The following is a 144,179-nucleotide window of genomic DNA, read 5'->3' as shown; positions in this document are numbered from 1 at the left end:
AGATGGCGTGGAGGAGTGATCCTTCTGACAGATTCTCTTTAACCCCTTCACGACATGTGCCGTACTATTACTGCGCATGTCGTGTCTCCCCCTTTGATGTGGGCTCCGGCGCTGAGCCCACATCAAAGTCGCGACATGTCAGCTGTTTTGTGCAGCTGACATGTGCGCGCAATAGCGGCGGGTGAAATCGCTATTCACCCGCCGCTATTAACCTGTTAAATGCCGCTGTCAAACGCTGACAGCGGCATTTAACTACCGCTTCCGGCCGTGCGTCCGGAAATGGCCTCATCGCCGACCCCTGTCACATGATCAGGGGTCGGCGATGTGTCAGGACAGTAACCATAGAGGTCCTTGAGACCTCTATGATTACTGATGCCGACCTGCTGTGAGCGACCCCTGTGGTCGGCGCTCACAGCACACCTGCAATTCAGCTACATAGCAGCAATCTGATGATCGCTGCTATGTAGCTGAGCCAATCGAGTTGTGCCAGCTTCTAGCCTTCCATGGAGGCTATTGAAGCATGGCACAAGTAAAAAAAAATGTTTTTAAAAATATGAAAAAAATTAAAAAAATATAAAAGTTTAAAACACCCCCCTTTCGCCCCATCCTAAATAAAACAATAAAAAAATCAAACCTACACGTATTTGGTATCGCCGCGTTCAGAATCGCCCGATCTATCAATAAAAAAAAAGCATTAACCTGATCGCTAAACAGCGTAGCGAAAAAAAAAATTTAAACACCAGAATTACGTTTTTTTCGTCGCCACGACATTGCATTAAAATGCAATAACGGGCGATCAAAAGAACATATCTGTACAAAAGTGATATTATTAAAAACGTCAGCTCGGTATGCAAAAAATAAGCCCTCACCCGACCCCAGATCATGAAAAATGGAGACGCTTCGGGTATCGTAAAATTGCACTTTTTTTTTTTTAAAGCAAAGTTTTGAATTTCTCTTCATCACTTGGATAAAAAATAACCTAGTCATGTTAGGTGTCTATGAACTCGTAATGACCTAGAGAATCATAATGGCAGGTCAGTTTTAGCATTTAGTGAACTTAGCAAAAAAGCCAAACAAAAAACAAGTGTGTGATTGCACTTTTTTTGCAATTTCACGGCACTTGGAATTTTTTTCCCGTTTTCTAGTAAAAGACAAGGTAAAACCAATTGCTACTTTGTAAAAGTTGCTAACTTTGTCACAAATTGTACTCCAAGTCCCCCCAGACTGATTTTTTTTTTGGAAACCAGAGACTTTTTGTACAATTTTTTTTTGCAGTACATGCAACTTCATGTACTAAAGAGTCGGCAAAAAGAATTAAAGACCGTTATTAGCTTTGTTCAAAATTCATGAGCTTCTTGCATATGTTAAAGAGTTTGGGAAAAAAAGGCAACAAATACCGCAATATAAAAAAGTGTCCCCACAAATGATGAGTCAGAGATCATAGGGTTTATTTCTAGGCAATAACCATTATGCAGACGTTGCATCAATCTGGAACACATAGGTCTAGATTAAAAGTGAATACACAAAATGGTTAATTTCATTCAAAACTATTTTCAAATTTGCTTAAATTTTTAGTTACAATGGGCCAAAATTGGTAGCCAATACGTACAGTAAATAGCCACACATGTCTTAGTCTCTGTTTTCATCAGAGATTCCAGAAACGAAGAAGTTAATTATTGCACATAATTTCCATCTCCTGATAAAAAAATATTTAGAATTGAGAGTCCTCAGTAGTTAGCCATTAAAAGGTATCACTATCAACTACTGAGGACTCTCAATTCTAAATATTTTTCTATCCACTGGCTAACACCATACCAAGATACATATCTTTCCTGCATCTCCTGATAAACAGCTGTCTCTGGCTCCCTCTAGTGATAAATTGGAGCCTAACAGAAGTCCTAATTTCACAGTTTCAATACACTATGGTCCGATTTATCAAGATTGATGTTGTTAACATCAGTCTTCATAAGGGGATGTGCTGATTTCAGAGGTGCCTGATTTATTGTGAGCTGCATGTCTCTTAATAAATTAGGCAAACCTCAAATGTCAAACTGAAGAAAGACTTGTACTGTAAGGGTATGTGCACACGTTGCGGATTTTGCTGCGGATCCGCAGCGTTTCTGCAGCTGCGGGTCCGCAGCAGTTTCCCATGAGTTTACAGTTCAATGTAAACCTATGGGAAACCGAAAACGCTGTGCACATGCTGCGGAAAAAAACCCGCGGGAACGCAGCGGTTTACAATCCGCAGCATGTCACTTCATTGTGCGGAATCGCGGCGATTCTGCACACATAGGAATGCATTGATCCGCTTACTTCCCGCATGGGGCTATGCCCACCATGCAGGAAGTAAGCAGATCATGTATGGATGTTACCCGATGTGGAGGAGAGGAGACTCTCCTCACCTACTGTATTCTCACCCATCCCTTGTAGATTATGAGCCTTTGCGGGCAGGGTCCTCACTCCTCCTGTACCAGTTATGACTTGTATTGTTTAAGATTATTGTACTTGTTTTTATTATGTATACCACTCCTCACATGTAAAGCGCCATGGAATAAATGGCGCTATAACAATAAATAATAATAATAATAATAATAATAATAATAATAACCATATTTGTGTAAAAAAAAGAATTAAAATAAAAAATAATGATATACTCACCTCTCAGAGCTGCACGCGGTCGTCCGGTCACAGGGTTGCTATGCGAGCAGGACCTGTGATGACGTCGCGGTCACATGACCGTGACGTCACGAAGGTCCTTCTCGCATAGCATCTTTGGAACCGGACTGCCGCGTGCAGCGCCGAGGAGATCGGGACGTCGGAGGGTGAGTATAACCATTTTTTTAATTACTTTTTAACATTACTATTGATGCTGCATATGCAGCATCAATAGTAAAACAAGTGCAGGAGTAAAGCCGCAGCGGAAACCGCAAGACAAACAGCGATAAATCTGCAGGGATAACCGCAGCGGTTTTGCCCTGCAGATTTATCAAATCCGCTGTGGGAGAACCCGCAGAGGACCCTTCCTACGTGTGCACATAGCCTAAGGCTATGTTCACATGTAGCATTTTTGAGCTTTCTATCAGTGACTGTTATTGATGTCTTTTCCGGGATCCAGCGCCGCTTCACTCTTCTTCATGTGACATCAATTTATACTGAGCTCTGTGTAACCCAGAAGTCACTTTTAGGGTATGTGCACACGTTCAGGATTTTTCGCATTTTTTTTTGCATTTTTTCGCTATAAAAACGCATACATATGCAGCCTATCATTTAGAATGCATTCCGCAATTTTTGTGCACATGGTGTGTTTTTTTCCGCAAAAAAAATGCATCGTGGTAAAAAAAGCAGCAAGTTCATTAATTTTGCGGATTTTTCACATTTACCCCGCTATTTAATGCATTGGGAAAAAACGCGAAAAAAATGCGTAAAAAAAGCGCAAAAAACGCATCAAAAACGTGAAAAAAATGCATGCGGATTTCTGGCAGAAATGTCCGGTTTTTGTCAGGAAATTTCTGCAAGAAATTCTGAACATGTGCACATAGCCTTAAGCTAACGTTCACATGAGCGTATTTTCGACCCAAGTGCTGTTTGTTAAAAAAAAACAGTGCAAGGACCAATGTTATTCCATGGTAACACGCAGTGACAGTTCAGTGCTGACAAGAGGCACAGGAAGAGATGCAGTAACCAATGCCGTCGGTCCCTGCACCCAGATCGCTGTGATCAGGCAGTCAATGTGACTGACCGATCACAGCATGATCGTGCAAAAGATGCTGAAATATCAACCCCCTAAATGCTGCGATCGAGCACGATTGCAACATTCAGGAGGCAGGCGCGCTTTTCCGAGTGCTTACATCGGGATTTCCGTGTAAATCTCTGAAATGCGTGATTCGAAACCCCTATTGGAAGATTCCCTATAATGAGACAGATGGAGGCACTGTGGATGCCATTTGACTCGTGATGTGTAACATGACTGTTGTGTATCCGCTTTTTGGGCTCCCCTGGTGGTTGCTGGTGGTACTGGTGACTTGTTTGCACTTTGCTGCTTCTGTTCACCTGCTTCCATCAGCGTTTGGGAGTTTCCTATTTAGCCTTGCTCTCCAGTCATTTCCTTGCCGGTCATCATTGTAACCAGAGCCTTCGGTTGCATGTTCCTGCTACTAGTCTGCTGATCAGCTAAGTGGACTTTGTCCTTTTGTTTTGTATCTTTAGTCCAGTTTGCAGTTTTTGTAATTCTCTGTAGCTGGAAGCTCTTGCGGGCTGAAATTGCCACTCCTGTGTCATGAGTTGACACAGGAGTCTTAAAGTAATTTCAGGATGGTTTTTTGAAAGGGTTTTCAGTTGACCGTGAAGTCCTCTTTTGTATCCTTCTGCTATCTAGTAAGTGGACCTCTCTTTGCTAAATCTACTTTCATACTGTGTATGTCTTTTCCTCTTATTTCACCGTTATTACATGTGGGGGGCTGCTATCATCTTTTGGGGTATTTCCCTAGAGGTAAGCCAGGTCTGTTTCTTCCTCTACCAGGCTTAGTTAGTCCTCCGGCTGGCGCGTGGCATTTAGGAAGCCGTAGGTATGCTCCCTGGCTACTATTAGTTGTGTGGTAGATTTAGCTCACGGTCAACTCGAGTTTCCATCACCCGAGAGCTCGTTCGTTATTTATATGTTTCTTACGTTCCCTTGCCATTGGGAACCATGACAGTATGACCGGCCATGTGTTAAACTTATTGGCAGAAGAAAGGAGAGAAAAAGGAAGTCTGTAAATTTTTTTTTTTTCTTTTTCCCTATGCTTGCTCCATAGTTGGATCAGTTGTATTTCAGCTCTAATTACGGCCTTTGCCTTTCTCTCCTTATAATCCTTGAATGGCTCTGAGCTCACCTGTTTAAAGATGGATCCTCAGAGTTTGGCTGCAGGTTTAAATAATCTTGCTACGAAGGTTCAAAATTTACAAGATTTTGTTATGCATACTCCTATTTCTGAACCTAAAATCCCTACACCAGAGGTGTTTTCCGGAGATAGATCTCGGTTTCTGAATTTCAAATATAATTGTAAATTATTCCTTTCTCTCAGACCTCACTCCTCAGGAGATCCTGTCCAGCAGGTTAAGATTGTAATTTCTTTGCTGCGAGGTGACCCTCAAAATTGGGCATTTTCATTGGCACCAGGGGATCCTGCGTTGCTCAATGTGGATGTGTTTTTCCTGGCTTTAGGGTTGCTTTATGAGGAACCTAATTTGGAGATTCAAGCTGAAAAAGCTTTGATAGCCCTATCTCAAGGGCAAGATGAAGCTGAGATATACTGCCAAAAATTTCGTAAATGGTCTGTGCTTACTCAGTGGAATGAGTGCGCCTTAGCGGCAAATTTCAGAGAGGGCCTTTCTGATGCCGTTAAAGATGTTATGGTCGGGTTCCCTGCGCCTACAGGTCTGAATGAGTCCATGACAATGGCAATTCAGATTGATCGGCGTTTGCGGGAGCGCAAACCCGTGCACCATTTGGCGGTATCTTCTGAAGAGACGCCAGAGAAAATGCAATGTGACAGAATTATGTCCAGAAGCGAGCGGCAGAATTATAGGCATAAAAATGGGTTATGCTTCTATTGTGGTGATTCTGCTCATGTTATATCGGCATGCTCTAAACGTACTAGGAAGGTTGACAAGTCTATTTCAATTGGCACTTTACAGTCCAAATTTATTTTGTCTGTAACCTTGATTTGTTCATTATCAGTTATTACCGTGGATGCCTATGTGGACTCTGGCGCCGCTCTGAGTCTTATGGACTGCTCCTTTGCCAGGCGCTGTGGGTTTGATTTAGAGCCTCTGGAAGTCCCTATACCTCTGAAGGGTATTGATTCTACACCTTTGGCTTGTAATAAACCACAGTTCTGGACGCAAGTGACTATGCGTATGACTCCAGACCATCAGGAGGTGATTCGCTTCCTTGTGTTGTACAATTTACATGATGTTTTGGTGCTTGGATTACCATGGTTACAGTCTCATAACCCAGTCCTTGACTGGAAAGCTATGTCTGTGTTAAGCTGGGGATGTCGGGGGGCTCATGGGGACACTCCTATGGTGCCCATTTCGTCATCTATTCCATCTGAGATTCCGGCATTTTTGTCTGATTATCGTGATATTTTTGAAGAGCCTAAGATTGGTTCACTCCCTCCTCACAGGGATTGTGATTGCGCCATAGATCTGATTCCTGGCAGTAAATTTCCAAAGGGTCGTTTGTTTAACCTATCTGTACCTGAACATGCTGCTATGCGCGAGTATATTAAGGAGTCCCTGGAAAAGGGACATATTCGTCCTTCTTCATCACCTTTAGGAGCGGGTTTTTTCTTTGTCTCTAAAAAGGATGGCTCTCTGAGGCCTTGTATTGATTATCGACTCCTGAATAAAATTACAGTCAAATATCAGTATCCGTTGCCTTTGCTGACTGATTTGTTTGCTCGCATAAGGGGGGCTAAGTGGTTCTCTAAGATTGATCTTCGTGGGGCGTATAATTTGGTGCGAATTAAGCAGGGGGATGAGTGGAAAACCGCATTTAATACGCCTGAGGGCCATTTTGAGTATTTGGTAATGCCTTTCGGCCTTTCTAATGCACCTTCTGTCTTTCAGTCCTTAATGCATGATATTTTCCGTGAATATTTGGATAAATTTATGATAGTGTACTTGGATGATATTTTGATTTTTTCTGATGACTGGGAGTCTCATGTTCAGCAGGTCAGGAGGGTTTTTCAGGTTTTGCGGGAGAATTCTTTGTGTGTAAAGGGTTCAAAGTGTGTTTTTGGGGTTCAAAAAATTTCCTTTTTGGGGTACATTTTTTCCCCTTCTTCTATTGAGATGGACCCTGTCAAGGTTCGGGCTATTTACGACTGGACGCAGCCTACTTCTCTGAAGAGTCTCCAGAAATTCTTGGGCTTTGCTAATTTTTATCGTCGATTTATAGCTGGTTTTTCTGGCGTTGCTAAACCTCTGACGGATTTGACTAAAAAGGGTGCTGATGTTGCCAATTGGTCCCCTGCTGCCGTGGAGGCCTTTCGGGAGCTTAAGCACCGCTTTTTGTCTGCCCCTGTGTTGCGCCAGCCTGATGTTTCCCTTCCCTTTCAGGTTGAGGTCGATGCTTCCGAGATTGGAGCGGGGGCGGTTTTGTCGCAGAAAAGACCCGACTGCTCAGTGATGAGACCTTGTGCGTTCTTTTCGTGAAAATTTTCGGCCGCCGAGCGAAACTATGATGTTGGTAATCGGGAGCTTTTGGCCATGAAGTGGGCATTTGAGGAGTGGCGTCATTGGCTTGAGGGTGCCAAACATCAGGTGGTAGTTTTGACTGATCACAAGAATTTAATTTATTTGGAGTCTGCCAGGCGCCTGAATCCTAGACAGGCACGTTGGTCGTTGTTCTTTTCCCGGTTTAATTTTCTGGTCTCGTACTTACCGGGTTCTAGGAATGTGAAGGCAGATGCTCTTTCTAGGAGTTTTGAGCCTGACTCTCCTGGGAATTCTGAACCTGCTGGTGTCCTTAAGGATGGAGTGGTTTTGTCTGCTGTCTCTCCTGATTTGCGACGTGCTTTGCAAGAATTTCAGGCGGATAGACCTGATCGTTGTCCGTCTGGTAGACTGTTTGTTCCTGACGAGTGGACCACTAGAGTCATCTCGGAGGTTCATTCTTCTACTCTGGCAGGTCATCCGGGAATTTTTGGCACCAGAGATTTGGTGGCTAGATCCTTCTGGTGGCCTTCCCTGTCTCGAGATGTGCGTGTTTTTGTGCAGTCTTGCGATGTGTGTGCTCGGGCCAAGCCTTGTTGTTCTAGGGCTAGTGGGTTGTTGTTGCCCTTGCCTATTCCAAAGAGGCCTTGGACGCACATCTCTATGGACTTTATCTCGGACCTCCCTGTTTCTCAGAAGATGTCTGTCATCTGGGTGGTGTGTGACTGTTTTTCTAAAATGGTTCATTTGGTGCCATTGCCTAAGTTGCCTTCCTCATCTGAGTTGGTCCCTCTGTTTTTTCAAAATGTGGTTCGCCTGCATGGTATTCCGGAAAACATCGTTTCTGACAGGGGTACCCAGTTCGTGTCTAGATTTTGGCGGGCAGTCTGTGCCAGGTTGGGCATTGATTTGTCTTTTTCGTCTGCATTCCATCCTCAGACCAATGGCCAGACGGAACGAACTAATCAAACTTTGGAGACTTATTTGAGGTGTTTTGTGTCTGCGGATCAGGATGATTGGGTTGCCTTTCTGCCGTTGGCGGAGTTTGCTCTTAATAATCGGGCTAGTTCTGCCACTTTGGTTTCTCCTTTCTTTTGCAATTCAGGGTTTCATCCGCGTTTTTCATCTGGTCAGGTTGAATCTTCGGATTGTCCTGGAGTGGATGCGGTAGTGGATCGGTTGCATCAGATTTGGGGACAAGTGGTGGATAATTTGGAATTGTCCCAGGAGAGGACTCAGCAGTTTGCTAACCGCCGTCGTCGTGTTGGCCCCCACCTTCGTGTTGGGGACTTGGTGTGGTTGTCTTCCCGTTTTGTCCCTATGAGGGTTTCTTCTCCTAAATTTAAGCCTCGGTTCATCGGTCCTTATAGGATTTTGGAGATTCTTAACCCTGTCTCCTTTCGTTTGGACCTCCCGGCATCTTTCGCTATCCATAATGTGTTCCATCGGTCGCTGTTGCGGAGATATGAGGTACCGGTGGTTTCTTCTACTGAACCTCCTGCTCCTGTGCTGGTGGAGGGTGAATTGGAGTACGTGGTAGAAAAGATCTTGGACTCCCGTATTTCCAGACGGAGACTTCAATATCTGGTTAAATGGAAGGGCTATGGTCAGGAAGATAATTCTTGGGTAACTGCCTCTGATGTTCATGCCTCGGATTTGGTTCGTGCCTTTCATAGGGCTCATCCAGATCGCCCTGGCGGTTCTTGTGAGGGTTCGGTGCCCCCTCCTTAAGGGGAGGGTACTGTTGTGTATCCGCTTTTTGGGCTCCCCTGGTGGTTGCTGGTGGTACTGGTGACTTGTTTGCACTTTGCTGCTTCTGTTCACCTGCTTCCATCAGCGTTTGGGAGTTTCCTATTTAGCCTTGCTCTCCAGTCATTTCCTTGCCGGTCATCATTGTAACCAGAGCCTTCGGTTGCATGTTCCTGCTACTAGTCTGCTGATCAGCTAAGTGGACTTTGTCCTTTTGTTTTGTATCTTTAGTCCAGTTTGCAGTTTTTGTAATTCTCTGTAGCTGGAAGCTCTTGCGGGCTGAAATTGCCACTCCTGTGTCATGAGTTGACACAGGAGTCTTAAAGTAATTTCAGGATGGTTTTTTGAAAGGGTTTTCAGTTGACCGTGAAGTCCTCTTTTGTATCCTTCTGCTATCTAGTAAGTGGACCTCTCTTTGCTAAATCTACTTTCATACTGTGTATGTCTTTTCCTCTTATTTCACCGTTATTACATGTGGGGGGCTGCTATCATCTTTTGGGGTATTTCCCTAGAGGTAAGCCAGGTCTGTTTCTTCCTCTACCAGGCTTAGTTAGTCCTCCGGCTGGCGCGTGGCATTTAGGAAGCCGTAGGTATGCTCCCTGGCTACTATTAGTTGTGTGGTAGATTTAGCTCACGGTCAACTCGAGTTTCCATCACCCGAGAGCTCGTTCGTTATTTATATGTTTCTTACGTTCCCTTGCCATTGGGAACCATGACACATGACCATTTTTTTAGGTGTCCATAAAAACGCAGTCTGACACAGTGTTGTGCACTTTTGAAAAGAAGGACTCCACTGAATAAAGGTCAGATGGAGTCCAGAGTAACTCTGCTGCCTCATTATAGTGATTGGATCCTTTGGGGGTTTCATTTGAATCACATCACTCAGAAATATAGATGGAAACCCCAAAGTAAGTGCTCAGCATAGAGCACAGGATAAATGTGATACCATACATTATGTAAAATGTTCTCAATAAAAGCTTCAACTCAATTCACAAAAAAAGCAAGTCCCCACTCAGGTCCATCATGTGTTGACGGACATATAGGGGGCTTCCATGTTATTGGTAGTACAAAGGCTCTGAAAAAAGTGAAATGGCTCCTCGACACAGGGCCGTAATCAGGGTATTACTGCCCTTACTGCTATATGGAGCCCGGTGAGCAGCAGTACAGATGGGGGCCCGCAGGTCCAGGGCCCCGCTCTTGTGCTTCTGCTCATTGGGCCCCATCATGCAATAAAATGCTGTGCACTGTGTTGCACACATTGGTGCTGGGCCTGGGAGCTTTCTCAGAGCTATGCACGGCCGTCTAACCTTGACTAGAGATGGGCGAACCCAAACAGTAAATTTCGGCGTCTGTGCCAAACACCTACTGTTTGGGCATGGACACCGAACATGGATTTCACCAGGAAGTCCGTGTTACTGTTTGGGTTTGGCTGCCCGAACACCAGATGTTTGTCAAACACTGCTTCTGTTCAGCGGTGAAATCATCCCCGCCGGTCAGAGAGCTGCGGTTCCCACGCTGTCAAAAGACAGCAGAAGCGCTCAGCTGTCAACGGAGGTATAAAGTTTACGTCTGGTCACTGGTGTCAGCTGATGTGACAACTGCTCCCATCATCCGACACTTGCTGCCGCTAATAACAGCGAGAGCAATAAACCAAAAGTAATAAAACAACAATATACCATATCTGTCCGTCTTTCTGCTATTTTTAGGCTGGGGTCAATATCCATGGCCCCTTACCAGCTTGAGAATTGCAGCCCCCAGCTGTCTGCTTTAGCAAGGTTGGTTGTCAAAAATGGGGGGACCACAAGCCGTTTTTTAAAATTATTTAATTAAAAAATATTGTGCGAGGACCCCTCTATTCTTGATAACTAGCCTTGATGAAGCTGACAACTGAGGGTTGCAGCTCCTAGCTGTGAGTTTTGCCTGGCTGGTTAACAAAAATTCAGGGGAACCCACACCGTTTTTTTATTTTCATTTACAGCGCGGGAGCGGCTGATGAATATTCCCATCCGCTGCTCCTGCTCTCGCTGTTATTAGGGGCAGCAAGTGACGGATGATGGGACCAGTTGTCCCATCAGCTGACACCAGTGACCAGAGGTAAAATTTACACCTCTGATCACAGCTGAACGCTCCCGCTGTCTTTTGACAGCTTGGGAACCGCAGCTCTCTGACCGGCGGGGATGATTTAATCGCTGATCAGAAGCTGTGTTTGCCACGCTGTCTTGCACATTACAGGGCAGCAAACAATGGATGTTCGGGCCACCCATTCAAGTGAATAGGGTGCAGGTTCGGATTCGGGTCCGGGTACTGTTCTGGTACCTGAACCCAAACTTTTTGTAACTGTTCGGCCGAACCCGCCAGAACCGAACATCTAGGTGTCCGCCCATCTCTAACCTTGACGGCTGTGCAGCTCCTGCTCCCTCCATCTTCTTTGTTCTTCTGGTCAGGTTACGGCGCGTACACGATGACATCATCTCGTTCAACGCCGACATGTACCGGATGCTGGAAGTAGAGCTGCACCAGCTGGGGAACGACTGTGAAGTAAGTATAAAAAACGTTTTTGTTTTCTTAAATGGGTGAGGTGGGGGGAGTGAGACTGCACATGATGAAGTGGGGTGGTAAGGGGGACTGCACATGATGAAGTGGGGGTAAGGGGGTCTGCACATGATGAAATGGGGATAAGGGGGACTGCACATGATGAAGGGGGTAAAGGAGGCTGCACATGATGAAGTGGGGGTATGGAGAACTTCACATTAAGTGGGGGGTAAGGGGGATTGCACATGATGAAGAGGGGGTAAAGGAGGCTGCACATGATGAAGTGGGGGGGTCAGGGGGACTGCATATGAATGGGGGGTAAGGAAGACTGCACATGATGAAGAGGGGTAAAGGAGGCTGCACATGATGAAGTGGAGGGTAAGGGGAACTGCACACTGCACATGAAGTGAGAGGTAAAGGGAACTGCACATGATGAAGTGGGGGAGTGAGACTGCACATGATGAAGTGAGGGAAGTGAGACTGCACATGATGAAGTGGGGGTAAAGGGCACTGCACATGATGAAGTGGGGGTAAAGGGGACTGTACATGATGAAGTGGGGGTAAGGGGGACTACACATGATGAAGTGGGGGAAGTGAGACTGCACATGATGAAGTGGGGGTAAAGGGCACTGCACATGATGAAGTGGGGGGAGGTGGCTGCACATGATGAAGTAGGGGGTGGGGACTGCACATGATGAAGTGTGTTTGAGGGGGGACTGCACATGAAATGATAGGTGGATAGGGGGCTGCATATTATGAAGTAAGGAGGACTGCAGATGAAATGAGGGGAATAGGGGACTGCAAATGATGAAGAAAGGTGGACTGCAAATGAAGAAGTGGGGAAAGGGACGGGGGACTGCAAATGATGAAGTGGGGGTGATGGGGACTGCAAATTATGAATTGAGTGTGAGGGACAGGGACAGCAAATGAATTGAAGGTGGGGTGGGGAGAGCAAATGATGATCTAGGGGGAGAGCAAATAATGCTGAATTTTGAAGGTGGGGGAGTAAATGAAGTATTGAATGTGGGGTAGAGTAGTTGATAATGAATAGAGGGTGGGAGAGAAAGACATGACAATGAACTGAAGTGGAAGGGGCATTTAAATATAATGAATCAGGGTTAGGATTAGAGCAAGAGGTACATAGTGGGGCGCTGAGGATGAAGTGACTGGTAATGTATTTAGGAAAGAGTACAGGTGCTAATTAATTTATATATTAAATGGAGAAAGTGGCTATAATCTGCCACTGTGCCCCCACTATCTGTACATAATGTATATTTGGAATGGTGGGTTGCATAATAACCAATTATATATTGATTGTGGGTGCACATCTGTATTCAGATGTGTAGTGTAGAAGAAAGGGAAAAAGTGGGGAATGTGCTCTGGAAGCAGTGTTCTAGGTAACTGTGTCATTTTATGCAGAGATGAGTCCTGGCTGAAAGAAGTGATGGCGGTCTGCGATGGATTAAAAAGAAAAGCCAAGATGAAGGACTTCAGCTAGAGACATCACTGGTGAGTCAGTGTGTTACCTGTACACTGACATTATATACAGATGTCCTGTGTATAATGTCACCAGTGATGTCATGAATCCCAATGGCTAAGGATAGCAAGGGACAAGCAAAGTAATACAAAATATCGGACGAGCTCTAGGGTGATGGAACCTGGGCTGACCGCTGCCCTACGCCTGACAAACGCAACTAGAGATAGCCAGGGAGCGTGCCTACGTTGGTTCTAGACGCCACGCACCAGCCAGCCTAAGAGCTAACTAGTACTGCAGAGAAAATAAAGACCTCACTTGCCTCCAGAGGAATGAACCCCAAAAGGTATAGTTGCCCCCCACATGTATTGACGGTGAAATGAGAGGAAGGCACACACATAGAGATGATATATATAGGTTCAGCAAATTGAAGCCCGCTGTAAACTAGAAAGCAGAACGATACAAAAGGGGTCTGAGCGGTCAGCAAAAAACCCTAATCAAAAAAACCATCCTGAGATTACAAGAACCCATGTGCCAACTCATGGCACATGGGGAGAACCTCAGTCCACTAGAGCTACCAGCTAGCATAGAGACATAATAAGCAAGCTGGACAAAAAAAACCAAACAACTGAAAATCAGCACTTAGCTTATCCTGAAAGATCTGGGAGCAGGTAGGCAGGAACCAAACAGAGCACATCTGAATACATTGATAGCCGGCAAGGGAATGACAGAAAGGCCAGGTAAAATAGGAACCACCCAGCCTCTGATGGACAGGTGGAAACCAAAGGCCGCAACCCACCAAAGTCACCCAGTACCAGCAGTAACCACCAGAGGGAGCCCACAAACAGAATCCCCAGCTTAACACAGACATTGTTTTCCAGTCCAGGACAGGATTATGAGTTTGTAACCATGGCAGACCAAGCACTAGTACATCATATAAATTATACAGTACAAGGAAGCGAATCACCTCCTGATGAACGGGAGTCATGCGCATGGTCACTTGTGTCCAATACTGCGGCTTATTCATAGCCAATGGTGTAGAGTCAATTCCCTTCAGAGGGATAGGAACTTCCAGAGGCTCCAGACTAAAACCGCAGCGTTTAGCAAATGACCAATCCATAAGACTCAGGGCAGCGCCTGAATCCACATAGGCATCGACGGAAATGGAAGACAGTGAAAAAATCAGAGTCACAGACAAAATGAACTTAGGCTGCAGAGTACCAATGGCAAAAGATTTATCAACCCTTTTTGTGCGTTTAGAGCATGCTGATATAACATGAGCTGAATCACCACAATAAAAACACAATCCATTTTTCCACCTATAATTTTGCCGTTCACTTCTGGACTGAATTCTATCACATTGCATAGTCTCAGGTGCCTGTTCAGAAGACACCGCCAAGTGGTGCACGGGTTTGCGCTCCCGTAAACGCCGATCAATCTGAATGGCCATAGCCATCGACTCATTCAGACCTGTAGGCATAGGGAACCCCACCATAATATCCTTAATGGCCTCGGAAAGACCATTTCTGAAGTTTGCAGCCAGGGCGCACTCATTCCACTGAGTAAGCACCGACCATTTCCGAAATTTTTGACAATATATTTCCGCTTCATCATGCCCCTGAGAGAGGGCTAATAAAGCCTTTTCAGCCTGAATCTCCAGGTTGGGTTCCTCATAGAGCAATCCCAATGCCAGAAAAAACGCATCCACATTGAGCAATGCAGGATCCCCTGGTGCCAATGCAAATGCCCAATTCTGAGGGTCGCCCCGCAGGAAAGATATTAAAATCTTGACCTGTTGAGCAGGGTCTCCAGAGGAGCGAGATTTTAAAGAAAGAAACAATTTACAATTGTTCCTGAAATTCAGGAAGGTAGATCTATCTCCAGAAAAGAACTCTGGAATAGGAATTCTAGGTTCAGACATGGGAGTGTGAACAACAAAATCCTGTATGTTTTGAACTTTTGCCGCGAGATTACTCAGGCTGGAAGCCAAACTCTGGACATCCATGTTAAACAGCTAATATCAGAGCCATTCAAGGGTTAAGAGGAGGTAAGAAGCAGCTAGACAGCAATTAAGGGCTAGGCAGCAAAACTCTGAAGGAAAAAAAAAAAAATTTCCCTTAAACACTTCTTTTTCTCCTGCTTCAGCCCAAACAATTAACACTTTGTGGGCCGGCTATACTGTCATGAATCCCAATGGCTAGGGATAGCAAGGGACAAGCAAAGTAATACAAAATATCGGACGAGCTCTAGGGTGATGGAACCTGGGCTGACCGCTGCCCTACGCCTGACAAACGCAACTAGAGATAGCCAGGGAGCGTGCCTACGTTGGTTCTAGACGCCACGCACCAGCCTAAGAGCTAACTAGTACTGCAGAGAAAATAAAGACCTCACTTGCCTCCAGAGGAATGAACCCCAAAAGGTATAGTTGCCCCCCACATGTATTGACGGTGAAATGAGAGGAAGGCACACACATAGAGATGATATATATAGGTTCAGCAAATTGAGGCCCGCTGTAAACTAGAAAGCAGAACGATACAAAAGGGGTCTGAGCGGTCAGCAAAAAACCCTAATCAAAAAAACCATCCTGAGATTACAAGAACCCATGTGCCAACTCATGGCACATGGGGAGAACCTCAGTCCACTAGAGCTACCAGCTAGCATAGAGACATAATAAGCAAGCTGGACAAAAAAAACCAAACAACTGAAAATCAGCACTTAGCTTATCCTGAAAGATCTGGGAGCAGGTAGGCAGGAACCAAACAGAGCACATCTGAATACATTGATAGCCGGCAAGGGAATGACAGAAAGGCCAGGTAAAATAGGAACCACCCAGCCTCTGATGGACAGGTGGAAACCAAAGGCCGCAACCCACCAAAGTCACCCAGTACCAGCAGTAACCACCAGAGGGAGCCCACAAACAGAATCCACAACACAGTGATCACTGTATTATCTGTACACTGACACTGTATACAGAGCTCCTGTGTATAATTGCCCTTAGTATTGTGCTTTTTTTAATTAATGAACAGTATTGCAGAGTTCAGTCACTATTTGGTGTTAATATGTGGTCTGGTCATGGTGTGGCGGTATTTGTCCCTTGTATGTGGTATTAATGGTCATTTAAAAAAAATGTATGTGACTCATTCCTTCAAATAAAAATACATAAAAATATATTTATATTTAAAAGGTTAGAGTACGGTCCGGCCAAAAGAGTCTACCTTGTCATGGTGGTGGTTTAAAAATTATTTTGGCCAGCACAAAAGCTGATGGTAGTGATGAGCGAGTATACTCGTTGCTCGGGTTTTCCCAAGCATGCTCGGGTGGTCTCCGAGCATTTGTGAGTGCTCGGAGATTTAGTTTTTGTTGACGCAGCTCCATGATTTGCGGATGTTAGACAGCTTGAATATGTATGGAGTTTCCCTAGCAACCAGGCAACCCCCACATGTGCTCAGGCTGGCTATCAGCTGTGTATCATGCAGCTGCATCAACAAAAACTACATCTCCGAGCACTGACAAATACTCGGAGACCACCCGAGCGTGCTCGGGAAAACACGAGCAACGAGTATACTCTCATCACTAGCTGCTGGTTATGAATGTGATCTGGTGTTTGATGGGAACTGTTAGGCTGTGTGCACACGTAGCATATTTTTCGCGTTTTTTTCGCGTTTTTTCGCTATAAAAACGCTATAAAACCGCGAAAAAAACGCTTACATTAAGCATCCTATGTAATGCATTCCGCATTTTTTGTGCACATGCTGCATTTTTTTCCTGAGCAGAATCGCATTCCAGAAAAAAACGCAGCATGTTCATTAAAATTGCGGAATCGCGGCGATTCTGCACCCATAGGAGTGCATTGATCTGCTTACTTCCCGCACGGGGCTGTGCACACCATGCGGGAAGCAAGCAGATCATGTGCGGTTGGTACCCAGGGTGGAGGAGAGGAGACTCTCCTCCACGGACTGGGCACCATATAATTGGTAAAAAATAAAGAATTAAAATAAAAAATAGTCCTATACTCACCGTCTGATGGCCCCCGAAGTGTTCCCGCCTCTCCGGTGCATGATCTTCTCTCTTCCGTTCCTATAGATGATGTGGTTCAGGACCTGTGATGACGTCACTGTCTTGTGATTGGTCGCGTGACTGCTCATGTGACTCACGCGACCAATCACAAGACAGTGACGTCATCGCAGGCCCTTCACTGCACTCCAGCTATAGGAACGGACGCCGCTGAGGTCTGCAGGTGAGTATAACCATGTTTTTTATTTTTTTTTATTATTTTTAAACATTCGATCTTTTACTATAGATGCTGCATAGGCTGCATCTATAGTAAAAAGTTGGTCACACTTGTCAAACACTATGTTTGACAAGTGTGACCAACCTGTCAGTCAGTTTTCCAAGCAATGCTACAGATCGCTTGGAAAACTCTAGCATTCTCCAAGCTAATTATGCTTGCAAAACGCTAGTTTTCTGCGGGTATATGCATGCTAATTCTGCATGCGATATACCCGCGGCAGGAGGCGCAGAATTGCCGCGGAAATTTCCGCGGCAATTCTACAACGTGTGAACTTAGCCTTAATATCTGATTGGTGAGGATGTGGTGAAGTTGAGTTTTTCCAAGAGTGAGCGGTGGGACTGTGGAAGGTACGAAGGGTGGAGGCAGAGCTGGGGTTGAGCCTGGGCGGTGTCTCAAAGTGGCCTGAAAATGTTGCCAGTATGGGGCCCCGATATTCCTAGTGGCAACCCTGCCTCGACATCCAAACGAAATTCAGCGAATTCTGCGCTCCCAAGTCCACATGCCCTCCTCCCTTCTGAGCCCTAGTGTGCATAAATCACCTTTCACATCCACATTTGGCAAGGGTTTAATTTCCAAAATGGGATCACTTGAGGAGGGATTCTGCTCTTTCAGCACCAAGGTGCTCTGTATATGGAGTTTGCAAACTATTCTAGGAAAATCTGTGCTCCAGGAGCCAAATACCACTCCGTCTCTCCGAGTCTTCCCATGTGGCTAATCAGTACTGTTTAGCCACTAATGGGGTATTTCTACATTCAACAGAAATTGTTGGACAAATATTGGTGCTATTTTTACCCATTTTCCCATGTGAAAATGTAAAATCTGGGGCTAAAACAGTTTTTTTATGTGTGATAAAAATGTAATCATTTTTTTCACTGCCTAATGGTATAACATTCTGTGACATACCTGTGGTATCAATATGATCACTGCACCCCTAGATGAATTCATTGAGCGGTGTAGGTTGTAAAATGGGGTCAGTTATGGGGGATTCTGCTGTTCTGGCACCTCAGGGGCTCTCCTAGTGGGTCATGGCAACCTGAAACCATAAACAGTAAAATCTGCACAATAATGTGGTGCTCCTTCGCTTTTGACCTTTGCACTGTACCTCAAAAGTAGTTTCCGATTACATGTAGAGTATTGGTGCACTCAGGTGAAATTACACAACAAGCTGAGAGGTCAATTTTTTTCAATTAGCCCTTATAAAAATAAAAAAATTAGGGCTAAAACATCATTTTAATGGAAGAAATGTTTATTCTTTCTTCACCGTCTAATGGTATAAATTTCCATGAGGCACATATTATTATTATTATTATTATTATTATTTATTTATATAGCACCATTAATTCCATGGTGCTGTACATGAGAAAGGGGTTACATACAGGGTTATAGATATCATTTACAGTAAACACGTTTACAGTGACACACTGGTACAGAGGGGAGAGGACCCTGTCCTTGCGGACATACATTCTATGGGATAGTGGGGAAGAGACAGAAGGTAGGGGTGAGGCGGCGGCGGCTCTGGCGGTGGTGAGGCGGCGGCTCGATTATTGTAGGCTGTAGGCTTTCCTGAAGAGATGGGGTTTCAGGTTCCGTCTGAAGGATCCGAGGTTGGTGGATAATTGGACGTGTTGAGGCATGGAATTCCAGAGGATGGGGGATATTCGGGAGAAATCTTGGAGGCGATTGTGTGAGGAACGAATAAGTGTGGAGGAGAGTAGGAGGTCTTGGGATGAACGAAGATTACGTGAGGGAAGATAGTGGGAGATTAGTTCAGAGATATAGGGAGGGGACAGGTTGTGGATGGCTTTGTAGATCAGTGTTAGTAGTTTGAACTGGATTCGTTGGGGGATTGGGAGCCAGTGGAGGGATTTGCAGAGGGGAGAAGCAGGGGAGTAGTGAGGAGAGAGGTGGATTAGGCGGGCAGCAGAGTTGAGGACAGACTGGAGAGGTGCAAGAGAGTTAGCGGGGAGGCCACAGAGGAGGGTGTTGCAGTAATCGAGGCAGGAGATGATGAGAGCATGCACAAGAGTTTTGGTAGATTGTGGGCTGAGGAAGGAACGGATTCTGGCAATATTTTTGAGTTGGAGGCGACAGGAGGTGGCAAGAGCTTGGACGTGAGGTTTGAAGGACAGGGCAGAGTCAAGAGTTACCCCGAGGCAGCGGATTTCAGGAGCGGGAGAGAGCGTGATGCCGTTTACCATAATATGGTGTCAATATGATCACTGCACCCCTAGATCAATTCATTGGAGATGTTTAGTTTGTAAAATGACATCACTTATGGGGGGGTTTCTGCTGTTCTAGCCTCTCAGGGGCTCTTCTAATGTGACATGTCACTTTCAAACGATTCCAGCTAAATCTGAACTTCAATATGGCGCTTCTTCTCTTCTGAGCTTTGCACTTTGCGTCAAAAGTAGTTTTCCCGCACACATGGGTATTGGCACAATGAGGAGAAATTGCAACATCAATTTTGGAGTCCATTTTATCCTGTTACCCTTGATGAAATGTAAAATTTGGGGATTAAAGAACATTTTTGAGGGAAATGGGAAATTTTTATTTTTTTTCATATTTCTTAACTTTACGTTATATGCTTCTGTGATGTACATGGGTGTCATGATCTCCATGGCTAGAGAACATAGCATAAGCCTATATAGGAACAAGCTCTTGGAAGATGGGAACTGTACTGACCATGAACTAAACCTACCGCACAACTAGAAGTAGCCAGGTAGCATGTCCTACTTTTTATCCCTATATGCCCAGCGCCGGCCGGAGAACTAAATAATGCTAGCAGAGGGAAATATAAGACCTGGCTCACCTCTAGAGAAATGCCCAAAAAGGAGACAGAGGCCCCCCACATATATTGGCGGTGATTTTAGATGAAATAACAAACACAGCAGGAAAATAGTTTTAGCAAATTTGAGGTCCGCTTTCTAGATAGCAGAAGACAGAAAGAACACTTTCATGGTCAGCAGAAAACCCTAACAAAACACCATCCAGAAATTACTTTAGGACTCTGGCATTAACTCATAATACCAGAGTGGCAATTCCTGATCAACAAGAGCTTTCCAGACACAGTAACGAAACTGCAGCTGTGAACTGGAACCAAAAAGCAAAAACAAACATGGACGAAAGTCCAACTTATCTAGTAGATGTCTGGGAGCAGGAACAAGCACAGAGAGGCTTCTGATAACATTGTTGACCGGCAAGCAACTAACAGAGAAGCCAGATTATATAGCGACACCCAGATCTGATGAGAACAGGTGAACAGGAAAGATGATGACACAAGTTCAATTCCACCAGTGGCCACCGGGGGAGCCCAAAATCCAAATTCACAACAGTACCCCCCCCTCAAGGAGGGGGCACCGAACCCTCACCAGAACCACCAGGGCGATCAGGATGGGCCCTATGAAAGGCACGAACCAGATCGGAGGCATGAACATCAGATGCAGTGACCCAAGAATTATCCTCCTGGCCGTATCCCTTCCACTTGACCAGATACTGGAGTCTCCGTCTGGAAACACGGGAGTCTAGGATTTTCTCCACAACGTACTCCAACTCACCCTCAACCAACACCGGAGCAGGAGGCTCAACGGAAGGCACAACAGGCACCTCATACCTGCGCAATAACGACCGATGAAAAACGTTATGAATGGAAAAGGATGCAGGGAGGTCTAAACGGAAGGAAACAGGGTTAAGAATCTCCAATATTTTATACGGACCGATGAACCGAGGCTTAAACTTAGGAGAAGAGACCCTCATAGGGACAAAACGAGAAGACAACCACACCAAATCTCCAACACAAAGCCGAGGACCAACACTACGGTAACGGTTGGCAAAAAGCTGAGTCTTCTCCTGGGACAACTTCAAATTGTCCATCACCTGCCCCCAAATATGATGCAATCTCTCCACCACCGCATCCACTCCAGGACAATCCGAGGACTCCACCTGACCGGAGGAAAATCGAGGATGGAACCCCGAATTACAGAAAAACGGGGACACCAAGGTGGCAGAGCTGGCCCGATTATTGAGGGCGAACTCCGCCAATGGCAAAAAAGCAACCCAATCATCCTGGTCAGCAGACACAAAACACCTCAGATATGTCTCCAGGGTCTGATTAGTCCGCTCGGTCTGGCCATTAGTCTGAGGGTGAAAAGCAGACGAAAAAGACAAATCTATGCCCATCCTAGCACAGAATGCCCGCCAAAATCTAGACACAAATTGGGTTCCTCTGTCAGAAACGATATTCTCAGGAATACCATGCAAACGAACAACATTTTGAAAAAACAGGGGAACCAACTCGGAAGAAGAAGGCAATTTGGGCAGGGGAACCAAATGGACCATCTTAGAAAAACGGTCACACACCACCCAGATGACAGACATTTTCTGGGAAACAGGCAGATCTGAAATAAAATCCATCGAGATGTGCGTCCAAGGCCTCTTAGGAATAGGCAAGGGCAACAATAATCCACTAGCCCGAGAACAACAAGGCTTGGCCCGAGCACAAACGTCACAAGACTGCACAAAGCCTCGCACATCTCGTGACAGGGAAGGCCACCAGAAGGATCTTGCCACCAAATCCCTGGTACCAAAAATTCCAGGATGACCTGCCAATGCAGAAGAATGCACCTCAGAGATGACTCTACTGGTCCAATCATCAGGAACAAACAGCCTATCAGGCGGACAACGATCCGGTCTATCCGCCTGAAACTCCTGCAAGGCCCGCCGCAGGTCTGGAGAAACGGCTGACAAAATAACTCCATCCTTAAGGATACCTGTGGGCTCAGAGTTGCCGGGTGAATCAGGCTCAAAACTCCTAGAAAGGGCATCCGCCTTAACATTCTTAGAACCCGGTAGGTATGACACCACAAAATTAAACCGAGAAAAAAATAATGACCAGCGCGCCTGTCTAGGATTCAGGCGCCTGGCGGTCTCAAGATAAATCAAATTTTTGTGGTCAGTCAATACCACCACCTGATGTCTGGACCCCTCAAGCCAATGGCGCCACTCCTCAAACGCCCACTTCATGGCCAAAAGCTCCCGATTCCCAACATCATAATTCCGCTCAGCGGGCGAAAATTTACGGGAAAAGAAGGCACAAGGCCTCATCACGGAGCAGTCAGAACTTTTCTGCGACAACACTGCCCCAGCTCCGATCTCAGAAGCGTCGACCTCAACCTGAAAAGGAAGAGCCACATCAGGCTGACGCAACACAGGGGCAGAAGAAAAACGGCGCTTAAGCTCCTGAAAAGCCTCCACAGCATCAGGGGACCAATTAGCAACATCAGCACCCTGTCTAGTCAAATCGGTCAATGGCTTAACGACATCCGAAAAACCAGCAATAAATCGACGATAAAAGTTGGCAAAGCCCAAAAATTTCTGAAGACCTCTAAGAGAAGAGGGCTGCGTCCAATCACAAACAGCTTGAACCTTGACAGGATCCATCTCAATGGAAGAGGGAGAAAAAATATATCCCAAAAAGGAAATTCTCTGAACCCCAAAAACGCACTTAGAACCCTTGACACACAGAGAATTAGACCGCAAAACCTGAAAAACCCTCTTAACTTGCTGGACATGAGAGTCCCAGTCATCCGAAAAAATCAGAATATCATCCAGATACACTATCATAAATTTATCCAAAAAATCGCGGAAAATATCATGCATAAAGGACTGGAAGACTGAAGGGGCATTAGAAAGACCAAAAGGCATCACCAAATACTCAAAGTGGCCCTCGGGCGTACTAAATGCGGTTTTCCACTCATCCCCCTGCCTGATCCGCACCAAATTATACGCCCCACGGAGATCAATCTTAGAGAACCACTTGGCCCCCTTTATGCGAGCAAACAAATCAGTCAGCAACGGCAATGGGTATTGATATTTAACCGTGATTTTATTCAAAAGCCGATAATCAATACATGGTCTCAAAGAGCCGTCCTTTTTTGACACAAAGAAAAAGCCGGCTCCTAAGGGAGATGACGATGGACGAATATGTCCCTTTTCCAAGGACTCCTTTATATATTCTCGCATAGCAGCATGTTCAGGCACAGACAGATTAAACAAACGACCCTTTGGGTATTTACTACCCGGAATTAAATCTATAGCACAATCGCACTCACGGTGCGGAGGTAGTGAACCCAGCTTGGGTTCTTCAAAGACGTCACGATAATCAGACAGGAACTCAGGGATTTCAGAGGGGATAGATGATGAAATGGAAACCAAAGGTACGTCCCCATGAGTCCCCTTACATCCCCAGCTCAACACAGACATAGCTCTCCAGTCAAGGACTGGGTTGTGAGACTGCAGCCATGGCAATCCTAGCACCAAATCATCATGTAGATTATACAGCACCAGAAAACGAATAATCTCCTGGTGATCCGGATTAATACGCATAGTTACTTGTGTCCAGTATTGTGGTTTATTATTAGCCAATGGGGTGGAGTCAATCCCCTTCAGAGGAATAGGAGTCTCCAAAGGCTCTAAATCATACCCACAACGATTGGCAAAGGACCAATCCATAAGACTCAAAGCGGCGCCAGAGTCGATATAGGCGTCCGTGGTAATAGATGACAAAGAGCAAATCAGGGTCACAGACAAAATAAACTTAGACTGTAAAGTGCCAATGGAAACAGACTTATCAAGCTTTTTAGTACGCTTAGAGCATGCTGATATAACATGAGTAGAATCCCCACAATAGAAACACAACCCATTTTTCCGTCTAAAATTCTGCCGCTCGCTTCTGGACAGAATTCTATCACACTGCATACTTTCTGGCGTCTTCTCAGTGGACACCGCCAGATGGTGCACTGGTTTGCGCTCCCGCAGACGCCTATCGATCTGAATAGCTATTGTCATGGACTCATTCAGACCCGCAGGCACAGGGAACCCCACCATAACATCCTTAATGGCATCAGAGAGACCCTCTCTGAAAGTAGCCGCCAAGGCACACTCATTCCACTGAGTAAGCACAGACCATTTACGGAATCTCTGGCAGTAAATTTCAGCTTCATCTTGCCCCTGAGATAGGGACATCAAAGTTTTTTCTGCCTGAAGTTCCAAATGAGGTTCGTCATAAAGCAACCCCAAGGCCAGAAAAAACGCATCTACACTGCGCAACGCAGGATCCCCTGGTGCCAATGAAAAAGCCCAGTCTTGAGGGTCGCCACGGAGCAGAGAAATCACAATCCGAACCTGCTGTGCAGGGTCCCCGGCAGAACGAGATTTCAGGGACAAAAATAACTTGCAATTATTTCTAAAATTCTGAAAACCAGATCTATTCCCCGAGAAAAATTCCGGCAAAGGAATTCTCGGTTCAGATACCGGAGCATGAACAACAAAATCTTGCAAATTTTGTACTTTCGTGGTGAGATTATTCAAACCTGCAGTTACACTCTGAAGATCCATAATAAACAGGTGAACACAGAGCCATTCAAAGATTAGAAGGAGAGAGAAAAAAAAAGAAAGACTGCAGCATAGACAGACTGGCAAATGATCCAATTAAGAGCACACAAAAAAAAAAAAAAACTCTCAGCAGACTTCTTATTTCACTCCTTTCTCAGCCAAGGAATTAACCCTTTAGTGGGCCGGTCAAACTGTCATGATCTCCATGGCTAGAGAACATAGCATAAGCCTATATAGGAACAAGCTCTTGGAAGATGGGAACTGTACTGACCATGAACTAAACCTACCGCACAACTAGAAGTAGCCAGGTAGCATGTCCTACTTTTTATCCCTATATGCCCAGCGCCGGCCGGAGAACTAAATAATGCTAGCAGAGGGAAATATAAGACCTGGCTCACCTCTAGAGAAATGCCCAAAAAGGAGACAGAGGCCCCCCACATATATTGGCGGTGATTTTAGATGAAATAACAAACACAGCAGGAAAATAGTTTTAGCAAATTTGAGGTCCGCTTTCTAGATAGCAGAAGACAGAAAGAACACTTTCATGGTCAGCAGAAAACCCTAACAAAACACCATCCAGAAATTACTTTAGGACTCTGGCATTAACTCATAATACCAGAGTGGCAATTCCTGATCAACAAGAGCTTTCCAGACACAGTAACGAAACTGCAGCTGTGAACTGGAACCAAAAAGCAAAAACAAACATGGACGAAAGTCCAACTTATCTAGTAGATGTCTGGGAGCAGGAACAAGCACAGAGAGGCTTCTGATAACATTGTTGACCGGCAAGCAACTAACAGAGAAGCCAGATTATATAGCGACACCCAGATCTGATGAGAACAGGTGAACAGGAAAGATGATGACACAAGTTCAATTCCACCAGTGGCCACCGGGGGAGCCCAAAATCCAAATTCACAACACATGGGGGTTCAAGGTGCTCACCACACATCTAGATAAGTTCCTTGATTGGTCTAGTTTCCAAAATGAGGTCACTTCTGGGGGGTTTCCACTGTTTAGGCACATCAGGGGCTCGCCACACGCAACATGGCATCCGCTCTTGATTCCAGCCAATTTTACGTTCAAAAAGTCAAACAGTGCTCCTTCCCTTCTGAGCCCTGCCGTGCAACCAAACAGAGGTTATGTCCCACATATGGGGCATCGCCGTACTCAGGAGAAATTGCGTAACAATTTTTTGGGTCTCTTTTCTATTGTTCATCTTGTGAAAATAAAAGACTTCAACCCAATTTGCATTCAAAAAGTTAAATTCCTTCCCTTATAAGCCCTGCTGTGCGCCCAAACAGTAGTTTTCCACCATACATGTAACTTGTGGGGGGTTTCCACTGTTTAGACACATCAGAGGCTACCTAAACGTGTCATGCGTCCGCACTCGATTTCAGGCAATTTTGAGTTCAAAAAGTCAAACAGTGGTCCTTGTTTTCCGAGCCTGCCGTGCGCACAAACAGTGGTTCTCCCCCACATATGGGGTATTGTCGTACTCAGGAGAAATTGCACAACAAATATTGAGGTTCATTTTCTCCTGACGCCCTTATGAAAAAAAAATGTGTCACTTTTGGGTATTTTCTCAATTAGGAGCCTCAAAGTCACTTCAAATGTGATGTGGTCCCTAAAAAAATGGTTTTGAAAATTTTGTTGGAAAAAGTGAGAAATCGCTGGTCAATTTTTAACTCTTATAACTTCCTAACAAAAAAATAATGTTTCCAAAATTGTGCTGATGTAAAGAAGACATGTGGGAAATGTTATTTAATAACTATTGACATATCTCACAGATTTAAGGGCATACAAATTAAAAGTTTGAAAATTGTGAAATTTTGTAAATTCTTACCAAATTTCTGTTTTTTTCACAAATAAACGTAAGTCATTTGAAATAAATGTTACCACTATTATGAAGTACAATACATAACGAAAAACTATTCTCAGAATCAGCGGGATCCATTGAAATGTTCCAGAGTTATTACCTCATAAATTGTCACTGGTCAAATTTTAAAAAATGGGGCCCGTTCATTAACCTACAAAGGGGTAGATTTCTTTTATACATCTTTATAGTAATGGGCTTTAGAATAGTTGGTGTTGGTGTATGTACAGTTGTGCTCAAAAGTTTACATACCCCGGCAGAATTTTTGCTTTCTTGGCCTTTTTTCAGAGAATATGAATGACTAGATGGTGGCCCGATTCTAACGCATTGGGTATTCTAGAATATGTATGTATATAGCAGCCACATAGTATATAGCACAGGCCACGTAGTATATAGGAGCCATGTAGTATATAGCAGACAAATACTACGTGGCCTGTGCTATATACATACATACATATTCTAGAATAACCGATGCGTTAATACAGCCCACGTACTATATAACATAGCCCACGCAGTATATAGCAGCCATGCAGTATATAACACAGGGGACGTAGTATATAACACAGGCCACGCAGTATATAACACAGGGCACGTAGTATATAGCACAGCCCATGCAGTATATAACACTGCCCATGTAGTACATAGCACAGCCCCTGCAGTATATCACACAGCCCATGTAGTATATAACACTGCCCATGTAGTATATAGCACAGCCCCCGCAGTATATCACACAGCCCACGTAGTATATAACACTGCCCATGTAGTATATAGCACAGCCCCCACAGTATATCACACAGCCCACGCAGTATATCACACTGCCCATGTAGTATATAGCACAGCCCCTGCAGTATATCACACAGCCCACGTAGTATATAACACTGGCCATGTAGTATATAGCACAGCCCCCGCAGTATATCACACAGCCCACGCAGTATATCACACAGCCCATGTAGTATATAGCACAGCCCCCACAGTATATCACTCAGCCCACGCAGTATATCACACTGCCCATGTAGTATATAGCACAGCCCCCGCAGTATATCACACAGCCCACGTAGTATATCACACTGGCCATGTAGTATATAGCACAGCCCCCGCAGTATATCCCACAGCCCATGCAGTATATCACACAGCCCATGTAGTATATAGCACAGCCCACGCAGTATATCACACAGCCCACGCAGTATATCACACTGCCCATGCAGTATATAGCACAGCCCACGCAGTATATCACACTGCCCATGTAGTATATAGCACAGCCCCCGCAGTATATCACTCAGCCCACGTAGTATATCACACTGGCCATGTAGTATATAGCACAGCCCCTGCAGTATATCCCACAGCCCATGCAGTATATCACACAGCCCATGTAGTATATAGCACAGCCCACGCAGTATATCACACAGCCCACGCAGTATATCACACTGCCCATGCAGTATATAGCACAGCCCACGCAGTATATCACACTGCCCATCTAGTATATAGCACAGCCCCCGCAGTATATCACACAGCCCACGCAGTATATCACACTGTGTTGTGAACTCTGTTTTTGGGCTCCCTCTTGTGGTCACAAGTGGTACTGTGTAGTGCTGTCTTTGGGCTCCCTCTGGTGGCTCTTTGTGTCATTCTGCAGGTCTGAGGCTGGATCAGCTGTCTCGTTATCTGTTAGCTGGTTCCCTATTTAGCTCACCTGGACTATCAGTGGTTGCCTGCTGTTGATGTATTCAGTGCTATTTTGATCGCTTCTGAATTCCTTCGTTATCAGTCTCGCCAAGAGAAGCTAAGTTTCTGTTTGGTTATTTTTTGCTCATCAGTGTTCAATATGTTTCTTGGTTATTTATTTGTCCTTGTCCAGCTTGCTAATATGTGATTTCCTTGCTTGCTGGTAGCTCTAGGGGGCTGAGTTTCTCCCCTCACACCGTTAGTTGGTGTGGGGGTTCTTGAACTCTCAGCGTGGATATTTTGTATAGGGTTTTTTACTGACCGCACAGTTCCCTGCCTGTCTTCTGCTATCTAGTATTAGTGGGCCTCATTTGCTGAATCTGTTTTCATTTCTACGTTTTGTATTTTCCCCTTACCTCACCGTTATTATTTGTTGGGGGCTTCCTATATCTTTGGGGTCATTTCTCTGAGGCAAGTGAGGTCTTACTTTCTCTATAGGGGTAGCAAGTTTCTCAGGCTGCGTCGAGACGTCCAGGAATTTAGGCACGTTCACCGGCTACCTTTAGTGTGTTTGGTTAGGATCAGGTTTTGCGGTCAGTCCAGTTACCACCTCCCTAGAGCTTGTTCTATGTTCAGTAACTTAGCTAGTCCTATCTGTGATCCTCAGTCACTAAGGATCATAACAGTACAGCAGGCCATAAAAGTGTTTAATGCATCGCAGAAGTGGGATAAGAGAAGTCCTGAGTACAATTTTTTTTTTATTTTTTTTTACTCTCCCTTTGCTGCAGTCTGTCCAGCTTCTCTCATCCCCTTAATCTCTGGGTGGCTTTGAGTTCAGCTGCAGACATGGATATTCAGAGTCTGACTTCTAGTGTGGATCATCTTGCTGCAAGGGTGCAAAGCATTCAGGATTTTGTTGTTCGCGTTCCTATGTCTGAGCCAAAAGTACCTATTCCTGAGTTGTTTTCTGGAGATAGATCTAGGTTTCTGAATTTTAAGACTAATTGTAAATTATTTCTTTCTTTGAGACCTCGTTCCTCTGGTGATTCCGCTCAGCAAGTTAGAATTGTTATCTCCCTGTTACGTGGCGACCCTCAAGATTCGGCTTTCTCCCTGGCGCCAGGAGATCCTGCATTGCTGAATGTGGATGCGTTTTTTCTGGCGCTTGGTTTGCTTTGAGGAACCTAATCTTGAGAACCAGGCAGAAAAGGCCTTGCTGGCTCTCTCTCAGGGCCAGGATGAAGCTGAGGTGTATTGTCAAAAATTTCGGAAATGGTCGGTGCTTACTCAATGGAACGAGTGTGCCCTGGCTGCAAATTTCAGAGAAGGTCTTTCTGAAGCCATTAAGAATGTTATGGTGGGGTTCCCCACGCCTGCAAGTCTGAATGACTCAATGGCTTTGGCCATTCAGATTGATCGGCGTTTGCGGGAGCGCAAATTTGCGCACCATCTGGCGGTGTTTTCTGAACAGAGACCTGAGTCTATGCAATGTGACCGAATTCTGACCAAAATTGAGCGGCAAAATCATAGACGTCAAAATGGGTTGTGCTTTTACTGTGGTGATTCAACTCATGCTATCTCAGCATGCTCTAAGCGCTTAAAAAAATCGCTAAAACTGTCACCGTTGGTACTATACAGCCTAAATTAATTTTGTCTGTTACTTTAATTTGTTCTCTGTCATCCTACTCGGTTATGGCTTTTGTGGATTCAGGTGCTGCCCCGAACCTGATGGATTTGTCGTTTGCCAGGCGCTGTGGTTTTGTCCTGGAGCCTTTAGAATTCCCTATTCCACTGAGGGGAATTGATGCTACACCATTGGCTGAGAATAAGCCTCAGTATTGGACTCAAGTGACCATGTGCATGACTCCTGTACATCAGGAGGTGATTCGCTTTCTTGTGCTGCATAATTTGCATGATGTTGTCGTTTTGGGTCTGCCATGGTTGCAGGCCCATAATCCAGTACTGGATTGGAAATCTATGTCTGTTTCAAGTTGGGGTTGCCAGGGGATTCATGGCGATGCTCCTTTGGTGTCAATTGCTTCTTCCACTCCTTCTGAGGTCCCTGAGTTTTTGTCAGACTATCAGGATGTATTTGATGAGCCCAGATCCGGTGCCCTACCTCCTCATAGGGATTGTGATTGTGCTATAAATTTGATTCCTGGTAGTAAGTTCCCTAAGGGGCGACTTTTTAATTTGTCTGTACCAGAACATGCCGCGATGCGGAGCTATATAAAGGAGTCTTTAGAGAAGGGACATATTCGCCCGTCCTCCTCCCCTCTGCGTGCAGGATTCTTTTTTGTGGCCAAGAAGGATGGTTCTCTGAGACCTTGTATTGATTATCGTCTTCTAAATAAAATCACGGTGAAATTTCAGTATCCTTTGCCATTATTATCTGGTCTGTTTGCTCGGATTAAGGGGTCCAGTTGGTTCACCAAGATAGATCTTCGTGGTGCGTATAACCTTGTGCATATTAAGCAGGGGGATGAATGGAAAACAGCATTTAATACGCCCGAAGGCCATTTTGAGTACTTGGTGATGCCTTTTGGACTCTCTAATGCTCCTTCTGTGTTCCAGTCCTTCATGCATGACATCTTCCGAGAATATCTGGATAAATTTATGATTGTGTATCTGGATGACATTTAGGTCTTTTCTGAGGACTGGGAGTCCCATGTGAAGCAGGTCAGGATGGTATTTCAGGTCCTACGTGCTAATGCCTTATTTGTGAAGGGCTCAAAATGTCTCTTCGGAGTACAGAAGGTTTCCTTTTTGGGTTTTATTTTTTCTCCTTCTACTATTGAGATGGACCCAGTCAAGGTCTAGGCTATTCATGACTGGACTCAGCCTACATCTGTTAAGAGTCTTCAGAAGTTCTTGGGTTTTGCTAATTTTTACCGTCGCTTCATTGCTAATTTTTCTGGCGTGGTTAAACCCTTGACGGATTTGACCAAGAAGGGTTCTGATGTGACTAATTGGTCTCCTGCGGCCGTGGAGGCCTTTCGGGAGCTGAAGCGCCGGTTTTCTTCGGCTCCAGTTTTGTGTCAGCCTGATGTCTCTCTTCCTTTTCAGGTCGAGGTTGATGCTTCTGAGATTGGAGCAGGGGCTGTTTTGTCGCAGAGAAGCTCTGATTGCTCTGTGATGAAGCCTTGTGCTTTCTTTTCGAGAAAGTTTTTGCCTGCCGAGCGGAATTATGATGTTGGTAATCGGGAGTTGTTGGCTATGAAGTGGGCATTTGAGGAGTGGCGACATTGGCTCGAGGGAGCTAAGCATCGTGTGGTGGTCTTGACTGATCACAAAAATCTGATTTATCTCGAGTCTGCCAAGCGGCTGAATCCTAGACAGGCTCGTTGGTCGTTGTTTTTCTCCCGTTTCGATTTCGTGGTCTCGTACCTGCCTGGTTCGAAGAACGTGAAGGCTGATGCGCTTTCTAGGAGTTTCGTGCCTGACTCTCCGGGAGTTTCAGAGCCGGCTGGTGTCCTCAGAGAGGGAGTGATTTTGTCTGCCATTTCCCCAGATTTGCGACGAGTGCTGCAGAAATTTCAGGTGGATAGACCTGACCGTTGCCCACCAGAGAGACTGTTTGTCCCAGATAGATGGACCAGCAAAGTTATTTCCGAGGTTCATTCTTCGGTGTTGGCAGGCCATCCTGGGATTTTTGGTACCAGAGATTTGGTGGCTAGGTCCTTCTGGTGGCCTTCCTTGTCGCGGGATGTGCGTTTCTTTGTGCAGTCCTGTGGGATTTGTGCTCGGGCTAAGCCTTGCTGTTCTTGTGCCAGCGGTTTGCTTTTGCCTTTGCCTGTCCCGAAGAGGCCTTGGACGCACATTTCCATGGATTTTATTTCGGATCTTCCAGTCTCTCAGAGAATGTCTGTCATCTGGGTGGTGTGTGATCGTTTTTCCAAAATGGTCCATTTGGTGCCCTTGCCTAAGTTGCCTTCCTCCTCCGATTTGGTTCCTCTATTTTTTCAGAATGTGGTCTGCTTGCACGGCATCCCTGAAAATATTGTGTCTGACAGAGGATCCCAGTTCGTGTCCAGATTTTGGCGGATCTTTTGTGCTAAGATGGGCATTGATTTGTCTTTTCGTCGGCCTTCCATCCTCAGACGAATGGCCAAACCGAGCGAACTAATCAGACCTTGGAAATTTATTTAAGATGTTTTGTTTCTGCTGATCAGGATGATTGGGTGACTTTTTTGCCATTGGCCGAGTTTGCCCTTAATAATCGGGCTAGTTCTGCTACTTTGGTTTCGCCTTTTTTCTGCAATTCTGGTTTTCATCCTCGTTTTTCCTCGGGTCAGGTTGAGCCTTCTGACTGTCCTGGGGTGGATTCTGTGGTGGATAGGTTGCAGCAGATTTGGAACCATGTGGTGGACAATTTGAAGTTGTCACAGGAGAAGGCTCAGCGCTTTGCCAACCGCCGTCGTGGTGTGGGTCCCGGACTTCATGTTGGGGATTTGGTATGGCTGTCTTCTCGGTATGTTCCTATGAAGGTCTCCTCTCCTAAATTCAAGCCTCACTTCATCGGTCCTTATAAGATTTTGGAAATTCTTAACCCGGTGTCATTTCGTCTGGACCTCCCAGCGTCGTTTGCCATTCATAACGTGTTCCATAGGTCTTTGTTGCGGAGGTATGTGGTGCCTGTGGTTCCTTCTGTTGAGCCCCCTGCCCTGGTGCTGGTTGAGGGCGAATTGGAGTACGTGGTGGAGAAGATCTTGGATTCTCGTATTTCTAGACGGAGGCTTCAGTATTTGGTTAAGTGGAAGGGCTATGGTCAGGAGGATAATTCCTGGGTTGTCGCCTCTGGTGTTCATGCGGCTGATTTGGTTCATGCCTTCCATGTGGCTCATCCTGATCGCCCTGGGGGTTCTGATGAGGGTTCGGTGACCCCTCCTCAAGGGGGGGTACTGTTGTGAACTCTGTTTTTGGGCTCCCTCTTGTGGTCACAAGTGGTACTGTGTAGTGCTGTCTTTGGGCTCCCTCTGGTGGCTCTTTGTGTCATTCTGCAGGTCTGAGGCTGGATCAGCTGTCTCGTTATCTGTTAGCTGGTTCCCTATTTAGCTCACCTGGACTATCAGTGGTTGCCTGCTGTCGATGTATTCAGTGCTATTTTGATCGCTTCTGAATTCCTTCGTTATCAGTCTCGCCAAGAGAAGCTAAGTTTCTGTTTGGTTATTTTTTGCTCATCAGTGTTCAATATGTTTCTTGGTTATTTATTTGTCCTTGTCCAGCTTGCTAATATGTGATTTCCTTGCTTGCTGGTAGCTCTAGGGGGCTGAGTTTCTCCCCTCACACCGTTAGTTGGTGTGGGGGTTCTTGAACTCTCAGCGTGGATATTTTGTATAGGGTTTTTTACTGACCATACAGTTCCCTGCCTGTCTTCTGCTATCTAGTATTAGTGGGCCTCATTTGCTGAATCTGTTTTCATTTCTACGTTTTGTATTTTCCCCTTACCTCACCGTTATTATTTGTTGGGGGCTTCCTATATCTTTGGGGTCATTTCTCTGAGGCAAGTGAGGTCTTACTTTCTCTATAGGGGTAGCAAGTTTCTCAGGCTGCGTCGAGACGTCCAGGAATTTAGGCACGTTCACCGGCTACCTTTAGTGTGTTTGGTTAGGATCAGGTTTTGCGGTCAGTCCAGTTACCACCTCCCTAGAGCTTGTTCTATGTTCAGTAACTTAGCTAGTCCTATCTGTGATCCTCAGCCACTAAGGATCATAACAACACTGCCCATGCAGTATATAGCACAGCCCACGCAGTATATCACACTGCCCATGTAGTATATAGCACAGCCCCCGCAGTATATCACACAGCCCACGCAGTATATCACACTGCCCATGTAGTATATAGCATAGCCCCCGCAGTATATCACACAGCCCACGTAGTATATCACACTGGCCATGTAGTATATAGCACAGCCCCCGCAGTATATCACAGCCCACACAGTATATCACACTGCCCATGTAGTATATAGCACAGCCCATGCAGTATATCACACAGCCCACGTAGTATATAACACTGCCCATGTAGTATATAGCACAGCCCCCACAGTATATAAACACAGCCCACGTAGTATTTAGCAGTGTGGGCACCATATCCCTGTTAAAAAAAAATAATTAAAATAAAAAAATAGTGATATACTCACCCACCGGGATCCACCGAAGCTCTGGCGATACGTGCGCGGCAGCCGCCATCTTCCATTCCCAGGATGCATTGCGAAATTACCCAGAAGACTTAGCGGTCTCACGATGGCAGCAGGCGAGAGCACATCGTCGGACGACGGAGGGTGAGAATAGTAGGTTTTTTGTTTTTTATTATTTTTAACATTACATATTTTTACTATTGATGCTGCTTAGGCAGCATCAATAGTAAAAGTTGGGGACACACAGGGTTAGTAGCAGCGGTAACGGAGTGCGTTACCCGAGGCATAATGCGGTCCGTTACCACTGGCATTAATCCTGTGTGAGTCGTGACTGCGGGGAGTATAGAGCGGGCGCCGGGCACTGACTGCAGGGGAGTAGGGAGGGACTAATCGGACTGTGACTGTCGCTGATTGGTCGCGGCAGCCATGACAGGCAGCTGGCGAGACCAATCAGCGACGCGGGATTTCCGTGACGGAAGTTGCAGACAGAAAGACGGAAGTACCCCTTAGGCAATTATATATATAGACTAGATTGTGGCCTGATTCTAACGCATCGGGTATTCTAGAATATGCATGTCCCCGTAGTATATGGACAATGATGATTCCAGAATTCGCAGCAGACTGTGCCCGTCACTGATTGGTCGAGGCAACCTTTATGACATCATCATTGCCATGGCAACCATTATGACATCTACGTCGATACTGTGCCCGTCGCTGATTGGTCGAGGCCTGGCGGCCTCGACCAATCAGAGACGCGGGATTTCTACGTCGATACTGTGCCCGTCGCTGATTGGTTGAGGCCTGGTGGCCTGTCATAATCTCAATGGCAAGAGAACATAGCATAAGCATATATAGGAACTAGCTCTTGGAAGATGGGAACTGAGCTGACCATGAACTAAACCTAACGCACAACTAGCAGTGGCCGGGTAGCATGCCTACGTTGATTCTAGATGCCCAGCCCAGCCGGAGGACTAAATAAAGCTAGCAGAGGAAAATATTAGTCCTAGCTCACCTCTAGAGAAATACCCCGAAAGGAGACAGAGGCCCCCCACATGTATTGGCGGTGAGTTGAGATGAAATAACAAACGTAGTATGAAAATAGGTTTAGCAAATTTGAGGTCCACTTACTACATAGCAGAAGACAGAAAGGACACTTTCATGGTCAGCTGAAAACCCTATCAAAAAACACCATCCAGAAATTACTTTAAAACTCTGGCATTAACTCATAACACCAGAGTGGCAATTCCCGTTCACAAGAGCTTTCCAGACACAGTAACGAAACTACAGCTGTGAACTGGAACAAAATGCAAAAACAAACATGGACAAGAGTCCAACTTATCTAGTAGTTGTCTAGGAGCAGGAACAAGCACAGAGAGGCTTCTGATAACATTGTTGACCGGCAAGCAACTAACAGAGCAGCAAGGTTATATAGCGACTCCCACATCTTGATGGGAACAGGTGAACAGAGAAGATGAAGACACCAGTTCAATTCCACCAGTAGCCACCGGGGGAGTCAAGAATCCAAATTCACAACAGTACCCCCCCCTCAAGGAGGGGGCACCGAACCCTCACCAGAACCACCAGGGCGATCAGGATGGGCCCTATGAAAGGCACGAACCAGATCGGAGGCATGAACATCAGATGCATTCACCCAAGAATTATCCTCCTGGCCGTATCCCTTCCACTTGACCAGATACTGGAGTCTCCGTCTGGAAACACGAGAGTCCAAAATTTTCTCCACAACGTACTCCAACTCACCCTCAACCAACACCGGAGCAGGAGGCTCAACGGAAGGCACAACCGGTACCTCATACCTGCGCAATAATGACCGATGAAAAACGTTATGAATAGAAAAGGATGCAGGGAGGTCCAAACGGAAGGAAACAGGGTTAAGAATCTCCAATATCTTATACGGGCCGATAAACCGAGGCTTAAACTTAGGAGAAGAGACCCTCATAGGGACAAAACGAGAAGACAACCACACCAAATCCCCAACAGAAAGCCGAGGACCAACACGACGGTGGCGGTTGGCAAAAAGCTGAGTCTTCTCCTGGGACAACCTCAAATTGTCCACCACCTGCCCCCAGATCTGATGCAATCTCTCCACCACAGCATCCACTCCAGGACAATCCGAAGATTCCACCTGACCAGAGGAAAATCGAGGATGAAACCCCGAATTACAGAAAAACGGGGACACCAAAGTGGCAGAGCTGGCCCGATTATTGAGAGCGAACTCCGCCAATGGCAAAAAAGCAACCCAATCATCCTGGTCAGCAGACACAAAACACCTCAGATATGTCTCCAGGGTCTGATTAATCCGCTCGGTCTGGCCATTCGTCTGAGGATGGAAAGCGGACGAAAAAGATAAATCTATGCCCATCCTAGCACAGAATGCCCGCCAAAATCTAGACACGAATTGGGTCCCTCTGTCAGAAACGATATTCTCAGGAATACCATGCAAACGAACAACATTTTGAAAAAACAGAGGAACCAACTCGGAAGAAGAAGGTAACTTGGGCAGAGGAACCAAATGGACCATCTTAGAAAAACGGTCACACACCACCCAGATGACAGACATCTTCTGAGAAACAGGCAGATCTGAAATAAAATCCATCGAGATGTGCGTCCAAGGCCTCTTAGGAATAGGCAAGGGCAACAATAATCCACTAGCCCGAGAACAACAAGGCTTGGCCCGAGCACAAACGTCACAAGACTGCACAAAGCCTCGCACATCTCGTGACAGGGAAGGCCACCAGAAGGACCTTGCCACCAAATCTCTGGTACCAAAAATGCCAGGATGACCTGCCAACGCAGAAGAATGAACCTCAGAGATGACTCTACTGGTCCAATCATCAGGAACAAACAGTTTATCAGGTGGGCAACGATCAGGTCTCTCCGCCTGAAACTCCTGCAAGGCCCGCCGCAGGTCTGGAGAAACGGCTGACAATACCACTCCATCCTTAAGGATACCTGTGGGCTCAGAGTTACCAGGCGAGTCAGGCTCAAAACTCCTAGAAAGGGCATCCGCCTTAACATTCTTAGAACCCGGTAGGTATGACACCACAAAATTAAACCGAGAGAAAAATAATGACCAGCGCGCCTGTCTAGGATTCAGGCGCCTGGCGGTCTCAAGATAAATCAAATTTTTGTGGTCAGTCAATACCACCACCTGATGTCTGGCCCCCTCAAGCCAATGGCGCCACTCCTCAAAAGCCCACTTCATGGCCAAAAGCTCCCGATTCCCAACATCATAATTCCGCTCAGCGGGCGAAAATTTACGGGAAAAGAAGGCACAAGGCCTCATCACGGAGCAGTCAGAACTTTTCTGCGACAACACTGCCCCAGCTCCGATCTCAGAAGCGTCGACCTCAACCTGAAAAGGTAGAGCAACATCAGGCTGACGCAACACAGGGGCAGAGGAAAAACGGCGCTTAAGCTCCCGAAAGGCCTCCACAGCATCAGGGGACCAATCAGCAACATCAGCACCCTTCTTAGTCAAATCGGTCAATGGCTTAGCAATATCCGAAAAACCAGCAATAAATCGACGATAAAAGTTAGCAAAGCCCAAAAATTTCTGAAGACTCTTAAGAGAAGAGGGCTGCGTCCAATCACAAATAGCTTGAACCTTGACAGGATCCATTTCAATGGAAGAGGGGGAAAAAATATATCCCAAAAAGGAAATCCTCTGTACCCCAAAAACACACTTAGAACCCTTCACACACAAAGAATTAGACCGCAAAACCTGAAAAACCCTCCTGACTTGCTGGACATGAGAGTCCCAGTCATCCGAAAAAATCAGAATATCATCCAGATACACAATCATAAATTTATCCAAATAATCGCGAAAAATATCATGCATAAAGGACTGGAAAACTGACGGAGCATTAGAAAGACCAAAAGGCATCACTAAATACTCAAAGTGGCCCTCGGGCGTATTAAATGCGGTTTTCCACTCATCCCCCTGCCTGATTCGCACCAAATTATACGCCCCACGAAGGTCAATCTTAGAGAACCACTTGGCCCCCTTTATGCGAGCAAACAAATCAGTCAGCAACGGCAATGGGTATTGATATTTAACAGTGATTTTATTCAAAAGCCGATAATCAATACATGGTCTCAAAGAGCCGTCTTTTTTTGACACAAAGAAAAAACCGGCTCCTAAGGGAGATGACGATGGACGAATATGTCCCTTTTCCAAGGACTCCTTTATATATTCTCGCATAGCAGCATGTTCAGGCACAGACAGATTAAATAAACGACCCTTTGGGTATTTACTACCCGGGATTAAATCTATGGCACAATCGCACTCTCGGTGCGGAGGTAACGAACCAAGCTTGGATTCTTCAAAGACGTCACGATAGTCAGACAGGAACTCAGGAATTTCAGAGGGAATGGATGATGAAATGGAAACCACAGGTACATCCCCATGAGCCCCCTTACATCCCCAGCTCAACACAGACATAGCTCTCCAGTCGAGGACTGGGTTGTGAGATTGCAGCCAAGGCAATCCTAGCACCAAATCATCATGTAGATTATACAGCACCAGAAAGCGAATAATCTCCTGGTGATCCGGATTAATACGCATAGTTACTTGTGTCCAGTATTGTGGTTTATTATTAGCCAATGGGGTGGAGTCAATCCCCTTCAGAGGAATAGGAGTCTCCAAAGGCTCTAAATCATACCCACAGCGTTTGGCAAAGGACCAATCCATAAGACTCAAAGCGGCGCCAGAGTCGACATAGGCGTCCGTGGTAATAGATGACAAAGAGCAAATCAGGGTCACAGATAGAATAAATTTAGACGGTAAGGTGCAAATGGAAACAGATTTACCAAGCTTTTTAGTGCGCTTAGAGCATGCTGATATAACATGAGTAGAATCACCACAATAGAAACACAACCCATTTTTCCGTCTAAAATTCTGCCGCTCGCTTCGGGACAGAATTCTATCACACTGCATACTCTCTGGCGACTTCTCAGTGGACACCGCCAGATGGTGCACTGGTTTGCGCTCCCGCAAACGCCTATCGATCTGAATAGCCATTGTCATGGACTCATTCAGACCCGCAGGCACAGGGAACCCCACCATAACATCCTTAATGGCATCAGAGAGACCCTCTCTGAAAGTCGCCGCCAGGGCGCACTCATTCCACTGAGTAAGCACAGACCATTTACGGAATCTTTGGCAGTAAATTTCCGCTTCATCTTGCCCCTGAGATAGGGACATCAAAGTTTTTTCTGCCTGAAGCTCCAAATGAGGTTCGTCATAAAGCAACCCCAAGGCCAGAAAAAACGCATCCACATTGAGCAACGCAGGATCCCCTGGTGTCAATGAAAAAGCCCAGTCTTGAGGGTCGCCCCGGAGCAAGGAAATCACAATCCTGACCTGCTGTGCAGGGTCTCCGGCAGAGCGAGATTTCAGAGACAAAAATAATTTGCAATTATTTCGAAAATTCTGAAACCCGGATCTATTCCCCGAGAAAAATTCCGGCAAAGGAATTCTCGGCTCAGATACAGGTGCATGACAAACAAAATCTTGCAAATTTTGTACCTTCGTGGCGAGATTATTCAAACCTGCAGTTACACTCTGAAGATCCATTACAAACAGGTGGACACAGAGCCATTCAAGGGTTAAGAGGAGGTAAGAAGCAGCTAGACAGCAATTAAGGGCTAGGCAGCAAAACTCTGAGGGGAAAAAAAAAAAAAAAAAAAAAAATTTCCCTTCAACACTTCTTTTTCTCCTGCTTCAGCCCAAACAATTAACACTTTGCGGGCCGGTCAAACTGTCATAATCTCAATGGCAAGAGAACATAGCATAAGCATATATAGGAACTAGCTCTTGGAAGATGGGAACTGAGCTGACCATGAACTAAACCTAACGCACAACTAGCAGTGGCCGGGTAGCATGCCTACGTTGATTCTAGATGCCCAGCCCAGCCGGAGGACTAAATAAAGCTAGCAGAGGAAAATATTAGTCCTAGCTCACCTCTAGAGAAATACCCCGAAAGGAGACAGAGGCCCCCCACATGTATTGGCGGTGAGTTGAGATGAAATAACAAACGTAGTATGAAAATAGGTTTAGCAAATTTGAGGTCCACTTACTACATAGCAGAAGACAGAAAGGACACTTTCATGGTCAGCTGAAAACCCTATCAAAAAACACCATCCAGAAATTACTTTAAAACTCTGGCATTAACTCATAACACCAGAGTGGCAATTCCCGTTCACAAGAGCTTTCCAGACACAGTAACGAAACTACAGCTGTGAACTGGAACAAAATGCAAAAACAAACATGGACAAGAGTCCAACTTATCTAGTAGTTGTCTAGGAGCAGGAACAAGCACAGAGAGGCTTCTGATAACATTGTTGACCGGCAAGCAACTAACAGAGCAGCAAGGTTATATAGCGACTCCCACATCTTGATGGGAACAGGTGAACAGAGAAGATGAAGACACCAGTTCAATTCCACCAGTAGCCACCGGGGGAGCCCAGAATCCAAATTCACAACAGCGGCCTCGACCAATCAGAGACGCGGGATTTCCAGGACAGACAGAAAAACCCTTAGACTATTATATATATAAGATTATGGCCCGATTCTAACGCATCGGGTATTCTAGAATATGCATGTCCCCGTAGTATATGGACAATGATGATTCCAGAATTCGCAGCAGACTGTGCCCGTCACTGATTGGTCGAGGCAACCTTTATGACATCATCATTGCCATGGCAACCATTATGACATCTACGTCGATACTGTGCCCGTCGCTGATTGGTCGAGGCCTGGCGGCCTCGACCAATCAGAGACGCGGGATTTCTACGTCGATACTGTGCCCGTCGCTGATTGGTTGAGGCCTGGCGGCCTCGACCAATCAGAGACGCGGGATTTCCAGGACAGACAGAAAAACCCTTAGACTATTATATATATAAGATTATGGCCCGATTCTAACGCATCGGGTATTCTAGAATATGCATGTCCCCGTAGTATATGGACAATGATGATTCCAGAATTCGCGGCAGACTGTGCACGTCGCTGATTGGTCGAGGCAACCTTTTTGACATCATCGTCGCCATGGCAACCATTGTGACATCTACGTCGATACTGTGCCCGTCGCTGATTGGTCGAGGCCTGGCGGCCTCGACCAATCAGAGACGCGGGATTTCCATTATGACATCATCGTCGCCATGCTGTGCCCGTCGCTGACTGGTCGAGGCCTGACGGCCTCGACCAATCAGCGAATGAATAAACGGGACAGACAGACAGACAGAAAAACCCTTAGGCCATGTTCACACGCTGCGGTTTTTACCGCGGAACCGCCGCGATTTTGATGCTGCGGGTCCGCAGCAGTTTCCAAAGCGTTTACATTAACATGTAAACCCTATGGAAACCGCAAACCGCAGTGCACATGCTGCGGGAAAAACCGTGCAGAAACGCAGCGGTTTACAACCCGCAGCATGTCACTTCTTTGTGCAGAATCGCTGCGATTCTGCACCCATAGGAATGCATTGAACCGCTTACTTCCCGCATGGGGCTGTGCCCACGTTGCGGGAAGTAAGCGGATAATGTGCGGGTGGTACCCGGGGTGGAGGAGAGGAGACTCTCCTCCAGGCCCTGGGAACCATAAAATAGTGTAAAAAAAAGAATTAAAATAAAAAATGAAGCTATACTCACCTCTCAGCGCTGCCCGCGGCGTCCGGTCTCAGTTGCTGTGCCGAACAGGACCTGTGGTGACGTCGCGGTCACATGACCGTGATGACGCCGCGGTCACATGACCGTGACGTCACGAAGGTCCTTGTCGGCACAGCCGCTTGCAGCGCCGGGGAGATCGCGACGTCAGAGGGTGAGTATAGCCAATTTTTATTATTTTTTACATTACTATTGATGCTGCATATTGCTGCATATGCAGCATCAATAGTACAGCAGTAATCCCGCAGCGGAAACCGCGGAACAAACCGCGATAAATCTGCAGGGATAACCGCAGCGGTTTTGCCCTGCAGATTTTCAATTCCGCTGCGGGATTAACCCGCAGAGGAACCCGCAGCGTGTGAACATGGCCTTAGACAATTATATATATAGATATAGATAACACCAAAACTTTTTCTCCACTCATTATTAGTGGTTGGGTGAAGCCATTTATTGTCAAACTACTGTGTGTTCTCTTTTTAAATCACAATGACAACCCAAAACATCCAAATGACCGTTAACATCTCCAAAATCTATGTGGAGTTAGAAAGAAAACTTTTTATTGGAAAGTTTCTGTTCTTAAAAACACAGGATAAGATCACATGAACACACAACCAAATCGTCAGAGGTTCATCCTGTAAATTTGGAAGATTTGTCTCATCTGTCATTCATATGCAATCGTTTTTTTCTTTTTACAGCAGTATTTAATATAAATTTACAAAACTAAATACAGTTTCCTATGATAAAGAATGTCAGGTGTCTGTAAAAATCAGAAGCTATACAGTGGTCACACATGGAAATCCATTTTAAAATTAATTATTCTTCATGTTGTACAATACGGAAACCGATTCATTTTTATTTTGCCAGTTACCATGTATGACCTCAAGATGGCAGTGTCGGGGCTAATCATTTACAGTATATTCTCCCTAAATGCTCATCCGAAACCCAGAACCTTTTATTCCCATTGGGGTAAAAAATAAAAATACTGAAATCTGAATTTGCTGTATTATTTTTCCTGCTTTAAATAGAATTAATTTTCTTTACTAAGCTACAACCTGAGTAATAAACTGTGCAATTAGGTTACATTTTCTGCATAGTAGTTGCAATAGTCATATTTTATAAAGTGTGTGTGTGTGTGTGTGTGTGTGTGTGTGTGTGTGTGTGTGTGTGTGTGTGTGTGTGTGTGTGTGTGTGTGTGTGTGTGTGTGTGTGTGTGTGTGTGTGTGTGAAACCTCACGAGTTGGTGAATAATTGTCCATCATATGAGCAATTCTGTAAGAACCGCTCCCATCTGCCAGACTCAAGCCATCAATGTATTACATGGACAGCTATTCATCTGAAAAGCAGTCATTATAGGGAACCCCCTCAATGCTTTTAAGTTATTACTATGAGCATACAGGTAATAGAATGGTTAAAATAGTCTTACCTGCATGCCTCATAGCTGCAGTCTAGCTGTTGAGAAAATGAGTTTAATCTTTTATGTTAATGATTTCTTCCAGGCTCCATAGCTTGTGGTGCCGGGAAGAAATCTCTGCCTCCTGTCTAAATTATCATACCACTCCCTTCCCATGCACGTCACACTGTCCTGTGATGTGCAGCTGTAGCGCAGTTATGTGAACCTTATCTGCCCTTCTATGTGCAGAGTCTTCATTCTTCTTCTGCGCAGGCGAATCACTCCCACTGCACAGTGACTCACTGGCGCCTGCGCGGAAGAAGGATGAAGACACTGCCCATAGGAGGGCAGATAAAGTGTGGATAATAGCGTGAGTGCAGGGCGCATTGCATTTTGTAATTTACATGCTGTGACAAGGCGCTACCATGCTCCGAACACCCTCAAGATGCAATCACAGTGAGTTGCATTTTAGTTTATCTTTCAGTAGTAATTAGTGATGATGAGCGAATATACTCGTTACTCGAGATTTCCCGAGCACGCTCGGGGGTCCTCCGAGTATTTTCTAGTGCTCGGAGATTTCGTTTTTATTGCCACAGCTGAATAATTTACATCTAATAGCCAGCATAAGTACATGTGGGGGTTGCCTGGTTGCTAGGGAATCCCCACATGTACTTATGCTGGCTAACAGATGTAAATCATTCAGCTGCGGCAATAAAAAATAAATCTCCGAGCACTAGAAAATACTCGGAGGACCCCCGAGCGTGCTCGGGAAATCTCGAGTAACGAGTATATTCACTCATCACTAGTAGTAATTAGTAGTTGAGGCAATATATACAATAAAAAGCATTATTCAAACACCCCTGGATTGGGCATAGTGGAAGACCTGTTGGTCCCTATTATACTATTTCTACTGTGGTGAAATTGATGCCACTTCTGAGGTGTAAGGCCCTCATTTGTTTAAATGTCAACACTCCTGGTTGGGTGTCCATCTGCTGGATCAGGTGTAGTGGAAGATCTGTCGGTCCCTATTATACTATTTCTACTGTGGTGAAATTGATGCCACTTCCGTGGTGCCTGCCAGTAATATTTGGAAATGTGAACACTCCTGGTTGGGTGACCATCTTCGGATGAGGCAGAGAAATTAATTTCTCCATCTCCTTTGCTGCCTCTGAACAGGTTTACCTGAGGAGTGAGCTGGGTCAGGACCACATGGACTGTCAGAATCGTGGCTAGTTGGCCACTGGGCCATTGTGTTTGTTCACAATAAATAGGAATTTACATAGTAACATAGTTATTACGGTTGAAGGAACACTTTAAGCCCATCTAGTTCAACCCATAGCCTAACCTAACATGCCCTAACATGTTGATCCAGAGGAAGGCAAAAAAAAACCATGTGGCAAAGAGTAAGCTTCACAATGAGGAAAAAAATTCCTTCCCGACTCCACATGCGACAATCAGACTAGTTCCCTGGATGAACGCCCTATCAAGGAATCTAGTGTATATAACCTGTAACATTATACTTTTCAAAAAAGGTATCCAGTCCCCTCTTAAATTTTAGTAATGAATCACTCATTACAACATCATACGGCAAAGAGTTCCATAGTCTCACTGCTCTTACAGAAAAGAATCCGCGTCTGTTATTATGCTTAAACCTTCTTTCCTCCAGACGTAGAGGATGCCCCGTTGTCCCTGTGTGTAGTATGTTATATATTTTTAATATGATTTCAACACTCCAATTAATTAATACGAATGATAGAGATATTGATTGGTTTTGTTATATAATATACAGTATATATGTATTTTCAATGGAGTCCACAGAAAGCTAATTGAAAACTTGTCCAGCCACATGTTAATTGTCCAGATAATTATTACCCAGTAATTTACATTTAAGGTACCGTTACACTAAATGACTTACCAACGATCACGACCAGCGATACGACCTGGCCGTGATCGTTGGTAAGTCGTTGTGTGGTCGCTGGGGAGCTGTCACACAGACCGCTCTCTCCAGCGACCAACGATCAGGGGAACGACTTCGGCATCGTTGAAACTGTCTTCAACGATGCCGAAGTCCCCCTGCAGCACCCGGGTAACAAGGGTAATCATCGGGTTACTAAGTGCAGGGCCGCGCTTAGTAACCCGATATTTACCCTGGTTACCATTGTAAAAGTTAAAAAAAAAACCAGTACATACTCACATTCTGATGTCTGTCACGTCCCCCGGCGTCCACAGGGTTACGCGCTGCTGCTCAGAGCTTCCTGCACTGAATGTGTCAGCGCCGGCAGTAAAGCAGAGCACAGCGGTGACGTCACCGCTGTGCTCTGCTTTACGGCCGGTGCTGACACAGTCAGTGCAGGAAGCTCTCGGCAGCAGCGCATAACCCTGTGGACGCCGGGGGACATGACAGACATCAGAATGTGAGTATGTACTGTTTTTTTTTTTTTACTTTTACAATGGTAACCAGGGTAAATATCGGGTTACTAAGCGCGGCCCTGCGCTTAGTAACCCGATATTTACCCTGGTTACAAGTGAACACATCGCTGGATCGGCGTCACACACGCCGATCCAGCGATGACAGCGGGTGATCAGCGACGAAATAAAGTTCTGGACTTCTAGCTCCGACCAGCGATATCACAGCGGGATCCAGATCGCTGCTGCGTGTCAAACACAACGAGATCGCTATCCAGGACGCTGCAACGTCACGGATCGTCGTCGTTCTCGCTGCAAAGTCGCTTAGTGTGAAGGTACCTTTAGTGTACACTTTACACTTATCTTCAAAGATGAGAACCAAGGGAATATCATGTAAATGCTAATTAGACAGATACTTGTTAAGCCCCCAGGGATGTCAGGTGGTGTTCTTATCTATTTGGCCCATAGGCTTCAGTACACATACCATGATATAGAACAAAGCCTCAGATAACATTGAATGGACAGTTTTTTAACATATAAATGGAAGGTATGCCTGAGACAGGGGACACAGGACAGATGGGATGAGAGAGGACACTTTGTGCTTGGGTCTCTTGCTTCCTGGACATGAGTGATGAACTCCTACCATGCTAATGTAATGTATGACTTATGACTTAATTTGACTTTTTGCTATTTTGAGTGACTGTTTATATTTATTATCTTATATTAAGTAAATTAATTTTAGTTTATTCAATTGTCGTGTGAGCATTTATTTATTCATCACAATTCTTTGAACCTTAACAAAACACCCTGTCTCGGGTCTATGATTAAAAAGAAAGGTCTTTGTATTGTCCCCTCATATATTTATACATTAAAATAAGATCACCCCTTAGCTTTCGTTTTTCAAAACTAAATAGCCCCAAGTGTAATAACCTGTCTTGGTATTGCAGACCCCCCAGCCCTCTAATAACCTTGGTCGCTCTTCTCTGCACCCGCTCTAGTTCAGCTATGTCTTTCTTATACAGCGGAGACCAGAACTGTCCACAGTATTCTAAGTGTGGTCGAACTAGTGACTTGTATAGAGGTAAAACTATGTTCTCCTCATGAGCATCCATGCCTCTTTTAATGCATCCCATTATTTTATTTGCCTTTGTAGCAGCTGCCTGACACTGGCCACTGAATATGAGTTTGTCATCCACCCATACATCCAGGTCTTTTTTATTGATGGTCTTGCCCAGAGTTTTAGAATTAAGCACATAGTTATACATCTTATTACTTCTACCCAAGTGCATGACCTTACATTTATCCCCATTATAGCTCATTTGCCATTTATCAGCCCAAGCTTCTAGTTTACATAAATCATCCTGTAATATAAAATTGTCCTCCTCTGTATTGACTACCCTGCAGAGTTTAGTGTCATCTGCAAATATTGAAATTCTGCTCTGAATGCTCCCTACAAGGTCATTAATAAATATGTTAAAAAGAAGAGGGCCCAATACTGACCCTGTGGTACCCCACCGCTAACCGCGACCCAGTCCGAGTGCGCTCCATTAATAACCACCCTTTGTTTCCTATCCCTGAGCCAGCTCTTAACCCACTTACACATATTTTCCCCTATCCTCATTATTCTCATTTTATGTATCAACCTTTTGTGTGGCAAAAGCTTTTGAAAAGTCCATATACACTACATCCACTGGGCTCCCTTGGTCCAGTCCGGAACTTACCTCATCATAGAAATTGATCAAATTAGTCTGACATGAACGGTCCCTAGTAAACCCGTGCTGATACTGGGTCATGAGGTTATTCCTCTTCAGATACTCCAGTATAGCATCCCTTAGAATGCCCTCCAGGATTTTACCCACAGTAGAGGTTAAACTTACTGGCCTATAATTTCCGAGTTCAGTTTTTGTCCCCTTTTTGAATATTGGCACCACATTTGCTATACGCCAGTCCTGTGGTACAGACCCTGTTGTTATGGACTCTTTAAAGATTAAAAATAATGGTCTATCAATGACTGTACTTAATTCCTGCAGTACTCGGGGGTGTATCCCATCCGGGCCCAGAGATTTGTCAATTTTAGTGATTTTTAGACGCCGCCGTACTTCCTGCTGGGTTAAGCAGGTGACATTTAATGGGGAATTTTTGTTATCACTGATCATATTGTCTGCCATGGGATTTTCTTGTGTAAATACTGATGAAAAAAAGTAATTTAGCATATTGGCTTTTTCTTCATCCTCATCCACCATTTCACCCGGACTATTTTTAACCCCTTCATGACCCAGCCTATTTTGACCTTAATGACCTGGCCGTTTTTTGCAATTTTGACCAGTGTCCCTTTATGAGGTAATAACTCAGGAACGCTTCAACGGATCCTAGCGGTTCTGAGAATGTTTTTTCGTGACATATTGGGCTTCATGTTAGTGGTAAATTTAGGTCGATAATTTCTGAGTTTATTTGTGAAAAAAACGGAAATTTGGCGAAAATTTTGAAACTTTCGCAATTTTCACATTTTGAATTTTTATTCTGTTAAACCAGAGAGTTATGTGACACAAAATAGTTAATAAATAACATTTCCCACATGTCTACTTTACATCAGCACAATTTTGGAAACAAAATTTTTCCTTGCTAGGAAGTTATAAGGGTTAAAATTTGACCAGTGATTTCTCATTTTTACAACAAAATTTACAAAACCATTTTTTTAGGGACCACCTCACATTTGAAGTCAGTTTGAGGGTTCTATATGGCTGAAAATACCCAAAACTGACACCATTCTAAAAACTGCACCCCTCAAGGTGCTCAAAACCACATTCAAGAAGTTTATTAATAAATAATATTAATGGATGGAGATCGCGGCGGCCATTTTCCTGAAGCAGAGATGCGAACTCTGCATCAGGAAAATGGCCGCCGCGATCTCCATCTGCGCACGCGCGGCATCCCGCGGCCATTTTCCTGAAGCCCCGGGCAGCAGAGCGCTCGATCTGCGCACGCGCGGCCACAGGAAGATGGCCGCCCCCACGGATCACCAGGGGAATAGCGCAGATCGCGCTCTTTTCCCTCCCCTGTGCAGTGGATTCTGGACTTGGGCATGCGCACACCACTACGCCACCAACGGAAAACTAAGCAAGATCTGGGGGAAGACACCACACCCATCTGACCAGACCAGCCTGATTGACAGGCGAAAACGACTACTTTGGTAACGTATTTCGGCAGCATAGGTGGGGAATCGGGGTCCACAAAATACACTATTGTAATGCACAGCTCAGGCCCTATTTAACAGTATTTTTATCTCATACGGAAAAAACAGGGTGACAGGTGCCCTTTAACCCTTCAGGTGTTTCACAGCAGCAGAAGCAACATGGAAGGAAAAAATGAACATTTAACTTTTTAGTCACAAAAATGATCTTTTAGCAACAATTTTTTTATTTTCCCAAGGGTAACAGGAGAAACTGGACCACGAACGTTGTTGTCCAATTTGTCCTGAGTACGCTGATACCTCATATGTGGGGGTAAACCACTGTTTGGGCGCACGGCAGGGCTCGGAAGGGAAGGAGCGCCATTTGACTTTTTGAATGAAAAATTGGCTCCAATCTTTAGCGGACACCATGTCGTGTTTGGAGAGCCCCCGTGTGCCTAAACATTGGAGCTCCCTTACAAGTGACCCCATTTTGGAAACTAGACCCCCCAAGGAACTTATCTAGAAGCATAGTGAGCACTTTAAACCCCCAGGTGCTTCACAAATTGATCCGTAAAAATAAAAAAGTACTTTTTTTTCACAAAAAAAATATTTTAGCCTCAATTTTTTAATTTTAACATGGGCAACAGGATAAAATGGATCCTAAAATTTGTTGGGCAATTTCTCCTGAGTACACCGATACCTCACATGTGGGGGTAAACCACTGTTTGGGCACATGGTAAGGCTCGGAAGGGAAGGAGCGCTATTTGACTTTTTGAATGAAAAATTATCTCCATCGATAGCGGACACCATGTCGCGTTTGGAAAGCCCCTGTGTGCCTAAACATTGGAGCTCCCCAACAAGTGACCCCATTTTGGAAACTAGACCCCCCAAGGAACTTATCTAGAAGCATAGTGAGCACTTTAAACCCTCAGGTGCTTCACAAATTGATCTGTAAAAATGAAAAAGCACTTTTTTTTCACACAATTTTTTTAGCCTCAATTTTTTCATTTTCACATGGGCATCAGGATAAAATGGATCCTAAAATATGTTGGGCAATTTCTCCTGAGTACGCCGATACCTCATATGTGAGGGTAAACCACTGTTTGGGTGCACGGCAAGGCTCGGAAGGGAAGGCACGCCATTTGACTTTTTGAATGGAAAATTAGCTCCAATCGTTAGCGGACACCATGTCGCATTTGGAGAGGCCCTGTGTGCCTAAACATTGGAGCTCCCCTACAAGTGATCCCATTTTGGAAACTAGACCCCACAAGGAACTTATCTAGATGCATAGTGAGCACTTTAAACCCCCAGTTGCTTCACAGAAGTTTATAACGCAGAGCCGTGAAAATAAAAAATTATTTTTCTTTCCTCAAAATTGATTTTTAGCCTGGAATTTTTTATTTTCCCAAGGGTAACAGGAGAAATTGGAACTCAAATGTTGTTGTCCAGTTTGTCCTGAGTACCATGATACCCCATATGTGGGGGTAAACCACTGTTTGGGCGCACGGCAGGGCTCGGAAGGGAAGGCACGCCATTTGGCTTTTTGAATGGAAAATTAGCTCCAATCATTAGCGGACACCATGTCGCGTTTGGAGAGCCCCTGTGTGCCTAAACATTGGAGCTCCCCCACAATGACCCCATTTTGGAAACTAGACCTCCCAAGGAACTAATCTAGATGTGTGGTGAGCACTTTGAACCCCCAAGTGCTTCACAGAAGTTTATAACGCAGAGCCATGAAAATAAAAAATAATTTTTCTTTTCTCAAAAATGATTTTTTTAGCCCACAATTTTTTATTTTCCCAAGGGTAACTGGAGAAATTGGACCCCAAAAGTTGTTGTCCAGTTTCTTATGAGTACGCTGATACCCCATATGTGGGGGTAAACCACTGTTTGGGCACACGTCGGGGTTCGGAAGGGAAGTAGTGACGTTTTGAAATGCAGACTTTGATGGAATGCTCTGCGGGCTCACGTTGCGTTTGCAGAGCCCCTGATGTGCCTAAACAGTAGAAACTCCCCACAAGTGACCCCATTTTGGAAACTAGACCCCCCAAGGAACTTATCTAGATATGTGGTGAGCACTTTCAACCCCCAAGTGCTTCACAGAAGTCTACAACGCAGAGCCGTGAAAATAAAAAATCATTTTTCATTCCTCTAAAATTATGTTTCAGCAAGCAATTTTTTATTTTTGCAAGGGTAACAGGAGAAATTGGACCCCAATAATTGTTGCCCAGTTTGTCCTGAGTATGCTGGTACCCCATATGTGGGGGTAAACCACTGTTTGGGCGCACGTCGGGGCTCGGAAGGGAGGGAGCACCATTTGATTTTTTGAATGCAAGATTGGCTGGAATCAATGGTGGGGCCATGTTGCGTTTGGAGACCCCTGATGTGCCTAAACAGTGGAAACCCCTCAATTCTAACTCCAACACTAACCCCAACACACCCCTAACCCTAATCCCAACTCTAGCCATAACCCTAATCACAACCCTAATCCCAACACACCCCTAACCACAACCCTAACCCTAATCCCAACCCTAACCCTAATCCCAACCCTAACCTTAACCCCAACCCTAACCACAACTTTAACCCCAACACACCCCTAACCATAACCCTAACCACAAGCCTACTGTATTCTTAACCCTATTTCCAACCCTAGCCCTAATTCCAACCCTAACTCTAATTCCAACCCTAAGGCTATGTGCCCACGTTGCGGATTCGTGTGAGATTTTTCCGCACCATTTTTGAAAAATCCGCAGGTAAAAGGCACTGCGTTTTACCTGCAGATTTACCGCGGATTTCCAGTGTTTTTTATGCGGATTTCACCTGCGTATTCCTATTGAGGAACAGGTGTAAAACGCTGCGAAATCCGCACAAAGAATTGACATGCTGCAGAAAATACAACGCAGCATTTCCGCGCTGTATTTTCCGCAGCATGGGCACAGAGGATTTGGTTTTCCATAGGTTTACATGGTACTGTAAACCTGATGGAACACTGCTACGAATCCGCAGCGGCTAATCCGCCGCGGATCCGCAGCCAAATCCGCACCGTGTGCACATAGCCTAATTCTAACGCTAACCCTAGTTCTAACCCTACCCCTAACCCTACCCCTAACCCTACCCCTACCCCTGGAAATTTGCCCTCCTGAAGTTTAGTGTCCTTGTAACTCCTCTACTACACATCTTATTAAAGTATACATGAAAACTTATTATTTTGTGATCACTATTCCCCAAGTGACCCCCAACTCTTCTATTTGATATGCGGTCTGGCCTGTTGGTTAATATTAGGTCTAGCAGTGCCCCCTTCTTGTTGGGTCCTGAACCAGTTGTGAAAGGTAATTGTGTCTCATAGTTGTCAAAAACCGATTACCTTTGCTGGAACTGGAGGTTTCTGTTCCCCAATCTATTTCAGGGTAGTTGAAGTCCCCCATAATAATGACTTCTCCTTGAGTCGCAGCTTCATCTATTTGCTTTATAAGGATATTCTTCGTTGCTTCCATTATTTTTGGAGACTTATAACAAAACCCTATCAGTAATTTATTATTTTTTCCCCTCCCCTTATCTCCACCCACAGGGACTCTACATTTTCGTTAGATTCACCTATAATATCACGCAGAATGGGTTTTAAGGACGATTTTACATACAGACACACACCTCCCCCTCGCTTATCTGTTCGGTCATCTCTGAACAGACTATAGCCCTGCAAGTTAACAGCCCAGTCATGGCTCTCATCCAGCCATGTTTCAGATATCCCCACCATATCATAATTATGCTCCAACAACATTAGTTCTAATTCGTCCATTTTGTTGGCGAGGCTTCTGGCATTAATATACATGCACTTGATGTTCCTCTCTGTACCTCTATTCTTTCTTAAATTATTTTCTGTTCTAACCCCACCCCCCATGCCACCACCACCCCAACTTCCTTATTTGTGCCCAGGTCTCTATCTGCACTATCTTCCCCTCCTATAAAATGAATACCCTCTCCCCCGATCCCTAGTGTAAACACTCCTCCAACCTTCTAGCCATTTTCTCCCCCAGCACAGCTGCACCTTCCCCATTGAAGTGCAGCCCGTCCCTAGTGTAGAACCTGTAGCCAACTGAGAAGTCGGCCCAGTTCTGCAGGAACCCAAAGCCATTCTTCCTACACCAATTCTTGAGCCACTTATTAACCTCCCTAATCTCCCATTGCCTCTCTGGCATGGCACGTGGTACAAGCAGTATTTCGGAAAATACCACGTTGGAGGTCCTTGCTTTCAGCTTGCAGCCTAATTCCCTGAAATCATCTTTAAGGACCTTCCACCTACCTCTAACTTTGTCATTTGTGCCAATGTGCACCATGACTGATGGGTCCTCACCAGCCCCTCCCAGTAATCTGTCTACCCGATCAGTGATGTGTCGGACTTGAGCGCCAGGTAGGCAGCACACTGTTCGACGATCCTTGTTTTTGTGACAGATTGCCCTATCTGTTCCCCTAATAATTGAGTCCCCCCCTACCAGCACCTGTCTGGCCTGCCCTGTTTTCCTATTTCCCTCCTTACTGTAGCAGTCACTCCTCCGGCTTTCAGAGGACATGCCAACTTAGCAAACTTATTGGGGTCTGCCAGATCAGGACTAGCCTCCCTGGCACTCTTTCCTCTACCCGGCCTTCTGTCACCCAGCTTGCTGCTCCACTGTCCTGCAGCTCCATCCCACCCCATCCTCCTCATCTATCCCATTGAGCGTCTGCTCAGTGAGCAGAAGACTCCTTTCCATATTGTCAATAGATCTCAGTGTTGCCAGCTGCACATTTAGATCCAGTATCTGGGCTTCCAATGCACAATGTGCTCACATTTCACACAGCAGTATGCACCCTCGGACGGCTGATAATAATAATAATCTTTATTTTTATATAGCGCTAACATATTCCGCAGCGCTTTACAGTTTGCACACATTATCATCACACTCAGTTCGTTCACACTCGCTAAGCTGAAGATTTAAAGAGATTTTTTTTCTTTTTCCCCTCAGCAGCAATCCACCTTGCTGTTCAATGCACTTTCCAAAAAAACACCGTTGGGGTCCCTAAGGAAAGGAATCAGGGGTCAGTTGGATTTGTGGTGACAAGAGTACTCATACACGCTGTGTCATGTTCCCATGGAGGAGCGACCAGGGTCAAACACCCATAGTACTAAATGGACAACCCGAGGGTCGTGCCGGGGGACTGTGCCCATATGTCTGCGGGCTAATGTGTATTGTTGGCCAAAGGGACAGATTACTAAAGAGATTTAAACTGTATGTTCCAGGGTCCCAACCAAGTGGGACCGGTACCAGTTCCGACCAGGAACAGGGTCAGAGATGGACGAGAGAGGAGAAACTGACTCTTGTGTAGAGTATAAGAATTTTTCTGGTTAAATGTGTTTTAAAGTAATGTTTTATATTTGTGATATATCCTGCTACCAGTACTGTATTGTTGGGCACGACAATGTTTTAGGAGGGAGGTATGTAAGGGGTGTGTTGGGGGTTAAGTCATGCCCTGCATTCCTTCCTGATAAAACAGGTATGTTATACTTGTAAAGTGGTATACTATGTGACAGTGATTTATTGTGAAGTAGGTTGCTTTATAATGTTATAATGTCTGTGTAAGTTATACATCTTTATGGACCAGGGATAGAGATAGGGAGATATAGTATAAGAGGAAGGTCTAGCTATAGTAATAGTAATGGGTTATATATGGTTTAGTACAGTGGGGAGCACTGTAGATTAGGAGATAAGATAAGGTTAGGATAAGAACTTGTTAAGGAATAGTGGATTTCAGAGTTAGGAGGGGCCAGAGTAGTGATAGTTGAGACACTTCCTGGTTTTAGTCAGTTAGAGCCTGGGATGAGGAGTAGTAAGGTTGTTGCAGGAACAAGTTTAAGAGGAGCCCAGCAGTCCAGGGCCTCGGGGATGAAAGTCACACAATCACGAGGGGACAAGAGCAGCATGAGAGTGGCAGTGGCTAGGTTCAATGGGAAATCCCGGAACATCTGAGGACTACGGTCTGGAAGAGGTTGGAGAGTGCCTTCCTTTATTTCACCTTCAGAGGGGAAAACAGGCCTGGAACCCCAAGCATGAACTAGTCAGGCTAGTCAGGAAGCTACGGTACCGGAGGGTACGTCACTGGAACAAAGAATCTCAGGAGAGCAAGGGGCAGCACAGAGGAAAGGATCAATGATAAATGAGGATTACTGTGCAATTCCTGTGACTCAACTGGACGTGCTGAGTAAAGTTGTTTTGTTAAAAATGTACTTGGACTCTGTCAATCAGTGTGTGATGAGGTCTGAAACAGAAACCCTGCAACAGTGCAACCTGAGGAGAACTCTAACCTAAAAGGGAGTGTCTTGCACTGCACAAATATCACACAGCAGTTGGGACTTTGTAATTTCTTTGCGCTGTGCCATGGTGTGCTGGACCAGCAGCCCCTCGCCATGACTACCACCCTGGCCACCTCACAGCTCCCTAGCAAACAACTGGCCATTCCCCAACCCCAGTTACTGCCCTGATCCTCTAGGCCACCTGCACCCTTTGTTACAGTCAGTGATGAGGCCTTCAGCTTGTTTACTAATGTACTTTGCCGTTTTCCCCATAGAGACATGGACAACCACAGGTGCATTTTTATCTACAGGCTCACAAGAATTCAAAAGTTTGTTCAATTCTTTTACCTGAATTCAGCTTGTCAAGCCAAATGTAAACTCGGTTGAGTGTGATTCTCCACAATTTTTTCTGGATGTATGACATATTCTTGAACGACAACATGGAGGATCCTGAATCCACCATTCTTATAAATGTATATTTGGAAGCCACAGCTAGACAGGGAACATCGAGTTTGAGGGTTCAAAACCTGTATGCAGATAATTTTTTGACCCCTGAAGACAGATTGTCACTGCAGGATGCCATGGTTTCCGTACACACATAATATTTGTATTTTCCTTGTTTGTTTTATAATTACTTATGTTATTTTGTTATGCGTCGTTTTTTTTTTTTGCTCAGTTGAGCTCTGCATTGTGTAGTAATATCTCAAAAATTACCCAAGAATCATTGTCTGTTATTTCTTTACTTGAAGAATAAATTAGGCAATACACTTTTTGGCAATCATTTGTTAAAAAAGAAGCATGGCCCATATTTGGGACAATTTTAAAAAAACACTCCAACATTAACAATAAAACATAATAATCAAATTAGATTTTTTTTTTTTTTTTAAACACCTGAGTGTAGAGAGAGGGAGGAACTGGTTAGTCTGTTGGGTAAGCCAAATCTTTCAGGTGTCTGATGTGTTTTGAAATTAGAAGGTCTACTATAGATAGAGGGCAGAGAAGCTGAGTATGAAGGTTGGTGGGAGGATGGAGAATGAAGGGTGGCATAAGAGGAACAAGAGTTTGTTGTAACAAATGGTGCTGCACGCGATAAAAGGGGCCATGATCATGGCTTCTCACATACATTGGTAGGTTTGGCCCATAAGAAGACATGTGATGGGCTAGTGGGAACCAAGGTGGGGGGCTAATAAATGGTGTAGCACCAGTGTGTCCCATATAATGCCAATGCTACCAATTTGTAAAGCAATTGTGAGGATAGTTGGGTGGGGTGATTGCTTTCAGCAAAACGAGTTTTGCTGGATGTGTGAGTAGCTTTAAAGGGGTATTCCCATCTCCAAAATCCTATCCAAATATGTAGTAGGTGTAATAATAATAATAATAGCAAATACCTCCAATTAGAAATGTAGTATAGTTTTTCTGATTCGCTATGTCTCTTTCTTCATATGCAGGCATTGCAGGGCCTTAGGTATCCATGGTTACAACCACTGAGATAGTGACAGGTAGATAGCTAGCTGTTAGTGGTTGTAACCATGGATACCTAAGGTCCTGCAATGCCTGCACACGAGAAAAAAGGAAATCAGAAAAACTATGCTACATTTCTAATTGTAGGTATTTTCTAATCTTTTAACTATTACACCTACTACATACAGTGCCTTGCGAAGTATTCGGCCCCCTGGAACTTTTCAACCTTTTCCCACAAATCATACTTCAAACATAAAGATACCAAATGTATATTTTTGGTGAAGAATCAACAACAAGTGGAACACAATTGTGAAGTTGAACGAAATTTATTGGTTATTTTAAATTTTTGTGGAAATTCAAACACTGAAAAGTGGGGCGTGCAATATTATTCGGCCCCTTTACTTTCAGTGCAGCAAACTCACTCCAGAAGTTCATTGTGGATCTCTGAATGATCTAATGTTATCCTAAATGCCTAATGATGATAAATATAATCCACCTGTGTGTAATCAAGTCTCCGTATAAATGCACCTGCTCTGTGATAGTCTCAGGGTTCTGTTTGAAGCACAGAGAGCATCATGAAGACCAAGGAACACAACAGGTAGGTCCGTGATACTGTTGTGGAGAAGTTTAAAGCTGGATTTGGATACAAAATGATTTCCCAAACTTTAAACATCCCAAGGAACACTGTGCAAGCGATCATATTGAAATGGAAGGACTATCATACCACTGCAAATCTACCAAGACCCGGCCGTCCCTCTAAACTTTCATCTCAAACAAGGAGAAGACTGATCAGAGATGCAGCCAAGAGGCCCATGATCACTCTGGATGAACTGCAGAGATCTACAGCTGAGGTGGGACGGTCTGTCCATAGGACAACAATCGGTCGTACACTGCACAAATCTGGCCTTTATGGAAGAGTGGCAAGAAGAAAGCCATTTCTCAAAGATATCCATAAAAAGTGTCTTTTAAAGTTTGCAACAAGCCACCTGGGAGACACACCAAACATGTGGAAGAAGGTGCTCCGGTCAGATGACCAAAATCGAACTTTTTGGCAACAATGCCAAACTATATGTTTGGCGTAAAGGCAACACAGCTCATCACCCTGAACACATCATCCCCACTGTCAAACGTGGTGGTGGCAGCATCATGGTTAGGGCCTGCTTTTCTTCAGCAGGGACAGGAAAGATGGTTAAAATTGATGGGAAGATGGATGGAGCCAGCTGCCAAATACAGGATCATTCTTGAAGAAAACCTGTTGGAGTCTGCAAAAGACCTGAGACGGGCCGAGATTTGTCTTCCAACAAGACAATGATCCCAAACATAAAGCAAAATCTACAATGGAATGGTTCACAAATAAACTTATCCAGGTGTTAGAATGGCCAAGTCAAAGTCCAGACCTCAATCCAATCGAAAATCTGTGGAAAGAGCTGAAAACTGCTGTTCACAAACAATCTCCATCAAACCTCACTGAGCTCGAGCTGTTTGCCAAGGAAGAATGGGCAAGAATTTCAGTCTCTCGATGTACAAAACTGATAGAGACATACCCCAAGCGACTTGCAGCTGTAATCGCAGCAAAAGGTAGCGCAACAAAGTAATAAGGTAAAGGGGCCGAATAATATTGCACGCCCCACTTTTCAGTTTTTGAATTTCCACAAAATTTTTTTAATAATCAATAAATTTAGTTCAACTTCACAATTGTGTTCCACTTGTTGTTGATTCTTCACCAAAAATTTACATTTGGTATCTTTATGTTTGAAGCATGATATGTTGGAAAAGGTTGAAAAGTTCCAGGGGGCCGAATACTTCGCAAGGCACTGTATGCATTAGGACAGTATCTTGGAGATGGAAATACCTCATTGGAGTCAAACAAGTCGAAACAACCCAAAGTTCTAACAAACATCGAAACATAACCACGCATGTCCATAACTTGAGAAAAGAAACTAAGCTGCTGCATATACTGTATGTGGTTGGCCTCTTTTTGGGTGGCGCAGAGCTGCTTTTAACACATTGTTGTGTTTCCCGCTGATACTTATCGCTGCACCAACGTTTTGTAACATAATAATCTGTGCAGGGAAATGAATCAAAAAAATTACACATGCAATATACATATTTTTAAGCATTGGCACACATAACATATTTTGACATGGACAAAAAAGGGGACTAATGCAACATTTATTGACACAGTTGAATAATAGTGATGAGCGAGCATGCTCAGATAATGTGTTATTTGAGCATGTTCCGGTATTATCTTAGTATCTTGGGCGTGCTCGGAAAATATGTTCGAGTTGGAGCGCCCCCACGTCAGGGCAATGGGGTACTCGGTACCGGGTCCTTTGGTTCGGGGGATGTCACGGTGGCCTGACCCGGTCCGTGGCCCTTTTAGGGGTGTCCAATTAAAGGTGTAGTTTGTATAAGGTTCGTGACGCCACCGGTGGTGTTCGGTCAGGGTGACCGACGCTGCTTAGGGGTCCGCTGGGGTGATGGAATGGCAGCTAGATGGTATACCTTCCCACAGGTGAAATATGTCCCCAGGGCTTCCCAGATGTGTAGGTGGTGATGGTGGACGATGTAAGGCACAATGAATAATGAGGACACAAAGGTTGCAGTCTCTTTACCTTTTACTGAAGACTTCAGCATCCACAGTCCAGAGTACCGTTCACAGGGCAGGCAGAGTCCGGTCGGTCCGAAGGCAAATCCAGAGTTCTCTTAACCAGGTGGAAATCAGTAGCCTTCCTACTAGCGCCTGTGTGTTGTAGTACTTCCCTGCTGAGCACCACGGGATAGTCCTCACAACTTTTGTAGATCTTCTAGATGTTATTTCTTCCTCTCTGTCCCCCAGATGGTATGGATAGGACAAACCCGTTTGACTGGGATGACCTGAGGCTTGTTTATAGGGACCCTAGAGACGCCCCGACCCCCACAATTTGCCACCGTGTCTTCTTAGGTATTAAGGTCGGGCAGCCAACTTGGAATTGACTGTCCTGCCGGTCTCTGAAGTAATGCGTAGAGTCAATTACTCCCTCGGTGTTCCGGCCACCGGCTATGTGCCTCAGAAGGAGGCTGCCTGTCTCGGGGCAGAACTCCTCCCGGTGTTTTCTCCTTGTGCTGTGACTTCGTTTCTCACTCTCTACAATACACTTCTCTTCGTGTCCTTTCTTAGGATACTGCCGCACGTGGGGCAGGCGCAGCTCCGTAGCATTCTGTCTCGTGCTAGGCCTCTGTCAGGATCCCACCCCTGACAGGGACCCTCTGTCTGCAGCTCAGATGTTCCTCCTTTCCCCCTGTCTGCCTGACAGGTGTTGCCTGGGCAAAGCCCAACCAGCTTCTCCCTCACTTTCTATCCAGCCCACCAGTTTTACCCTTCTGTGAGGAGTGCCCTACTAGATAGGAGCATGGCTCCCCCTGGTGGATTGGTGTGTGAAGTGTGTTGTGATGCCGTGATACCTGGTGGAAGAATGACATTACTGCAGCAACCAGGACTCTGGGGCGCTGCACTGTCCCTGCAGCTGCATGTTTTGTTAGGCAATCCCCTCGTGTTGCGACTGACTAACACCAGAGCATGCTCGGATAACATGCTATCAGCGCACGTTCGCTCACCACTATTCAATAATTTTAAATCAGATGTAAAAATAGTCGATCTGTATTGGATCCTATTTTTTTTTGTGCACCCATAGATTTGAAAGGGTGAGTTTCATACACAATAAATTTTTCACTTGGACAGTCGGATTGAGAGAACTATCAGTCATCTAATCAGCCCTATTGAATAACATGGGTCATTGTGTTTTCTGTGTCATCATATTTTAAATCACATAGCACACATCCGATTTATATGTGCATCTGAATGAGCCCTAAGGCTTTATTCACATCTCCATGTGACATATTCTTGTGCTATTTGTTTTTTTCTCGGACAGTACACTTACCATAGAGTTTAATTGTTCCATACACACATCAGTTTTAAAAAATGGATCCATGAGATTCACATCATGTCCTATTCTCATCTGTTTAGCAGATCCTACTCAGCAAGGGCGTAATGACCATAATCGCAAAGGTTGTGACGGGGCCCATGCGGGTGGCGAGCCTTCAGATGCCAGCACAATCTTCAACTGGATGTCCGTCCTCCGACCCACATTCAGCTGAAGTGTATTGTGATGAAGAGACCAGTCAGGTCTGTGCACGGCAATGCATGCTGCTGGCCAATCAGAGGCCAGCAGCTGACATCGGCATGTGTGGCGCCCCTGAGGTCCAGTCACCACAGAGGTACTGCACCTCGGTCAGAGGTGTGGTACTCTGCTCTCAGGTAAGGAGGGGGCACTACCCAGGACTCACGCACTTACACTAGATCTCTCCAGGGAGGAGCTGGATAGAGGGTGTGGGTGGAGAAATCAGAGAAAAAGAGGAGACAGAGAGAGTAGTTGGAGTGAGGGGAGAGAGAACAAAGAAAGTCGTCTGAGGGGACAGAAGGAACCAGAAGCTCATCCCCAGACAAACAGGGAAGTGAGAGAAAGGAAAAAGGAGGGAGAAAGAAAGGCTTCAGCGGAGGAAGAGGGGGTCCTAGGGGCACGGGTAGTGAGGAATCCACCCGTGGGGCCCGCATCTACGCCCTCCATAGTCAGATGGAGGGACCAGGTCGCAGTGAGGGATCTGGCCCTCAAACTAGTGGAGGACTGCAAGACTCAGCTAGCCAACTGGAGGTTGCAGCATCTGCATGTGCTGCAGCCACATCCAACACATTCGCCGAAAAGGTAGCCGGATAGGACCAAGGGGACTAGACAGACATCACCCGACAAGATCTGAGGCTGCTGGCTTGGGACACTGTGTGTGAAGGCACAGGGCAGGAGAGGAGAGAAGAGATGGCCAGGAAAGGAACAGAACAAAGGGATCCTGGTAAAGTGCATCCCAAACTACCTGAGAGCTAGCTGGACCACTGACCTGGAGGACACAGCATCCCGGCTGGAGAATAACATCTGAACTGTGAGTAAACTGTGGAAACTGCACCCTGCTGTGTCCTCTGAATTATTGCTGCGCCACCTGCCCTGCACTACAACATCCACCATCACTGACTTTAACATCATGGTTGCTGCTAGCTGAGCTCCGCTGAGGTAGTGGGTCCCTGACAGGGGTGGGATCGTGTCAGAGGTCTAGACGGAAGGACACGGAGCTGCGTCTGCCCCACGTGCGGCAGCCCCTAAGAAAAGACATGATCAGAGAACTGTATTGTAGAGGGTGAGAAATGAAGTCATAGCAAAAGGCGTGGAAACCAAAAGGAGTTCTGCCCTGCACAGGCTGCCTCCTTCTGAGGCGCAGGATCCGGTAGCCGGAACACCGAGGGAGCAACAGTCCTTTATGCCTTGCTCCAGAGACCGGCAGGACAGCTAATTTCACATTACTGATCCGCCCCATACCCAGGAGGCACGGTGGCACCCCTCAGAGGCCGGGGCGTGCTAGAGTCCCTGTAAAAAGCCTCAGGCCACCAGTCATACGGGTTGTCCTATCCATCCGGGGGACAGAGAAAGAGACATAACATCTAGAACATCAACAACAGTTGTGAGGACCTTATGAGAGGCTCAGCAATAAGGTACTACAACACCCAGGCGCTAGAGGAAGGCTTTCCACCTGGATAAGGGGACTCTGTATTTGCCTCGAAACCGGCCGGACTCTGCCTGCCCTGTGATCTGGTGCTCTGGACTGTGGATGCTGAAGCCTTCAGTAAAGGTAAAGAGACTGCAACCTTGTGTCCTTGTTCTTCATTGCGCCTCACACCATCCACCATTTACACACTGGGAAGACCTGGGGACATACTTCACCTGTGGGAAGGTATACCATCTAGCTGCCATAACATCACCCCAGCGGACGCCTAAGCAGCGTCGGTCACCCTGACCGAATACCATAGGTGGCGTCACAAACATATCCCTTTAAAGACCTTTCCCCTTTTACAACGAATGTCCCGAGGGCCAGGGTCAGCCACCGTGACATCCCCCTATGAAACGAAGGACCCGGTACCGAGTACCCCTAGCCCTTGAGGGCGCTCCACTAGTACCACTCATCATCACAACACATAGGAACTGCAATAAACAGCAAAGCCCTGAGCTGGGAACAGAGTTAAATAGCCCGCCTGAGGCTCAAGGAATTGATCAGGTGTTGAATACCTCCAAATTACCCCCAGACAACCATTCCCTGCCAATATGCACAACAGAATGGACACAATCCCACCACTGCATCCTGCGTTGCTTCGCAACCAGGGAACACAGGGTCCCATATTTCCCAAGCAGTTAAATTCGTGGGAGATACAGCGTCCCACACCCTCACACATACTACTACTCCAGAACACAACGCTCCATAAGATTGGGACATTTTCCATGCGCAAGTGGTAGCTCCACGTCCAGGGTCAGGATGTAGCGCCCCCACCGCCGCAGGGCCGAGGGGTACCCGGTACCGGGCCTCTGAGTCTCTGGTTCTGGGGTTTGTCACGGCGGCTAGGCCCCGGTCCGTGACCCTGCCGTGGGGCGCACAGTGAATAATAGGTGTGGATGTTGCAGTTGTGAAGTGCCGGTCGCAATAAATAACGAGGACACCAGGTTGCAGTCTCTTTACCTCTTTACTGAAGGTTTTGGAGACCTCAGTCCAGAGCGCTGTTAACTGGGTTGTCAGAGACCGGCCGGTCCAAAGGCACATCAGGAGTTCTCTTTACAGGTGGGAATCAGTGTCTACCTTCTAGCGCTGAGTGTTGTAGTTCTTCCCTGCTGAGCTCCCGGGATAGTCCTCACAACTGTTTCTGTCTGTCTCTGATGTTCGTCTTCTCCGTCCTCCAGATGATATGGTAGGACGCACCCGTATGACGGGGTAGGCCTGGAGTTCTTCCGGGACCCTAGAGTCGCCCCTCTCCCACAGCTGCCTCCGTTGTCTGCTTAGGTGTTAAGTGAGACAGCCAACCTATAATTGGCTGTCCGGCCGTGGTTTGCAGTGTACTTAAAGTCTCTTACTTGCTCGGCGTTCCGGCCACCGACTGTTTGCGCCTCAGAAGGATGTTGCCTCGGTCTAACAGCACGACTCCTTCTGGTTCTAATTCCTCTTTGCTGTATTCCCGTTGTTCACTGGTTTGTTCTGCTCTGAGGAGTCTGCCAGGATCCCATCCCTGACAGGTCCTCTCACTAGCTCTTCCCAGCTACTTCTCCCTGTCTTCCTGTCCCACCCCCAGTTTTACCATAGTGTGAGGAGTGGCCTACTAGATAGGACCACCCCCCCTGGTGGCCGGAGTGTGAAGTGTAGTGAGGTGTTACCTGGTCAGAGAAACTCCTTTAGTGCAATCAGACGTACCATAGCTCCCCATAGTGGCGGAGCCACAGTACTGCAACAACCAGGACTCTGGGGTGCTGCACTCCCCCCCGGTTAAATCCAGTACTCCGGGACTGGGAAAACAAGAACAATAATACATGTTAACAGAAAACACACAAATTTTTGAAATAGCATAACAATTGAACATAACAATGCTTCCCTTTACGGGAGGTGAGGATTCTTGAACGTTGCAAAAGTTAGGTCATGCACAGTTTATGACTCTCAGTTCAGTGGTTGAAACAGCGGGGACCCCGGGTAAACAAAGGGGTCCCCCCTTATGAAAGTTTTTGAGCAATTCACCGTCCATTACTCTATTGTCCATTTAAAACCTGTAACAAAAATACACACAAAAACATTCTTAACTAAAGAGCAGCCCTTATTAATACCTCCAAGGTTTGTAGCGGAGGGGAGTTTGGTTTTGAGTGCTGCGTGTGGACCTTCGCAGCACAGGGGTTGCTATTGGCCTAACAGGGCCCGCTATGCTTGCTACCGCTGGTGTAGTGCACCGTCTTCTAGCTACACTTCTAGTGAGTCGGGGTAGCACTGGCAGGTTAGGGCTCTCAGAGCTGCTGCTATCAACAGTGGGTACAGCAGATTCACTGATAGCAGAGGGAGGATTTGCCGGTTCAACGGTTGGCATGGTTTCATCAGGTAAGGCTTGTTGAGGTAGCGGGGCCAGATGATCTGGTACCACCATTGGTTCTGGTGGGTCCGGCTGTTGAAACATTAGAACAGGCACCGCGATTGCTTGGTTTATCTGAGTCCAGGATTGGGGAAAGTCACCAAGGACGGTATGGAACATCTTCTCCTTTTCCACCGGTGGGGAGATTTCTGGGGCCGTGCCCCTCTCTTTCAACTTATCGGGGCAGACCTTAAGGTGATCCCTGGATACCGCTGTCGAGGTCTCCCCTCTGTCCTTGCTGATGAGACAGACCTTTGTGTTGTCGAAGTCGGATGGCAGGATGGTATACGGTTCCGCTTCCCATTGGTCATCGAGCTTGTGTAATCTCCTCTTTCGTTTAAGTACTTGCTCACCAGGTGACAGGGGGATCGCAGGAGCATGTTGGTTGTAGTCCCTTTCTTGCTTCTGCCTAGCCTGGGCGAGACTTCTCTCTACACACTCCTGTACTTCGCGGTACCTTCGCTCCCTTTCTGCATCCCAATCTGCATCCGGCGAGGTATCTTCGGGTACTAGGACCCCCATGTCCAGATCAACGGGTAACCGACTAGATCTTCCTCGCATCAGGTACGCTGGAGTACAGTTGGTGGAACTTACTGGGATGTGATTGTACATATCCACCAAGTCAGGCAACTTTGTCGGCCACAGGTTCCGTTCCTCCACGGGTAAGGTCTTCAATAAATCAATTACCATTTGGTTCATCTTCTCGCACATCCCGTTGGTTTGAGGATGGTACGGTGTGGTCCTGATCTTCTTACACCCGTACAGTTGGCAGAATTCTTGGAACACTTCCGCTTCGAATGCAGGTCCCTGATCGGTCAGTACCTTCTCTGGGTAGCCATGGGGCCTACAAAAGTGTTGCTGGAAGGCCCTGGCGGCAGTCCTGGCCGTTAGATCCTTGACAGGCACAACCACCAAAAACCTGGAGTAGTGGTCCACGATGGTAAGGGCGTAGATATAGCCCGACCGGCTAGGTGTCAGCTTCACATGATCCAGCGCGACCAGTTCGAGCGGCCTTTTGGTGATGATAGGCCGCAGGGGAGCCCGCTGACTGTCACGGTCCTTCCTGCGCAGACTACATGGACCACACTCCCGACACCACTTCTCAATGGTTCTCTTCATGCCAATCCAATAGAACCTCCCTCGGAGCAGCTTCTCTAGCTTCCTCCATCCGAAGTGTCCGGCTCCATCATGGTAGGCTCCCAGAACCATGGGCGCATCTCGCCTGGGCACCACTATCTGCCACACCAATTCATGAGTACGTGGGTCAATGCTCCTCCTGCACAGCTTGCCATCATGGATAAACAGCTTGCTTCTCCCCTTCCACAGCTGTTGGGTTTCTTGTGGGTCGTCTGGGCCAGGGTGCAACCCAGCCTGCGTCAAGAGCTCCTTCACCTGACGGACCGCGGGGTCACTATCCTGGGTTTCTGCCCATCCGTGGTGGGGCAGGGGATTCAGCGTGGCATCCGGTTGGTTCTTGTGCCTGTTCTTCACATGGTGAGAGTTCTGAGTGGCTTTGGGGCGATGGAAGGCAGGCAGCTCCACCTCTTCAAGTGGTAAATTGGGCATTCGGGACAGAGCATCGGCATTGGCATTCTGGTGTCCTGCCCGATATTTGATGGTGAAATCATAGTTGGACAGCCGGGCCATCCACCGCTGTTCCAAAGCCCCGAGTTTGGCAGTACCCAGATGCGTTAGCGGATTGTTGTCCGTGAAGACGGTGAATTTCGCGGAGGCCAGGTAGTGCTTAAACCTCTCTGTCACTGCCCAGACAAGGGCAAGGAATTCCAGTTTGAAAGAACTGTAGTTGTCAGGGTTCCTTTCCGTGGGACGGAGTTTCCTGCTGGCGTAAGCGATCACTCTTTCCTTGCCTTTCTGGACTTGAGACAGCACGGCTCCTAGTCCCACATTACTGGCATCTGTGTACAGCACAAATGGTTGGTCGTATTCGGGGTAAGCCAGTACCTCTTCTCCCGTCAGTGCCGACTTCAAACAGGTGAAGGATTCCTCCAGCTCTTCGTTCCAATCAAAGGGGGTGTTCCTCCCCTTGGTCTTCTTTGGTTGGCCCACCAACAGGTTTTGCAAGGGTGCGGCCTTCTTGGTGAAGTCCTTAATGAACCTCCGGTAATAGCCTACCAGCCCGAGGAACTGCCGGACTTCGTGGAGGTCACTGGGCTTTGGCCAGTCCTTAATCACTGTGACCTTGTCAGGGTCTGGGGCCACTCCCTCAGCGCTCACCACATGGCCCAGGTACTGCACTTTAGGTTTCAGCAGATGACACTTGGACGGTTTCACCTTTAAGCCAAAGTTGGATAGGGCTTCAAACACCTCGGCCAGGTGCTTCAGGTGGTCTTCGTAGGTCTTAGAGAAGACAATGACATCATCCAAATATAGCAGCACGGTTTCAAAGTTCAGGTGTCCCAGGCAGCACTCCATCATCCTCTGGAACGTTCCGGGAGCATTGCACAATCCGAAGGGCATGTAGTTGAACTCACAGAGACCCATTGGCGTCGTGAAGGCCGTCTTCTCTTTGTCCGCCTCCACTACAGGAACCTGCCAGTACCCACTGGTGAGATCTAAGGTAGAGAAGTAGTTAGCAGATTTTAAGGCAGCCAGAGACTCCTCTATCCTAGGCAGTGGGTATGCGTCCTTATGTGTAATGCGATTCAACTGCCTGTAATCAACACACATCCTCATTGTACCATCTTTCTTTTTAACAAGGACTAACGGAGCTGCCCAGGGGCTACAGCTGTCTCTCACCACCCCAGCCTCCTTCATTTCCCGCAACATGTCCTTGGCACACTGGTAATGAGCTGGGGGTACAGGGCGATATCTCTCTTTTATGGGTCGGTGATCTCCCGTGGGGATGTGATGTTTGATCCCTTTCACCTGCCCAAAATCTGAGGGGTGTTTGCTGAATATCTGCTCGTACTCGTGTACCACCCTGTAGGCCCCCTGTTTTTGATGGGATGGGGTAGAGTCAGTGCCCACATGCAATTCCCGACACCAGTCCTTCGAGGGCTCTGCAGAACCTTTGTTCTCCGCCAAGTTTGACGGGACCAAGGGTTCAGGTGTCTGTATCACATTATTATTGACAGTGAACAATTTGGCGAGCGTGGTATACTTGGTGAGGTGAACCTCTTCCTCCCCACAATTGAGGACACGTACGGGCACTCTCCCCTGACGGACGTCGACCACCCCCCGGGCTGTCAGAACAGTAGGCCTATTGTCTGAATATACGGGTTCTACCAAGGCCTGGTAGTCCTTACCCCTGAGGCCTATGGCTGCTCGACACCATATTAACATTTCACTCTTGGGGGGTATCGCGATGGGGTTTGAATCACTCACAGTGACACGACCAATCTCACCACCAGTCAGCTCTACCTGCTGTCTCTGCATCAGAGCTCTGATTTCCTTCTGCAGGGCACGTTGCTCACTGTGGCCAGCGGTTTCTGCCACCTGTTGCAACAAAACAATCACTTCTGCAAGACAATTTTCTATAACATTAGTACCAAGAGTCATCATGGGATTACATTCTCGACGATCAATATCAACAATCACAATCCCTTGGGCTTTCAATTCCACCCGCCCCACTTTGATGGTGACCTCCTTATACCCCACTTGTGGCAACGGCTGACCATTACTGGCGATTATGGTGAAATCATCGTCAGGGCCACGAGTAATATCAGCGTCCTCCCAATACCGTTTGTAGAGCACGTAAGGTATAGTCGTCACCTGAGAACCGGTGTCCAGCAAAGCATTCAAGGGGATTCCATCAATCACTACAGGGAGAACTGGTCGTCCTCCAATATACTTGGTTCTCCAATGCTGCGGACCTGACCGTCCTACTCCTGGGGGTTGGCCCTTTGCCCCAGGGGTTGCTCGTTTAAAGGACAGTACCTTGCAAGATGGCCCACCTGGTGACATCGGCGGCAGATGGGTCGTCCGTCCTGATGGAAACGATCGCTGTCCCGGCCTCTGGTCGGTGGGGTCCTCTTCTGTCGCGTCCAGGGAACATCCTCTGGTCCGGAGGCTAGCTGGATCTTTTTCTTGGGGGCCTCCTGTAGGGACTGCACCGTCCGGGCTAGGGCAGCAACGTTCTTGGTCAGCTCCTGCATCTGAAGACGGAGTCCTGCAGGGGAGTCGTCCTCGAAGCTCTGGGCGTCGGCCTCCGCGGCAACTGGGGTATCCGATGCCACCTCCTGGTGGTATGTGAGAGCGGGGCGCCTGGGTGGTATTGCGCGGCTGGGCTGTCGCTCCTGCAATGCCTGGATAGCTTTATCTTTGAACTGCGCAAAAGTCAAGTCTGGATTTTGCATGGCCAGGAAGTGCAATTGGCCCCGCTGGTGACTGCACAGGAGCCCCTCAATGAACCGCTCCTTCAGAAGTTTATCCTCATCCTGCATGCTGCCGGGGTCACTCTGCTTAATGGCCCGCATCGCCTCCTGGAGATTAAGGGCATAGTCCCGTAAGCTATCCTGTGGCCTCTGTTTGCATCCATAAAAAGTCAGTTTAATTTCCGTAGCAGTGCGAGTATCAAAGGTGGCTTTAAGCTTGGCAAAAATCTGTTGTGCAGTTCCTTTATCCTCAGCGGGCCAGGATTTCAATTCTCTCAGAGCCACCCCAAAGAGTTGGCCGGTTATCATATGAACCTTCTGGGGCTCTGTCAGGGGATAGAACTCGAGCAGGCTGCAGAGCCCTTCCTTAAAGTCAGTGAATGTATGCGACTCCCCAGAGTATCGTGGGAGCCAGGCCGCTCCGGGCAGGTACGGCATAGAAAAGGGCATTATGGCTTTTGTGTTAGCGGCAGTGTCCGGCTGGCTGAGGGGAACAGCGGGTTCTGCGGCAACCGGTGGTGGTATTAGGGCCGCGGCTTCGCCCGCTGCGTGGACCGGAGCTGCCCCTACGTCCGCGGCTGCGACCGCCACCTCCTCTCCTCCCGACTCAGACATGGCTGTCCCTTCCTCCCACTAACCTGCTGGAGGTCGGAGTTCCTCTTCCGGGATTGGCGCCTTACCGCGCTTTCCGTTCCGCGCTTCTTTTGGCTGGTTCCGCCCGCGTAGCTAGGGCTCCTCCCTCCGTGCGCGGCAATGGCGAATTTTGGCGGTAAATGGCACAGCACACAGTCTTTTCAATAAAGTACAGTCCAAGCACAATAAATCACAGTTCCAAGGCACACATGACCTGATTCTTCAGGGTTAAGTAGAGCCTGTTCGTGACGCCAAGTTGTAGCGCCCCCACCGCCGCAGGGCCGAGGGGTACCCGGTACCGGGCCTCTGAGTCTCTGGTTCTGGGGTTTGTCACGGCGGCTAGGCCCCGGTCCGTGACCCTGCCGTGGGGCGCACAGTGAATAATAGGTGTGGATGTTGCAGTTGTGAAGTGCCGGTCGCAATAAATAACGAGGACACCAGGTTGCAGTCTCTTTACCTCTTTACTGAAGGTTTTGGAGACCTCAGTCCAGAGCGCTGTTAACTGGGTTGTCAGAGACCGGCCGGTCCAAAGGCACATCAGGAGTTCTCTTTACAGGTGGGAATCAGTGTCTACCTTCTAGCGCTGAGTGTTGTAGTTCTTCCCTGCTGAGCTCCCGGGATAGTCCTCACAACTGCTTCTGTCTGTCTCTGATGTTCGTCTTCTCCGTCCTCCAGATGATATGGTAGGACGCACCCGTATGACGGGGTAGGCCTGGAGTTCTTCCGGGACCCTAGAGTCGCCCCTCTCCCACAGCTGCCTCCGTTGTCTGCTTAGGTGTTAAGTGAGACAGCCAACCTATAATTGGCTGTCCGGCCGTGGTTTGCAGTGTACTTAAAGTCTCTTACTTGCTCGGCGTTCCGGCCACCGACTGTTTGCGCCTCAGAAGGATGTTGCCTCGGTCTAACAGCACGACTCCTTCTGGTTCTAATTCCTCTTTGCTGTATTCCCGTTGTTCACTGGTTTGTTCTGCTCTGAGGAGTCTGCCAGGATCCCATCCCTGACAGGTCCTCTCACTAGCTCTTCCCAGCTACTTCTCCCTGTCTTCCTGTCCCACCCCCAGTTTTACCATAGTGTGAGGAGTGGCCTACTAGATAGGACCACCCCCCCTGGTGGCCGGAGTGTGAAGTGTAGTGAGGTGTTACCTGGTCAGAGAAACTCCTTTAGTGCAATCAGACGTACCATAGCTCCCCATAGTGGCGGAGCCGCAGTACTGCAACAACCAGGACTCTGGGGTGCTGCAAGGACAATGGCAGTGCTTGCGACCAGAGTACCATAGCACCAGACCTGATCCATTCCCAGATGGGAGCACAGAACCACAATTCCTAACAACAGGATAAGGGACATATATATATATATATATACCAGAATGGGTAACACACATACCACGATGGGGGATATATTTATCAGGATGGGGCCCAGGATAAGGAACATATATATATGCCAGGATGGGGATATACATACCAGGATGGGGCCAGTGAGGGGAACATATATATCAGAATGGGAGATATATATAACAAGATGGGGCCAAAGATAAGGAACCCATATACACTCACCGGCCACTTTGAGGCTACGTTCACACGATCAGGATTTCCATCCTTTTTTTTTCCTGCCCGTTTTTGGAAAACGGCAGCTAAATTCCGCAGTGAATTTGAGCTGCGTTTTCTGATCCTTTTTCTTCAGCGTTTTCCACTGCGGGTTTCCAATAGCAGTTTCCTATTGGAGCTGCTGGAAAACCGGTGCGGAATCCGCTGAAAGAATTGACATGCTACTTCTTTTTTCCGCTGGAAAATCCGCGCGGATTTTCCAGCGGAAAAACGGATCGTTAGCACAGCGGTTTTGGTTTTCCATTGGGTTACATTGTACTGTAACCAACATGGAAAACTGATCCGGATCCGCAGCTGAAAATCCGCTACGGATCCGGATCAAAATCCGGATCGTGTGAACGTAGCCTATTAGGTACACCATGCTAGTAACGGGTTGGACCCCCTTTTGCCTTCAGAACTGCCTCAATTCTTCGTGGCATAGATTCAACAAGGTGCTGGAAGCATTCCTCAGAGATTTTGGTCCATATTGACATGATGGCATCACACAGTTGCCGCAGATTTGTCGGCTGCACATCCCAAAGATGCTCCATACAAGGCAGGATGGATCCATGCTTTCATGTTGTTTACGCCAAATTCTGACCCTACCATCCGAATGTCGCAGCAGAAATCAAGACTCATCAGACCAAGCAACGTTTTTCCAATCTTCTACTGTCCAATTTCGATGAGCTTGTACAAATTGTAGCCTCAGTTTCCTGTTCTTAGCTGAAAGGAGTGGTACCCGGTGTGGTCTTCTGCTGCTGTAGCCCATCTGCCTCAAAGTTCGACGCACTGTGCGTTCATAGATGCTCTTAGGCCTACCTTGGTTGTAACGGGTGGCGATTTGAGTCACTGTTGACTTTCTATCAGCTCGAACCAGTCTGCCCATTCTCCTCTGACCTCTGGCATCAACAAGGCATTTCCGCCCACAGAACTGCCGCTCACTGGATTTTTTTTCTTTTTCGGACCATTCTCTGTAAACCCTAGAGATGGTTGTGCGTGAAAATCCCAGTAGATCAGCAGTTTCTGAAATACTCAGACCAGCCCTTCTGGCACCAACAACCATGCCACGTTCAAAGGCACTCAAATCACCTTTCTTCCCCATACTGATGCTCGGTTTGAACTGCAGGAGATTGTCTTGACCATGTCTACATGCCTAAATGCACTGAGTTGCCGCCATGTGATTGGCTGATTAGAAATTAAGTGTTAACAAGAAGTTGGACAGGTGTACCTAATAAAGTGGCCGGTGAGTGTATATATCCCACAGGATGAGGGACATATACATACAGAATGGGGCCAGTGTCAGGGACATATATAAAGACGGAGAGCATATATGTATGCCTGGATGAGGGACATAGTATATACCAGGAAGAAGGACATATACATATTCCAGGATGGAAGGGGGGAGTCCAGATCTTGCATTGGGGCCCATTGGACTCTAGTTACGCCACTGCTACTCAGCCATGAAAGTCTACTGTATGGGGATCTGTGTAAAACTAATATGTTCATTCAAGCAGGAACAAGCCCTATGAAATAGCACGGGGGACCGTGATTGAATGAAAAAACTTTTTCTGAGGAAGAGCATCCAAAACATGCTTCAAGGGGATACACTAGAGCCTCCTGGACCCTGGGAATCTATATCTTGGTCTTGAAAAACTATAATAGGTTGCACCATTATTTACCAAGAATAATTACTCTAGAACATTGAAAATGCATTACTGCCATAGAAAATAGGAAATAGTACTTCGCGCATAAATTGGCCAATGTTTGTGAGCCCAATTGCCATGTCAAGGCGTCCTTCGTAATTGGGTCCCTGTCCTGTTTTGTCACCACTCCTGGGCAAAAAAGCCTACAATTTATGGGTCAGGGGTGGGCCAGCTAACAACTTAAAATCACCTGTGGCTATTGGGAGTGGGAGTGCACATGCCCAGGAGAGGTGTCAAAACAGGACAGGGACCCAATTACGAAGGACACCTTGACGTGGCAATTGAGCTCACATACATTGGCCAATTTATGTGCGAAGTACCTTCCTTTTTTCCTAGCAATTTTTGCAGATAAATATTTCATGTGTACATTATATAGCGCTTTTTTCCTATTTTCTATGGCAGTAATGCATTTTCAATGTTCTAGAGTAATCATTCTTGGTAAATAATGGTGCAACCTTTATCGTTTTTCAACTTCTATGTTTTTTTTGGTTGGCGCCTGTTCACACTAGCTTGGATGTGCTGGTCTTGTTCTCTATTTGTATTATATCTTGGTCTTGGTCATGGCTTTCAGTTAGCTCTATATTTCTCTTTGGTACTATTCACAAATGCCTATTTGACAGCCTGCTATATTTTTTATTGTCTCTGGATTCTCCTGTGAAACATTTACTCTCTACCATTGGTACAATATTTTTATTATATTTATTTGGTTTAAGTTTTTTCATGGGAGTTACCAGAAACAAACCCCAGCACCGTCCAGTACTCTTATCTGCATCTTTTTGCATGTTCTGTGGGTTTATCATTTGCACCTTGCACTTTATTTATGAGGACTCTATTCCATCAATATTGTAACCTCATGTATTTGCCTACTTTTATTGATTTATGCCTGATTTGCAAGGTCTTCCATAGACGCAACCTACTTATATACCATATTTGCTCAGTGTTTGCTTTTTCATTTCCTGTATGGTCTGTTTACATCTCCGATCTTTTAACTATTTGTATTTGCTTCAATAAAATAGTTTAGCATCAATATACTGTACATGTTTGGAGAACTTTTTTCCGGAATAGGTTTTTTTTAATAAATCCATACAATCTAGTCGAAAAAAAAACAGAGGAGAACACAAAGTGAAACAACGAGGGTGCACGGGAACACACGTACAGTATATGTGAATTTCATGCTGCGTTCATACATCTGTGTGAGTGCTTTCCTTTTTATTCCTTAGGTGTCATCCTAGTTGCTTCCAATTCTTTTCATCTGTTTTTTTTTTCACTGATGCAGGTAATCTGAACTTTTTTTTGAAGCATCAGTGCAAGGACTCGTTCAGATACGAACATTATACGGATGTGTGGCGTCAAAGTAAAAATCCGATAGCACACTGACCAATGTTATAGAATTGGTCAGTCCAGATAAGTTTTTCTCGTCAAACCAAGAGTTTATATGAAAACAAATTGCACTAAAAAATCATATCATCTGTATAGCGTGCAATTTTTACATATACATTGCTTTTAATAACCTGGGAAACTGTATTTGATCATGTACCTTTTAAAATATTGATGTATGAAATTGGATGTCACACAGAGGTAAAACACGGACACGCAGACAGCACATGGATGACAATATGGATGGTAATAAGTGGACAGTAAGTACAGATTGCCTCTCCAGGTACGGTTGTACCTGTAATTTGGCAGCAAGTCAGTCTTTTGAGCCGCCACGGTTTACGGCCGGGTTAGAGTTACTACATTGCTCTCTACTTTCAGTTCACTGACTCAACTTCATCTCAACCACCGGAAACCCAAGTTTTTTAAGGTTTGGTTAGCAGCAGAGAAAGAGGAATCGAGCAGAGCTGAGGGAGGAGAGCCCAGAGCTGGGGCTAAGAAGGTTCCTCTTGCTCAGCCTGTCAGGGCCTAAGGTCCAGCCTGGGTGGGTGGGGTGTGCGGAGAAGGGGGTGCATGGAGGACGACATCTGGCTTCCCTTCCTGTAGAGAGGTCCTAGGACTGGGCAGCGTATCCTGGGGACAGGCTCACCATGGAAGATGTAAGTTATCCACCAGCCTCTCTTATTAACCCCTTCTTCCACATCGTCACCTGCTTATCGAATCGTCGCTTACTTGAATATGGGCTTGTTAACCCTTTCCCTCCGCAGGGATGCAGTGATGCTGTAGCTGGGCATCTTCTGTTACTGAAGAGGAGTCCAAATGTCAGAAAGTAAACTTCATTACCACGTCACTCCCAGTGGCTATTAGTCTGAAATAAAGGGAACAGAGAATGACTAACATTACAGGCAGCAGACAAGCAGAACTGGGCGACTTTTTGGCAGTGTCATTTCGCTCCTCGTTATACTCGATACACGACTTCCTCCTCTCCGTAGATGTGAAACAGTTAAGTAGGTGTCTTCTTCTAGCGCTGGCACCGCAGATCCCTGGTTATAAAGATGCTGAGTACAAGCATTACGAGGGGCTGCCTGTGATCCCCCTCTGCTATCTGCCACATACCCCAGCTGGAAATCTCAGCCTTCCCTTAGAAATGCAGCGACAAGACGGGAAATACAAACCACAGTGAGGTCACATCATCATTACTAATATCCGTGCTGCTGGATGTTGAGAAACAGCAATGTAGGAAGAGGAGATAGAAACAAGCCGTCGTCCTAGATCTGTGGTGCTGGGAGACATCATGTCCTGTTCTCGTAATTTGGCTGCGCAGAAGGGGTTTCTCCACAGCAGCTGGGTGTCAAGCTGTCGGAGCTTCTCCGTGCTGGTCCCAGATTGTCCTCTGAATGCAGCAATGTTTTTCAGCTGATCAAAAGTTTCCATCTCCATCACTTTCACACAAGCATAGCAGAAAAGCAACGAAAGAATGTCAAATGACATACCCATTATGTCTGATAAGATTATTGTTATTGTAACTGTTATTTATATATTACGCCTTTCTTATATAGCGCCATTAATTCCCCAGCACTTTACAGACATCATCATCGCTGTCCCCATTCGGGCTCACAACCTAGATTCCCTATTAGCATAGAGTACCCAGAGGCAACCCACGCAAAAACAGGGAGAACATACAAACTCCTTGCAGATGATATTGTTTATTAGCCACAATAATAATACTAAAAATAATATAATATGTAATTGTATGTAAATAATAAACTCCATTTACAACCCAATGGTTGCATTAGTCTAATATTGTAATCTCTGTTTCTCAATTGCTGTAGGTCCGCAGGTTGGAAACCACTGGTCTAGATGAAGCCTAATGACAATAATTACATTTGTTTTATTACATTACCCCTGTAGAGGTGACCATTAGTTATATTTATTTATGGTCACTTATAGAGTAATCATCATATTTCGCAGCGCTTTACAGATATCATCACTGTCCCCACTGGAGCTCACAATCTAAATTTCCTATCAGTATGACTTTGCGTGGTTTTCCTCCAGGTACTCCAGTTTCCTCCTACACTCCAAACATGGAAATGTTGCCATTCATGGGATTTAAATGGAATCTGTCAGGAGGCTTTTGCTATGTAATCTAAGAACACCATGATGTAGGGGTTAAAACACAGAATTCAATGATGTGTCACCTGCCAAGCTGTGTGCTGTTGTTTACTTACACTAAAGGTTTTAACACTAGGAGATTATCACTGCCATGTCTAATGTGCATGTTAGTCCCACGCCCCGTCCTCTTGCCAATAGACAATGTACATAGAGAGCCTGCTGTGGGCGTGGTTAGCTGTGGTGTGGGCGGGGTTAGCTTTCTCAGCTCTGCTGTAGTGCTAGATCTAAAAACTCTGATTGTGTCACAACTGCTGCACCCAGTAAACTAAGTGATACATTGCTGGATTCAGGGTCTCTTTTCCTACACCATCCTGTTATAAAATGAGGTAGAAAAACCTGGTGACAGATTCCCTTTAAATCCAGGACTCCTGCTTTGCCAAGCAACAGTGCTGCTCCTTCTATAGCAATGTAGACTCTGCAACAAATCAGCAGAAAAATCTTCATGTACATGCAAGTCACATACTAGATTATACCTCGCTACGGATAAATTAGTCAAATCTGCAGAAATAATTGATATGAAGTGGATTCAAATAATTCACACTGCTGCATCGCAGATTAATTTACGCACAAAATTTTCTACAGAGTGTAGATCAGATTTGTTCAAATCACATCTACAAAACTGGTATTGTAATACACTGCAGATTTTCTGTTGGAAAATCTGTTTGCGAAATGTTCAACAAATGCTCTGTGTGCAGGTCTCTTATAGTTCACTTCAATTACCTGACTTGCAATACCGAAAATGGCCCATAGACAAGAGTGGTGCTGTTTCTGGACAGACAACGCTGTTCTTATGTATATTTAGTTATGAAAAAATGGATTCAGATTAGGATTGGGTTATCTAGTGTATGGAAATCAAACTGTAAGGACACCAAGTGGCAAAGTAACAAACAGGATTATTATCATATACAATATTTCTACATAATGAGTAAACATTGGTATTCATAGTTCTATGCTATAAATCTATTTGACAGTGCTTACTTTATTAATAACTTTCTAGAAATAACAGATAAACTGAACAAATAGAATTGTGGTAGGGAATTGGTCATGTGAATAAACGCTACTAACCTACAGATATAGGGTTAATCTGTAGCTTAGTAGCGTACTGATACTGTGTGGCGCTGGCACTGAGAGCCTCACGCTGACAGCCGGCTCATCATTAGGGCCGGTTGTCAATCAGTGCCGGGGGGCGCAGTTACAGCCGCCGCTCACTATACACAGAGCGGTGAATGAACCTGCGCCGTGCCACCCCGTGACTTAAAGGGAACCTGTCACCAGGTTTGGCCGATAAGAGATACGGCCATCACCTTTCAGGGATGATATACAACATTCTATAATGCTGTATATCTGCCCCCAACACAACCTGCAAGAGAGGAAAAACAACTTTTATTATACTCACCTGTGGGGCAGTCCGGTCCTATGGATGCCGCTCTTCTTGGTCCGGCGCCTCCCTTCTTCTTGTGATGCCGTCCTCCTTCTTGCTTCGCGTGGATTAAGCATCTCCCTGGCACCGCGCTCCTGTGCAAGCTCACTTCTACTGCAGGTCAAAGGCCCTGGCGCATGTGCACGGCAGTACTTTGCTCTGCCCTCGACAGGGTAGATAAGTACGCCTGCGCCGGAGCGCTGTGCCAAGGAGACTCTGTGGATGATGAAGGAACGCGTCATCCACACAAAGCAAGCAGGAGGATGGGGATCGTAAGAAGATGGGAGGCGCTGGACCAAGAGGAGCGACACCCATCGAACCGCCCGGCAGGTGAGTATAATAAAAGTTATTTTTCTTCTCTTGCAGGTTGGATTGGGGGGCAGATACACAGCATTATAGAATGCTGTAGATAAGCCCTGAAATGGGGTGGCCGTAACTCATATTGGCTAAACCTGGTGACAGGTTCACTTTAAAGAGCTAGTCTGCCAGGAGGAATAAAGTTAATTTCCCCCTGGCAGTGGGGTTCTCAGTGCCGCAGCCACGCAGTGTAAGAACACTATTAGAGTGCAGATTACCCATAGTGTTTTTTTTACATGACAGGATCTCTTTAAATGGTGAATTCTCCAGATGTCATCAATATATCATGATGTTATTTTGAAGCTTTTTTTCTGTAGCTTAGACACTCTACAAATACAGAGGAATCTTTATTGTCGGCAGCACATCACATGTTTACATAGAGAGATGTGCTGCCGATAACAATAATTGTCAGGCTTTGCATCTGTGTATTTAGGCTACAATATATGCCAAGAGCTTTTCCCAACATGTAGTGTAACGTCATCATAGGTGACGTGATAGCAATCACCAGACGGAGGCCCAAAGTGTGTTCTTCAGCCTCCTTCTGGCCGGTAGGTGCCGCATACCATTTCCTTACCGGTATAGTAAAATGCATGGGACTGCACTTTCCTGTACAGAGGGACACTGCAAAAAAACGTCTGCCATGCAGTATATTATATGTTTCCTTACAGCTGGTCCCTATACTGGACAGATGCCATCCACTGTCGGACGCACACCTCCTGAGTGTGGACCGAGACTTATGTCCGCATAAAAATCATTGAACCCGACAAACAAGTGTATTGCTTGTTCTTTCTGTGATTGCCAGCCAGTTTAGATAGTTAGGAACGAGCATTTCTATGAATGCTCATTCGCTGATTATTGTCTCGTCTAAATCTGCCATAACTGAACAGAACAATAGATCAGAGTAACAAAATCAATCATGAAGGGGCTGCCCACAATTAGAAATACATGACTGCACCATTTAATTAATTGGAGTTGAGCTGCAATACCAGAGACCAGTGTTTTTAGAAGAATCATTTACAAACATTATAAAGCAAATATATCATCATCATTATTATTTTATAAAAAAACAGATAATGATACTTTGTTTTGTAATTTGTTTTATTTTATGAATGTACATTATTTCTTTTTGTTTTTCTGTGCATGATTATAGTGGTGGTCACTTTGCCTGTTGATAACATTAAGGCCGGGGTCACACTAGCTTTGAATACGGACGAGTGCTATGCCATACAACATCACATAGCACTCGGACCACTGATAATCTATGGGGCAGCTCCATCACTGTTTTCTTCTCAGGTGTATTCTACGTGCGAGTGAAATCACAGCATGCTGCAATTGTACGCGTATATCGCCCGAGTCTCGCCAATGCAAGTCTATGGGTGCGAGAAAAACTCGGACACCGCACGGATTATCAGTGTGACTTGCGAGAAATACGCAACCATTTTCCTCATTTTAGCCCCTTGAGCCATTAAATTAAATGAGGATAAGCAGTGAAAAATGTAAAGCCATACACATGTCATACGGATACATAGATATGAGGAAAATCATCGCATTCTAAGCGCATTACACGCTGATGACCACATGGAGAACATTTGTGCGACTCTCGGCCGAGAGAATCGGACTGATTTTTCATGTGTTAAGTGTGACTCCAGCCTTAGAGATATTCTTTACAGCAGCCACATGGACAATGAGAAGGGGGTGTCCAAGCAAGGAGTGGACAACTCCTTTAAAGCATTTTTACATTGCAGCACCTTTTTCACACCTGGAAAAAACTTTTGCATAGTACTGTAGGTCATGAACAGATGACCCAGGGTCCTGTAAGAGTCACTGCGCCCTTTGTAGCATGTACCAAGTATAGACTGTGTAAAATAAATATCCTTGTCACGTGCAGCCTCCCACCCCCTGTGCGCCCGCCCGCTGGCATTAAAATACTCACCCAGCTCCCTTGATGCTTCCTCTCAGCGCCGCAGCTTGTCCTGTATGAGCGGTCACGTGGTGCCGCTCATTACAGGGATGAATATGCGGCTCCACCTCCCATAGGGGTGGAGCCGCATATTCATCACTGAAATGAGCGGTACCACGTGACTGCTCATACAGGACAAGCTGGGGCGTCACACGGCTGCCGCATGTGTGCCACACTGATGTGCCACGTGAGCTCACGGACACGGATAACTCCGGTACCGATTTTTCCGGTACCGGAATTATCTGGACGTGTGAGACTGGCCTTTCTGTGTGAACACGCCACATACAGACTATTTGTTTGCACAGGTGCACCAAGTGGCCAATTCCTGATTGTAAGGTCGCTGCCTTATCGGTATTATTGCACCTGTGTATCTGCCATCTTAACTTGGGTCCGCTGTACCTTGGTTAGTGCAATTGTTTGGAGGCCTTGGACGGGTGGGTATCTCTGCCTGTGTGCTGGTGTTTTTTTACTACACAGGCCTCCTGCAACCAACTCTGGATGGAGCCCCCCTAAATACCCTGACCCTCCGCCCAGCCTCCCTTAGTCACTTAGAGAGCAGACGTGAACACATAAACTGCTGCAGCGTGAGCATAATTCGGCATTCTTTACACACCCACAAAACATGCAATGCAATGCTAGAAATAAACAACTAATTAACACACATATATCACTGCACTGAACATAAGTCCATTTGTGAGCTGGAAACTCACAAATCTCACAGGTCAATATCTTCCCCCTGGCAGCGCTGTGGTCCAGCATCAAGATACAATGGCACGTAGAAACAAACAGTGCAACAACAACAACAGCCAAACTGGCAAGAGTTCTACTCACTTGAAAAACGACAAGTAGCTGGCACTGGCATGACCGAACTGGGTGCCAGAGGTCCTTTTTCTATAAATTGACCCTGCATGAATTTGCGTATATGTCCAACATAGATGTAATGCTTCCATACACGTGAGATAGAGCGAGACAGTGACTGCAGCCTGATACTTTCAGGTCTACTGGAGCTTAAAGTTTTTGGGTATGTGCACACGGCCCCTTTTAGATGCTGCTGTACCCACAGTGTTTTTGCAGCAGTAGATCATTCAGGAAAATGCCAGTGATGTTTATACTCAACACCTTAACGACCAGAGGTATTTTTGGTTTTGCATTTTAATTTTTTGATCCCCTTATTCCCAGAGCCATAACTTTTTTATTTTTTGGTCAAGATGGCCATGTGAGGGCCAAACATTTCTAGGTTCTTTTTTATCTAAGTGGTCAAAAAAAATGCCAAAGTTTGTTAAAAAAAAAAAAAAAAAAAAAAAATGGCGCCATTTTCTGATACCCGTAGCGTCTCCATTTTTCGTGACCTCGGGTCGGTTGAGGGCTTATTTTTTGTGTGCCAAGCTGACGTTTTTTAAGGATACCATGTTGGTGCAGATACAATCTTTTGATCGCCCGTTATTGCATTTTAATGCAATGTTGCGACGACAAAAAAAAGTAATTCTGGCGTTTTGACCTTTTTTCTCTTCACGCCGTTTAGCAATTCGGTTAATTCTTTTTTTATATTGATAGATCGGGTGATTCTGAATATGGTGATACCAAATATGTGTATATTTGTTTTTTTATTGTTTTATTTTGAACGGGGCGAAAGGGGGGTGATTTGAACTTTTATATTTTCTTAACTTTTTAAATATTTTTAAAAACTTTTTTTTTTTTTACTTTCGGCATGCTTCAATAGTCTCCATGTTAGAGTTTGACAGCGGCATTTAACTAGTTAACAGCGGCGGGTGGATCGCGATTCCACCCGCGGCTGTTAGAGGCCCATGTCAGCTGTTCAAAACTGTGCACATCACTGATTGACTACTTCTTGTGTACATTGTGCATAGGCAGACAACTGCCAATTAGTGGTGGTGGCGGGGTTACACAGTGCAAATGCATATGGAGAACTACAGGGCCGGCGCTGTTCCAGGAGTGTTGCTCTTCCGGGGCTTACGTGACATTATTATGTCACATGAGCCCTGCGCCAAATCAATGCTGACTATACTGTCCCCGCCTTTGGATGTATCACCCACAGGAAGTCAGGGCTATGGCTGCTCTCTGATTTCCTTTTGATGTTCGATACGTCCAAAGATGGGGACATTACCGCAGGCAGTAATTGGGCGCTGGGCTCATGTGACATAACAACCTCACGTGAGCCCTGGTAGAGCAAGTGCCTACACCGCTGGAACAGTGCCGGCATGGGTGGTGAGTATAAGTGTTTTTATTGGGGGGCAAACACTCAGATTAAGGCCGGGATCACACATATGTGAGATATGGCTGAGTCTCGCAGGTGAAAACCCTCCTCTGGCATCGGCACTCTGGAGCGGAGCGTGCGGCTCCATGTATTGCTGTGTGGCTGCACGCTCCGCTCCGGAGTGCCGGTGCCAGAGGAGGGTTTTCACCTGCGAGACTCGGCCGTGATCCCGGCCTTAGAAGATGTTGTCTTAGTAGTGGACAACCCCTTTATTTTATCTTTCAACTGCCAGTAAGGCCTGTATATTCAAATCCAGATCTGCTTTTCTGTGTGAAGCTACTCACAAAAGTCACCATCTGGAAGCCTGCTCTTCACAGCTGTCTGCTATACCTGGTGCTAATGTGGTGGACAACTGTGAGCCACACATCATGGATCCGCAAGTCACATGCGGCTTCCAAGCTATAGGTTGGGGAACCCTTCTTCTGGTTTTCAAAAACACTTGTTGGGAGATGATGGAAAAGGCTACAAAGGAGGCATTGTCCAATCACAAAGCTGAAAAAAAATTTCAGGAAACTAAAACCTTCTCAAAAAAACTACCCAAAGAAGGATTTTCCTGAAGCAGCTTCCAAAAGAAAACTTGTGATTTTTGACTGCCTGAGTGTAAACATTCCCTAAAGACCCCATTTATATTTGACTAATGGTTGACAAGCTGCCGATATCGACATGTTTAATGTGTAGGACAACTCCAGACAATTGAGAGTCAAGGATCCAGCGTGTCTGCTTTTGGACTACAGATCCTTTGGCTTTCCCACAGATAAGCTGCCACCAGACGTGTCTGGCATTGACTTTCTGATAGAGAATATGGAAGATCTCAGCCGCCAATGCACTCCTGTGTATGGGAGAGCCGGACGAACCAATGTTCCACCAAGAGCCATCTGATGTGTATGGTGGGCTTAAAGGGAATCTGTCACCAGGTTTTTGCTGAGATAAGTATATTGTAGGGGCAGAGATCCTGATTCACTTACTGGGCTGCTTAGTGTTTTATCAGCAGGAGATTATTACTAGAGGACTGGGAAACCTGCTGCCAGGTAGTCCAACCATGTCTCACCTCTGATTCGCAGCTTTCTGTCTATGCACAGTGCACACAGAAAACTGCCAATCAGTGGTGTGGGCGGGGTTATACAAAGCTCAGCATTCAGAGCACTGGTAGGTCAGCAGCAGAGAAAACTGTGGTTTTATTATAACTGCAGCAAACCGCTCATCTCATCACTGGAATTAGGGTTCCTGCAGCTACATCATGCTGCTCTCAGATTACATAGCAAAAACCTGGTGACAGATTCCCTTTAAGGCTTCAAGCTCCCCAAGACCTGACAATGTCTTGGATTGTGTATTAAATCCGTTACTCAAGTTAATTAGCAAAGTTAACTTGTAGAAACAACCTTTTTACTTGTGTCTGTTTCCTTTTTACTTTCTGACACTTCTTAAAGCATGCCAGGCCCAAGACTTATTTCGTCACTGTTAAAGCCTAGTTCATGTTATTTCTTAGCATTTAGTAATTTCCTCTGCCCTTACTTAAGCAACATGTAAGAAGTCACTGGTGACTCAGCGAGCGGAACTGAGTTGTACTAGGACCACAACCCAACAGCAAAAATAGCACCCAGTGTAGCACCCAACTTCTACATGCATGCCATCTTTACATTTTATATGTACACACCCTACTCACAACACTGTAGGGGTATTTGGCTTTCCGGCGAAATATTGGTGTGAACTTTATGTGACCATCTCTAAACTTGTGGATCTCCGTGTCCAACTGTTCAATGTTTCAGTACTTTTTGCACAACTTGCTGTTCTCTAACAAGGAGCTCAATGGCAAAATTCACAACAGGCGTTTGATCCATGAATCGCCCAATACATTTCGGGTTTAATTAAAAAAAATTAGTATTGCAAAGTCCTCCTCATCATGCTGTTCACATTTTGGCTATGTTCACACTTTGCGGTTTTTGCTGCGGATCCGCAGCGGTTTTGACGCTGCGGATCCGGAGCAGTTTTCCATGCAGGGTACAGTACAATGTTACCCTATGGAAAACAAAAACCGCTGTGCCCACATTGAGGAAAATCTCGGAAAAAAACGCGCGGAATTGCTGCGGAAAAAAAGAAGGAGCGTGTCACTTCTTTCTGCGGATTCCGCAGCGGTTTTCAACATGCACCAATAGGAAAGTGCAGTTGAAAACCCGCAGAGGAATCCGCAGAAGAAACCGCAGGAAAATCCGCAGTGAAAACCGCAGCGGTTTTGCACTGCGGTTTTTCCAAATCCGCTGCGGAAAAATCCGCACCAAAATCCGCAAAGTGTGAACAAGCCCTTAGACATAATGAGACCAAGACGACTTATTGAAAATAGAGATAATCAAATACGAGGGGTAAGCTAGCAAAAAAGTATGTTTTATTATATTAAACATTAAACATATAAAAATCATCTAAAAAGAGTAATGTGGGATAAAAGAAGAGAAGCAGCTGATTGATCTGGGGATAGATGGAATAATAACCATATAAAAGGAAAGACATAAATGTCCCCTAATGTAGCAATGGTGGCAGTATATGCTTCCATACAGTACAGTCCTTTAGTTGTGAGTGAAAATTACCATATATTAGAGAAGACCTGTCACCAGGTTAAAAGTAGACACTTCTTGCTCTTATTTTATTTCTTCTGCTCTCGTGAGTATTCCATTTTTTTTTTAATTCCGCCATTAGATTCCAGAAATATGGGCCTTTTTATTTAGTTCTACTTTTTATGGTCTTTACCAAGGGAACGTGGCTCACAGGTTAATAATGCATTTCAGCCTAAAGATACGCCCCAGAGGACCCTGTGAGCGACACCCCCTTGTAACACCAGAAAAAATAGCACTAAATAAAAAGATTTAGGGTGGATTTAAAAACACAACAACAAACAGAAAAAAAAATGCTCCGGTGAGCAGTGGGAATAAAATAAGAGCAAAAACTGGCCACTTTACCTGGCGTCAGGTCCTCTTTAAATTTCATGTATCGTTACTCTTTCTGTGCTTTTAGCACACCCATGGCTCACGACACCAATTTGATGGCATGAATGTTTTGCTTGCTCTGTGACAAGTCATAATAAACAGGACCTAGATGATTAATAGAACCTCAGTAAAATCACAAGTCACTAAGTTTACTGGAACTGAGAATGAGAAACCAAAGTCACGATGCGGAAACAGTGGGAAATTATCAATGTAAGCATTGGCTCATCGTGGCCTTTGTGCACACACACTTTGGCTTCATATTCACATTAAGGCTCCTTCCACACAGTTTTGCAGTTTTTTTTCTTGCAAAATTGCCATAACTTGTATGTGTTGTTTACAAACACTTTTTCTAACTCTTCTTATGTACAAATGCGTTTGTGTTTTTTCCTTAAAAAAAAATCAAGAAACAAAAAAACATCATCTTACACTATGCTAGTGCCAAAACTGCTAGATTCTGCTGCACTTGGAAACAAAAAAAGGGACCCAAAAAGTAATAAAAATGTGAAAAACACCAGCACAAAAAAATCACAGTATTTCTGGCATATGTTATATTTTCTTATTGATTTAAGGCTCTATTAGTCTATTCGATGTTTCTGTCACAGAATCTGCAAAATATTTGGATAAAATAGTGCAACATGAGGTTCCTCTTGTGAAGAGTGACATGCCTAGCCTGCCTGTCTTTCTCACACATTCTTTTTGCTTTCCTTCCTCTCTCCATGGACTTCAATAGGCAGATTTATTCTGATCTGTTAGTTGGTTTACCAGTCCATTCTGTTTTGAGTAAGACTGATTTTTTGAAGAAGTGGATATAGAAGCAGATTTCTCTAATAGATACATAAAAAGGTTTCTAATATTTCTATAGACTATTGACTTTAGGACCTCAAAAACGGATACAAAGTACCCAAAACCACTCAAGGGAGCTATATCAAAAATAATCATTTTTATTCAAAGTTCAATACATCTAATAACAAAATAACATGAATCAAAAGGTAAAGACATGAGACATGCATGAGGAGACAATCAAAAGATTGCTTGATAAAGCACATCAGCGAAACGCGCGTCGGGGCGTCTGTGGTATCGTGGACGGGCATCATATACAACACTATGGGTAAACTATAAATTACATATGTATTTTGGTTGTCGCATTACTGTCCTAATGGATACTATGGTCCTTACTTCATGCAATTTATTAACAGTCTGACATCCTGGGCCTCATCTTGGACCCATTTACTCTATTATTTCCCTACCCTATAGCCTGTAATTATTCCATTCCACCACTCATTTTTTGATTGAGCATTTTCCTCTTTTGATGGTCTCCTCATGCATGTCTCATGTCTAGGGTCGGTCTGGGCCACCGGAGAACCAGAGGATTCTCTGGTGGGCCCAGGCCCTGACATCTGCTGGCATACAGGGCCAGCAGCTGCCTAGGGCCCCCGCTGCTCCAGGGTCCCCCAGCCAGTGGGGTATCGCTAAAAGTGGCACACCACGCAGCTGCTATGGGGGCCCCCGATACCAGCAAAGCAGCAGCGGGTGACAGGAAGCCCAAGCCTGTTCCCACTGCTAAAGTGGAACGAATATTCATGCTTCCCCATGCCCCCATGGACGTGGAGAGGAGTGACTTCATTTCACTTTAATAGTGGGCAGTGTTTGCCGCAGGCTGCAGCTAACACTGCCTGCCTGTCAGGGCCTGCAGACCAGGGCCCCCGCTCCCCCAGTGCCCCCCCAGCCCACGTGGCCACTATGGGGCCATGGGACAGTGCGCGCCGCATTGTAATGGACGCTCCCTCTCCCATCATTCCCCTCTGCCTCTGGCACACAGCGGGTGTACTATGATGTCACTTCATCGCATACCTGCTGTGTGCTAGGCCGACTGCAGCGCAGCTCCTCACACCGCTGACATCTGATAGCAGAGCCGCCGCCAGAATCAGCGTGGGAGCAAGGAGGAGAGGGCAGAATTATGTTTTTTTTTATATACAATATATATATATATATATATATATATATATATATATATATAGTATATCAACAGGGCAGCACGGTGGCTCAGTGGTTAGCTTTGCAGCGCTGGAGTCCTGGGTTCAAGTCCCACCAAGGACAACATCTGCAAGGAGTTTGTATGTTCTCCCCGTGGTTGCGTGGGTTTCCTCCGGATACTCCGGTTTCCTCCCACATTCCAAAGACATACTGATAGGAAAATTAGATTGTGAGCCCCATCGGGGACAGTGATGATAATGTGTGCAAACTGTAAAGCGCTGCGGAATATGTTAGCGCTATATAAAAATAAAGATTATTATTATTATCAGTGAGTCCTGGTTGTATGGGGGGAGCTGCATGATACCCTATGGGGGAGCTGCATGATACCCTATGGGGAGGGAGCTGCATCATACCCTATGGGGAGGGAGCTGCATCATACCCTATGGGGGGAGCTGCATGATACCCTATGAGGGGGATCTGCATCATACCCTATCGGGAGGGAGCTGCATCATACCCTATGGGGGAGCTGAATGATACCCTATGAGGGGGAGCTGCATGATACCCTATGGGGGAAGCTGCAGCATACCCTATGGGGGAAGCTGCAGCATACCCTATGGGGAGGGAGCTGCATGATACCCTATGGGGAGGGAGCTGCATGATACCCTATGGGGAGGGAGCTGCATGATACCCTATGGGGGGAGCTGCATCAAACCCTATGGGGGAGCTGCATGATACCCTATGTGGAGGAAGCTGCATGATACCCTATGGGGGAGCTGCATCATACCCTATGGGGAGGGAGCTGCAAAATACCCTATGGTCGGAGCTGCATCATACCCTATGGGGGGAGCTCTATGATACCCTATGGGCAGCTGCATGATACCCTATGGGGAGGGAGCTGCATGATACTCTATAGGGAGGAAGCTACATCATACCCTATGGGGGAGCTGCATGATACCATATGGGGGAGCTGCATCATACCCTATGGGGAGGGAGCTGCATGATACCCTATGGGGGAGCTGCATCATACCCTATGGGGAGGGAGCTGCATGATACCCTATGGGGGCAGCTGCATCATACCCTATGGGGGAGCTGCATCATATCCTATGGGGAGGGAGCTGCATGATACCCTATGGGGAGGGAGCTGCATGATACCTTGTGGTGGGGGGCAGCATGATACCCTATTGGAGGGGCAGCATGATACCCTTTGGAGGGGAGCAGCATGATACCCTATTGGAGGGGGCCCACGATACCCTATTGGAGGGGGGGCAGCATGATACCCTATGAGGGGGCTACATTATATTCTGTGAGGGGCTGCATTATATTCTATGGAGGGGCTGCATTATACCTTATGAGGGGGGCTGCATTATACTCTAAGGAGGCTACAATTTATTCTTTGTTGGGGCTGTATTATACTATTTGACATTATATTCTGTGGAGGGCTGCATTATACTTTGATGGGGGCTGCATTATATCCCATGGAGGGGCTGAATTATACCTAATGAGGGGGCTGCATTATGCCCTATGAGGGGGCTACATTATATTCTGTGGGAGGTTGCATTATACCTTATGAGGGGATTGCACTATTCTCTAAGGGGGCAACATTATACCCTATGGGTGGCTGCATTATACTCTGAGGCTGGTTGCATTATATTCTATGGGGGGCTACATTATATTCTATGGAGGGCTGCATTATATGCTATGAGGGGGCTACATTATATTCTTTATGAAGCCTGCATTATATTCTGTGAGGGGGCTACATTATACTATTTGAGGGGGCTACTTTATATACTATGAGGGGGATACATTGTACCCTATGAGGGGGCTACTTTATATTCTATGAGGCGGCTACCCCAACCCCTGCCACATAATTAAGACATGTACTACTTTATATTATACCCTGATATTAGCGCATTTTACCGCAAAATTGGTGGTCTTGTATTTATTTCTATGTTGCTACATAGTGGGCCCAAAAATGATTTTCTCTGGTGGGCCCAACGTGCTCCAGTCCGACGCTGCTCATGTCTTTACCTTTTGGTTCATGTTTTTTTGCTATTAGATGTATAGAACTTTGAATAAAAACTAGTATTTTGTATATACGGTACCTCCCTTGAGTGGTGTGTTTTGGATACTTTGTATCCATTTTTGAGGTCCTATAGTTATAACACACCCACATCTTTGACTATGATGGTAACAGTGTTATCCTTATATGAAGGTTCTTGATTGATTATTGATATGTTTATGGACATTGTTTTTGTTATACTATTGACTTTAGCAAAGTTTGTTGACATTACAGTGACCATTTAGGATTATTTGCTAACAATGCATAATCAACTTGTCACAAACTTTTTAATCAGATTACAATTTTTTCAGTTTTATTTTTGAGGGTCACTGATACACTGGATATTTTTATCTTTTCATGCATTCCTTGACCTGGTCAACCTACATTCACAGAACTCAGCGTTATGTTATCTATAATTGCAGAAATGTTGCAGAACACAAACTAAAAGGTTATTGTTACAGTTCCTCTTAACAAGTAGTGTAATTCTATAAATGGTCTTAGCATTCTCCAATAAAGGACATATAAGTCTACAGAAGTGAAAAACAAATTGGGAAGAAGTGGGAAAGTAAATAAAGAAGCAATTTTGTGTCCTCTGAGAAATAAGAGACATGAAAACACTCTGAAACATCTATATTTACTTTTACAAATTTTACAATTTCAGATTGTTGTTGATCTCAGATTGGAACTTAATTGTACCTCGTATCTGCAACGCTAGTCACTACTCATGGACAAGCCGTGAGGCTTGTGTAGCCAAGAGGTCTGGGGTCTGATACCCTGAAGGCTCGTCATATACAAAGGGTAAGGCAAAAGGCGTAGTCACGTCACAGTCCAGGGTCAGAAATCCAGGAAGGTAGAGGATCAAGACTATAGGGCAAGGTAAACGGATGGGCAAAAACAAAGTCCAAAGATTAAATACAGGAATACAGAGAACAGAGCAAGTGCACACCATTTGAGCTAAGCTACAACTTGCACTAATTGGAGGCAGAGAGCCAGCTAAATAGCCAGGTAATTACTGAAATATTAGAGACAATGAGGAAGCTCAAGCACACCCAGCCCTGAACGGACGGCTGAACTGTCACTCAACACACTGACAGCTCAGCACGTCCCAGCCTCTGATTGGAAGGCTGAACTGGCCATCACCATTCTGACAGCTCAGCATGCCCCCATCCTAGATTGCAAAGCTGAATTGTCACTCACTGCTTCCAGACTCACCGATAGGTGTAATCGTGACAGTATCCATTTATATTAGAATGGTGGTTTGATATCATTTGTACCAAACCAATATCTATATTTCAGGTCCTAGTGCTCTTTCTGATAGGTCTGTATTCATACTGTATCTGGGGTGGTGGGGGTAAAGGGTCACTCGAATCGAATCAGAAAAGCAGAACTCTACATTCAGATTGAGCTTGACCACAGCAGTAATAGCCATTTATGTAATCCACATGTGAATGTTACTATGCAATCTTAATAGATCTTTATTAAATTCAGGTTTCTGCAGGAACAGATAAAAAGTGTCAGGGGAATAGAGATGTGATCCTGCGCAATATTATTATTATTTATTTATATAGCACCATTGATTCCATGGTGCTGTACATAAGAAGGGGTTACATACAAATTACAGATATCACTTACAGTAAGCAAACTAACAATGACAGACTGATACAGAGGGGAGAGGACCCTGCCCTTGCAGGCTTACATTTTACAGGATGGTGGGGAAGGAGACAATAGGTTGAGGGTTGCAGGAGCTCGGGTGTTGGTGAGGCGGTAGCTCCGGTAGTGATGAGGAGGCATCGGGGTCAGTGCAGGCTGTAGGCTTTCCTGAAGAGGTGGGTTTTCAGGTTCCATCTGAAGGATCCGAATGTGGTTGATAGTCGGACGTGTTGGGGCAAACAATTCCAGAGGATGGGGGATATTCGGGAGAAGTCTTGAAGGCGGTTGGGTGAGGACCTAATAAGTGTGGAGGAGAGAAGGAGGTCTTGGGAGGACCAGAGATTATGTGAGGGAAGATATCGGGAGATTAGTTCAGAGATATATGGAGGAGACAGGTTATGGATGGCTTTGTAGGGCAGTATTAGTAATTTGAACTGGATATGCTGAGGGAATGGGAGCCAGTGAAGAGATTTGCAGAGGGGGGAAGCAGAGGAGTAGCGAGGAGAGAGATGAATTAGTCGGGCAGCAGAGTTAAGGATGGACTGGAGAGGTGCAAGGGTGATAGCAGGGAGGCCACAGAAAAGGATGTTGCAGTAGTCGAGGCGGGAGTTGATGAGGGCATGCACAAGCATTTTAGTAGATTGACGGTTGAGGAAAGGACGGATTCTGGAGACATTTTTGAGCTGGAGGTGACAGGAGGTGGAATAGAGCTTGGATGTGCGGTTTGAAGGACAGGGCAGAGTCAAGGGTTACTCCAAGGCAGCGGACTTCCGGTACGGGGGAAAGCGTGATGTCGTTAATTGCGATAGATAGGTCAGGTACGGAAGATCTATGAGATGGAGGAAAGATGATGAGTTCAGATTTGTCCACATTGAGTTTGAGGAAGCGAGAGGAGAAGAAGGAGGGTATGGCTGATGAAGGTGACGTTAGGGCCATAGTGGTAGAGTGTCATCAGCATAAAGGTAGTACTGGAATCCATGGGACTTTATGAGTTTCTCCAGGCCAAGTGTATAGATTGAGAAGAGTAGGGGTCCTAGAACAGAGCCTTGGGGGACTCCAACAGAGAGAGGGTGGGATGAGGAGGTAGTGTGGGAGTGGGAGACGCTGAATGTGCAGTTGGAAAGGTATGAGGAGATCCAGGATAGGGTGAGGTCTTTGATGCCAAAGGTGGAGAGGATCTGTAGTAGGAGGCAGTGGTCAACTGTGTTGAAAGCAGAGGACAGGTCTAGAAGGAGGAGTATAGAGTATAGTCCGTTAGCTTTGGCTGTAAGTAGGTCGTTAGTGATTTTGGTCAGGGCTGTCTCAGTTGAGTGATGGGGTGGAAACCAGATTGCAGATTGTCAAAGAGCAAGTTAGATGAGAGGTGGGAGGAAAGTTCAGCGTGGATGTGCTGCTCCAGGAGTTTGGAAGCGAATGGGAGCAGCGATATTGGGCGATAGCTGGACATAGCAGTTGGATCGAGGGTTGGCTTTTTACGGATAGGCGTGATAGGCTTCTCTTCACGTAAACTACAAGGCTACCGTGTCACATTGCAAAAAATCTCTGCTGCAGATTTGGTTACAAATCTGCAAGTGACATATGACAATTTTGTTGTGGATTTGGCTGTAGATTGTTCCCAGCTCCATTTACTAAGCAGTGAATATGGTGAAAACCACAATGGAATTCCGCATTAGGGCTGGTGGACACAACAGTTTAAGTCAGACAATTGCTCTCTGTGGTTTTGACAGATAGCACTCGTACCCATGTTATTCCATGGGGTCATGCACATGTCTGATTTTTTTCCATGGACCAGTCAGTAACATGTTCGATTTTGATCTGAGTGTCGGATTAAAATCAGCAATGCCAATCTACAAAACATTGGATGACATCCGAGTGCTGTCCGATTTTCACAGATTGATGTAATGGAGAAGGTGAAGACACTTTTTTCCTCTTCACCTCCAAGGAAAAAGGGACCTCATTCTGATCAAACTCTGAGTCTCATTAGCATAAATGGACCGATTTTTTGGAAGGAGAGAAAATATGACCCTACCCTAATAGTGAGCATGCTGTATATTTGAAATCCACACCATGCTTTTTCTTTCATGCAGATTTTCAGATGTGACTTGGATTAAAAAAAAATTAACACAGTTCACTTGTTTTGTACTGTAAATTGTTGTCATGTGGAATCTGCACTGCAAATCCATGACGTGTGAACTTGGTCTTGGTGTACAAGTGTCCAGTGTATAAAAATAACTGGTAATATATTTCACACTTATACCTATAAATGTATCTGTAGTTTCTCAGAACAGAAAATAGGTGAGATAAAGTTTAATCATTCACGGTGGGAGATATTAGAATGTATTAGTTTTTGTTACAAATTTCTGTCACAATCATACTAAATTCAGACAAAGTTATAAAAAAATTGTCCAATTTGCATCCAGAAGGACGATTTTTCATCCATATGTCATCTGCCGGGCCAGTTTTAGACAAAGTGGAGACCTGGGCAAAAGTGTAAAGTGGGGCCCCAAATGCTCACACATCACCATCACACAGAAACATTTCAGTTGTTTTTACATGCGCTGAGTTCAAGGCGGTAAATGACCATGATCGACAAAATTGAAGTCGTTCGATGCTTGTTTCCCGGCCTCTTTACACCGACTGAGGAATAATGCTGGGCACAGAACGATCACTAATAGATCAATCTGTCCCCATACATTACTATGTTATCAGCATATCTGCAGTTTACACCGGGCAATGTGCTGCCGAGAACAATGATTTCTGTTCCAGTATAAACAATCCAATCACTCAATGAATAGGCAGCATTTTGCTTGTTTAGTATAATGCACTCCATAGTCCTCCACATAGTATAATGCACCCCATAGTCCTCCATATAGTATAATGCACCCCATAGTCCTCCATATAGTATAATGCACCCCATAGTCCTCCATATAGTATAATGCACCCCATAGTCCTCCATATAGTATAATGCATCTCAGCAGTTACACTGCCCAGCACAGCATGGCACTCGATGAAGTTACCTCAGAGGGGCAATGATGGGAAAGGGAGCATCGTCTGACGCTCTCTCCTACATCATGGCTTTCAGCTGAATTGCCATCTATGATGCGGATAAAGTTGAATGCAGGGGTGACACTGGTGATGGGCCCCCAAGACTCACGGTCCCCATAGCAGCCATGTGGTATGCCGCTAGGGAACCCCTGTGGGAGCGGGGGCCCTAGGCAAATGCCTAGTTTGCCTGCCCCTAATGCTGGCCCTGGCCATCTGTATGCCATCTGTTTTACATATCAGCAGTGAGTAAAATTTATAAGGCCAAAAACAGTTTTATATGTTAATATTGGCAATGTATCTTTACTTATTGAATGCTATATGGTTGTTCTGCGTAAGATCCGTTTGTTTTTATTGCTCAACTATAGACTTGGATAGGTTAGTGTCATCCAACATACAGAAAAGACTGGTACTTACTGTAGTTTTTTCACAGGGATATTTTGTCCATGTAAAGTTAAAAAAAAGTTTATCTGAACAGCTCAATTGAATAACATTGGTTCCATGTCAGTTTTTTCCATGGACGCACTCAGACCAAAAATAGTCAAATGAACATAGCTTTAGAATTGAACATTTCCAACGCTTCCAGTAGCCTATCCTCAGCGAAAAGTGGCTCCAATTGAAACAATGCCTCCTCTCAGTGTGTCTTGGACACGGTGACTGACAACTCGGTCTGTCAATCTGGTGCAGTGGCGTGCTGGGCTGTTGGTGTTTTGATAGAACAGCTCAGCTGTATAATCTGAGTCTGGGAGGTGCTGCGCTCCGTACAGGTGTTGCCTGTTCTAGGTAGTTACCCAGCTACTTAGTTGAGTTGTCGGTCTCAGATCTCTGCCAGATTTAGCTTCTGCTCAGTGGGTTGCCTTGTATTTCTGTGCTCTTTTTATGGATCTTTTGCTGCCTGACCTTAGAACTGGTTCTGACTATTTGCCTAGCCCCTTTGCTCTGATCAGCTATCTTCCTGGCATTCCGACCCCGGACTGTGACCTGTCTTCGCTTTTGTCTTTCCCCTTTAATTTACTATGTACTCTCTTGGTATCTAACCCCAGAACGTTTGACTTCCCTGCCTTATGGCTTGTCTGTTAGTAGTGACTAGCGTCACATAGGCCTGTTGCTGAGTGGAGCCATTAATGTTGGCTGCACGGCCCATGTCTTTCTGAGACCTTCCTCCTCTTTGGCCTCTAGAACTTCTCTGCATCTGAGTCCCAAATACTATGCAACATAGGCTGCTAAGGGCAACATATGCTTCACAATAACCTGGCTATTCTACCTTTACTTTGATCAAAAAATATAAAACTAAACTTATTGTAAGCATGAATGTGTGTTCATTTGTTGTACTTGGATTTAATCCAGTTGGTGTATCAACTTCACTTTCAATTTACGTCCTGTCCCGGCCTATATTCTGACATATTGACCTCCCCTGGGAAAACCATTGCTACATTCCATGTGTAGATAACACTTTTCACTTTGGCCCATCTATGTATCCACTCCTTACTGCTATTTCTGGCTCTATCTCATTGTTTGTCGGACTTCCTCTGTGCGAATTTCCCTTTTTTCCTGCTACCTGGTAATTTCCCATCATCTTGTCAAACAAAACAGAATGAAACTCTTTAAATTGTAACCTATGATTTCAGTATTATCGCTGGTCTGTATAACAAGAGTGTATGCTTCAGAGGTCAAAGACATTCTGTAACAGCTGGAAACAACGGAGCTGATAAAACAGACAGACCCCCAATGGAGCACTGTACTTGAACATAACATCCAAGGTTATGAAGTAGTTTCCTTTTGTCTCCAATGTGCAACAATAGACTGCTTATTTAGATGCACAACTTTTTTTTTTTTTAAATCAGATAATTTTTGTTATTTTTATGGGTTACAGGAAGAGTAAAAAAAAATAATATAAGACATTAATACTGGCATAGTTAAAATTTAGTTCAAGACAATCAATCAATCTATATATATATATATATATATATGTGAATTGATCAACAATAAAGCATCAGGAATTGGTATTACTTTAAGGTACCTTCACACTCAGCAACTTTACAACGAGAACGACAACGATCCGTGACGTTGCAGCGTCCTGGATAGCGATCTCGTTGTGTTTGACACGCAGCAGCGATCTGGATCCCGCTGTGCCATCGCTGGTCGGAGCTAGAAGTCCAGAACTTTATTTGGTCGTCAGATCGGCGTGTATCGTCGTGTTTGACATCAAAAGCAATGATGCCAGCAATGTTTTACATGGAGCTAACGACCTGTGAGAACGATAAGTACGTCACCGTTACGTCACAGGATCGCTCCTGCATCCTTCTGGAGCTGCTGTGTTTGACATCTCTACAGCGATCGGCTCGTTGTCTATATCGCTGCAGCGTCGCTGAGTGTGACGGTACCTTTAGCCTTTGAGTAGAAACAGTATACAACCATCTAACCAAGAGCTGATTGTCATTGACTGTTCTGTCATGGGGTTCGAATTTCGATTCATTGGAGACTAGAAAGGATTGTTCCATTCTATCTCTTATTACTATATAGGAAAGCAAATCAGGATTATCCTACCAGAGTTCCCACATCAACTCATGTTTACGAATGGTGCACTGTGTTTTAGCTGCGGATTTCCAGCATTTTTTGTGCGGATTTCACCTGCGGTTTTACACCTGTGGATTCCTATTGAGGAGCAGGTGTAAAACGCTGCGGAATCCGCACAAAGAATTGACATGCTGCGGAAAATAAACCGCAGCGTTTCCGAGTGGTATTTTCCGCACCATGGGCACAGCGGATGTGGTTTTCCATAGGTTTACATGGTACTGTACAGTGCATGGAAAACTGCGGCAGATCCGCATCGTCAAATCCGCAACGTGTGCACATACCCTAAGTCCTCAACCTAACCTGCAAGGCAAGGTAAAAAGCTTTTATTATACTCACTTTGAGGCGGTCTTGTCCGAGGGTTGTCGCTGGTCTTGGTCCTCCTGAGCCTCCCTTCTTGTGATGTTGTCCTCTTTCTTGCTTCGTTTGGATGACGTGACCATCCGCCATCGACAGTCTCCCCCTGCGCAGGCGTACTTCTCTGCCCTGACAAGGCCAAAGAGCCCCGGCGCATGCGCACTACATGGAGAAGGATCTAAATCACCGGTATGGCTTGCAACCCCCTTAATTTCAAGTCCATTGTTCCCACAAATCTTAATTTTGAAGACTTGTTGTAATGGAGGAGGACATTTTTTTAAAATTGTCATGGCTTTTTAATTTGTGGCAATCTATTGACAATTTCTACATTTAGATCCTCCTCCATCAAATACTTTTACAGGTCAACAGATATTTTTTTTAAACTCTGATAGAATCTCGAATATCTGTTATTTAGCACAATAATCCAACCAACCGCCTTTCATGGTAAAATGTGAAGGCGATAACCACCGTACATTCACTCTGCAAAAGTGGGGGATATGCTGTGAAACTTTAAGTAAGGGTAGGTGGCAAAGTGTCATTAATGTTACATCACTTAAAGGGAATCAGTCAGCAGGTTTTTGCTACCTCATCTGAGAGCATTATAATGTGGGCAAAGAAAAGCTGAATCCAACAATGTGTCACTGAGTTTACTGGGTGCAGTGGTTCTGACACAGAGTGTTTAGATTTAGCAATGTAGCAGAGCTGAGAAAGCTAACCCCGCCCATACCAGGCTCTGTATGTACAGTGTCTATAGACAGTGAGCTGCTTATAACAGGAGGGGGCGGAGCTGGACAAGGAGGCACAAGCTGCTGTGTCCCACTAATGATAACCTCCTGGTGCTAAAACAATTATTACAGGTAAACAGAACCTCAGAGCTTGATAACAGGCATCACTGAAATCTGTGTTTTAACCCCTACCTCATACTGTCATCAGATTACATAGTAAAAACCTGTTGACAACGTATAACTTATTGCTTTACTCTTCTGTTTTTCCACTTTGCTCTTGAGGCTCTTGGGCGGAAAGAATAATGCACCACATTTGGGGGTCTTACCCATAAGTGTAACATTTTTGGTAGGCCACCCATGTCCAAAAATGCTGGTGGTTTGTCTGCTAGCAGACAAACCTGTGAATATGCCCAAATTAATGCAATCATAGGGGATGAAGTTGAGAGTTTTGAAAAAATTTGCTCTCTGCCCTGTTTATGTTCCCAATATACGGTACTATATCTCAGTTTGAGATAATTGATTTTGACTCAATGCAACTAAAGCTATGTTCACGTGGTGTTCTAGCACACATTCAGTGGCTCCGTCTGGGCTTGAGCCCGAAACCCGGCAAAACAAGATTCGCTGACGGGCCATTTACTGTAATGATGGAGACGGATTCACAGTGTTCTCTGCGGGAAATCATTTTCAGACCTATACACCTAGTTGAGGTGGGCAGCAAGACGTAGCCGACTACCTCAGTTCTAGGTTTTAGGAATGATACTATTTTATTTTTGACAACTCTCTGCAGTAGACCCTCCTTAGGCCGGAGTCACATTACCGAATAATACAGCCCAGTGCTGAGAGATAAAACATCATATAGCACTCGGCACAGTGTAACTCTATAGGGCAGCTCAGATCTGAGTTTATTTTCTCACGCCGATTCGGCATGCAAGAACAATGGCAGCATGCTGCTCACTCGCACCCACACAAGTCTATAGGTGCAAGTGAAGCATTGGACTGCACTCTGATGTCATCCGAGTGCAGTGTGATATACACCGACACCAGCAGCAGAGGAGATGGAGAAATTACTTTCTCCGTCTCCTAGGCAGTTTTGCTCCTATCTTGTCATGTGAGAGGATTGGAGCACAGTGCACTGACACTCCGCTCACTCCCGCAGCAGAGCAGGAGCCGAGGGTCATTAACATATCATATCCCATGCTCTCGCATCGGATGCCATACGGTGCTGTGACTCCCACCTTATGCCTTTACTGCTATCTGAAACATACATTTATGAGCTATACATTTATTATAATATTGGCTATATACTGTATCGCATCTTTAAAAAGAAATTTATACTTTTAGATTAAAAATATTCAAGATTTCAAAAGATTTGCAAGATATCAAAATACATAATCAAAAGATACATACAACACAAAACACACACATAATATATATATATCTATATATATAAGAGGCATCATGATTACTCGCTAATCCCGCCCCCTGCACAGTAGCTCCGCCTCCCACCACATCACCACACACAATCCCGCCCCCCACCTCATTACCGCACACAATCCCGCCCCCCACCCCATCACCGCACACAATCCCGCCCTCCCACCCCATCACCGCACACAATCCCGCCCTCCCACCCCATCACCGCACACAATCCCGCCCTCCCACCTCATCACCGCACACAATCCCGCCCTCCCACCCCATCACCGCACACAATCCCGCCCTCCCACCCCATCACCGCACACAATCCCGCCCTCCCACCCCATCACCGCACACAATCCCGCCCTCCCACCCCATCACCGCACACAATCCCGCCCTCCCACCCCATCACCGCACACAATCCCGCCCTCCCACCTCATCACCGCACACAATCCCGCCCTCCCACCTCATCACCGCACACAATCCCGCCCTCCCACCCCATCACCGCACACAATCCCGCCCTCCCACCCCATCACCGCACACAATCCCGCCCTCCCACCCCATCACCGCACACAATCCCGCCCTCCCACCCCATCACCGCACACAATCCCGCCCCCCAACCCATCACCGCACACAATCCCGCCCCCCAACCCATCACCGCACACAATCCCGCCTCCCACCCCATCACCGCACACAATCTCGCCCCCCACCCCATCACCAAACATAATCCCGCCCCCCCACCCCATCACCACCCATAATCCCGCCTCCCACCCCTTTACCACCCATAAACCCGCCCCCCCACCCCTTTACCACCCATAATCCCGCCCTCCCACCCCATTACCACCCGTAATCCCGCCCCCCACCCCATTACCACACGTAATCCCGCCCCCCACCACATTACCACACGTAATCCCGCCCCCCACCACATTACCACACATAATCCCACCCCCACATCACACTCGCTAATCCCGCCTCCTGCACAGTAGCTCCGCCCCCACCACATCACCACATAATCCCGCCCCCACCACATCACCACACATAATCCCGCCCCCCACCACATCAGCACACATAATCCCGCCCCCCCACCACATTTCCACACATAATCCCCCCACCACATTACCACACAAACGCACCAGGCACTGCTCCTAATAGCCAGTTTCCTACTCCACACTGATGAGGGGCAAAAACCCCGAAACAGCTGTTTGTGGATGGATACCATGCTTGGCATAGGTGGTCTTCCTTTATTGGATATTCTCCTTTATTGGATACTGCCCTTCCCGTGGTTGTTCCTTCCCGGAGAAAGGCCTGGCTATTCATTGCTTGCGTTGAGAAACACGTGATGGTGTCTCCGCAGCTTACTTTACATGCGTTTGCATATTTCCCATAAGGGATGGGGTCAGTGTTCTGGATCACTGCGTTGAGAAACACGTGATGGTGTCTCCGCAGTGTTAGATGTTTTGGTCTCCCCGAGGTCATTCATCTGTTCCTTCATAGCCTTTCACCAGGCACTGCTCCTAATAGCCAGTTTCCTACTCCACACTGATGAGGGGCAAAACCCCCGAAACAGCTGTTTGTGGATGGATACCATGCTTGGCATAGGTGGTCTTCCTTTATTGGATATTCTCCTTTATTGGATGCTGCCCTTCCCGTGGTTGTTCCTTCCCGGAGAAAGGCCTGGCTATTCATTGCTTGCGTTGAGAAACACGTGATGGTGTCTCCGCAGCTTACTTTACATGTATTTTTTATTTTAAGTCTTTTTTAACCACGCATATAGTGCCCACATTGCTATATACTACGTGGGCTGTGTTACATACTGCGTGGGCTCTGTTATATACTACATCTCTGTGCTATATACTATGTAGCTGAGCAATATACAACGTGACTGTGCAATATACAACGTGACTGTCCAATATACTATGTGGGCTGTGCAATATACTACGTGCTCTGTGTTATATACTACGTAGCTGTGCAATATACTATGTGGCTGTGTCGGTTCTGTTATATACTACGTCGACTGTGCAATATACTGCGCAACTCTGTTATATACTACGTGGCTGTGCAATATACTACGTAGCTATGCAGTATACTACGTGCCTCTACAATATACTACGTGGCTATGTTATATACTACGTGGCTCTGCTATATACTACGTCGCTGACCAACATGCTACATAGCTGTGCAGTACACTACGTAGCTGTGCAATACACTATGTGACTGTGTTATATACTACATGGCTGTGCAATATACTACGTGCCTCTACAATATACTACGTGGCTATGTTATATACTACGCGGCTCTGCTATATACTACGTGGCTGACCAATATACTACATACCTGTGCAATACACTACGTGGCTATGTTATATACTGTGTGGCTGTGTTATATACTACATAGCTCTGCTATATACTACATATGCTGTGTTATATACTACGTAGCTATGTTATATACTACGTTGGTTGTGTTATATACTACGTCACTGCAATATAGTACGTAGCCTGTGCTATATACTACCTACATATTCTAGAATACCCGTTACGTTAGAATCGGGCCACCATCTAGTTATTATATAATTTCCAAGCGCATCCCTGTCAGCTGACTCCACAGTGTATCAGTACAGAGCTGACTGCAAGTCGGTGCCGTGGCATGGTTACAGCCGCCGCTCGCTGTGTACTGAGCATTAATTCAAGCCTTGCTGATCGGGCACCTTGCAGCTTAAGAACGCTGTTAACCTGCAGAATAACCCCATATTCTGCAGATTAACAGCATTTTTTCTTTCACATGACAGGTTCCCTTTAATGTACAGATTCTCATTGACGTCATTGGCTCTCATCTTATGTTTATTCCCTTAGTTGCAAGTGAAATTATACAGAGAGGTGTGGTTTCACCAGGGATAATTGCTGGGTGCAAGGGGTCCCAGGATATCCTTCTAATTAAAATTAATTCCTATATAGGGCCAAAGTAAGGGCCACTTAATATGTATAAAACACCTAAATGAGAAATGGATGCAAAAATGCCTAAATATAAGAAAAAAAAAATAATAAAAAATAAATATATATATATATATATATATATATATATATATATATATATATAAATTTATTGGTTGGAAAAAAAAAATACATGACAAGAGCATAAAAGGGGAATGTGAAACCCAGAGTGCTCTACTCTCTATATCACAAACAGGCAATCAATATCAGTGCATACCAGACAAATAGTGTAGATCTGTGTTTTTTTACACCCTCACACCCCCTGGAAGAAACCTAGGAGAAACGCGCCTTGGGGTCTGGTACCCCATCCTGCTAGACCTTGCATTTTTTCCTTACTCTCTTTGCTCTTATTTAACCCTTACTAATACTGGCATTACCCTTGTTTCTATCTCCGTATACTTTGCCGATTCTTCTTCTCATCTTCCCTGTGCAGTTTGCTCTTATTGATACTATTACCACAACCACTATTGGGATTATTAGTTGATCTTTGACAATTAATGGGACTCAGTTTCCTAGTATCGAGTAGGTCTACTTCATTTTACCTGCATATAGGCTTTCAGCCTATAACATTTTGCTTATCTGTAATTATTTTGAGACAACACTCGGTACTGTATCTATTATATTGGAATCACAAGCCTACACTATTTGAAACTTTAAAAAAAATGTTTTTTATATATTATTTGTACATTTACCGCAATTAAAATAATTCTCTTGTGATCATACTACTAAGTATATTACTGTAACTAACTACACAATAGCCCATGTATCTGTGAAATCAGCTTTTTTTTTTTCTTGAACATTTAATTTTCATGTTGCATTGTTTTCTTTAAGGGTGTGAAGGAAAGCAGCGTTTCTCCGCCAGAATCTAAAGTGATTCACAAAGCCGGTTGGTTGAAGAAAACGAGTGGACTGCTAGGACTGTGGAAAGATCGCTACATTCAGATACTGCAGACCCAGCTTTATGTTTTCGATAGTGAGGTACAAAAAAACCGAATAATCTTAAGACTGCTGTCCAGCGGGCTGTCCTAATCAGTGATTGACAGCTAGCTCCACAGCTATGCTCATACAAGGAATACTGTCAATCATTGAGCTGAAGGCTGCCGTCACACCAGCAGTATTGGGTCAGTATTTTACCTCAGTATTTATAAGCCAAAACCAGGAGTGGAACAATTAGAGGAAAAGTATATTAGAAACATATGCACCACTTCTGCATTTATCACCCACTCCTGGTTTTGGCTTACAAATACTGAGGTAAAATACTGACCAAATACTGCTAGTGTGACGGCAGCTGAACACACCGATTCCCCAATTGTGGGTTTAAATAACTGTTTGGGCGTACATCAGGACTCAAAAAGGAAGGAGAGCCAATTGACTTTTTGAATGCAAAATTTGCTGTAATCATTAGCGTACGTTATATCGCGTTTGGAGAGCCCCTGATGTGCCTAAACAGTACAAACCCCCCACAAGTGAACACATTTTAGAAACTAGACCCCTCAAGGAATATATCTAGATGTGTGGTGAGCACCTTGAACCCCCAGGTGCTTCACAAATTTATAACGTAGAGCCTTGAAAATAAAAATAAAAAATCAAATTTTTCCCTCAAAAATGTTCTTTCAGACCCAATTTTTTTATTTTCACAAGGTCAACAGGAGAAAATGGACAATTTAAATTTGTTGTGCAATTTCTCCTAAATACACTGATACCACATATGTGGTCGAAAAATACTTTTGAGGTGCCAGAACAACAGAACACCCCATATATTACCCCATTTTACAAACTACACCTCTCAGTGAATTCATCTATGGGCGCAGTGATCATACTGACACCACAGGCGGGTCACAGAATTTTATACCATTGGGCAGTGAAGAAAAAAAACTACATTGCTGCGATTTTCTCAGCCCATAAAATACGGCCTAGAAATATACGGCTGATGGGAGCTGTCCCAGAGAGAAACATTGGTCCGTGTGCAATGCGTTGTTATTGCGCCTCTCACTCATCCGTATTCCTCTCTAGTGTGATGCGGCCTAATACAAATATATTGGAAAACAGTTTTAGATTATGGCATTAAATAGATCGGGATTTAGAATGAAAGTTACTTTGCTTTCAGACCATCCTTGTTTGGAAAGTTTTACAATGTGTGGAAAAACATAGGGAGGAACGCTGGATCTGGTGTCACCAATGGTATCCTCTTTTCTCAGGAATGTCAGGCAACTGTGTTTCCTGCCAATATACTGTTTTTTATGAATAGGAAACCTGGCAGATTTGCACTGGAAAAAAATTATTCCCTGCACAACAGGAGACAGTGAGATGTGTTTGGATGACACCTGTCACTCTTACACAACATGGCAGCTGTTTGGCAGCGACTGGCAAATCTCCCTGAAATGCTACAGACGCATTTGTATATGAAGCCACATGCAGTGGGGAAAATAGGTATTTGATATCCTGCTGATTTTGTCTTTATCTGTATGGAGGAGTGGGCCACAATCCCTGCTGCAGTGTCTGCAAACGTGGCCAAGAACTACAGGAAACCTCTGACCTCTGTAATTACAAACAAATATTACGTTCTGTTTTCTATTGGGCCAAATACTTATTTCATGCAATAAAATGCAAACTAATTAATGAAAAATCATACTTTTGGGGATTCTGTCTCACAGCTATAGTGTACCTAAGATAAAAATTACAGGCCTCTCCATTCTTTGTAGGGGGAAACTTGCAAAATCGGCAGTGTATCAAATACTTGTTTTCCCCACTGTGTATGGGAATTATGGACTGCTTGCATTATGAAGCAGTTCCTTAGTAGATTTCTATAGGAATCAGACAGATATCCATAACCATGGATACCTAAGCTACTTCAATGCCCTGCACATGGGGTAAGCGACATAGCTAATCAGAAGAACTATACCACATTTTTAATTGGATGTATTTGGTAATATTATTATTATTATTATTATTACGTATTGGGATAGCTTTTTGGAGATGAGAATACCCTTTAAGGTCTCATTCAGGCACTTATGTGTTGTATCCGTTTCTTTCAAGGATACATCATGTACCACCAATTATAATCTATTGTGCTGTTCAAATGTTGTTTTTTTTCCGACAGCACAGATGAAAAGTGCCAATATAAGTCTAAGGGCTCATATCCATTTGCGAGAAAAAAAAACTGTCCGATTACCGGACAGAAAAAACGGACGAGTGTTATTGGAGTATCATGCAAGTGTAATGCGATTTCCATGCGATTTTTCCTCGGAACATCCATATGACATGCGTATGCAATCCGTATACAATGCGATTTTAACATGAGGTTTTACTTACAGCAGCTCTCTGTATGTAAAAGCTCATGTTAAAATCGCATTGTAAAATATAACTGTACCGATCATTTTAAAACCAAATAATCTTCAAAACATATATATATACTACTCAAAAACCACAAAAAGCAAAAAACTGAGCGGCACTGACCCGTAATCCAACTTGTACAAGAGTTCTTAGCGGGGATAACAGATGAAACATTTATTGCGCCATAAATTATGACCTCCGGTGCTCCTTCATAGAAACAAAGTCCTTAATCCATATAATCTTCAGAAGAAAAAATAATGAGGGCACTCACCGGTCTTCAATAAAACTCTACCTTTATTGACAACGATACATCCAGAATAAAATTATGGCCGGGGGAGAAAAAGCCGAAGCTTGTGTGAGCGGTGGGGGACGACGGCCGTTTCTCGCTTGTCCTGCGCTTCTACGGGTCCCGTAGAAGCGCAGGACAAGCGCGAAACGGCCGTCGATCCACCAGGGGGCGCATCACCGCGACTGAAGGAAATGTAGGTCAATGACCTACATTTCATTCATTCGCTGGGGAATTACAAGCACGGAGCACAGCTGCATTTAGCAGGGCTCCTGCCTGTAATATTAGTTAACCCCTTCAGATGGATTACTTCGTGGGACGAGACGGTTCACCAGAAGGTATGTATCTTGTGCGTTTATTATTTTTCCAAGCGAGGGTGTTCCTGATGGATTGAGAGAACAATAAATTATTACAACAACCGCTGTGTTTATTTCATTAAAATACTTTTAAATCATGTGTGTGTGTGTTTTTTAACCCTTTCGTACTATTGGATTAATAATGGATAGGTGACATAATTGACGCCTCTCCATTATTAATCTGGCTTAATGTCACCTTCCAATAGCAAGGTGGCATTAACCCTTCATTACCCCATATCCCACCGCTACAGGGAGTGGGAAGAGAGTGGCCAAGTGCCAGAATAGGCGCATCTTCCAGATGTGCCTTTTCTGGGGTGGCTGGGGGCAGATGTTTTTAGCCACGGGGGGGGCCAATAACCATGGACCCTCTCCTGGCTATTAATATCTGCCCTCGGTCACTGGCTTTACCATTCTGGCGGAGAAAATTGCGCGGGAGCCCACGCCAATTTTTTCCGCCATTTAACTCTTTATTTCAGCAGCTACAGCGCTGAAATTTTGCACATACACACTACTAACATTAGTAGTGTGGAATATGCAAAAAAAAAGGGGATATGAGATGGTTTACTGTATGTAAACCATGTCTCATATCCTGTCGGGTTTGTGCAGGAGAAATGAAAAGCCGGCAATTGAATTACCGACTTTTCACTAACACCGCTGCGTATTTCTCGCAAGTCACACTGCTGGTCAGTGTGGAATCCGTATTTTTCTCGCCCCCATAGACTTTCATTGGCGATTTTTTTGCGCAATACGGTGACAAACGCAGCATGCTGCAATTTTGTACGGCCGTAGAAAGCCGTATAATACTGAACCGTAATATACGGCTAATAGGAGCAGCCCCATTGAGAATAATTGTGCCGTTTATTTTGCGAGTTTTACGGACGTAGTTTATGCGCTCATACGTCCGTAAAACTCGCTAGTGTGAGGCCGGCCTAATTCACGGAAAAAACTGGCGTGGGCTCCTGCACAATTTTCTCCACCAGAGAGGGAAAGCCAGTGACTGAGGGCAGATATTAATAGCCTAGAGACGGACAATGGTTATAGGACCCCCCGGCTAAAAACGTCTGCCCCCAGCCACCCCAGAAAAGGCACATCTGGAAGATGCGCCTATTCTGGCACTTAGCTTCTCTCTTCCTACTGCCCTGTAGCGGTGGCATATGGGGTAATAAGGGGTTAATGTCACCTTGCTATTGTAAGGTGACATTAAGCCTGGTTAAAGGGAGCCTGTCCCCCCCCCCCCCCGGGCATTTTTAACTAAAAGAGCCACCTTGTGCTGCACTAATGCTGCATTCTGTCAAGGTGGCTCGTTTTTAGAATTTGCCCCTCATACCTGCAGTTTGTCAGGGGGGCATGTCTTTCCCCCCCCCTGACACAAACGCCTCCCAGCCATTACTCAGGGCCTCCGTGCGCCAGGCGCAGCCTCCATTTTCTTCCTGAATGTCCCCGGCGCCTGCCCTGTAAGTTCCCATCATGTGATGGAAGTCGAAGGGCAGCGCAAACTGCGCATGCCAGAAAAAAAAACTTACAGCGCAGGCGCCGGGGACATAACTGAACGCTGAGGAGGCGGCGCCCAGGGGAAAGGAGGAAATGACTGATGGCTGGGAGGCGTTTGTGTCCTGGGAGGAAAGACATGCCCCCTGACAAACTACAGGTATGGAGGGCAAATTATAAAAACGATTCTTTCAGCGGTGGAAGGGACCCCAAATAAAAGAGCCACCTTGACAGAATGCAGCATTAGTGCTGCACAAGATGGCTCTTTTACTTAAAAACGCCTGGGGGGGGTGACAGGATCCCTTTAATAATGGATTAATAATGGATAGGTGTCTTATTGACATCTCTCCAATAGTATGAAAGGGTTACAAATACACACACATTAAGAATAAAATCTTTTAATGAAACGATTTGTTATCGGATTGCACTCGTCCGTTGTTCGCACTAATGAGTATGAGCTCTAAGGGTCCGTATGGACGCGTATGGCAGCCATGCGTCATCCATGTTCTGTCCATGTTTAACAATATGACATTATGAAGGATAGGAGAAGATTTGGAATTTATTTATTTCTCTATCCATCCATCTCTATCATATCCACTGATGGCACCGGTACCATTTTTCCATGGATGTGTTTAAACACGGACACTAATGTTGAATTTCATAAGCCGGGTCATTCCATGGTAACTTACGTTACATTCACAAGCCAAAAACTGGCTACAGACTGTTCTTTGAAGGCCGGCACAAAAAGGAGTGAATGTATATTGTAACATTAAACTATTCTCAGTAGATTTCAACACAGTTTGATTTTTCAACAATAAAATTAAATACAAAATACAGAGTTACTACTTGGTAACTTACGTAACAAAAAAAGAAAAAGGCAATTGTCCTTCATGAGTCTGCCAAATGTTCTGTTCTGGTAAACAGGGGTGAAGCACTATTTTCATTGTATCAAAACACCATAGTCCCAGCAACTTTAACAAATGTTTTTTAACCTCTTAAGTTAAAAGCAACAGTTTATATTACAAGAAATATGGATGACTTGCGTTCCCGCAGAGTATAGTAACTTACGTTAGTACGCTGATGGTGCCATCCATTGGATTAATCCTATTGTAAGGTGAGTTACCGTCATCTTTGTAGTATATTGTGTTGTAGCGTAAGCTCCCATGGAATGACCCAGCCTCGGTTTTATTGTACCTCTACATGATTTTTGTAAAAATAACTCAACTGCAAAAATTGTTTGTGAACAAATTAATGAAACAAGTTTGTTGGATTTTTTTTACAACAATATTTTCCTAAATCATCCCGAGTGTGTGATCCTATGGACCTCGCTCACACTAGCATATAAAACGGCCGAGTGCTATGTTGTGTTTTATCGGACAGCTCTCGGCCCAATGTTATACTATGGGGCAGTGCTGATCTGGGATCTTTTTCTCATGCCGATTCAGCATGAGAAAACAATCGGAGCATGCTATGAGTGCGCCTGAGAATTGGATCACGCGCACCTATTCAAGTCTATGGGTGCACGTGAAACATCAGACTGCACTCAGATGTCATCTGAGTGCAGTCCGATTACCACAAACATAGAGAATGGAAAAGATGAAGAAATTTAGTTCTCCATCTTCCCCACACCTGCGATGCGATTGTCTAATGTGAAGGAATTGGAACACAGTAAGATGACACTCGGATCAAACTCTGACAGCCCATAAGATGAGTATCATATGGTCATGAATCCATTTACATGGGCTCCATTACAAGGTACATATGGAAATGCCAAAAAGTAAGAGCTGATCAGAGTCCAGCTGGACACCTGAGTTGACAGCCCTGTTTCCGTCCAATTTGAGGTTTCATTTGTCTCGAATTCCACTGCCCCAGTTCAGGTATTCGTGTTGGGTTTTGATAAAATGTCTTTTAATTCACTGTTTTCCTACAGGATGGGCAGAGATGTCTGGAGACCCTGGAGCTTGCCAATTATGACCGCTGCCAAGACCAAAAAGCCTTCCTCAAACGAAAAAAGCATTTTAATTTAATCCCATCTCCAGGCACGAAGGTAAATTATTTAGATCATCTGAACCGTTAAAATAAAGCTTATATTTTTGGACCAGAACTTAGGTTTAGGTGATTTGTGCTACTTGGTCGTGTTGTTCTCTGAGATTCAGCGGCTGAGCTATTCAGGCATCTAGACTCGTTATATGATTTTTGTATTTGCTGGATTTTGGACACCTTATAACAAAGAATAAACTCAAAAGCAAAAAAATATTAATAATACACAGGCGGATAATATATAAGGTGACTAATACCAAACCAAATAGTTTTGGAGAAGTCTCCTACCATAAGTGCGTGTGGGCTTTGGACTAAATGGTGACCCATCAGAGAAACCACGAAAAATCAAACAAGAAGGCTGGAGTCACACTCAGAGTAAGACAATACGGTCCGTTTTTTACGGCCGTAATACGTCCGTAATACGGAGAAATGTTCCCAAAATAGTGATCCGTATGTCCTCCGTAGGCAGGGTGTGTCAGCGTATTTTGCGCATGGCATCCTCCGTATGTAATCCGTATGGCATCCGTACTGCGATATTTTCTCGCAGGCTTGCAAAACCGACATCTAATGGATTTATGTGCTCAAATGTTTGGTAAAACATATATACAGTATATATATATATATGTCATTGAGACACATATATATATATTCTGTATTTATATTTAATTCGGCGCGATATCTGTGAAAAGCCGGTAATTCAATTGCCGGCTTTTCATTTCTCCTTCACAAAAACCCGACAGGATATGAGACATGGTTTACATACAGTAAACCATCTCATATCCCCCTTTTTTTTGCATATTCCACACTACTAATGTTAGTAGTGTGTATGTGCAAAATTTGGGCGCTGTAGCTGCTAAAATAAAGGGTTAAATGGCGGAAAAAATTGGCGTGGGCTCCCGCGCAATTTTCTCCGCCAGAGTGGTAAAGCCAGTGACTGAGGGCAGATATTAATAGCCAGGAGAGGGTCCATGGTTATTGGCCCCCCCCGTTGCTACAAACATCTGCCCCCAGCCACCCCAGAAAAGGCACATCTGGAAGATGCGCCTGTTCTGGCACTTGGCCACTCTCTTCCCACTCCCTGTAGCGGTGGGATATGGGGTAATGAAGGGTTAATGTCACCTTGCTATTGTAATGTGACATTAAGCCAGATTAATATTGGAGAGGCGTCAATTATGACACCTATCCATTATTAATCCAATTGTTTGAAAGGGTTAAAAAACACACACACACACATGATTAAAAAGTATTTTAATGAAATAAACACACCGGTTGTTTTAATATTTTATTGCTCTCTCAATCCATTTGAAGACCCTCGCTTGGTAAAATAATAAACCCACAATATACATACCCTCTGAACAACTGTCAGGTCCCACGAGGTAATCCATCTGAAGGGGTTAAAATATTTTACAGGCAGGAGCGCTGCTAATGCAGCTGTGCTCGTGCCTGTAAGCCCCGGTGAATGAAGGAAATGTAGGTCAATGACCTATAGTTACCTTCAGTCGCGGTGATGCGCCCCCTGGTGGATGTCCTCATATGACCTGGAGCGTGGGAAAAAGTTCCCAGGCTGCAGTTCATGAGGACATCCAGCAGGGGGCGCATCACCGCGACTGAAGGTAACTATAGGTCATTGACCTACATTTCCTTCATTCGCCGGGGCTTACAGGCACGAGCACAGCTGCATTAGCAGGGCTTCTGCCTGTGAAATATTTTAACCCCTTCAGATGGATTACCTCGTGGGACCTGAAAGTTCTTCAGAGGGTATGTATATTGTGGGTTTATTATTTTGCCAAGCGAGTGTCTTCAAATGGATTGAGAGAGCAATAAAATATTAAAACAACCGGTGTGTTTATTTCATTAAAATACTTTTTAATCGTGTGTGTGTGTTTTTTAACCCTTTCAAACAATTGGATTAATAATGGATAGGTGTCATAATTGACGCCTCTCCAATATTAATCTGGCTTAATGTCACATTACAATAGCAAGGTGGCATTAACCCTTCATTACCCCATATCCCACCGCTACACGGGAGTGGGATGAGAGTGGCCAAGTGCCAGAATAGGCGCATCTTCCAGATGTGCCTTTTCTGGGGTGGCTGGGGGCAGATGTTTTTAGCCACGGGGGGGGGGCAATAACCATGGACCCTCTCCTGGCTATTAATATCTGCCCTCAGTCACTGGCTTTACCACTCTGGCGGAGAAAATTGCGCGGGAGCCCACGCCAATTTTTTCCGCCATTTAACCCTTTATTTTAGCAGCTACAGCGCCCAAATTTTGCACATACACACTACTAACATTAGTAGTGTGGAATATGCAAAAAAAGGGATATGAGATGGTTTACTGTATGTAAACCATGTCTCATATCCTGTTGGGTTGGGGAAGGAGAAATGAAAAGCCGGCAATTGAATTACCGGCTTTTCAATAACACCGCTGCGTATTTCTCGCAAGTCACACTGCTGGTCCGTGTGGAATCCGTATTTTTCTCGCCCCCATAGACTTTCATTGGCGTATTATTTGCGCAATACGCTGACAAACGCAGCATGCTGCGATTTACTACGGCCGTAGAAAGCCGTATAATACGTCGCCGTAATATACGGCTGATAGGACCAGACCCATTGAGAATAATTGTGCCGTTTGTTTGGCGAGTTTTACGGACGTATTTTCTGCGCTCTTACGTCCGTAAAACTCGCTAGTGTGACTCCAGCCGAAGAGAAACTGACAAACAAGTCAATGGGGAGAAAAATACATATATACAAACTTTAATAATCAAGAATTTGGTATTACAGGGTGGGAAAAGGAACCAGATGAATAGCGGGCACTGTGCTGAGTGATGAATCAATATATATAGATAAATCTATTCAGATAGATATAGAGAAGTCTTTAAATAGCTGCAAAACATACTACAACACTTTTTGCATATAGGTCAAAAAAGTATACAGAAGTGTAAAGATAATATAAAGAAATACATATTAGAATGGCCAGGTGCAGCTATGAGTGACCTCGTTTTGACATATGCTGCCTCCTTACAGTTATATTATAAATGATGCACATTGAGCCATTTACATGATTGCACTTTACTTGCACAATAGGAAGCTTGCACATACCTACCGGATATACTGCACATTGGTGGGGCTGGGTTATACAGAACTCATGAATATGATTGATGATTACCTAGCAGCAGGTTTATTAGTCCTCTAATGATAAACTCCTGTTGATAAAACAATGATTTTATCAAAACTACACTAAGCAGCCCAGTAAGTGACATATCACTGGAATCAAGGTCTCTGCCTCTACATGCTTATGCTGCTGTCAGATTAGATGGCAAAAAAAACCTAATGACAGATTTGCTTTAACTAAAGCATTTCATTCCTGGGTGTAAAGTTCCGCAATATATCATTCTTTTATATGCATCAAAAGGACTACAGTAAGAGAGGATGTGAAGGTTTTAGCATTTGAAAGGTGCCCGACCACCAAACTGACAGCCCAGCTCATGGGAGTAAATGAAGTTTATTCCTTTTGTAAGGAGATGGACATATTTCACACATTTCTCCTTGAAGAACATGCATATTGTTGCAAAAGTATTTTGATGTGTAATGTGAACTGTGACATGCATTAATAGTGTTGTTATTATTTTTTCCCAACAGTAGAGAGAGTTAGAATTAATGATCGGGACTAGCCCAAAGTGGGAGGGGCTAAGATAAAGGGACACAGACAGTTTCCTGTCAGGATGTGAGATAGGGCCCAGTGCGCATAGAGAGCAGACTAATGCCTGATGTGAGCAGTGCTGCATGACGTGGATGTCCTTAATGTGAGAGGAGACTGAGACAGAGGATAGCAAGAGTCTAGTGGGAAGTAGCAGAGAAGTGACCGAAAGCCAGAATGAATGATCGGAGACGGGTCCAGGGGAATGACGCCTAGTGGTACGACCCAGAGTTTATAAGTCCAAGAGGTGAAGGGCCAAGATGGGACAGAATACGTTAGATGAAAAGAGTGCCCCAGGCGTGACTTCCAAGGTGTCAGTGACAGAGAAGATACGTACCGGCCATACTGGCAACATAGTTCCCTTGAAGGGAAAGAAGACACAGAATTGCGGGTTGAGAAAAGAACTCTTGCTACCTGGATTGTAGTATGCAGCTGGGTTGTGGTGAAGTGGTGAGGAACGGTGAAGACAGAAATACTTCAGGAAAGGCAAGCAAAAAGAAAGGAACTGAAACAGTGTGTTGAAAATGCTACGTATTGTGAAGGAAACGTTCCTCAAGATATGTCCCTGCCATCTACTGTATATAATCCCCGCCAAGTTATCGTATAGTAAAACGTTTATTTTTGACTGGTGGTCTCCCTCATTGAACGGTAAAACATCTGGTCCTGGCCAACCAGCGTCATCGGTTACATGCGGCCTGCAAGGGCTTAGTCTCCCCATAGTACAAGTCCACACATCCAGCCAGGACCCCCACTTTCATGTAACGTGCCAGGGCGAAAGAGTTGAGTACCTCACCCAAGGCAACCGCCCCGCTCCACGTTATACTTCTGTGAGTCATCGCCATACAGGTGTGCTGATACGGCCACAGCCATCGCGCACAGCTCCTTCAGAATACTGTGAGCAGTGGTCAGAGGCGTAGCTAGGGTTTTGGCTCAGGGGGGCAAAGCTTTTGAGTGGGCCCCTAACAAGGTAACCTTGATCACAGCTGGGTGACGCACCCTAATAGTGGAGGAGAACCTCAGCAGATGACCGCGCTGTTACTGAAGATAATCTCTATATAAAGACCAATATTGATATTACCGCCATATGGTCAGTGGTAGATACCAGTCCTACAGAGCTTATAAGAGATCACAGCACAGTTACAGAAAATGACTTACCGCTGACATTCTTTCTGATGACGATTGTTCATTTTTGCCATCTTTTCCATCTGGCACAGACCGACATGACGACTTCTTCCAGCCAGGACTCGTCTGCAGAAAAAACAACAAAGACACGTTTCACTTTTCATATTCCAGCCCCATCACCATCTATTCCCAACCTGCACAAACTCCTCATCTCCAATACTGAGCCGCTGCTGCCGTATGTCTCCCTATTACTGCACCTGCTGTGTGGTTCTCTGTGCCCTCTAAATTCTAAAGTAACCCTCTATAATATAGTAATGCCGAGTGCAAGTGCCCTATAAAACAGTGCCCATATTTTGCCCCTAGAAAGCAATAATGCCCTGTGTGCCCCTTTGACAGTCACAGTAACCTGATTTCCCCTATAACAATAAGTGCCCACGTTACATTTAATAATGTCCCAATTCTCCCCCTCTACAGCTCCCCTATACACAGTATGATGCTCTTTTATACACAGTATAATGACCCCTCACTGTATAGTACCACCCACACAGTATACTGTCCCCTTAGTAGCCCCCAAACTGTTTGATGGCTCCAACACTGTAAGATGACCCACTCACTGTAATCTCTACACTGTATGATGGCCCCTAGATAGCCTCCATATAGTATAATGCACCAGATAGTCCTCAGTATAGTATAATGCACTCCCCATAGGACTCCATATAGTATAATGCACTCCCCACAGGCCTACTCTATATTGTATAATGCACCCCCATAGGCAGAATCTATAGCATAAGGCAGCTCCCATAGGCAGACCCTGTAGCATAAGTCACCCCATAGGCAGACTTTGTAGTATAAGACAGCACCCAATAGACAGACTCTGTAGCATAAGACAGCACCCCATAGGCAGACTCTGTAGTATAAGGCAGCACCCCATAGGCTAACTCTGGTATAATGCAGCACCCCTATAGGCAGACTCTGCAGTATAAGGCAGCCCCCTATAGGCAGACCGTCTAGTGTAAGGCAGCACCCCATAGGCAGACTCTGTAGTATAAGGCAGCACCCCATAGGCAGACCCTGTAGTATAAGGCAGCACCCCCATAGGCAGACTGTAGTATAAAGCAGCACCCCATAGGCAGACCCTGTAGTATAAGGCAGCTTCCCCATAGGCAGTCCCTGTAGTATAAGGCAGCACCCCCATAGGCAGACTCTGTAGTATAACACAGCACCCCATAGGCAGACCCTGTAGTATAAGATAGCACCCCATAGGCAGACCCTGCAGTATAAGGCAGCACCCCCCACAGGCAGACTCTATAGTATAAGGCAGCACCCCCATAGGCAGACTCTGTAGCATAAGACAGCACCCCATAGGCAGACCCTGTAGTATAAGGCAGCACCCCATAGGCAGACCCTGTAGTATAAGGCAGCATCCCCATAGGCAGACTCTGTAGTATAAGACAGCACCCCTTAGGCAGACTCTGTAGTATAAGGCAGCACCCCATAGGCAGACCCTGTAGTATAAGACAGCACCCCATAAGCAGACCCTGTAGTATAAGACAGCACCCCATAGGCAGACCCTGTAGTATAAGACAGCACCCCATAGGCAGACCCTGTAGTATAAGACAGCACCCCATAGGCATACCCTATAGTATAAGGCAGCACCCCCCCACAGGCAGACTCTGTAGTATAAGGCAGCACTCCCCACAGGCAGACTCTGCAGTATAAGGCAGCACCCCCCACAGGCAGACTCTGTAGTATTAGGCAGCACTCCCCACAGGTTGACCCTGTAGTATAAGGCAGCACCCCCCACAGGCAGACTCTGTAGTATAAGGCAGCACTCCCCACAGGCAGATTCTGTAGTATAAGGTAGCACACACACCCCCACAGCAGACTCTGTAGTATAAGGCAGCACCCCCCCACAGGCAGACTCTGTAGTATAAGGCAGCACACACCCCCCCACAGGCAGACTCTGTAGTATAAGGCAGCACCCCCCCAACAGGCAGACTCTGTAGTATAAGACAGCACCCCTCCCACAGGCAGGCTCTGTAGTATAAGGCAGCACCCCCCACAGGCAGACTCTGTAGTATAAGGCAGCCCCCATAAAGAAAATAAATAAATACTCACCTCTCTTCTTCCTGGTTCCTGTGCTGCACCCTGCTCCCGCTCACCTCCGGACCATGGGCACCAGGCAGTGACGTCATCGCGCCCCCTGTCAGTGTCAGCGTCGGTGACGTCAGACACTGACAGGGGGATGATGGGAGAAGGAGTGTAGCGCTCCTTCCCGCATCAATGTGGTCAGCTTCACCGGCTAGATGCCGATACAGCTGACCCTGCGATGACGGGCGGGGGGCCCACTGCTGGCACTGGCCCCCCTGCCTGCTTAGGGGCCACATAGCGGCCAGCGGCAGAGCAGGGAGATCGATTCTCCATGCTCTGCCGCATAATGTAACTGTATCGGCACGCTGTGCATACCAATAGAGTTACAGTAGCGTAGCTCCAGGTGGGCCCTCTCTGAGCACTGGGCCCGGGGCGATGGCCCCATCTGCCACCCCCGGTAGCTACGCTACTGGCGGTGGTTGTAAGCACAGTTTGGCACTTTGACTGGCAGTGAGTTCTGCACTGAAGCACTGTAGAGCTGGCTCTCAATGAAAGTGATGGGGCATGATTACAAGCACCACTTCCAGTATGTGGAGTGACTGCAGCTTCCCTTTCATGCCTGTATGACTGAAAGCCAGCGGCTCCCAGGAGGAATAAAGTTCATTTTCTCCCAGGTGCTGCAATTTCAGCACAGCAGCTGGACACCTTTCTAATATTATTAACCTGCAGATTAACCCTATATCTGCAGGTCAATAGGGTTATCTCACATGACAAATTCCCTTTAACATAGTTTGATCTCAAGTTTTTCTCCCAAACCTCCAAATGCTTGTACACTCAGCTAATTAGAAAGAAGGGTGTAAGCCAGACACTACCAGACACCCATGCAAATGGTTTTATCACCAGGGAGACTAAAAGCATTGAGAGGTGAAACGCAAAATGTCAGATCCTTCTTTCTCCTGATATCATCATCGGGAGAGGGTTGGGAAACAAATGGTTAGTGGCCCTTTGGTTTAGAAAGATTTCAACTAATATGTGTCACAATCTAGATTTCCTATCAGTATGAGGTGTGGGAGAAAACCCATGAAAATATGGGGAGAAGATACAAACTCCTTACAGATGTTGTCCTTGGTGGGATTTGAACCCAGGACCCCAGCGCTGCAAGGCTGCAGTGCTAACCACTGAGCCTCCGTGCTGCCCTAATTTTGGCAACATTTGTACCTTTGATATATAAATAACTAGCTGTACTACCCGGCTTCGCCCCGGGGTAATAACTGCTGTTAGCAAAATAGAATGTGTTAACAAAAATTTATTCTGCACAAAAAAAACACAAAACAAATAGATAGAAATGTAATTATTAACCCCTTCACCCCCAAGGGTGGTTTGCACGTTAATGACCGGGCCAATTTTTACAATTCTGACCACTGTCCCTTTATGAGGTTATAACTCTGGAACGCTTCAACGGATCTTGGCGATTCTGACATTGTTTTCTCGTGACATATTGTACTTCATGATAGTGGTAAAATTTCTTCGATATAACTTGCGTTTATTTGTGAAAAAAAAACGAATATTTGGCGAAAATTTTGAAAATTTTGCAATTTTCCAACTTTGAATTTTTATGCCCTTAAATCACAGACATATGTCACGCAAAATACTTAATAGGTAACATTTACCACATGTCTACTTTACATCAGCACAATCTTGGAACCAAATTTTTTTTTGTGACGGAGTTATAAGGGTTAAAAGTTGACCAGCAATTTCTCATTTTTACAACACCATTTTTTTTTAGGGACCACATCTCATTTGAAGTCATTTTGAGGGGTCTATATGATAGAAAATACCCAAGTGTGACACCATTCTAAAAACTGCACCCCTCAAGGTACTCAAAACCACTTTCAAAAAGTTTATTAACCCTTCAGGTGTTTCACAGTAATTTTTGGAATGTTTAAATAAAAATAAACATTTAACTTTTTTTCACACAAAATTTGTTTCAGCTCCAATTTGTTTTATTTTACCAAGGGTAACAGGAGAAAATAGACCCCAAAATTTGTTGTACAATTCGTCCTGAGTACGCTGATACCCCATATGTGGGTGTAAACCATTGTTTGGGCGCAGGGCAGAGCTTGGAAGGAAAGGAGCGCCATTTGACTTTTCAATGCAAAATTGACTGGAATTGAGATGGGACGCCATGTTGCATTTGGAGAGCCCCTGATGTGCCTAAACATTGAAACCCCCCACAAGTGACACCATTTTGGAAAGTAGACCCCCTAAGGATCTTATCTAGATGTGTGGTGAGCACTTTGACCCAACAAGTGCTTCACAGAAGTTTATAATGCAGAGCCGTAAAAATAAAAAATCATATTTTTTCACAAAAATGATCTTTTCGCCCCCAATTTTTTATTTTCCCAAGGGTAAGAAGAAATTGGACCCAAAAAATTGTTGTGCAATTTGTCCTGAGTACGCTGATACCCCATATGTGGGTGTAAACCATTGTTTGGGCGCAGGGCAGAGCTCGGAAGGGAAGGAGCGCCATTTGACTTTTCAATGCAAAATTTACTGGAATTGAGATGGGACGCCATGTTGCGTTTTGAGAGCCCCTGATGTGCCTAAACATTGAAACCCCCCCACAAGTGACACCATTTTGGAAAGTAGACCCCTTAAGGAACTTATCTATATGTGTGTTGAGCACTTTGACCCAACAAGTGCTTCACAGAAGTTTATAATGCAGAGCCGTAAAAATAAAAATCATATTTTTTCACAAAAATGATCTTTTCGCCCCCATTTTTTTATTTCCCCAAGGGTAAGAGAAAAATTAGACCACAAAAGTTGTTGTGCAATTAGTCCTGAGTACGACGATACCCCATATGTGGGGGTAAACCACTGTTTGGGCGCATAGCAGAGCTCGGAAGGGAAGGAGCGCTATTTTACTTTTCAATGCAAAATTGACTGGAATTAAGATGGGATGCCATGTTGCGTTTGGAGAGCCCCTGATGTGCCTAAACATTAAAACCCCCCACAAGTGACACCATATTGGAAAGTAGACCCCCTAAGGAACTTATCTAGATGTGTTTTGATAGCTTTGAACCCCCAAGTGTTTCACTACAGTTTATAACGCAGAGCCGTGAAAATAAAAATTCTTTTTTTTTTCACAAAAATGATTTTTAGCCCCCAGTTTTGTATTTTCACAAGGGTATCAGGATAAATTGGACCCCAAACTTTGTTGTCCAATTTGTCCTGAGTACGCTGATACCCCATATGTGGGGGGGGACCACTGTTTGGGCGCATGACAGAGCTCGGAAGGGAAGGAGCGCCATTTGGAATGCAGACTTAAATGGATTGGTCTGCAGGCGTCACGTTGCATTTGCAGAGCCCCTGATGTACCCAAACAGTACAAACCCCCCACAAGTGACCCCATATTGGAAACTAGACCCCCCAAGGAACTTATCTAGATGTGTTGTGAGAACTTTGAACCCCCAAGTGTTTCACTACAGTTTATAACGCAGAGCCGTGAAAATAAAAAATCCTTTTTTTCCCACAAAACTTATTTTTTGGCCCCCAGTTTTGTATTTTCCCAAGGGTAGCAGGAGAAATTGGACCCCAAAAGATGATGTCCAATTTGTCCTGAGTACGCTGATACCCCATATGTTGGGGTAAACCCCTGTTTGGGCACACGGGAGAGCTCTGAAGGGAAGGAGCACTGTTTTCCTTTTTCAACGCAGAATTGGCTGGAATTCAGTTCGGATGCCATGTCCCGTTTGGAGAGCCCCTGATGTGCCTAAACAGTGGAAACCCCCCAATTATAACTGAAACCCTAATCCAAACACATCCCTAACCCTAATCCCAACGGTAACCCTAACCACTCCTCTAACCCAGACACACCCAACCCTATTCCCAACCGTAAATGTAATCCAAACCCTAACCCTATCTTTAGCCCCAACCCTAACTGTAGCTCCAACCCTAGCCCCAACCCTAACCCTAGCCCTAACCCTAGCAATAACCCTAGCCCTATCACTAGTCCTAACACTAGCCGTAACACTAGCCCTAACCCTAGCCCTAACCCTAACCCTAACCCTAGCCCTAACCCTAGCCCCAACCCTAGCCCTAACCCTAGCCCTAACCCTAGCCCTAACCCTAGCCCCAACCCTAGCCCTAACCCTAGCCCTAACCCTAGCCCCAACCCTAGCCCTAACCCTAGCCCTAACCCTAGCCCCAACCCTAGCCCTAACCCTAGTCCTAGCCCTAACCCTAACCCTAGCCCTAACTCTAGTCCTAACTCTAGCCCTAACCCTAGCCCCATCCCTAGCCCTAACCCTAACCCTAGCCCTAACCCTTGCCCTAACCCTAACCCTAGCCCTAACTCTAGTCCTAACTCTAGCCCTAACCATAACCCTATCCCTAATGGGAAAATGGAAATTAATACATTTTTTAATTTTTTTATTTTTCCCTAACTAAGGGGGTGATGAAGGGGGGTTTGATTTACTTTTATAGCGGGTTATTTAGCGGATTTTTATGATTGGCAGCTGTCACACACTGAAAGACGCTTTTCATTGCAAAAAATATTTTTTGCGTTACCACATTTTGAGAGCTGTAATTTTTCCATATTTGAGTCCACAGAGTTATGTGAGATCTTGTTTTTTGCGGGACGCGTTGACGTTTTTATTGGTAACATTTTCGGACACGTGACATTTTTTGATCGCTTTTTATTCCAATTTTTGTGAGGCAGAGTGATCAAAAAACAGCTATTCATGAATTTCTTTTGGGGGAGGCGTTTATACCGTTCCGCGTTTGGTAAAATTGATAAAGCAGTTTTATTCGTCGGGTCAGTACGATTACAGCGATATCTCATTTATATCATTTTTTTTATGTTTTGGCGCTTTTATACGATAAAAACTATTTTATAGAAAAAATAATTATTTTGGTATCGCTTTATTCTCAGGACTATAACTTTTTTATTTTTTTGCTGATGATGCTGTATGGCGGCTCCTTTTTTGCGGGACAAGATGACGTTTTCAGCGGTACCATGGTTATTTATATCAGTCTTTTTGATCGCGTGTTATTCCACTTTTTGTTCGGCGGTATGGTAATAAAGCGTTGTTTTTTGCCTCGTTTTTTTTTTTTTTTCTTACGGTGTTTACTGAAGGGGTTAACTAGTGGGGCAGTTTTATAGGTTGGGTCGTTACGGACGCGGCGATGCTAAATATGTGTACTTTTATTGTTTTTTTTATTTTATTTAGCTTAAGAAATGTATTTATGGGAATAATTTTTTTTTTTTTTTCTTTATTTAGGATATTTTTGTAATTTTTTTTTTACACACATGTGGGGAATTTTTTTTTTACTTTTTTACTTTGTCCCAGGGGGGGACATCACAGATCATTGATCTGGCAGTGTGCACAGCACTCTGCCAGATCTGCGATCTGCTGTGCAGGGCTGCAGGCTTACCAAGTGTCTGCTCTGAGCAGGCACTCGGTAAGCCACCTCCCTCCCTGCAGGACCCGGATGCCGCAGCCATCTTGGATCCGGGACCTGCGGCGAGGAGGGAGGTAGGAGACCCTCGGAGCAACGCGATCACATCGCGTTGCTCCGGGGGTCTCAGGGAAGCCCGCAGGGAGCCCCCTCCCTGCGCAATGCTTCCCTATACCGCCGGCACACCGCGATCATGTTTGATCGCGGTGTGCCGGGGGTTAATGTGCCGGGGGCGGTCCGTGACCGCTCCTGGCACATAGTGCCGAATGTCAGCTGCGATATGCAGCTGACACCCGGCCGCGATCGGCCGCGCTTCCCCCGTGAACGCGGCCGATCGGCTATGACGTACTATCCCGTCGAGGGTCAGATAGGCCCAGGTCACCTCGACGGGATAGTACGTCTAAGGTCACAGAGGGGTTAAAAGGCAAAAACTAAGCTAATAGAAGCATTTTACAACATATATTTCAACACCAGAGATATTCCACACAGATTTAACTAAATTGGCCAAGTAATGTGAAGTAATCTTCTACTACTTATTCGAGAGCCTTTTGATAAACGGCATTCTTAGTTTTTCCTTCAGGTGCAAAGACAAACAGATTTTTGGCTGTTCCAACTCTTGAACAGGCCACATAAAGTTGACCATGAGAAAAGCATGGAGATTGTAAATCTAAGCTAGCTGAAGAGCCCGGCGTTGCCTGGGCATAGTAAATATCTGTGGTTAGTTATAGCACCTCACTTCTCTTATTTTCCCATCACGCCTCTCATTTTCCCCATCACATCTTTCATTTTCCCCCTCACATCTCTCATTTTCTCCCTCACACCTCTCATTTTCCCCCTCACTCCTCTTATTTTCCCCCTCACTCCTCTCATTCCCCCCTAACACTTGTCATTTCAACCTCACATCTGTCATTTTCCGATCACTCCACTATTTTCCCTCACTCCTCTCATTTTGCACTCACACCTTTTCATTTTCACCTCACACCTCTCATTTTCACCTCAGTATATACATGTTTGTCATCTCCCTTATATATAGTATACACCTGTATGTCATATCCTGTATATAGTATATACCTGTATGTCATCTCCCCTGTATATAGTATATACCTGCTGTGTGTCATCTCCCCTGTATATAGTATATACCTGTATGTCATCTCCTCCTATATATAGTATATACCTGTATGTAATCTCCTCCTGTATATAGTATATATCTGTGTGTCATCTCCTCCTCTATATAGTATATACCTGTGTGTCATCTCTCCTGTATATAGTATATATCTGTGTGTCATCTCCTCCTGCATATAGTATATACCTGTGTGTCATCTCCTCCTGTATATAGTATATATCTGTATGTCATCTCCTCCTGTATTAGACCTCGTTCACACGTTATTTGGTCAGTATTTTTACCTCAGTATTTGTAAGTTAAATTGGCAGCCTGATAAATCCCCAGCCAACAGTAAGCCCACCCCCTGGCAGTATATATTAGCTCACACATACACATAATAGACTGGTCATGTGACTGACAGCTGCCGGATTCCTATATGGTACATTTGTTGCTCTTGTAGTTTGTCAGCTTATTAATCAGATTTTTATTTTTGAAGGATAATACCAGACTTGTGTGTGTTTTAGGGCGAGTTTCGTGTGTCAAGTCGTGTGTGTTGAGTTGCGTGTGGCGACATGCATGTAGCGACTTTTGTGAGATGAGTTTTGTGTGGCGACATGCGTGTAGCAACTTTTTGTGTGTCGAGTTGCATGTGACAGGTTAGTGTAGCAAGTTGTGTGCAGCAAGTTTTGCGCATGGCGAGTTTTGCGCGTGGTGAGTTTTATGTGTGGTGCCTTTTGAGTATGTGCAAGTTTTGTGAGAGGCAACCTTTGCATGTGTTGCAACTTTTGTGCATGTGGCAATTTTTCCGCGTGTGCAAGTTTTGCGTGTGGCGAGTTTTCCATGAGGTGAGTTTTGCACGTGTGGCAAGTTTTGCATGTGGAGAGTTTTGCGCGTGGCGAGTTTTGAGCGGCGACTTTTGTGTTTCAACTTTTATGTGGCGAGGTTGGTGTATGTGTGGTGAAATGTGCGCTGAGGGTGGTATATGTGTTCGAGCACGTGGTAGTGTGTGGCGCATTTTGTGTGTGTGTTCATATCCCCGTGGTGGTGTGGTGATTATCCCATGTCGGGGCCCCACCTTAGCAACTGTACAGTATATACTCTTTGGCGCCATCGCTCTCATTCTTTAAGTCCCCCTTGTTCACATCTGGCAGCTGTTAATTTGCCTCCAACACTTTTCCTTTCATTTTTTCCCCATTATGTAGATAGGGGCAAAATTGTTTGGTGAATTGGAAAGCGCGGGGTTAAAATTTCACCTCACAACATAGCTTTGACGCTCTCAGGGTCCAGACGTGTGACTGTGCAAAATTTTGTGCCTGTAGCTGCGATGCCTCCAACACTTTTCCTTTCACTTTTTCCCCATTATGTAGATAGGGGCAAAATTGTTTGGTGAATTGAAAAGTGCGGGGTTAAAATTTCACCTCACAATATAGCCTATGATGCTCTCGGGGTCCAGACGTGTTACTGTGCAAAATTTTGTGGCTGTAGCTGCGACGGTTCAGATGCCAATCCCGGACATACATACACACATACATACACACATTCAGCTTTATATATTAGATTGAGAATAATAGACTTGCTGTCTTAGGTGCAAGATGTGAAATTCCAAGCTAAAAATGCAGAAGAAAGAGATGTGTGGATCCAGGCTCTGAATGATGGGATAAACAGAGGAAAAAACAAAGTCTTTGATGAGGTATGTGAAGATGGGAGGTTGTGGGTTGCAATAAACACCTAGGCAGGTTGACGATGCTGTTCAATTTATTACTTCGTCCACAGTTATGCAACAATTCCACGTTGATAGTCAAAATACAATGTCCTCAGTCCACAAGTTCCCATTCTGAGTTCCACTGCCCACATACCAGGCGATGCCAACTGACTGTCTCCCAACTTTAGGTTGGCCCACAGCTTTTGGTATTTCCAGCCGGCATAGTGTGCATTTACAGCCTATCTTCCTCCAGACGATGGATATCACGACCGTAGCTCAAGGATACCCCTCCAGCCAACAATGAATCTCCTTTGCTTGTCATTCCACCTTACTCCAAGCCAACCCCTCCGGGAGAAAGCCCGACCCTCAGGAAAACACTCCCCTCCCAAAGCTAACTGTGCATTGGTGGGGGTATCTCACTCAGGCTGTTCCCCCTCACCTGGCTTGCATGTGAGACCCCCTATGGTGACGGCTCTCCTGGGTCTACAATCCCCATCCACACAATGGGCCCAGGCATGAAGAACAATGGATTGATAGAAGGATTGCTTTAAGATACCGTCACACTCAGCAACTTTGCAAAGAGAACGTCAACAATCCGTGACGTTGCAGCGTCCTGGATAGCGATCTCGTTGTGATTGACACGCAGCAGCGATCTGGATCCCGCTGTGCCATCGCTGGTCGGAGCTAGAAGTCCAGAACTTTATTTAGTCGCCAGGTCGGCGTGTATCGTCATGTTTGACATCAAAAGCAACGACGCCAGCAACGAGCATAGGGGGCGTCGCAGCGTCTCCTTCTAACCAGTCGGTACACTCCGACTGTTTGACATGGAGCTAACAACCAGCGAGAACGAGAAGTGAGTCGCCGTTACGTCACAGGATCGCTCCTGCATCGTTCTGGAGCTGCTGTGTTTGACGTCTCTAAAGCGACCTAAAGAGCGACGCTCCAGCGATCTAGTTTAGGTCGGCTCGTTGTCTATATCGCCGCAGCATCGCTGAGTGTGACGGTACCTTTACATTTACCTTTAACAATCTACTGTCTGGCCTTAGGTTTACATAAGATGTAGCCTGCTCATCTTCCTCTGCTTACTGTCACTGAATGGAAACATTGATTCCTGAGGATGAACTGACGAGCAAGCAAATCTCTAATAAAACACAGCAAGAAAATATCTAATAAAACACAACAATATCGACACAACCGGTGCTCCGTGCTAGAAAAAGTCTACATGCAGTAGCGCAGTGGACTCCACTCTGCGATCATTTGTCCAATAGTCTTTGGTCCGTGACCAGTTCCTCATAAGGTAGCGTAACAAAATGAGGATGAGTTGATAAATTAACGAAAAAACCTCCTTTAAATAACAATGTGCCAGTTTATAACGCAGAGCCCTTCATTTTACTGTAACTGGGGGTAGGAAGTTACCAGCACATTTTGGAATCGTTAGTCACCAGAGTACATACTCGTCGTCCATAATCTTTTCTCCTTCTTCCTCTTCCATTTTCTCCAAGTGTTTACTACTAATGTAATCATGGTGTAAGAATATTCACATGACGGCCCACCTACATATCCTGAGATATAGGGAATTAACCTTTTGAATTTATTTCCATTAATTGTGGAAGAGGAATTTATCAGATACACCCTGTGGCGAAGCAGCTAAAAATGTAACATGTAATACATATTTAAAATAAAACGGAGAGGCCTCAATTGATTCTTTGCATTTTTTTAACTTTTTTGTGGTTTTCACTGACATCTTTTGTGCAAGGTTCTTCAAAATGGCAAACTTGGTTTATAAATTTTGCTCAAAATAAAAAATACTCTTTGTTATCAGTTTTAACCTTTTTTGTTGTGTATTGTTAGGTCAAAAAGGCAAAAGGTTTCACTAAATTTGCACAAAAAATGTAGGGGTATAAAAAATTACTCATTTATGCAAAAATGTAACAACTTTTAAAAAAAATGTAAAAAGTCTTAAAATTGAAGACATCTGGAAATCCCAAACACTGCCCACAATGGCGAGCACAAAAACAAACAAACGTGGAAACATACAAAATAGACTTTAAAAAAAAGCATGAATTAAAAAAAGAAAAAGTTGCAAAAAAAACCAGACTAAAAATACTAATGCCTAGACAAAAAAGGCGCAAATGCTTTAATTAATAAGGGCCTTTTTATTAAAGGGAATTTGTCAACTGTTTTTTGCTATGTAATCTGACAGCAGCATGATGTAGGGGCAGATACCCTGATTCCATTGATGTGTACTGGACTGCTTGGTTTAGTTTGGATAAAATTCCTGTAGCAGTGGTCAAAATGCTGAGCTGTATATAACCACACACACACCCTTATTGGCAGCTTCCTGTGTACATTGTCAGCAAGCTGCCAATCAGCAGTGGGGGTGGGGTTATACAGATTAGCCTGACTGGCCTGCACGTGAGACCTAGTCCTCTAGTGATAATGTCCTGCTGAAAAAAAAAACACTGATTGTATTGACACTACATCATACAGCCTAGTAAGTGACACATCCCTAAATTCAGGGTCTCTGCCCCTATATTATGCTACTCTCCAAATAAATAATAATAACCTGCTGACAAATTCCCTTTGATGGAGCCTAATGTGCTAAAAATTAAAAAAAGTATCCTCACCTTGATTGCAAAGCATATGTGTTGCCACCTCTGGATGTTGATCCCATATTAATAACCTCGCCTCTTTCAACTCCTGACTTGTGCAGATGCTACAATACGTCCCTCCTCACACACACTTCTACATGAGTCCAAATGTCGAATGCTGATTACATGCCTGGTAATACATCTACCGTAGGCACCTTTACGCTGACCTAGGGGATCCACTAAGTAGCTCTGCTTCTAGTTTCCACTACAAGGGACAGGAGTGTGAGGACAAACTATATTTGATGAAGGCTTAAAAACTGTCTGTATGTAAAAGGTTATTAGACTGATTCATATTTCCAAGTGCCACCTTTATCTCCCCCTTTTATAGCCTATCTCAGTCATTCTAGTCTTAATTCTATTTTGTCATTGTCCATTTTTAGGTTAAGGTAGACCCCAAATGTTCACTAGAACATGTTACTCGGGATCGTGCTAAGGTCGGAGCTGCAAAAAGAAGACCTCCCACGAGAATCCATCTCAAAGAGGTTTGTGAAAAAAACATTTACAAAAATACTTAATTTATTCTAACTGATGTTTACCAATTAAAAATATTTATTAATCACTCAGAAAACTGTTTTCATTAATATTTCCACCAATATCTTCATGCCTTGTAAGACACAGATGTGTTTTACTAGCAGTGTTCCAAAATGCAGGAAATTTCCTAGGAACGTTAGATATTAGATCTTAAAAAGATGTTGCATTAAAGGTAAACTGTCAGCAGGATTTCACACCCCAAACTATTAATATGTGTATATAGGGTTTCAAAGACAAGTCCAGCAATACGTTTACATGGTCAGTCTGTTTCTCCATTACTGAGAAATCAGCATTTTAATTGATATGCAAATGAGGGTGAAAAACTACCTTGGATCTGAAGCCTCTGTCACTCCAGCTCTTTTCCCCAACCAGGGCCCAATCCTCTTGCTTGACTAAGACTCCTTTGCCCAAAATTACACAATATAGAGGCTGTCAGTCAAGCAGGAGGAGGCGGCAGGGAATAGAGCTGGAGTGACAGAGGCTTCAAGTCTACAGCAGCTCTTCAGCCTTATTTTCATACAAATTAAAATGATGATTTATCAGTAACCAAATAATATATTGGCTATGTGATTGTATTGCTGGATTTGTCTTAGAAAGACCTACATGAACATGACATTATTTGGCGGATGAAATCTTGCTGGCAGATTCCATGTAAAAAATAGAAATAGTTTCCAGCAAGGTTACATATTTCTTGAAGAAAACTGAGGAGGCTGCATGGAAGTGCTTTGATAACCTAGATATGAAACTCCACTACATTCTTACTGGAACGTCTTACAACTGAGTATCTCTTTTAAAGGAAAACTGTCCCATGGATTTGCCAAATATATCATTATCGCCATGTTCTTTGTCTTTTTAGCAGCATTACAGATTGCTTTTAGAGAAATTTCTATCTGGATTAGGCAATATACTAACTCACATCCACTACTCATCAAGTCAGCCATTCCTTTGACTAGTCATGCTGTCTATGCCCATTGCGGAATGATTCACATACCAAAGGAAATCTGACATCACCAGATTCGACATTATATGAGTATTGCTCATGCATTGGTAGATAGAGACAGAGCTGTGCTATGGTACTTCAGATAAAGCCAGCGGCAGGTATACATACCTGGAGCGCCCCCACACCACCGCAGGGCCGAGGGGTACCCGGAGCCGGGCCTCTGGGTCTCTGCTCTGGGGTTGTCACGGTGGCTAGACCCGGTCCGTGGCCCTGTCTGTCAGTGGGGGACGTCCAGTGCAATAAGTGGTGTTGTAACGGTGCAGTTGTGGGGTGCAGGTCGCGGTAAATAACGAGGACACCAGGTTGCAGTCTCTTTACCTCTTTACTGGAGATCTCTGAGTCCTCAGTCCAGAATACGGTTCACCAGGCTGCGCAAGTCCGGCCGGTCCAATGGCACCTCCAGAGTTCACTTCACAGGTGGAAATCGGTGCCTTCCTTCTTAGCGCTATGTGTTGTAGTCCTTCCCTGCTGTGCTTACGGAAAGTACCCCACAACCGTTGTGTCTGTTTCTTAAGTTCCCTCACAACTCGATTAAATGATGTTCTTCTAATCTTCCGTCCCTTCCTGATGTTACAGTTAGAACGGCACCCGTTTGTCGGATAGGCCTGGAGTTCTTCCGGGACCCTAGAGACGCCCCTCTCCCGCAATTGCCTCCCAAGACTTCATAGGTGATATGTGTTAGACAGCCCGCCTTAAACTGACTGTCCTGCCGCTGTTTAGAGTATTGCTTGAAGCTGAATGTTATAATACTCCCTCGGCGTTCCGGCCACCGGTAGTGCGCCTCAGTAGGGTGTTGCTCCGGTCTTACAGCACGACCCCTACTGGAATTCTCCTATTGCTTGATCTCGTTTCTCACTCAGCACAATCTATCTCGCTTCTAGTCCTTTCTTGGGTCCCGCCGCTTCCTGGAGCTGGCGCGGACCCGTTACGTTCTTTTCAATGCCAAGCCTCTGTCAGGATCCCACCCCTGACAGAGACCCTACTGTCTCTTCCTCCACAACACCCTCTGCCACTAGGTGTTGCTTCGTCCAATCCAGTCAGCTTTCTGATCTAACTTCCTGCCTGACCCCCAGTTTACCCACTATGGTGGGGAGTGGCCTAATGAATAGAACCCTTAGCTCCCCCCGGAGGCCCGGCTGTGAAATGTATTGGTGTCTGTGATACCTGATCAGATGAACTCCTTCAGTGCCATCGGACGCACCATGGCTCCCCATAGTGGCGGAGCCACAGTACTGCAACGACCAGGACTCTGGGGCGCTGCATACCCAGATTCCCTGATCATGCCCGTAAAGCATGGAGTAACGTTGTGCAAATCCAAGTTACTGGCTGACAATTTTCATACATATGTTAAAACACAGAATAGCCCAATATCAGTAGTAACTCTTTAAAACTTGAACACTCAAATGTAGTATGATTGTAAAGTCTTTTCACCCTATAACCACCAATGTTTAGTAATTTGTCTTATTGCAGGTGGCAGATGCTGCTGCTGATGATTCCTTAAGACTAGGCCTGGAAGCTTTGGACACTGGAATTTTAACTGTAGTTCCACCTGTTCCAAAAGAAAAGGATGATGAATCAAAACCCCAGAAGGAACCAGTAAAGATCCCAATGCCACCCACAAAGCAAAGCAATCTTCCAACTATGGAATCATCAATCCATCCAGAGGAACCAAATGGCCAGAAGGAACCAGTAAAGATTCCAATGCCGCCCACAAAGCAAAGCAATCTTCTAGCCATGGAACCATCAATCCATTCAGAAGAACCAAAAGGCCAGAAGGAACCAGTAAAGATTCCAATGCCACCCACAAAGCAAAGCAATCTTCCAACTATGGAACCATCCATTTCTGATACAGGTAGTGATACTCAAGTTTCTCAAGTGCCACCTCCTCCTCCCAAAAACTTGAAAGAAAACATTTATGCTCGTGAAAAGCTGCTGTCTGAAAATGCAGAAACAGATATGGAAGATACGTTTGAACCTGAAGTTTCTAATAGTCCAAATGAAGAAAATATAACAAACATAGTCAGTTTTCCAGTGTCTCCACCAAAACCGCCACCTAAACTTTTGTCAGACAAGATGAAGAGCAAATGGGTGGGGCCGTCTTCAGAGTGGATGGAAAAAGAGAACATATCAGAAGAGAAAGGAAGTAAAGAGAACCTAGCAGAAGTTGTAATAACAAGTCCTCGTCAAACTATGATATCTGTTGGTATAGAAATAGAAAACAGAGACAGTACAAACAGTCTACAAGATGAAAATGAAGAGGAACAATACAATGTGGATGATGACCAAAACAGTACAGAAGATATATCTACAGAAAGGGCAACTGAAGACACAGAGGACGAAGAAAAGCACAACTTTGGAGGGAATGACATAATGAAGGACGATATTCAAAAATCATCAACTGGACAACCAGCAATTTTCTTGGATGACACAAGATTGCTGAACAAAAGACAAAACAAGCCAGTGCCAGCAGAACGGCATCTCATTGATGGCAAACCAAAGGCATCTTCTATGGGAGACCTTTTGTCAGAGAGCAATATAGACTTTGGAAGCAAAGATGATGCCTCTGTGTTACACCTAACTAAGGACCGGTTAAACATAGTGGAGATGAAGTTGGCATGTGGCAGGCAAAGAACAGAAACCCTTTTAAACAAGGTTTTAAATGGGCAACGTGAAAAAGCAGAAGACGGCAATGGGCTGGATGCTAATTCTGCGACACTTCTCAATAAAGTAATGAAAGACCTTCAAGAAGCTTCTGAAGCACTAATGGAGATCAAGGCACCCAAAACTACAACACCAGAAGGAGGGACTGATAGGCAAAAAGAAAAGCAGAAGGAATTACTTGCACTCCAAAGGAGAACTGTTCATTTTTAGCACTTGCTCGGAAGTAGATGTATTTGTAGATAGTATACAGCACAAATCGCTTCAGCACTTTATCTATAATCAGTCTCTATTTGCACCTTGAGGACGTTACCAAGCAAATGCTCCTAGCGGCTCCACAGCCAGTTTATATAAAATGGGCATGTTCTTGTTACTTTTCTAGATAATTTATAAAAGGTCCTTATTGTTTCACAAAATTTATTTTGAGAATCTCACTATAACCTAGTGGAGGAATAATGCACTATTCAGGCCCTCATCCAAATGGAAGACCAAATAGTCAATATCCAAGACAACATACTTATAATTCACATAGGACCTCTGGTCATTTCTTGTAATTCATAGCCAATTGTCCAGCACTTACATAGAATATATAGACACTATACAAATTAAAACTATCTACTGGAGTCACTGTGGTGGCCATCCGTATACCATTATATGTACAACATACTGGGCACTGAACAAAGACAGCAGAGATACCCCTATAGTTTTACCTGTTACCGGAAATGTTGAAAATATCTCATAAATATCCAACAACAAGCACAAATAGGGAGGAATTTAACTATTTTCTTAAAAAAAGGGTTTTGCCCAATGGCAGAGGGGGCTTAGCTACGTGTGATCCAACAGATACACTGTAATCTACTTCATCTCATAGATTACCGATTCTGGTGCACAGCAGTCCCCAAAAATGTATTAAATTCATTAAAGGGGTTGTCCACTACTCGGACAGCCCCTTCTGAATTTCCTTCCAGTAATAGAATAACACTTATACTCAACTCCGGTGCAGGTGCCATTCCAGGAATGTCGGCCCCGGGGCTCCTGGGGCTCACACGATCCCTGCTGCCAATCAGTGCTACACTCACTCTCTCCTACGGACATTATTGACATCCAGTGAAAGTCAGAGCTGCAGCTGCTCTCTCACTTCCTCTGGATGTCTTGATTTGTCCGAGGAGGAGAGAGTGAAGCCAGCGCTGATTGGCCAGAGGGATCACGTGACATAATAACGTCACGTGATCCCTGGGAGAACCAATGCCGACACTGCTGGAATGGCGCCAGCACCAGTGTTGACTAGAAGTGTTATTATGTTATTGGGCGAAAACATAGGGATTCAGAGGTTGTCCGAGTAGTGGACAACTTGTTAAGGAGCGTGCACCTTATAAAGAATTTGGCAAATTTACACCAGCGAACTTTGCTTCCAGACAGGGTCATCCCAACCTGTCCAGATGCTAGATAGGAAAAATATTAACAATTAAAGAGTTTTCACATTTCAGTGTTTTATGACATCAGCAGATGCTCTCCTGTAAATTCATGGGGGTTATGTAATGTGCTGTATATTTATTTCAGTGGAAACACTGCACACAAGCAGATTGCCTGCACCAGTCACTTGGACTAATACCAGATCCTGGTTTTGGTGAGCTGTTTTTTGTGGCCTTATCCACATAGTATTCAGCTTTACAGTGAGAAAAACTTATTGTTATTGCTTATCCATGGATTGTGAAATTATGTTATTGCAATTATGTCTCCTTATCAAATGTGGGGTCCCCGAAGGACAGGGATAACCTCTATATGATATGCGCATTGGAGCCGGTCCCGCAAATGGATTAAAGATCTGTCATTGGTGATGGAGGATCTGATTGTATCGAAATTTAGAAAATTCTCCACCTTTACCGGACCAGAGTCAATCACCAATCAGCCATAGAAATTGTATGGATCTAAAAGAGCAGTTTGGTGAATATTTGTTTGTGTTTTTTCTTATTTCTCCCTTTATTAGCAACCATGCACCATGCGTGTACATATGTAATGAGTGAATTAATATATTCAACGGTTGCCATCTTCAGCTATTTTCAGCGGCACTCTGGTCCATTCCGGCGACATGCGACATGTGACCTACCGGATCACACAGTGTCTGCTTTGTGGAGTGAAGGACAGGTTTTTAATTTTTTTAATGTCAATCTACGAGACTCAGAATAATGCATTAGAGGCTCATTCTGAATCTCATAGACATATTGAGAAAGTAACTGCTGCTCCATGTAAAAGAATCCGTGTGATCCGGCAGGTTACAAATGTGGTCATGTGGTGCCGGAATGGACCAAACGCTGATGAAAACTACAGTGGACAATTTACAGGATGGAAAGGATCTGTTGCTAACAGATAGAACAGGACTTCTTCAGATAAATTGTGAAGTCCATGCTCCCCCGTTTCAATATTAAGCAGGTGGTTTAAATGTTCTGGCTGATCAGTATATGCTACGCTGTGTTATAGTATTCTATTATTGTACATAACCAAACTTAAGACATTCCTATTAGTTGGAAAACTGGAACTGATATAAATGTGTGACTACTTAAGGGATTCTACTCCAATAAAAAATGGGAGTTTTTTTGCATGCAAACTCAACAGTTACTTACAGAATAACGGTGACGGGTCAGTCTCGCCCATTAACGAGTGCTGACTGGCAAAGTGCAAGTTGATAGTCATTCATTTACTGGACCGTCCACAAAGGTCATTGAGTACAGATAGGAACAGAAAGATCATTAAAGTGATCATTTTGTCACTACGCATAATGTTATCAGTGGCACATCTGCTTACATGGGTTGATATGCTGCCGATAATCATGATTTTTAAAGGGAATCTGTCACCCCTGGGATGTATATGACCTATTAATATGGGCATACAGGTAATAGAAATGTTACACTGGTCCTACCTGTATGCCTCATATTAATGGTCTTGTTGCTGAGAAATGTTATATTGTTTCTTTATGTTAAGGATTTCTTCCAGGGTCCGGGGGCGTTTGATGCCTGGAAGAAATCCCTGCCTCCTCTCCTCATTACAGTACTACCTCCCTCCCATCAGTATCAGTTATGGCCCCGGAATACCGCGCCTTTGTCCTGCATTCCCTCAGAAATACATACATCATCCTCTCTTCTATGGGTGCTGCATTCAGGGAACTTCTGCTGAGGAGCCGGCGAATCACTGTGACCTCCAGCGTGCACCCCGACAATATGCTCTCCTCACTTCCTCATTGCATAGTCATCGCTAGGAACCATGTGTACATGGCGATGCAGGGAGAAAGTGGGGAGAGCATCTTATCTGCGCGCACACCAGAGGTCACTGGAGTGGGAGTCGCTGGCGGCTGTGCAGAAGATCCCTGAATGCAGTGCCCATAGAAGGGAGGATGAGGTATGTATTTCTGAGGGAGTGCAGGGCGAAGGCGTGGGATTTTAAGGATTTTAAGGCCATAACTGACGCTAATGGGAGGGGGTAAGTAATACAATGAAGATAGGAGGCAGGGATTTCAACAAAGAAAGAATATAACATTTCTCAGCATCAAGACCATTAATATGAGGCATACTAGTAGGACTGATCTAACATTTGTATTACCTGTATGCCCATATTAATACTGTAGATCAAAAATGTCCTGGGGGTGACAGATTCCCTTTTAAGCAGCCTACATGATCCATTTACCTGACAAATGAGCATTCAGGTGATTTCTGGCAGGTTTACCTGTGGTTTGAATGGGCCAGTAACTGGGAACAAGAGTTCCTACAAACGTTCCTGTCTGATTAAATTCACTGTGTAAGGCCAAGTTCATTCATGGTGGGGGTTTTTCATATTCTATCCTCTATAGTATTGTAAATATTATGTTTTATACACACAACAGCCCACACAGTAGCATTTTTCTCAAATGACTTGAAATGGGAAAAGTCCCTGTAGCAACTACAATTTCCCATATCAGAAACTACAGTGGTGACCCCCCCCCCCCCCCCAACTATGGAGTGCTGTCCTGCTGGAGTCGTTTTTCTTATGCTCTGAAACATCGCTCCTGTTTTTTCTTAATTATTAAATGCAACAAAAACGAATCTGTGTGTTGAACGCTCAACTTTTTTTTAATCAGAACCATTTTTTATGAGTTCTCTTTTCTCAGCTTTTTGCTTGACCTTGTAAAATAAGACATTTTATTCAATTTCTTTCTAGCTGATCATCAGACTATTTTATGCCGAATTAAATGAACCCCATAGTATTTGATACTGCTCTCTTAGCAGCGACACATCGTAGATAATAGAGAGGGTCCGAAGAATGGACTCCCCCCTTTTCTAAAGACCATCTGCCCTAACATTTCAATGGGTTGTCATCGTAAGTACTTCTTTCTAAGTGCATGTTTGAGCAAAGTTGACCTCTACTGGACACCAATCCCAAATCTTCAGAGATATTTTTATCAAATTTCTGCCTCTGAGTTTCTAAACTGCAGTTATCATAATTCTTTAAAGGTAGGCTCACACGACCAATGTCTCCACATCCGATAAAAACGGTCTGTTATTTTGATCAGACTTTGATCAGAGTTTTATCATCAGAGTAGCATCAGTTTTTCTTGGACGTGGACAGAAAAAAAAGTTTCTCCACCTTCTCCATTCCGTCAGTCCCTGCAAATCGGACCACTCTTGGATGCATTCCGAGTGCAATCCGATTTATTTTCACGGACTCATAGACTTTCATTGCTGATTTTTATCTGAAACTCGGATCAAATTATGACATATCTCCTATTTTTCTTAACACGGACCACTCAGTCTGAGGAAAAAATCAGACATGTGCACAGCGGCATAGAATATCAAAAGTACGAGTGCTATCTGTGAAAACAAGGGAACGCACTCGTACGAGAAAATTGGTTTAGCGCACGAGCCCTAGTCTTAAATGCTTATATTGTAGAATAAAACATCTTCCTTAGCTTTGAGCTTGAATTGATTAGTTTTAAGCTTGAATAAATAAGGTATAGAAAATTAACCATTACTAATGTCCGCTATACACATTACACAGCTATCAATCGTTCGGCCGACAGCCATCTCGGCCAAGTGTTCCAGTGTTCTCTATGAGAGAGCCGTCACCAGACATGTCTGGTTGTGGTTTATCACCAGGAGAACATAGCAATCATCCGTCTGAAATCAGACATGTCAGATCAATATTTTCCCTGATAATAGGGCACTTATACACGTTAGGCCGGTTTCGCATGTCAGTGTCTCCGGTATGTGTAGTGACAGTTTTCTCACGTACTGGAGAAACTAACACACATAGAACCATTCAAATGAATGAGACTATGCACTTGTCAGCGTGTTTTGATGGACTGTATGTCCGTGTGCAAAACATGCAGACATATCCGTTTTTACCCAGACACACGGGACACAAAACATGCCACACACGTGAACATGGAGAACAGTACACACTCTCCTCTGTGTGCACGGACGGCCGCCGGGGAAGAAGCGCTACAGAAAGCGCTGTTCCCCTGCTTGTGGTGCTGAAGCCGGCTGTCATCCCTTCTCCCCTGCTCAGCCGGCAAGCAGGGGAGAATGAATGAAAGAAAAAAAACAACGTGAAGTCCCCCCTATATTTTTAAACCAACACAGCAAAACTCACAGGTGTGGGCTGCTATTCTCAGGCTGGTAAGGTGCCATGGATATGGCCCCCCAGCCTAAAAACAGCAGCCCTCAGCTGCCCAGAAAAGGCGCATCTATTAGATGCGCCAATTCTGGAGCTTTGCCCAGTTGTTCCCACTTGCCCTGTAGCAGTGGCAAGTGGGGTAATGAGGAGTTAATGTCACCTTCCTATTGCAAGATGACATTAAGCCGGCTTAGTAATGGAGAGATGTCAATAAGACACCTCTCCATTACTAATCCTATAGTTGTGAAAGGGTTAATAAAACACCACACAGTTAGAATAAAGTATTTTAATAAAATCAAACAATAAACACAGTTTTGCCATCTTTATTAGTCTGCCAATCCAAGCCCTCGATCTCCTGTAAAAAAAAATAAAAATAAAAATCCAACAATATGCCCATACCTGTCCGGTGTACAGTCAGTCCCACGCCGTAATCCATGTCTGGGGAATGTAAAGTATACAATCGGGAGCGGTGCTAATGCGGCCATCCCCAGCTGTAAACTACTGGGAAATGAATAAGAAGCAGCGAGCACAGACTCCGTGACGTCACCGCTAGTTACTGAGCCTGCACCCACAGCATCTTATTCATTCCCCAGTAGTTTACCGCTCCCGGTTGTAAACTGCACATTCCCCAGACATGGATTATGGCGTGGGAGTGACTTACGCCAGGCAGGTATGGGTATATTGTTGTTTTTTTATTTTTTTACAGGAGATCGGGGGCTTTGCTTGGATTAGCAGACTAATAAAGATGGCAAAACTGTGTTTATTGTTTGATTTCACTAAGACTTTTTTCTTACTGTGTGGTGTTTTATTAACCCTTTAACAGCTAAAGCACCACACACAGGGGAACAGCGCTTACTATAGCGCATCTTCCCCGGCGGCCGTCCGTGTGGTACTGATGCAGCACACAGTTGCCACACGCGCGCAGCATGTAGCACACACATGGACACACAGGCACGGATATCTCTGGTACCGTGTTTTCCGGTACTGGAAATATCAGGAGGTGTGAAACCGGCCTTAGACTGGCCGCCAAACTCATCAATATCTGCAGGTTTGACTGACATTAGTCTAATGTGAATGGGGGGACATAAAAAGTCACTTTGAGTTAACCTTTTACCATACCTCTGGTAGCTTCAGCTGTAAAGGCATGTAAGTAATGTGATGCAGTTTGCTGACATAAATTGTATTATCTGTGTGTTTTGTGGCTGGTTACCAGGCATGGCACTAAATTACGCATTTTATTCAGACTTGGTGCCAGTAGTGGATTTTGGCCCTGGAGCTCATTCAGCTGGGGATGTTCATTTCAGCTGGTTCAGATCCAGGGTAACAGCTGGGAGAGACTACGCAAAATGTCTGGGATACCTTCCCCAGCCATTGCCAGGGTTCTCACTCTGGAAAATGTTCCTTTGGAAATCTAGGTGAATCTTCTTATAACATTTCAAAAATGTTGTTGTTTAATTTTTCTTGATGAGATTTTCTTGAAATGTGACTACTATAAAGTATGTAGACTCATTTATCAACCCAGTGGCTGACTGTAATCACATAGAATATATAAATGGGGCACAATGTTTCTGCCATTTTTAGTACAAACTGTTATTTTCCTATGAATAAAAAAGTATTTTGGCATGACCATTGCTTTGTATAAAAAGTTATTAAAGTTTTTTTTTCCAGATAGCTTCAATTGTCTGCTTTGCCAATATTTTTCCAAAAAGTCGTTGTACCATCAGGACCTTTCTCCTTTTTATGGATATTTCATAGGAAACTCATTCTGAGTTAATAATAATAATCTTTATTTATCTAGCACCAACATATTCCGCAGCGCTTTACAATTTAACAGTTTCATACGCAAGTCATAAGTAGCAATGTTAACAATACAATAATTAAAGCACAATAAGATGACCCTGCAATGAGGTGGGGGAGATACAGAGTACAGGAGCTTATGTATTTACAATGATGGTCCTGCAATCTTCAGGGGGTGGGGGATAGATGGAGATAGTGGGCTACACACGCACCTTTACACATAAAATGACTTTAATTAGGGAATGTGATAGGCCGCTCTGAAGAAATATGGTTTGAGGGAGCGCCTAAAACTATGTAAATTGTGAATGGTCCTAATTTCTTGGGGTAGAGCATTCCAGAGGATTGGTGCAGCGTGGGAGAAATCTTGGAGACGGGAGTGGGAGGTACGGATTAGTGCAGAGGTTAGTCGGAAGTCATTTGCAGAGCGCAGCGGTCGGCTAGGCCGATAGACAGAAATAAGGGAGGAGATGTAAGGGGGGTGCTGCACTGTGAAGAGCTTTGTGGGTGAGAACAAATACTTTGAATTGGATCCTATAATGAATGGGTAGCCAGTGTAACGACTGGTGAAGAGGGGCTGCATCTGAATACCGATTTGCCAGGTAGATGACCCTGGCTACTGCATTAAGGATAGACTGGAGAGGGGAAAAGCGAGTATTGGGGAGGCCAATTAATAGAGCGTTACAGTAGTCCAGGCGGGAGTGTATCAGGGCAACAGTGAGGGTTTTTGTTGCTTCCATGGTGAGAAAAGGGCGGATTCTAGAGATGTTCTTTAGGTGTAAGCGGCAAAAGCAGGCAAGGTATTGTATATGGAAAGTGAAGGAGAGATTGGTGTCAAACGTGACACCCAGACAGCGCGCCTGCTGCCGGGGTGTTATTATGGTGCCACCCACGGAGAGGGAAATGTCAGGTTTAGGGAGGTTATTAGACTGTGGGAGCAGAAGAAGTTTAGTTTTGGAGAGGTGGAGTTTCAGATAGACAGCGGACATGATGTTGGAGACTGCAGACAGACAGTCAGTAGCATTCTGTAGTACAGCGGGAGTAAGGTTAGGGGATGATGTATATAGTTGTGTGTCATCAGCATTTAGATGGTACTGAAAGCCAAATCTGCTGATGGTCTGTCCAATTGGGGCCGTGTAGAGAGAGAAGAGAAGTGGGACAAGGACTGAGCCCTGAGGTACCCCGACAGTGAGAGGAAGAGGAGATGAAGTGGAGCCAGCAAACAAAACACTGAAGGAGCGGTCAGAAAGATAGGAAGAGAACCAGGAGAAAGCAGTGTCCTTAATGCCTAGTGACTGGAGCCTAGAGAGTAGGAGAGGGTGGTCAACAGTGTCAAAAGCTGCAGAGGGGTTGAGAAGAATGAGCAGAGAGTGGTCACTGTTACACTTTGCTATCAGAAGGTCATTGGTCACTTTGATGAGTGCAGTTTCTGTCGAGTGTAGGGGGCAGAAGCCGGATTGTGAAGGGTCTAGGAAAGGAGTGAATGGAGAGGTAACGGGTAAGGTGGGAGTGGATCAGGAGCTCCAAGAGTTTAGAGATGAAGGGGAGGTTGGAGACTAGTCTGTAGTTATTTGTGCAGGATGGATCAAGTGAGGGTTTCTTTAGTAGTGGAGTAATGATAGAGTGTTTGAAGGAGGATGGGAAGATGCCAGAGGAGAGGGAGAGATTAAAGATTGTAGTTTGGTGAATTTTGATGACTGGAGAGAGCGACTGGAGGAGGTGTGAGGGAATGGGGTCAGTAGTCCATGTAGTCGGATGAGAAGAGGAGAGGAGCCTGGAGACTTCTTCTTCTGTGATGGGATCAAATGTGGAGAGTGAGCCAGGGGAAATGCAGGGAGGGATGGGAGTCACAGCACTTAGTGGCTGGGAGCGGATTTCCTGACGGATATTATCTATTTTCTCTATATAAAGTGGGAGGCCAGGTCATCAGCACAAGTGTCTGTGATAGGGTCTTGTGCTTTTGGCCTGAGGAGGGAGTGAAAGGTGTTAAAACATTTCTTGGGGTTGTTGGATAGTGAGGAGATCAGTGTGGTGAAGTAGGTCTGTTTGGTGAGATGAAGGGCAAAATTACAGGTTCTTAACATAAATTTGAAGTGTATGAAGTCTTCTGGTGTGCGAGGTAGTGCTGTGGACATACAGTTATGGATGCTGTGAAATACTACATTTTTCTAGAGACTGATTTAATGAGCCATATAACTGTACAGTCTGTATGTACTTACACTTGCATGGCTGGAACTCTGAGACAAGCATATGTTGCTGACAGGATTAACCAGGTAACCCCCAAATTGACTGGAATGAGTCGAGGCCGAGGAGGAGGTGTTTGCACCTTTTGAGCGTTAGTGATTATGCATTTCAATTTGCAGGGAAGACTTGGTTGATGGTAGTTTTTTAAAGGGATGAAAGGGACGGTAGACTAGAAAAAAAAATATCTTAAGACGTGTTTTAAATTAAAATATATAAAATTTACTAGTTCACTGTCATTATCAAATGTCCACCGTTGTTTCACTGTTAGTGTTTTTCTTGGCTCCTACCAGTTTTACTTTCCCGAAAGAGCTTTCTGTGTTGGTACATGCCTTTTGCTGTGTCTAAAGGGAGCTGGCTGACTTGCTTATTTTAATAGGTTAACCAATGATTCATAGACAAAGAAGGAGGCTGGCTTAGAGTTTGAAATGAACAAGTCAGCTGGCCCCCTTCATACACATCCCTCCTGTGTTAGGGTCACCTTGTGAAGTGGCCCCACTATGCCCCAGGTCTGGATGGGTACATGGACTACGGTGTTATGACCCCAATGGCGAGGGTCTCAGAGATATCAGCAAGTCTGCAAAGTACAAAAATCCAGCTCATAGGGCAGTGGTAACTGGGTTGACCATATATCTACTCCTAACGCCAACCCTAGAAGTAGCCGGGGAACATGCCTACGTTGGTCGCTAGATGTCTCGCGCCAGCCGGAGAGCTAACTACCCCTAGAAGAGGAAAACAAAGACCTCTCTTGCCTCCAGAGAAAGGACCCCAAAAGTAGGATACAAGCCCTCCACAAATAATAACGGTGAGGTAAGAGGAAATGACAAACACAGAGATGAACTAGGTTTAGCACAGAGAGGCCCACTTACTAATAGCAGAATATAGTAAGATAACTTATATGGTCAACAAAAACCCTATCAAAAATCCACGCTGGAGATTCAAGAACCCCCGAACCGTCTAACGGCCCGGGGGGAGAACACCAGCCGCCCTAGAGCTTCCAGCAAGGTCAGGATACAGATAATATACAAGCTGGACAAAAAATGCAAACAATAACGAATTGCAAAAAGCAAAAAAGCAGACTTAGCTTAATCAAGCAGGAACCAGGATCAGTAGACAAGAGCACTACAGATTAGCTCTGATATCAACGTTGCCAGGCATTGAACTGAAGGTCCAGGGAGCTTATATAGCAACACCCCTGACCTAACGACCCAGGTGAGCATAAAAGGAATGACTGACAAACCCAGAGTCAAATCACTAGTAGCCACTAGAGGGAGCCAAAAAGTAAATTCACAACAGTACCCCCCCCTTAGTGAGGGGTCACCGAACCCTCACCTGTTGTGAATTTGGATTCTGGGCTCCCCCGGTGGCTACTGGTGGAATTGAACTGGTGTCTTCATCTTCTCTGTTCACCTGTTCCCATCAAGATGTGGGAGTCGCTATATAACCTTGCTGCTCTGTTAGTTGCTTGCCGGTCAACAATGTTATCAGAAGCCTCTCTGTGCTTGTTCCTGCTCCTAGACAACTACTAGATAAGTTGGACTCTTGTCCATGTTTGTTTTTGCATTTTGTTCCAGTTCACAGCTGTAGTTTCGTTACTGTGTCTGGAAAGCTCTTGTGAACGGGAATTGCCACTCTGGTGTTATGAGTTAATGCCAGAGTTTTAAAGTAATTTCTGGATGGTGTTTTTTGATAGGGTTTTCAGCTGACCATGAAAGTGTCCTTTCTGTCTTCTGCTATGTAGTAAGTGGACCTCAAATTTGCTAAACCTATTTTCATACTACGTTTGTTATTTCATCTCAACTCACCGCCAATACATGTGGGGGGCCTCTGTCTCCTTTCGGGGTATTTCTCTAGAGGTGAGCTAGGACTAAGATTTTCCTCTGCTAGCTTTATTTAGTCCTCCGGCTGGGCTGGGCATCTAGAATCAACGTAGGCATGCTACCCGGCCACTGCTAGTTGTGCGTTAGGTTTAGTTCATGGTCAGCTCAGTTCCCATCTTCCAAGAGCTAGTTCCTATATATGCTTATGCTATGTTCTCTTGCCATTGAGATCATGACAGTTTGACCGGCCCGCAAAGTGTTAATTGTTTGGGCTGAAGCAGGAGAAAAAGAAGTGTTGAAGGGAAATTTTTTTTTTTTTTTTTTTTTTCCCCTCAGAGTTTTGCTGCCTAGCCCTTAATTGCTGTCTAGCTGCTTCTTACCTCCTCTTAACCCTTGAATGGCTCTGTGTCCACCTGTTTGTAATGGATCTTCAGAGTGTAACTGCAGGTTTGAATATTCTCGCCACGAAGGTACAAAATTTGCAAGATTTTGTTTGTCATGCACCTGTATCTGAGCCGAGAATTCCTTTGCCGGAATTTTTCTCGGGGAATAGATCCGGGTTTCAGAATTTTCGAAATAATTGCAAATTATTTTTGTCTCTGAAATCTCGCTCTGCCGGAGACCCTGCACAGCAGGTCAGGATTGTGATTTCCTTGCTCCGGGGCGACCCTCAAGACTGGGCTTTTTCATTGACACCAGGAGATCCTGCGTTGCTCAATGTGGATGCGTTTTTTCTGGCCTTGGGGTTGCTTTATGACGAACCTCATTTGGAGCTTCAGGCAGAAAAAACTTTGATGTCCCTATCTCAGGGGCAAGATGAAGCGGAAATTTACTGCCAAAGAT

At 45.0% G+C, this 144,179-nt stretch overlaps 1 protein-coding gene across 1 annotated transcript; it reads left to right on the top strand.

The window, feature by feature from the left end:
• The first annotated feature begins 74,224 nt into the window (after positions 1-74,224).
• On the top strand, positions 74,225-134,960 carry PLEKHO2 (pleckstrin homology domain containing O2). Its single transcript, XM_077263336.1, has 6 exons — positions 74,225-75,042; positions 103,152-103,298; positions 109,714-109,830; positions 124,882-124,986; positions 128,030-128,131; positions 130,651-134,960. Exons 1-6 carry the CDS (start codon positions 75,034-75,036, stop codon positions 132,049-132,051), a joined length of 1,881 nt encoding a protein of 626 aa, XP_077119451.1. The 5' UTR covers positions 74,225-75,033; the 3' UTR covers positions 132,052-134,960.
• Positions 134,961-144,179: the final 9,219 nt, after the last annotated feature.

This window comes from Ranitomeya variabilis, chromosome 5 (genome assembly GCF_051348905.1).
Source record: "Ranitomeya variabilis isolate aRanVar5 chromosome 5, aRanVar5.hap1, whole genome shotgun sequence".
Taxonomy (NCBI): Eukaryota; Metazoa; Chordata; class Amphibia; order Anura; family Dendrobatidae; genus Ranitomeya; species Ranitomeya variabilis.
This window is presented reverse-complemented; position numbering and strand designations above follow the sequence as displayed.

What these genes read in the sequence shown, in the direction of transcription:
- PLEKHO2 (XM_077263336.1), top strand. An exon ending in TCCCATCTCCAGGCACGAAG is followed by an intron (nt 109,831 to 124,881) that starts GTAAATTATTTA and finishes TTGCTGTCTTAG; the next exon opens with GTGCAAGATGTGAAATTCCA. An exon ending in AAAACAAAGTCTTTGATGAG is followed by an intron (nt 124,987 to 128,029) that starts GTATGTGAAGAT and finishes GTCCATTTTTAG; the next exon opens with GTTAAGGTAGACCCCAAATG.